The sequence below is a fragment of the Phaenicophaeus curvirostris genome, chromosome 29 (genome assembly GCF_032191515.1).
Source record: "Phaenicophaeus curvirostris isolate KB17595 chromosome 29, BPBGC_Pcur_1.0, whole genome shotgun sequence".
Lineage (NCBI taxonomy): Eukaryota > Metazoa > Chordata > Aves > Cuculiformes > Cuculidae > Phaenicophaeus > Phaenicophaeus curvirostris.
The window spans coordinates 1,823,217-1,956,281 of NC_091420.1; the positions used below are offsets into that span (position 1 = coordinate 1,823,217).

Below are 133,065 nucleotides of genomic sequence, written 5' to 3' on the forward strand. Positions count from 1 at the left end.
GAACTGGATGGGCTTTGAGGTCCTTTACAACCCAAACCAGCCCAGGATTCCATCAACGTTCATGGGAAGAGACAGGGCGAAGGCCCCTTCTTCCTGCACATGGAGGATGGGGCAGGCTTGGGGTGCACCTTCAAACCCCTCAGCCGGACACAGGAGAGGCAGAACGCAAAGTTGCAGCTTACAGAGAAAAATCTGTTCTTGCTCTGGGGGGAAAACAAGGAAGCATTTTCTTCTTCCAAAGCTCTTCCAGACCTTCCCCCACCCCGTGGCCTCTCTGCTCCATCCACTCACCCCAGCCCAGGAGCAGGGATGGAGGTGGATTGTGACACTTCTGCCACTGCTGTTTGATTTTTTTCTTGCCACCACACGCTCCCTCCCACCATCGTGAACCCTTTTCTTCCATCGCTGCAGCCCAGCACTTGCTCCCCACCCTGGGTTTGCTCTCTGCTGCTGAGCGCTGGCTCCCACGGCGCAGGGTGTGGATTCACTCAGCAGGAGCCTGGAAAAAACACTCCAAGTCAGACCGGCACCTTCAAATTAACCAACTGTACTTTTTCTCCAAAGATACATTTCCATACACATCCATCATACACTGTAACAAAAAAAGCAGTGTACATGAAATAAGAAAATAAATTAAATCCATAGCATAGGTAAGGAGGACGCTCTAGACTGGAGCAGAGTCGAAAGTTTCCAGCGATACAAGAGGCTCAAAAGTTTGTTTTAACAAGAACGCCTGCGAGGAAGGGTCCGGCGAGTGTTTTGGGTCAGTCCAACTGCTTAAAACAGTTTTATTTAGAGTTTTTAAACAGCCATTATTGTCCCGCAACAGGCAGAGCTATTTCTTCCTGGGTAAAGCCAAGAGGCATCGGTAAAATCCAAGGAGAGCATCCAGAAGAGAAGCAGGATGGCCCCGTGGCAGCCAGGCTAGCCGTCCTCCTTGGGCGGTGTGTACCAGCCTGGAAGGAGAAGAGAGCTGTGAGGGACAAAGCTGCATCAGGAACACAAACCTGCACCTGGAAAAGCTGCAGCACAAGCCCACCAAGGCCTGTGGCTCCCAAATTAGCGTAAGGCTCTCTCTGTGGGTTAACGATGCACGGTCCGTACAGCCCTGCTCGGCCCGGTGGGCAGGGGGAGGCTGCTGCCATGGCTGCCGGCTACAACCTCACCTCAGAGGCACAAAAACCTCAAGGCGATCAGCCTCAGGGAGCCAGGATTATCCTGGATTGCCGGGTGGAAAAGGCCTTGGGGGTGCTGGCCGACAGTGGCCAAACATGAGCCAGCAGTGGCCAAGGAGGCCACCAGCATCCCAGCTTGGATCAGCCACGGGGTGGCCAGCAGGAGCAGGGATGGGATTGTGTCGCTGCATCTCAATTTCTGGGTTCAGTTCTTGGCCTCTCGCTCCAAGAAGAGCCTTGAGGGGCTGGAGCGCGTCTGGAGAAGGAAACAGAGCTGGGGAAGGGGCTGGAGAACAGGGACTGGGGGAGCAGTGAGGGCCCTGGGGCTGTTTGGTCTGGAGAAGAGGAGGCTGAGAGGAGCCCTCATCGCTCTGTGCAGCTCCTGGAAGGGAGGTTGGAGCCTCAAGTTGTGCCAGGGGAGGTTTAGACTGGATATTGGGAACAACTCCTTTACTGAGAAGCGTGGTGAAGCCCTGGCAGAGGCTGCCCAGGGCAGCGGTGGAGTCCCCATCCCTGGAGGGGTTCAAAAGCTGGGTGGATGATGTTTCCAACCCAACAATTCCACAATTCTATGATTCTCTCCAGGGGAAAGGGCCCTCCCAACACCCTTACAGGCTGCCCAGGGAGGGGGTTGAGTCCCCTTCCCTGGAGGGGTTTAAGGGACCGGTGGACGAGGTGCTGAGGGACATGGGTTAGTGATTGATGGGAATGGTTGGACTCGATGATCCAGTGGGTCTCTTCCAACCTGGTGATTCTGATTCCATGATTCTTACCATTCTTCTCGTGGATCTGAACCAGGGAGCGGTAAGACTGCTGTGCTCTGGTCAGGCTGTACTGGTTCTGCAAGGGAAGCCAAGGTGACCGCCAGGCCCAGTGTGATCCATCCCACACCCATTCCCTGGGTGATCCGTGCTGCTGCAGAGCCGGTTGTTCACCCACCCGCCTCCATCCCGCTCCAACCACCTCTGCGAGCAGCCCAGGCCCTACCTTATTGGCTCCAAACTGCACTCGTGCTTTCCCTTTCACCAGCGTCGCGCTGATCTGCATGATCACCGACTCGATGGAGTAGGCGCTGCTCCAGCCCTAGGGACAGAAGGCAGCACGGTGAGACCACAAGATGCTCGTGCGCCTCCGCACAGCAACCAAAGGGCTTTTCCGAGTCCAGTAAGACCATCACGTTGGACTCGTTGATCCGGTTGGACTCGATGATCTGGTGGGTCTCTTCCAACCTGGTTATTCTATGATTCTATGATCACAATGTCCCACCAGGCTGCTGCCACCCAGGATTCTGGCCAGGAGCAGCAGGAACACAGCTCAGCGCGGCCGTGACTCGTGACTGGGGTCAAGCTGGGGAGTGGAGCGTAGGGCAGAGCTGCTCGGCATCGCAGCCCCTGCTCGTTCCGCGCAGAGAAGCCGTGGCTGCCCCATCCCCAGAGGGGACGCCCAGCAAGGCAGCGTCATCGGAGATAACCCCACTGCTCTGCATCCCGCTTTGCCAGGGACAAAGCCCACAGAATCCTTCCACCAGGGACAAGGAGCAGCTGTGCTGGGGACTCCCCTCTCGTTTCCAGCAGCAGAAACGCCGGCTTTGTGTGTGAGCACCGCAGGCCAAGCAGCCAGAGCTGCCTGAACAAATCTGCTGGCAACTTCTCCTTTGCTGTCGCATACGTTGTCCCCCCTTTGTGACCACGGCCCAGCCAGAAAGGGTCTACTCGTATGCAGCGGAACTAAAGCCCATGGGACCAGCTCCCCTCTCCCTCCCAAAGCTGCCTGCTTGGATTTAGGAAGAGCAGGAAGAAATTGTTTCCCGTGAGGGTGGGGAGGCCCTGGCCCAGGTTGCTCAGAGCAGTGGTGGCTGCCCCATCCCTGGAAGGGTTCAAGATCAGGTTGGATGAGGCTTGGAGCCCCCTGACCCAGTTGGAGGTGTCATTGCCCATGGCAGCAGGTGGAACCAGATGGGCTTTGAGGTCCCTTCCAACCCAAACCATTCCACGAGACTATCAAAAGCATTTAAAACCAGTTCAGAGCCTCTCCTGCAGCAAGGCCAGAGCAGCCACCTGTAATCCCTCTCCTACAGCTTCTTTTTATTCCAAGGCTCAGAGCAGGACAAGCTCACCTGTTTTGTAAGCAGCTCCATGCAGATGGCACCACCACCCAGAACGTACCTGAGGGGAGAAATTGAGAAAAGCCAGGTTAGAGATGCCCACAGCCTTCCTCTCCCCGCTGCTCCAGAGAGAAATTCTGCTTGGAGGATGGAAAAATGCACCAAACAAATCCACCCCCTGTGTCTGTGCTTCCCAGGACAGAAGCTGGGAACTCCTGTCAGGAAAGCTGGGGAAGGGTTCTTGATCAGGGAATGCAGGGAGAGGACGTGGGGAATGGTTTTGAGCTGAAAAAGGGAGATTGAGATGAGATTTTGGAGAGAAATGTTTTGCTGTGAGGGTAGGGAGGCCCTGGCCCAGGTTGCCCCATCCCTGGAGGGTTCAAGGCCAGGTTGGATGGGGCTTGGAGCCCCTGATGCAGTGGGAGGTGTCCCTGCCCATGGCAGGGGTGGGGCTGGATGGGCTTTGAGGTCCCTTTCAACTCAAACCATCCCATGAATATATGAAACTCATGGAAAATAGCTACAGGGAGCAGTGTTGAGCCCTTCACAAGCAGAGACAGGCAATTACTCACCCCCCTGACAGCACCGGGGACACGACCCTTACAAACGGTGGATCAAAAGGAAAGTTATCCTGGAACAAGAGAAGGGAAGCAAAGCTGTTGAGAAAGGTTTTCTCCAGCAACGGACTGAGGCAGGTGCATCCCGAGGACGGAAAGGCATGGGAAAGCCTTACTTTAAAGAAGAAGTTTAGGAGAATGAAATCTGTTCCTTCTTTCTCTTTGAGGATCTGGAGATCATTGTGCAAAGCGCTATCCTCGTCAACCCTGCCGAAGGAAGAGCCCAGAGGGTCAAAGCCAAGGTTGTGCACCTCGAGTCAACCGCGCTCGCTGCCACCGCACCCTGGGGCGCTCGACCCGTGGGCAGTGACAGCATTTTATAGGATCATAGAATCATCAGGTTGGAAAGGACCCACCAGATCATCAAGTCCAACCGTTCCCATCAATCACTAACCCATGTCCCTCAGCACCTCGTCCACCCGGCCCTTAAACCCCTCCAGGGAAGGGGACTCAACCCCCTCCCTGGGCAGCCTCGGACACTGCCCAATCACCCTTTCCATGAAATATTTTGTCCTGCTGTCCAGCCTGACCCTCCCCTGGTGGAGCTTGAGGCCATTCCCTCTCGTCCTGTCCCCTGGCCCTTGGGAGAAGAGCCCAGCTCCCTCCTCTCCACAACCTCCTTTCAGGGAGTTGCAGAGAGCAATGAGGTCTCCCCTCAGCCTCCTCTTCTCCAGGCTAAACCCCCCCAGCTCTCTCAGCCGCTCCTCTTCTTCTCCAGCCCCCTCCCCAGCTTCGTTGCTCTTCTCTGCACTCGCTCCAGAGCCTCAACATCCTTCTTGTGGGGAGGGGCCCACAACTGACCCCAGGATTCGAGGAGCGGTCTCCCCAGGGCCGAGGCCAGAGGGAGAAGAACCTCCCTGGCCCTGCTGGCCACGCCGGGTCTGATCCAAGCCAAGATGCCCTTGGCCTTCTTGGCCCCCTGGGCCCCTGCTGGCTCCTGTTCAACCAACCCCCCCAGGTCCTTCTCCTCCAGGCACTTTCCAGCCAGATTTCTCCTAGGCTGGAGCACTGCATTTGCTCCTGCTGTGCACAGAAGACCATCACACCCTGTTCGCCTGCTGCCAGCTTAAAAATAAAGCCTGCCTGGCCCAAGGAAAAGGCTACAGTGGTGTCTGGAGGGTGTGAAAGCTCATGGTTTTTGTCTGGTGCACCTCTTCCAGGACTCTAGGAACAGCAGAAACTTGCAGATTCCTCCGATTATCTCATCCTTCTCTGGAGATGTCATCTCCTTTGTGCCCAAGATAGGCTAACCCACTGCTCCTTTGCCCTGCTCCCCTCCCCTGTGCCTCACGGGGATGTTCAGGTCTCCCCAAGCGAGCTCCACAATCCCAAGCCATTCCACCTACTTCAGGAGTTTGACGTTCCAATCGTACAGGCTGTCATTCACCAGTTCGACTGCATAGTATCCTGCAAGTCAGAGGACAGGGGTGTCACCGCAGGGCAAGGCTGAACAGAGAGCCCCCAACATCCCAGATTCCAAATCCCCTCTGCCCTGTGGCACAACCTCAGACTGGAACAGACCCCCCCTGTGTCCACAAGGACCATCCCAGGGGTAGGAGTTGTCCTCTGACTGCTCTTTGCTGATTCCTTATGCTCAGGGAAGGGGCAGGAACACCATCATCACCCTCAAAGCCGGAGAACCCTTCCACCCACAACACATTCTGCACTTCCACCAGGCGCTGGCAGGGAGCAGGGGGTTAAGGCAGCTTTGCTCACTCTTGGCAGAGCCACAGCCACCACTAAAGGCCCGAGATCCTCTCCCAGCTGCGCAGAGCAGCTCTAAGGCCACTGGAATGCTGAGGAAAAGCCCAGAGCTCCCTGCAGTACTCACCGCCCTTGAAACTTGGTGATCGGTAAATATCCCTGAGCTCCTTCATTAGCCGGTCGGTGGCCTGCACAGACCCAGACACTGCACCCTGCGAGGCGTTGGGGAGAAGGGAAGTTGAATCGTTACACTACGCCCACCACAGCTCGACGAGGCCGATTTCTGAGCCAGAACTCCCACCCAGCCTCTAATCCAGACTTGACTGCATCCCTCACTGTCACTTTTCCCCGACGTGCCACCCCAGGCAGCAGAAACACCTCTGCACCCTCTCAGCTGGGTATGAATCTCAGCCCAGGAGCGTGAAGGCACAAATCCCAGCAGCTGGGACTGAGGGGAATCCCAGATTACGGAATGGTTTGGGTTGGAAGGGACCTCAAAGCCCATCCAGTCCCACCCCTGCCATGGGCAGGGACACCTCCCACTGCATCAGGGGCTCCAAGCCCCATCCAATCTGGCCTTGAACCCCTCCAGGGATGGGGCAGCCACGGCTTCTCTGGGCAACCTGGGCCAGGGCCTCCCCACCCTCACAGGAAAACATTTCTCCCTAAGATCTCATCTCAATCTCCCCTCTTGCAGCTCAAAACCATTCCCCCTCGTCCTCGCCCTGATCAAGAGCCCCTATCCAGCTTTGCTGGAGCCCCTTTTCCATACTGGAAGCTGCTCTAAGGTCTCTCTGGAGCCTTCTGTTCTCCAGGCTGGACAATCCCTAGTCTCTCAGCCTGGCCTCATAGCAGAGGTGCTCCAGCCCTTGGATCATCTCCGTGGCCTCCTCTGGACTCACTCCAACAGCTCCGTGTCCTTCCTGTGCTGAGGACTCCAGAGCTGGAGGCAGAGCTCCTGATGAGGTCTCCCCAGAGCGGAGCAGAGGGGCAGAATCCCCTCCCTGGCCCTGCTGCTCCCGCTGCTCTGGATGCAACTCAGGACATGGTTGGTTTCTGGGCTGCAAGCACACTTTGCTGACTTATGTGGAGCTTCTCATCTCGCTGCGGGACAGCTGCCCCATGCAGCCCTGAGGCCTTGGGTGCCCCGAGGCCCACACACCCTTCCCTGAGCTACAGAGGCTGCTCACAGAGTGCTCTGCATCAGCCCTTAGAGTACATTCCTTTGATTTGGGGCCAGCAGAGCCCCCACCACTCTCAGCTTGGGTCCCCTTGCTTCCCAGCCCGCCCACCCGCCGGGCGACACGTACATTTAAGTAATCTTGCCTCTGGTTCTTTTTTATTTTCTCTAAAATGGCCAGGTTTTCCTTCCCGATGCCTTCATCCTCTGCCTTCCTCCCGTCTGCTGGCTCTTCTTCTTTCATCTCATAGTGGTCCAAGTCCTCTGAGTCCTGGGAAGGGGAGAATCATAGAATAACCAGGTTGGATGAGACCCACTGGATCATCGAGTCCAACCATTCCTATCAGAGGAGAGAGTTAGGAGATGTAACTTCACTCCTCCCTGCTCCAGGCACTGCAGATGGAAGACACCCCGACCCGAGAAGGATTCCTGGTCCAACTCTCCCTCCCCAGGAAGCCCCGAGCCCTGATCCGAGGCAGAAGACACAACATCCACGCTTGGTGAAGCAGGTTCAGGGCACCCATTGCCCTCTGGTGCCAAAAGCAGCAGGCAGAGCGGCACAGTTCCCTTTCCAGAGTTAAACTGGGCTCATCCAAGCTCCCTGTGGGCCAGATTCTTCCCTACCTCTTTCTAATTAGTCATTAATCTCATGGATGCTCCCCAACAAGCCCCATGGAACCAGAGGTGCTCTTCATCGAGCCCTGTGGAACCAAACGATGTGACACACGGCACACGATGCCACCTTTCCAGCCAGCTGGAACGAAGCACGCAGACACAGAGCACTGCTGGGCCACGTCCCTCCTTCCTCACCAACACAAACCCACCACCAACACAGGTTGCCAGCAGCAGGAGACCCTCACGCACAAAAATTCAGTGGCAGGGGATGTTTTTCCCTCAAAAGGGGCAGTGCCTGAGGGTCTTTGTGCATCAGCTCAGCTCTCCAATGCTTTCCCTCACGCCAGCACAGGCTCTGCCCCTCATCCCTCCCCACAACACCACTCACCAGGCTGAGGCGTGCGAGCCCACGATGTTAATAACCAGTTAGAAAGCAAGGACAGCGACTGGGGGCCACCACAGGGCCCTGTCCCCACACACAGCGGCCACCACACAGGGATTGGCAACCTGGGACCTGCCTGCAATTGGTTGTGGGTCTGCTCAGCTTCAGCACTAGCATTAAATCCTCCAAACGAGTGCTCGCTTTGGCCTCTCCGGGCCGGCTGCTGCTATTCTGGATGAGCAGCATTTTTGGAAGGGCTTTGAGGGTTTTAGAGAGTCGCACAGGAAAATGGATCCTCCGAGAAAATCCCTCGAGTGGATTAACCTGCATAATGCATGGGGGCAGAGCTCTGCGGTCCCGCTCTTCTGGCACGGAAAGGAACCTTTGCTCTACGTGAGCAAAGATTTGTGTCCCTGCATGCTGACACGAAGAGGGGAAAAGCTCCTGAGGGGAAAAAAACGCTCCCCTCCCGATGGCAGGGGAATGAAATGCTCCCCTCCATCGCAAGGATTGCTTTTCCAGCCCATGGGAGCGGGAAGGACCATGAAGCAGCAGGTATGCATATCCCCAGGGTTAAGCTGGGACCAGTTTGAGCCTCTTCATTTTCCCTGGAGGCCCTGGAAAAGCCCAGTCTGGATTTAACTCCGCTGCTGTGCTGAGTGACCTGCCGGTGGGGTTTGTGGTGCTGCTGACTTGGCACCCGCGCCTCTCGAGCCCCGGGGAGAAGCAGGCGAGGCAGCGCTCAACATCACCATGGAGATTCAAGATTATTCCACCCACTTCTAGAGATCTCTAAACCACAAAAACCAAACAACCGAAGAAACCTGTGGGCTTTGCAGCGCGATAGCCTCAGCCCGCAGCGCAGAACGGCTGCCTCTGCTGATCCTGCCGATGCGCGAGCTCACACGTTCAGCCGTCCACCCTAATCCTCTCTGTGGGATCCTGTTTTCATGGTGTGATTTCCCTGTCACCACCAGCAACCCCGAAATCCCATCACTAGGGAGGAAATTTCAGGTTCCAGAGCACAGCGGCGCAAGCCGAGAGGGGAATTGCGTGAGGGCCTCCACTCCCAGCTTGAGCGGGTGCCTCTGGCAGCTGCGATGCCACGTGGTTCCCGAACACATTGCTCCCATCCACGGCTCCCGAATCTCCAGCAACAGAAAGCTGAGAATCATCGAGCTTCTGGGCCAAGCAGCTGGATTTTCCCTGCTCAGACTCCAAGAGCTACTCCTCAAGACCTGGCACCTTGCAGTGGGATCTCCCTGTGCTCAGCTCTCTGGTTACTTCCTCAGGTGGCAAAGTTGGCACTTACCTCTGGCATCTCTTCATCTTCCTCGTCAGAGGACACCTCTTCCTGCGTGCTCTGTGGGGAAAAATGGACAAAGATTAAACCTCAGCACCCCAGAGCGACACCCTCCTGCCTTCCCAGACACTTCTAAAGCAATCTTACGCAGGGATTGACAAGCAGAGCCAAGTTAAAAGCAGAGTGAAGGCAAGAACCTCTATAAGAAGCTAAATCAGAGTAGCTAAACAGCACTAAAGCGCAACAGAGCCAACTGGCATCGCCCAAGGATCCATCTCACAGCAAGATCAACGCCAAACCCATCACGTTCCTCCTTCAGGGATAAGGAATAACAGAATGGTTTGGGCTGGAAGGGACCTCAAAGCCTTGAACACCTCCAGGCACGGGGCAGCCACCACTTCCTTGGGCAACCTGAGCTCCCCACCCTCACAGAACATTTCTCCCTAAGATCTCATCTCAATCTCCCCTCTTTCAGCTGAAAACCATTCCCCACCCCCGTCCTCTCCCTGCACTCCCTGATCAAGAGCCTCCTGGAGACCCTTTCAGTCCTGGAAGGCTGTAAGCGAACTCCAGGGAATTCATTTTACAGACTTAAGAGTCTCCTCCCAATACACCCACCTGTTCTGCTGGCAGAGGCTGATCCAGCATTTCGACATCTGGGTGCTGCGGGAGGTTGTAGAGTTTGCACAGGTCAGAGATTATTCTCTTCAGGTGCTGCAGGAGCTGTTGGGAGAGCAGACAGGCATGAGAGAACATGGAGAGACAGACACCAAGTGCCGTCCCGTGCCTTCCCTCACGGATGAGGGAGCAAAGACCCAGCAGCCGTTCCTTCCCGCTCCGAGCAGGGGGGGAAATCACACCTCTAAAGATGTCAGAGCCGCTCATCCCAACTTTCTGCACCCTTCCAAGGGGAGAAACATCCCCGCCTCGGCAGCTGGAGATGGGCAGCAGGGATTTTAGCCTACTGGAGCCACCAGCCGCTCGCCATCCACCCCGCTCCACAGGCAAGCGCCCTCTCACCAGAGTGTTTCCCTTCCGGACTTCCACCAGCCTCTCCAGGATAGCTGCCAGGTTGGGATCATCCGACTCCACAGACCAAATTGGGGGAACAGCCGGATAAGACTCCTGCAGAGAAACAGAAGGTGGTGTCTGAGCTGCTACCTCCATCCCATGCAGGGGAAAGGAGCTGCAAACGGATCCCTCCAAGCTCCAGGGACTGGTGCGACGGCGCAGGAGCAGCTGCATCCCCGTCCTGGAGCTGAGGGCACCCCAAAATCCCGCTCCGATGTGCCGCTCGCCCCCAGGCCGGGGTGGGATCCAGGGGAAGAAGATGTTTGGCTATTCCTGCGGTATCTAGGTCTTCTGGGGTTGGAAGCCGAGGGCCTTCCACACCATCTCCCCAGCTCCAGACCTCGTGGAAGAACCCAACGCCCACGACTCAAGGATCCTCTTACGCAGGGGGAAGTCCCCGGAGTCAGAACGGTGGGAAATCCCACGCTGGGAAGCTCTGCGGCTCCTTGGCCACCATGGGATGGGAGCTGCAGCCCAGGCCAAACTGGGATCCCCCAAAACCGATGATCCCCCATCATCAGATGAGGATGAGCCATGGGGGTGAAGACCCCAGTGCCGTGGAGATCTCCCCCCACCTCCTCCACACACACCGCAACCTCCAGGACCCCCAACCCCCCCAGAACCTTGCGATGAGGCTGAGTCAGGACGGGAGGAGCTCCCGGTGCCCCCGAAACGGGACAGGAGGGTGGGGATCTCGGTCCCAACACCCCGAAACGGGCCGGGAGGGTGGGGATCTCGGTCCCAACACCCCAAAACGGGCCGGGAGGTAAGGGAGGTTTCAGCCCCTGCCCCAGACCGGTAGGTGCAGAGAGGGGTTTGTTCCCCCCGGCCCAGAGCCGGTGTCCCCGGGGATCCCGGTCCCTCCCTCCCCCTCTCCAGCCGGTATTCCCGATGGTCCCAGTCCCTCCTCCCAGCACTGGGGGGTCCGGTTTGCCCCGAAGGCCCGGGGGGTCCCCGGTTCTCACCCCCCCGCAAGGTCCCCAAGCCAGTACCCCGGAGGAAGTCGGTCCCTCACAGCAAAGCCCGGGATCCCGGGGATCCCGGTTCCCCGCGAGGCCCGGGTTCCCGGTGCCCCTCCCGGGTCTCACCGTGATGTTGCAGTGGATGCGGACGGGCCCCGGCGGCGGCCCCCGCGCCCCGGAGGCCCCGGCCCTCGCCCCGGGCCCCGGCACGAACTCGCAGGTGATCTCGTCGGGGCAGGCGCTGCCGATGCGGAACCGCTCGTGGCCCCGGTGGAAGATGGACTCGAGCAGCCGCAGCTCCCGCCTCAGCAGCCGCCCGGCGCCCCCGGGACCCCCGCCGCCCGCCGCCGCCTGCGCCCCCGCCGCCTCCTCCGGCCCCGCCCGCTGCATCTTCCCATGGAGGGACCCGCGCCGCCGCCGCCGCCGCCGCAGCCCCCGCCGCCCGCACAAGATGGCGGCGCGACGGCGCCGCTCGCCGGAAGTGACCCCTCCCGCCGGTAACAGAAGGGGCGGGGCCAACCGCCGGAAGGGATCGCGCGGCGGGGAGCGCGGACAGGGGGCGGGGCCAAAACCAACCGGATGGTTATAGCGCTGAGGAGAGGGGCGGGGCCCGAGAAAGGGGGCGGGGCCATAAGAAACGGGCGTGGCCACGTGTGGAGAGGGGCGTGGTCATCTGGAAAGGGGCGTGGCCAGAGAGAAGGGGCGGGGCCAGAAAAAGAGGGCGTGGTCATACCACCAGGTAAGGTCACGTGGTGGGGAGGGGAGGGCGGGGCTTGAGGGGAAGGGAGCAGGGATTGCAGGAAGGGGAGGGGCCTGAGAGAAGGGGCGGGGCTTGAGGAAATGGGCGGGGCTTGAGGAAATGGGCGTGGTTTGAGGGAAGGGGCGTGGCTTGAGGTAAGGGGCGGGGCTTGAGGGAAGGGGCGTGGCTTGAGGAAGGGGCGTGGCTTGAGGGAAGCGGCGGGGCTCGAGGCAATGGGCGTGGGTTGATTGAAGGGGCGTGGCTTGATGGGGAAGGGGCGTGGCTTGAGGGAAGGGGCGTGGCTTGAGGGAAGGGGCGTGGCTTGCCGCCCCCGGCAGGGAGGGGGACGTGACGGCCGGTGACCGGGGGGGGCGATCACGGGGCGGGGGGGGGGCACATAGGGGTGCGGAGTTTGGGTGGGGGGGGGGCTGTCCCGGTGCCATCGTCCCCGACTCCCCGTCGCCCCGGCGGGTTCGTGCAGGAGGGAACCGGGCGGGGGTGGGGGGGGCGGTGGTGAGGGCGGCGGAGCGGGGAGCGCCCGGTACCGCCCCCGCCCGGGGCCGCCCCGCCCGGGCCGCCGGTTCCAGCACCGCGGACAGCGCGGTCAGCACCGGGGACAGCGCCCGGCACCGGCTCCGGGGACAGCGCTCGGTACCGGCCCCGGCAGCGGCTCCGGCCCCGGGGAGAGCACCAGGCGCCGGTACCGGCATCAGCACCGGCCCCGGTACCGGCCCCATGGCGCTGCTCCGCGTCCTCTGCCTCCTCGCTGCTCTCCGACGTAAGTACCGGGGAGGGGGGCGGGGGGGGGGCACCGGCGGGGAGGATCGCTGGGTCAGCCCGATGCTCCCGGTGCTCCCCCAACCCCCCCTTCCCGGGGCTCTGCGGCACCAAAGGGCTCTGGCGGGGCAGCACCGGGGCTGCAGGGCCTGCCCGGTCCTACCGGGAGCTGCTTCTTACCGGGGACCGCAGCCCCCGGTGGCCCCTGCCCCGAGAGCAGCCTGGGCCCGGCTGTGGCACTGTCACCACGACACCATCACCCATCACCCCATCACATTGTCACCCTGTCACCCCACTGCCCCGTCCCCCCCCTCCCCCTGCCCCTCACCCCATCGCCCGTTCGACCCCTCACCCCCTTCATCCCCCCATCACCCCGTTGCCCCCCTCTCCCTGTCCCCCTCGCCATCCCCCTCCCACCCCCCCATCACCCCATCATCCACGTCAATCCCGTTGCAGCATCTTGATCAACACCATCATCCCACCACCCCATGCCCTTCACCCCTTCCATCACCCCTTCAACCCATCCATCACCCCCTCAACCCATCCATCACCCCCTCAACCCATCCATCACCCTCCGCCCTTGTCACCCCATCTCCCCTCTATCACCCATCACCTTCTCACCCCCCTATCACACCATCATCTCCATCACCCCGTCACCCTTGCCCCCCATCACCCCCTCCATCACCCCTTCCATCACCTCCTCAACCCATCAACCCACCCATCACCTCCCTTGACACCGTCACCTCATCACCTCCACCACCCCGTTACCTCCTCAACCCCCTCCATCACCCTGGCCCCCCCATCATCCCATCACCTCCCTCACTCCCTCCATCACGTCCTCAACCCATCAACCCACCCATCACTTCCATCAGCCTCGTCACCCCATCATCTCCATCATCACCTCCATCACCTCATACCTTTGGCCCCCCATTACCACCTCCAACACCCCTCTCACTCCCTCCTGAACCCATCACCCCACCCATCACCTCCAACACCCCGTTACCTCCTCCACCTCTCCATCACCCTGTCCCCCCATCATCCCATCACCCCCTTCACTCCCTCCATCCCCTCCTCAACCCATCAACCCACCCATCACCTCCCACACCCCATTTCCTCTCAACTCCTCTATCACCCTGTCCCCCCCATGATCCCATCATCCCCCTCACTCCCTCCATCACCTCCTCAACCCATCACCTCACCCATCGCCTCCAACACTCCGTTACCTCCTCAACCTCTCCATCACCTCCTCAACCCATCACCTCACCCATCGCCTCCAACACTCCGTTACCTCCTCAACCTCTCCATCACCCTGTTACCTCCTCAACCTCTCCATCACCCTGTTACCTCCTCAACCTCTCCATCACCCTGTCCCCGCATCATCCCATCACTTCCCTCACTCCTTCCATCACCTCCTCAACCCATCACCCCACCCATCACCTCCAACACCCCATTTCCTTCTCAACCCCCTCCATCACCCTGTCCCCCCATCATCCCATCACCCCCCTCACTCCCTCCATCACCTCCTCAACCCACCAACTGACCCATCACCTCCAACACCCCGTTACCTCCTCAACCCCCTCTATCACCCTGTCCCCCCATCATCCCATTCCCCCATCCAGCCATTCGGGGGGTCCCTCCCCTTCGCTGTGGGGCTCAGCGATTCCCCGGGTCCCCCAGGGATCGTGGCCACGGACACGGAGGAACGGCTCATCGAGTACCTCCTCGACCCCGCGCGCTATAACAAGCTCATCCGTCCGGCCACCAACGGCTCCCAGCGCGTCACCGTGCAGCTCATGGTGTCCCTGGCCCAGCTCATCAGCGTGGTGAGTTGGCTCGGGCTCTGCTGCCGCTGCCCTCCCCCCTTTTCTGGGGTGTGGAGGGGGGGGTCCTGGACTCCCCCCGGGGCACCCCGAGTCACCGGCCCCCTTCTCTCCACAGCACGAGAGGGAGCAGATCATGACCACCAACGTCTGGTTGACCCAGGTGGGACCCCCCGGCTACCGCCCCGGCCATGAGGCATCTCCCCTCACCCAGAAACCCCCTGCGCCCTGCGGGGGATCCCCTGCTCCATGTCCACCCTGCCCTGGGACCCCCCACTTGTGTCCACTCCGTCCTGGGACCCCCACCCATGTCCACTCCATCCTGGGACCCCCCATACCCCATGAACTGAGACCCCCACCCGTGTCCACTCCATCCTGGGACCCCCCATACCCCATGAACTGGGACCCCCACCTGTATCCACTCCATCCTGGGACCCCCCAGGCCCCCTGAACTGGGACCCCCACCTGTATCCACTCCATCCTGGGACCCCCCATGCCCCCTGGACTGGGATCTCCACCCGTGTCCACTCCATCCTGGGACCCCCCAGGCCCCCTGGACTGGGACTCCCACCCGTGTCCACTCCATCCTGGGACCCCCCATGCCCCCTCGACTGGGACCCCCACCCATGTCCACTCCATCCTGGGACCCCCCCATGCCCCCTGGACTGGGATCCCCACCCGTGTCCACTCCATCCTGGGACCCCCCATACCCCATGAACTGGGATCCCCACCCATGTCCACTCCATCCTGGGACCCTCCATGCCCCCTGAACTGGGACCCCCACCTGTGTCCACCCCATCCTGGGATCCCCACCAGTGTCCACTCCATCCTGGGACCCCTCATGACCCCTGAACTGGGACCCCCACCCATGTCCACTCCACCCTGGGACCCCTTTGCACCTTCTGTGGGACCCTCTTTGCCCCCCGAGGCTCCCACCCACATCCACCCTCGCGCAGGACACCCCATAGACCCTCCATGTGGGACCTCCACCCACCTCAGGACTCTCTCTGTGACCCTTTGGGATCCTCATCCATGCCCACCCTGCCCTGGGACCCCCTCTGCGTGCTCCCCCCCCGCACTGATCCTGCCCCCCCCCCAGGAGTGGGAGGATTACCGCCTCACCTGGCGGCCGGAGGACTTCGACAACATGAAGAAGGTCCGTCTGCCCTCCAAGCACATCTGGCTCCCCGATGTCGTGCTCTACAACAAGTAGGTGGTGGGTTTGGCATGGGGGGGACACACCACGTGTCCCCCCAACCCCACCCAGGGCTTGGGGTGGTGCCATCAGCTGGAGCTGACGGGACATCCCTCCATCCCAGTGCTGATGGGATGTACGAGGTCTCCTTCTACTCCAACGCGGTGATCTCCTACGACGGCAGCATCTTCTGGCTGCCGCCCGCCATCTACAAGAGCGCGTGCAAGATCGAGGTGAAGCATTTCCCCTTCGACCAGCAGAACTGCACCATGAAGTTCCGCTCCTGGACCTACGACCACACCGAGATCGACCTGGTGCTGAAGAGCGAGGTGGCCAGCCTGGACGACTTCACGCCCAGCGGCGAGTGGGACATCGTGGCGCTGCCGGGCCGGCGCAACGAGAACCCTCAAGATTCCACCTACGTGGACATCACCTACGACTTCATCATCCGACGCAAGCCGCTCTTCTACACCATCAACCTCATCATCCCTTGCATCCTCATCACCTCCTTGGCCATCCTCGTCTTCTACCTCCCGTCCGACTGCGGCGAGAAGATGACTCTCTGCATCTCCGTCCTGCTCGCCCTCACCGTCTTCCTCCTGCTCATCTCCAAGATCGTGCCGCCCACCTCGCTGGACGTCCCGCTGGTGGGCAAGTACCTCATGTTCACCATGGTGCTGGTGACCTTCTCCATCGTCACCAGCGTCTGCGTCCTCAACGTCCACCACCGCTCGCCCACCACGCACACCATGCCGCCCTGGGTCCGCTCGCTCTTCCTCCGCAAGCTCCCGGCGCTGCTCTTCATGAAGCAGCCGCAGCAGAACTGCGCCCGCCAGCGCCTACGCCAACGCCGGCACACGCAGGAGCGCGCCAACGCCGGGACCCTCTTCCTCGGGGCCGGCGCCCGCGCCTGCGCCTGCTACGCCAACCCCGGCGCCACCAAAGCCGAGGGGCTCAACGGGTACCGCGAGCGGCAGGCGCAGGGCCCCGCGGGAGCGGGCGCCTGCGGGCTGGACGAGGCCGTGGACGGCGTGCGCTTCATCGCCGACCACATGCGCAGCGAGGACGACGACCAGAGCGTGAGCCGGGGCGCCAGGCGGGCGGCACAAGGGGCCGCGGGGGGCGCGGAGGTGGTTTGGGGTGCACATGGAGCCGTGGGGTGTATGTAGGGGGTTTGGGGTGCACATGGAGCTGTGGGGTGCATATAGAGCTGTGGGGTGTATGTAGGGGGTTTGGGGTGCACATGGAGCCGTGGGGTGCATATAGAGCTGTGGGGTGTATGTAGGGGGTTTGGGGTGCACGTGGAGCTGTGGGGTGCATATAGAGCTGTGGGGTGTATGTAGGGGGTTTGGGGTGCACATGGAGCTGTGGGGTGCATATAGAGCTGTGGGGTGTATGTAGGGGGTTTGGGGTGCACATAGAGCTATGGGGTGCATATAGAGCTGTGGGGTGTATGTAGGGGGTTTGGGGTGCACATGGAGCTGTGGGGTGCATATAGAGCTGTGGGGTGCAGGGCTGTGGGGTGCATGGAGGGGATTTGGGGTGCACATAGAGCTGTGGGGTGCAGGGCTGTGGGGTGCATGGAGGGGATTTGGGGTGCAAATAGGTCTATGGGGTGCATATAGAGCTGTGGGGTGTATGTAGGGGGTGTGGGGTGCACATGGAGCTATGGGGTGCAGAGCTGCGGGATGCATGTAGGGGATTTGGGGTGCACATAGAGCTATGGAGTGTATGTAGGGGGTTTGGGGTGCATATAGAGCTATGGGGCGCAGAGCTATGGGGTGCATGGAGGGGATTTGGGGTGCACATAGAGCTATGGGGTGTATGTAGGGGGTTTGGGGTGCATATAGAGCTTTGGGGTGCATATAGAGCTGTGGAGTGCAGGGCTGCAGGGTGCACAGAGGGGATTTGGGGTGCACATAGAGCTATGGGGTGCATATAGAGCTGTTGGGTGCGTATAGAGCTGTGGGGTGCAGGGCTGCGGGGTGCATGGAGGGGATTTGGGGTGCACACAGAGCTACGGCGTGTAAGTAGGGGGTTTGGGGTGCACATAGAGCTATGGGGTACGGAGCTGTGGGGTGCATGTAGGGGGTTTGGGGTGCACATAGAACTGTGGGGTGCAGAGCTGCAGGGTGCATGGAGGGGATTTGGGGTGCACATAGAGCTATGGGGTGTATGTAGGGGGTTTGGGGTGCATATAGAGCTGTGGGGTGCAGGGCTGCGGGGTGCACAGAGGGGATTTGGGGTGCACATAGAGCTATGGGGTGCATATAGAGCTGTGGGGTGCAGGGCTGCGGGGTGCATGGAGGGGGTTTGGGGTTCATATAGAGCTATGGGGTGCATATAGAGCTGTGGGTGCAGGGCTGCGGGGTGCACGGAGGGGGTTTGGGGTGCACATAGAGCTATGGGGTGTATGTAGGGGGTGTGGGGTGCACATAGAGCTGTGGGGTGCATATAGAGCTGTGGGGTGCAGAGCTGCGGGGTGCGCAGAGGGGATTTGGGGTGCACATAGAGCTATGGGGTGCAGGCTGTGGGGTGCACCCAGGGTCCCCTCCTGGGTCCCCCTGCAGCCCCTGGCCCCCACCCCCCCTACCTGACGCAGCCACTCTGGATCCGGAGCCTCTGGGGACCCCGACCCCTGTCCGTGTGTCCCGCCGGGGCTACTCAGGGCTCACCAAGGTGATGAGTTTTTGGGGCTCAGCAGCGCGGGTGCCGCGAGCCCAGGGGATTCACACCCTGCTGCGGTGCTGAGAGAGAGGAATTGGGGTTCAGCGGAGCTGGGAGCGGCACAGGCAACGCCTGGGGCTCCATCCTGACCTTGCATCAAAGGGGAACGGCTTCAAATTGGAGAGGGGAAGATTTAGATTGGATATTAGGAAGAAATTCCTCACGATGAGGGTGGGGAGCCCAGGTTGCCCAGAGCAGGGGTGGCTGCCCCATCCCTGGAGGGGTTCAAGGCCAGGTTGGATGGGGCTTGGAGTTCCTGAATCAGTGGGAGGTGTCCCTGCCCATGGCAGGGGTGGGACTGGATGGGCTTTGAGGTCCCTTCCAACCCAACCCATTCCACGGTTCTCTGATCTGCTGGCTCTGCAGGTGAGCGAGGACTGGAAGTACGTAGCCATGGTCATCGACCGCCTCTTCTTGTGGATCTTCGTCTTCGTCTGCGTCTTCGGCACCGTTGGCATGTTCCTCCAGCCCCTCTTCCAGAACTACGCCACCAACTCCCTGCTCCAGCTCGGCCAGGGCACCCCCACCTCCAAATAGCGCCCGGACCCCCCTCTCCGCTGGCCCCAGGGACAGCGAGGGCTCCGCTCCCGACCCTCAGCACCCAGCCGGGGGTCGGAGAGCTGGGCGCTGGGCTCCAGGTGGAACCACAACCCAATAAACGCTCACACTGGACGGTGCTGGGTCAGTTTTACCATCGTTTCATCCCACGTGGGCAGGAGGGAGCAGGAGGCACTGGGGAATGGGGGGATTCTGGTTCCCCAGGAGCGAGTCCAGAGGGTGTGGAGATGATCCAAGGGCTGGAGCATCTCTGTTACAAGGATAGGTTAAAAGAGTTGGGGTTGTCCAGCCTGGAAAAAGGAAGAATCTGGAGAGACCTCAGAGCAGCTTCTAGTGCTGAAAGGGGCTCCAGGAAAGCTGGTGATGGGCTCTTGATCAGGGAGGGCAGGGATGGGACGAGGGGAACGGTTTTGAGCTGCAGGAGGGGAGATTGAGATGAGATCTTGGGGAGAAATGTTCTGCTGTGAGGTTTGGGAGGCCCTGGCCCAGGTTGCTCCATCCCTGGAGGTGTCCAAGGCCAGGTTGGATGGGGCTTGGAGCCCCTGATCCATCGGGAGGTGTCCCTGCCCATGGCAGGGGTGGGACTGGATGGGCTTTGAGGTCCCTTCCAACCCAAACCATCTCATAGTTCCATGATTCTCACTTGACATCAACCAGAACCCCCAGATCCCATCCCTGGAGGGGTTCAAGGCCAGGTTGGATGGGGCTTGGAGCCCCTGATGCAGCGGGAGCTGGATGGAACTGGGTGGGCTTTGAGGCCCCTTCCCACTCAAACTATTCCAGGAGTCCACAATCACCATCAGAGGCTGAGGCAGAAAGAGGCTTTGGGAGAGGAAAATCCCAGTCGCCGAGGGAGCGCGGTGGAGCTGCTCTGCTCCTGCTCCTCGAGGCGAGCACACGGACGAGGCAGAAGGACGCTATTTTTAGGTCCTACCTGGAGGCAGCGAGCACCAGGGCTGCTCCGTGCTTGCTCCAGCCACGTCCCCTGCTCAACTCCACGCTCCGTGCACCGAAGCTGAGAGCCAGGAGAAAGAAAATAGAAACCCAACCCAACTCCAAGCAGGAGCAGCCCAGCTCCTAGCGTGGCCGTGGCCAGTTCAGCAACGCTTCCCACGCTCCCTCGCTGGGAAAAAGCAGAATGGAGCGTTTGCTATAAATACCACTAATCTGCAGCGCTGGAGCGGCCGGTGGCACCCGGCGCCAGGGGAAGTCGCACGCTAGGAATGAATTTAAATCCCAGCCCTTCACCCAGCCAGAGAAACCCCGGGCTGCTCCGACTGCACCTCCTGGATCTCCTCCTCCCAAGGCTGAACCCCAAAACTTCAATGTTGAGAGCTTTGACCCTGCAGCCTCCACACATCAGGGGCTCATCCCAGCGTGTCCCACCTCGGAGCAGCTCTGGGGTGCAGGACAGGGGTTCCTGGAGAGCAGGAGGGTGCGGGGAACATCGAGAGAAGCCCAGTGCCAGCTCCCCAGTGATGTCCCAGGGCTGAAGAGGGGACACCACCCTACAGCCACAGCCCCACCAGCAGCACAGGGTGGGCTCCTGCCCTCCCAGGGCTCAGTTCTGCCCCCCGAGCACCTCCTGAGGGCATGAGATTCAACAAGGCCAAGTGCCGGGTCCTGCCTTTGGGCCACAACAACCCCATGAGCGCTCCAGGCTTGGGGAAAGAGCAGCTGGAAAGCTACCCACATCCAGAGAATGGAATGGAAGCGTCTCGAGCCAAGGGGTTGTAGGAGCTGCTGAGGTCTCTGGGGCTGCTTAGTCTGGAGAAGAGGAGGCTGAGGGGAGACCTCATCGCTCTCTGCAGCTCCTGGAAAGGAGGTTGGAGCCAGGTGGGCACTGGGCTCTGCTCCAAGGAACAAGGGATGGGATCAGAGCAAACAGCCTCAAGTTGTGCCAGGAGAGGCTGAGATAAGATATTGAGAACGATTACTGAGAGTGGTGAAGCCCCGGCAGAGGCTGCTCCGTTAGTGGAGTCCCCATCCCTGGAGGGGTTCAAAAAATGTGGAGATGTGGCACTTCAGGACATGGTTGAGTCGTCACAGTGTGGTTGGGCTGAGAGCTGAACGGGATGAGATTTCCAGGGCTTTTCCAACCTCAATCATTCTATGATTCTAGGAGGCTCAACTCACAACTGCTGGTTCCACACCACTCATCCATCACCCAGCAAGCAGGAGCCCGTCTATATCCCCTTCCAATCCACCCCAGGGCCCCTTTCCCCCCCCCAGCGTCACCAACCCAGCCAATAATACAGAAATCCATCTTTATTACGAACGCGGAATGTTTCGTTGGTCCTGCTGGCGTCCTGCAGGGATCAGTCCCATATTCCAGTCCCATGCAAGAGAGACACCACAAACCAGCCAGGCAGCTTTGATTTTCTTCCTCAAAAAGAGAAAATTTGCCTCAAAACCCCCCAGAGGGATCGGAATTGCAAAGTCCAAATGTTTGGAACTCGCAGTTTGAGAATCCCTCTGATTTCTTGTGCCTTCTTATAAAAAAAGAGGAGACAAAACCATAAAAGCAAATGCGGCTGAGCCTGCCCTAGCTTAAAAAAAGACAATTTCCATGCATGTTTTAAAAAGAGGAAGGGCTGGGTCTCTGAGGAACAAGAGCAGACAGAAGGCAGCCAGGCCTACAGGGAAAACTCCCGTACGCTCCTGATTCCAGGTCAAAAAGGTGACGGCGAGAGGAGGACGCTGGTGCCCACACACAGGCGCCTCTGCACTCACCCCACAGCCACCAGTCACCTCATTGTGCAAGAGGGAAGGAGAAATTCTCCTCCTCTTGGGGTTTGCGGATCCAGCTGCCGTAACCCAGTGCTTCCAGGGTGCCAAAGAAGCGCTGCTTGGCTTCTTGATACTCCGTGGCAGCCTCCTTCGCCTCCGAGTACACGGCGAGGTGCTGCAGGTCTTTGCGGTCGTTCTTGGCACGCAACTGCTGGAAGAGGGCGAACATGTTCCTCTTCGACACACGAGACACCTCCAGCTTTGGTCTGAGGAGGAAGACAAAGGCCGCAGTGAAGGACACAACGCTTGGAAGAGCAAAGAAAAGCAGGGGACACAGGGAAAACCCACTGTGGGAGGGCTGTGAGACCCCTCGGCTCAGCGGGGCTCTGATTTAGGGTCCAGGCTGGGCAATATTTGGTTTTACTTCATCAACACGCACTCGCATCAGTTGGAAACTCCTCTCTCCAGCCCTCCCCACACATAAGGTGCTGGAACAGCACGGTTAGAGTCACTTCAGAGCTGCCCCCCTCCTCTTTCCAACTGGAAAAGCAGCGTCAGGAAAGGCTCTTCTTACCCATCCACTTTCCCTTTTGTGCCATCCAAGACTTCCACTTCACTCTCGTCAGCAAGACACCAGTTAACCGAAGACTCCTTCGTCTTGCCCGTCTGCCTGGCAGAGTCGTACACGCTGACCCGTCCGACCTGCGCGAGAGGCGAGAGGGTTTAACGCGGGTCCTGCCACGCAAGCAGGAGCTTTGCGGCTCAACCACCCCCTGCGGGCTGGGGTCCGGCTCCCCCTGACACCCAAGGGCAGCAAAGACCAAGCTGAAGGCTACAGAGGTGACCTTGGCCTCCTTTTCCCATACTAAGTCACCTCCAGTAACCCCAGGTGACATGTTGGGGGAGGTTTCTGGTCATTAACCTCCCCATCCAGGGGATTATCCCCACGGAGCGAGGCCCGAACCCAAGGGCAGAGGTGGAAGGGGGCATGGGAAGATGAAGAGGCGCCAAGGCTGCAGTTACCTCGGGATGGTTGACGTGATATGGAGCCTGGAGCTTTCCCTGCAGCGCGTTCCCATCTCTCGCCACGCGGCAGCAGATCGCGCGTGTTAAATGACCCTGGCTGTACAAGTAACCTGCGAAGAGAGAGGTGAAGGCGTTGGGAAGGAGGAACGGCGCGGTGAAGGACAGGCCCAGCCTAGAGATCCACAGTGCTTCCCACAGCTCCAGGAAAGCTCGTGGCCCTGTGGATCAGCCACAGCGACTCCACTCTGGACCATGGAACCCTGGAACGGGTTGGGCTGGAAGGAAACTCAAAGCCCAGCCAGTTCCACCAGGGACACCTCCCACTGCATCAGGGGCTCCAAGCCCCATCCAACCTGGTCTTGAACCCCTCCAGGGATGGGGCAGCCACCCCTGCTCTGGGCAACCCAGGCCTCACCACCCTCACAAGAAAACATTTCTTCCCAAGATCTCACCTAAATCTAGATCAGCAATTCTCACCAGAGACATCAGGCCCTTTCTGTCTTATCCTCCAGAAAACCTTCCAAAAATCAAAATCGTGGGAGCAAACACCACTCCACCCCCAACATAAAAATCTCTCCCTTTCTGGTTCCAAACAGCACAGCTCTGCCAAGAATGAGGGCTCAGTCCGTTACTCCCGTAGCCTCCACAAGGAAGCATTTCATAGAATCATAGAATCACCAACTTGGAAAAGACCCATCAGTTCATCGAGTCCAACCATTCCCATCAATCACTAACCCATGTCCCTCAGCACCTCGTCCACCCGGCCCTTAAACCCCTCCAGGGAAGGGGACTCAACCCCCTCCCTGGGCAGCCTCGGACACTGCCCAATCACCCTTTCCAGGAAATATTTTTTCCTGATGTCCAGCCTGACCCTCCCCTGGTGGAGCTTGAGGCCATTCCTTCTCGTCCTGTCCCCCGTCCCTTGGGAGAAGAGCCCAGCTCCCTCCTCTCCACAACCTCCTCTCAGGGAGTTGCAGAGAGCAATGAGGTGTCCCCTCAGCCTCCTCTTCTCCAGGCTAAACCCCCCCAGCTCTCTCAGCCGCTCCTCTTCTTCTCCAGCCCCCTCCCCAGCTTCGTTGCTCTTCTCTGGACTCGCTCCAGAGCCTCAACATCCTTCTAGTGGGGAGGGGCCCACAACTGACCCCAGGATTCGAGGAGCGGTCTCCCCAGGGCCGAGGCCAGAGGGAGAAGAACCTCCCTGGCCCTGCTGGCCACGCCGGGTCTGATCCAAGCCAAGATGCCCTTGGCCTTCTTGGCCCCCTGGGCCCCTGCTGGCTCCTGTTCAACCAACCCCCCCAGGTCCTTCTCCTCCAGGCACTTTCCAGCCAGACTTCTCCTAGGCTGGAGCTGCTCAGGGTTGTTGTGCCCCACGTTCCATCCCTCAGTGAGGGCCGTTACTTGTCACTGGTCCCGGGTCCCCCCCAGCCCAGCCAGGACGTCGGCTCTCGTACCTAGTGTCACAGAGCTGAGATAAACCGGTTCCATGAAGTGTGACAACAATGCCCCCTGCAAGCCAAGCACATTCCAGCGTAGGATTTTGTCGCTGCAGGACATGGTTCGCAACCGCTCCCCATGCTGGATCCCATCCCACGTGGGCACAATGTCACTCGACTCCACAGGAATGGTGCCTTCTCCTGCACGAAAAGAGAGGAAAGCTTTTCTATCACAAGTCAGGTATTGAAGAAATCAAAACCTCATCAGCAACCATGCAAGAAACTGTCTTCTAAGCATCGTCTCCCCTGGAGTCAGCCTGGCACCAGGTTCTGGGAATATTTTGGTATCTCGGGATGAAGGGAACTCATTACAAGACATTTTTCATGTGGCTGAAGAACAACAAAATAGCACTGGAAAGGGAGGGCAGAGAGACGTGAGCTTTGAAGCCAACTTCAGCTGCGCTCTTGCTAGGGTGGCATCCAACAGAGAAGGGGGAAGGAGAAGGGCCTCTCCCGAACGCCCCCAGCCCTTCCACCCAACTCCTTGGGGTTCCCGAATGCTTCAAACAACACAACAGCACCACACAGGGTGAGGTATAGAAAGTCTGGAGCTTCAGAAAGGCTCAGAAGAGAGGACTGGAGCCACCTTTCCAAGCCAGGAGCGAGCGCACTCACCATTCTCCACCTTGGTGCGCAGTTTGCCTTGTTTGGGGTTCTCGAAGAGTGGCTGGTGCTGGGTCGGCCCCACCACGCTCGCCTGGTCGCTGCAGGACTTATCAAAGAGCGCCCCGTCTCCACACGGTGCTGTGCTAGAAAACAAACGCCCCCCAAGGTCAGTACGGCCCCGCAGGAAGCAGCCAGAGCTGCAACGGTGCCACCGCTCAGCCCCCACAAACCTGATGTAGAGGTGGAAGGTAACGTTGCTCTTTATTTTGAGCCTCCTCCCTCCCGCTGGCTCGAAAATGCTCTCTTCTGTGGAGGAAGGATTAGACGGGTCGTACTTCATCAGTTCACTGTAGAGAAACCTGAAAACATTGCGTCAAAAGGCTGCTTTGCTCCTCAGAATCAACCCAACCACTGCTTGGGGCAGGCAGGGCCTCACGCTTGGCCGCGCTGAGTCACCTGCTCCTGGTTCTTGGAGAGCCAAGACCGGGAGCCAAGGCTGAGAATACCAGGAAGGCAATGAATGGTGTTTAACGCTCAGAAAAGGCGCAGAATACAGCAGATTTCCTAGCACGCAACAGAAAATGAGGATTCTGCCAGGTGAGCAGAGGGAAGCAGTGGCGGCAGAGAGAAAGGAGCTTGGCTGGCTGCTGTTCACATGCCTCCGAGCCCAGGGTGAAGACGACTTCAAGGTTGTTCACCCAGCACCTTTAGTCAGCACCAAGTTTGCAGTAAGAGTAAGCAGCCCCTGGGGCAGCCAAACACAAATAGTATCGTCAGCACAACTCCACGATCTGTTTACAATGACTGCGTCTTTTAGCGCCGCTTCTGTCTAGGCACAAGTGAAAACCTTGAGGTCTCCAACACTGCAGGAAAAGTGCAGCTTCCCAGAACCTGTGCAGGGAATTATTCTGCAAGGAGAGACGATGCTCAGGGCTCTTGTATCTGACAGGCTCTAATCCAGCCTCAGTGCACTCGAGGTTAAAAAAAACCAAAGTGCCACACTGAAAGTTTATAAAGTGAACACGTTGAACACGAGCCAGCAGTGCATCCTGGTAGCCAAGGTGGCAACCAAATCCTGGGGCCATCCAGCATGGCATTGCCAGCCTGGTGAGGGAGGGGATTGTCTGGTGCAGCCCCACCTCGAGTGCTGGGAGCAGTTTTGGGTGTCACAGGATAAAAAGGATTTAAAGCTCCTGGAGAGCGTCCAGAGGAGGGCACAGAGTTGAAGGGTTTAGAGAAGAAGCTGTGTGAGGAGCGGCTGAAGTCCCTGGGTCTCTTCAGCCTGAAGGAGACCAAGGGGAGACCTCATCGTGGTCTGCAGCTTCCTCGCAAGGGGAGAAGGAGGAGCAGGTGCTGAGCTTTTCTCTCTGACTCGAGGGAATGGCAGAGGAGGGTTAGGAAAAGGTTCTTCCCCCAGAGCTTTTTCCTGAAGCCTTTTCCATCCAGGAAGGCCAGGAAGGGAACTGTGATTCCCCAGCACCTCCACTCAGAGCTGTGCTCAGCCAAAGCAGCGCGTTGCGTGCCAGCCGAGCAGCCTCTGCAGGGCGCTTTATTTTAAGGACATCAGATGTGGCCCTTGGGCTCTTGGCAAATTTCCAGACTGATACTAATTTGGGCACTATTCAGGCACGGCTCTTTCTTATCAGAAAGAAACTTCCCTCTATTTAACACCACAGGGGTAAACTGCAGCGTTAGAGGATCAGAGCCTCTCTCAGCACAGCAAGGAACTCTCACAGCCACATCCCTCCAAAACGGCTCAGTGCCTCTCCTTCTCCTTCATGTTTCCCCTTGCCTCACCTCACAAAGCCTCTCCGAGAAATGATTTCTGCGTGACAGTCATTCACCGTCTCCCCCTTCAAGCTCAACTCTTCTCCTTTCACGCAACGATTACCTGAAACAAATAAATAAAAAGGCAAGTGTCAAAGCCAACACACGGCTCCACAGAGAGAGAGAGAGAGGGTTTCATCTTAAAGGGGCTCCAGGAAAGCTGGGGAGGGGCTCTGGATCAGGGAGGGCAGGGAGAGGACAAGGGGGGGATGGTTTTCAGCTACAAGAGGGGAGATTGAGATGAGATCTTAGGGAGAAATGTTCTCCTGCAAGGGCAGGGAGGCCCTGGCCCAGGTTGCCCTGAGCAGGGGTGGCTGCTCCATCCCTGGAGGGGTTCAAGGCCAGGTTGGATGGAGCTTGGAGCCCCTGATCCAGTGGGAGGTGTCCCTGCCCATGGCAGAGGTGGGACTGGATGGGCTTTGAGGTCCCTTCCAACCCAAACCATCTCATAGTTCCATGATTCTTGCTTGACATCAATTAGATCCCCCAGATCCCATCCCTGGAGGGGTTCAAGGCCAGGTTGGATGGGGCTTGGAGCCCCTGATGCAGTGGGAGGTGTCCCTGCCCATGGGACTGGATGGGTTTTGAGGTCCTTTACAACCCAACCCGTTCCAGGATTCTATGATTGTTTCACTTCAAATTTTACTTCTTTGGGCTCGTGAGCAGCACAGCATCCCGACTATGAAATCATTATCCTGATCAAGCAGTTCAGGAAATAAAGGGACAAGGAGCACACGCTGCTTCAGGGACAGCAGAGGCTTCAGCTGCACAGGCCGAGGGGCAGGGACCCTTCCCAAGTGCTTCCCAGCCCGCTGCTCCGGGTGGGAACGTGGCAGCTCAGGCCCACACGGCTGAGAGAAGCTGAGGGATCTTGTGCTGGACGAGGTGAGGAATCCACGCTCCGATGCACAGACCAGCGCGGAGCAACGCAAGCAAAGATTAAGAGCAATACAGCTGCAGGCACATTTGCTTTGTTCTCTGTCTATAACCAGATCACTCATGACACCACATGAGCCTTGGGAACGTTTCTTGCCCTCTCCGAAGAAGCTTACGGCACAGCCATTCCCTAGTTGTCACTGACAGGGAATCCAGAGGCAAAAGAGAGCTCAGCTTATGCCGAAAGAAGCTGTCCATACCCGTTCCGATGCTGACCACCACTCCCAGGCCCTTGTTTCCTTTCCGCATGATGATGGCAGCCAGGATTTTCCTTCCAAGCAGGCTGTGCTGGATGCGAGCGGTGAGAGTGTTGAAGCGCTGGTGGCTCAGCATGGCCATCTGGTCGTGGAGCGTGCTGCCGCTGATGGGGAGCTGCAACCGGGACACAACGCCGGGATCACCAAGAGATCACGGAACAAAACGGAGCAAGGAGCAGCTGAGCCTAAGCACGGCAAGGGGGGCAGGAGGCAGGAGCAGAGAAAACACGAGCCACAAGCAATGCACCCTCAGCAAGTTTGTGGATAACACTAAGCTGGGTGGAAGCTGGATCTGCTGGAGGGTCGAGAGGCTCCAAAGGGATCTGAACAGGCTGGATCCATGGGCTGAGACCAACGGCAGGAGGGTTAACGAGGCCAAATGGCGGGTCCTGCCCTTGGGGCACAACAACCCTGAGCAGCTCCAGCCTAGGAGAAGGCTGGCTGGAAAGTGCCTGGAGGAGAAGGACCTGGGGGGGTTGGTTGAACAGGAGCCAGCAGGGGCCCAGGGGGCCAAGAAGGCCACCAGCACCCTTGTTTGTGTCAGCCATGGGGTGGCCAGCCAGGAGCAGGGAGAGGATTGTGCCCCTGGACTTGAATCCTCAAATCCTGGGTTCAGTTTAGGGCCTCCCACTCCAAGAAAGACCTTGAGGGGCTGGAGCGTGTCTGGAGAAGGGAACAGAGCTGGGAAGGGGCTGCAGCCCAGGGGTTGTGGGAGCGGCTGAGGGCCCTGTGGCTGCTTGGTCTGGAGGAGGCTGAGGGGAGACCTCATCGCTCTCTGCAGCTCCCAGAAAGGAGGTTGGAGGCAGGTGGGTGCTAGGCTCTGCTCCCAAGTGACAGGCAAGAGGATGAGAGGAACTGGCTTCAAGCTGTGCCAGGGCAGGTTTAGATTGAATATTGGGAACAATTTCATTACTGACAGAGCAGTGAAGCCCTGGCAGAGGCTGCCCAGGGCAGTGGTGGAGTCTCCATCTCTGGAGAGGTTCAAAAACCATACGGCCATGGTGCTGCAGGACATGGTCTGGTCAGCACGGTGGGGCTGATGGTTGGACTGCATGAGGTCTTTTCTAACCTTAATGATTCCGTGATTCTAAGTTTTTTGGTATTTCTGGGAAAACTCTGCCTGACGCTGTGAGTTCTGCTCCGAGCACGTCATCAGGAGCTGTCAGCAAGCTGTCCTCCTGGCAGCAAGGGCAGCATCTCTCAAGACTGCCAGGGAAAACCCCCACCACAAAGGAACAAACCCTATCCTGCCCATTCCCAGAGACTCAGCCAGGGAAATCTGTTAAGGGCTTCGGAAAAATTCCTCCTCTGGCTGCCTGTGAGGAAACTGCAGAGTCACTCCGGTCACAGCCGGGTCCTTGCCTCCTCCGGCACTGCTGACTGACAAATCCTCCCTGATGGCTTTGCTATTTTCGAGCCCCAGCTGCTGTGCTCATCTGCACAGCCTGGAACGCGGCTTTGAGGAGATCACAAAAACTCTGAGCGCGATTTAAAGCAGCGCAGGTTTGAGACAGCCAGCCTGACAGAGCCAGAGCTCCGCTCTGATCTGACACTGGGGTGTTTGAGCTGACACGCGGGTTTTAATGCAGCCTGAAGGAATCTGGAAGGAGGAAAAGAAAACGCTCAGAATTAAAACTGAGCGTGTTCCTGCCTCACCACAGGAGGAATTTGAGGAAATTTGATGATAATTTAGCCCTAAAGCAGAGGCCAGCAGGAGGGAAGAGCGTCTCTGTGCCCTGAGGAAACATTTAACCCACTTCAGGAGAACACCACCTTATCGACACCTTCAGAGAACAAAGACCTCGCAGTCGATTTTCATAGAATCATAGAATAACCAGGTTGGAAGAGACCCACCGGATCATCGAGTCCAACCATTCCATTTTGAAAGTATTTCTCTGCCAGACCTAAAGGCCCAGGACAGGCAGGGCTTCAAAACCCGCCCCAGTTTCAGAGGAAGAGGATTTACCTCGGTGATGTTTGTCCCTTCCATGCGCTCCATTTTCTCTGTTTCCCCGATGAGGACTCTGAGCGCTGCGTCGGCTGCCTCCTGCTTGCCCTGCTTTTTGCTGTGGGCAGTTACGGCCGGGAACCAGCGGCCTCCGACCTTCGCCTGGTAGACAAACCTGGAACGACAGCAGCGAACCTCGAGACACCAAGAAACCCACAGATTTCATTTGGGCTTTTAAAATCTCTCAGTGAACAGAGGAGCACAGGGAGTTTATCATCACTCAGAAATAAGGTTTGGCAGAGGCAGCAGCTCGGCCTGTTGTCATCTCCAGCTGCATCAGAACGGAGGCCAGGCTGAGAGAGTTGGGGTTGCTCAGCCTGGAGAAAGGAAGGCCGTGGGGAAACCTTAGAGCAGCTTCCAGGGCTGAAAGGGGCTCCAGGAAAGCTGGGGAGGGGCTCTGGATCAGGGAGTGCAGGGATAGGATGAGGGGGAGTGGTTTTGAGCTGCAGGAGGGGAGATTGAGATGAGATCTTAGGGAGAAATGTTCTGCTGAGGGTTTGGGAGGCCCTGGCCCTGGCTGCCCATCCCTGGAGGGGTTCCAGGCCAGGTTGGATGGGGCTTGGAGCCCCTGATGCAGCGGGAGGTGTCCCTGTCCATGGCAGAAGGTGAAACTGGATGGGTTTTGAGGTCCCTTCCAACCCGAACCATGATTCTATGATTCTAATTTTGTGTTCTCTGCCCTTTATCCAAAACAACAGAGCAAAATTCCCTCCAGGACGGACACAGCTCCTTACTTGGGGTCATGGGGAGGTCCTGACTGATCGATGAGTTTGAACTCCGCGGCAAACCCATTGGAGCGGGCGTATTCCAGCAGGCCGCTGACAGGGTTGACGTTAAGGTATTTGATGAGGTCCCCAACAGCTTTTCCTTTTGCTGCCTTGCATTCATCCGGAGCAGGGACCCACAGCGCAGAGCTCTGCGGGGACTGGTCACTGTGGGGCTTCGTGACAGGCTAGAGCGGAGTCAGACAGGAGAGAGCGGTTAAACACCACGCAGCTGACATTACCGCAGGCCAAGAGCGTTCAGCAAACCTCTGCTACTGCCAGGGTGTGACCTTGTGCAGTGAAATCCAGGGGGATACGAAATTCAAAACACTTGGGTCTTATAAAGCAGCTCCTTTTACCTGTTCAGGCAAGACGTGGGGCACAGACTCTCCAGAAAGAATCTTCACAGCAACTTCTGCTGCCATTTGCTTCGCTCCCTTCTTGCTGTTTCCTACCACAGCAGGGAAAATTTGGTCACCCATTTTCACACAGTAGCTGAACCTGACAGGACATTACAGCATACGAAAAGCGTTAAGCACAGGCGTCTCCATCTGTTTATTATCACCTTCTCCCCATTCAAGTTAAATCCCCGTGGGTGAGCAATTGAAATCTACCGCGATGGCCTCAAATGCTCCCCGGAGAGCACTGCCAGGTCGAGGACAGGACTGGGATCTGCTCCTGGACAAACAGCTCCTTTCACTGGGAAAGGGCATTGGGTTTGGTCTCCTCCTGGAGGCAGATGTCTCGGAGGAGCCATGCCCAGCCTCCTCAGATAAGAGGAGCACTCTACCAGGTCAGTGCTGAGTCCAGGAACGCGAGCAGCGTGCTGAGGAGGAAGGGTATGAAGGGAAGGGTTTCTATCCTTTGAAGCTGCCATACCTGGGATCGTGAGGTGGGCCTTCCTGAGAGAGCAGCTGGAATTCAATCGCATTCCCTGATTTCTGTCCGTATTCCATCAACACGCTGATAGGGTGCTTGCCGGGAAGCAGGCTGAGAGGAGCTGGCCCCGACGATGGCTCCGGTTCTGGAGGCAAAGGCTACAGCGAGAACGTAGAGGAAGCCAGTTTCAGACTCAACGCTGTCCAACCGACCTCTCAAGTAAAGGAGATGAGACTCACCAATTCCGCTTCGGAGTTGGCGGAGGGCAACGGCTCTTCACATTTAATTCCACCGTGTCTTCCATTCTCCACTTCGCTCATCAGGACCTTCATGGCATTCGCAGCTGCCTCCTGCTTAGCGAGTTTTTTGCTCCCCGCTTCCGCTGGTGGGAATCGGCGCCCATTAATCACTGCCTGGAACTTAAACCTTGGAAAGAGAAAAGTAAAGAGGTAAATCGAGAGGCAAAGGTGTTGTCTTCTTCAGAGCGAGCAGGTCTTGGAATTCAAGCGAGGAGGAGCAGCTCGCTCCTGGCTGGGAGAAGGAACCTGAGCAGCCCTGTGCAGAAGACAAAACCACCAAAAACTCTGCGTTTCAGCCTTGTTTCATGGCATTTTTAGAGCTGTCCAGGACAGGGGAGCAGCTCCAGGCTTTGTTCCAAAGGAACAGGATGAATTGCCGTGTTCCACAAGCATCAGAGATGCACCACGGCTGCACGCAAAGAGCACTTTGGTGATGTCTCCTGCGCAGCGATGAAGGAAGCTTAAAAGCAGCCTGCGCTGTTCCATCTGCACCTGGTCATGCGGGGTCACTCCTCCCTCCGGCACGTTCCCTGCCTATCCAGTGCTCCCACACCGTCTTGGTGAGGTGCTGCCTCACAGAAACCTCCTGCCTTTGCAGTTTCTGCCTCTCTCCTCCCTGTGAACTCGAAACGCGGATTCTTTCCTCATAGAGAAAACCTGCTTCCGACGAGAAGGGGTCAAACCAGATCCCGAGAGGGGTTACAGGGCTGGAAAACCAAAGCCTGCGACTCCTTCTTTAGAAATTAGGCCAATTTTCCTGTCTAGCGGCTCTATTGACATATTCCAGCGCGGCACATATGGTGCTTTTCACTGTCACACTGGTGCTCAGGAACAGCCACGGGAAAGCGGGGCTCCGCTCACCAACCCCACAGCTCCTGCTGTCACGCTACGGGCTCTGCGTACCCTGAAAACACCCGGAGCAGGGTCACCTTGTCTCATCCAGACCTGCACCCACAACCACCTTGGCTCTGGCCTCCCTTTATGCCACTTCCAGGGCGAGAGCATTTTGAGAGGTAGCTCAGAACCATATGTTTCCCCCTACACAATCAAAACAAAAGCCTAGTGATTAAATCGGATGGGATTGAGCTGAAGAGATGGATCCCATGAGGTGCAGGGTTGCTAGAACCAGGCTATGTAGGGTTAAGTTTCAGCCTTGTTTTTAATTTTAAGCTGCTGCAAGGAATTAACGAGGCTAATCCTTCTGAAATGAAGTAAATGTTAAAGAGCAGGCCCTTCAGGACAAAGCTGAGAGGGTGAAGTTTGTTGAGGGGGCCTACAGGGAAGCTGGAGAAGGGGATCTTGATCAGGGAGTTCAGGGACAGGATGAGGGGAACAGTTTTGAGCTGAAAGAGGGGAGATTGCGATGAGATATCGGGAAGAAATGTTTTGCCGTGAGGGTGGGGAGTGCCTGGTTGCCCAGAGCAGTGGTGGCTGCTCCATCCCTGGAGGGGTTCAAGGCCAGGTTGGATGGGGCTTGGAGCCCCTGAGGCAGTGGGAGGTGTCCCTGCCCATGACAGAGGCGGGACTGGATGGGCTTTGAGGTCCCTTCCAACCCAAACCACTCTGTGATGACTTTAAGTGGAAAGGCAGCTCAGGAAAGGCAGGCGATTCCCTTACCGTGGCTCGTGAGAGGGTCCGCTCATCTCCAGCATGGCAAACTCGCAGTGCTGGCACATGTACTGGGAATACTCAGTAAGGCCGCTCACGGGGTTCTTCTCCTGACAAGCCATCAGCTTCTCAACGGGCGTACAAGGGAAAGCAGGTTCAAACTGGGCAGCATAACTTGGGGAACACCGGGAGTTCATGATGGATTCCGACTCATGGGGCTGCTTGGTGATGGTGTTCAGGTTATCCGGGATGTCATCCGTGGCCCACTCGTTGTTTTCGGAGTTATCGTAATTACTCAAACTGGAGAATTCAGGCTTAACGTCCTCAGGTGGGGCTGCCTCTGCGTCACTACCATCACTCTGCTCTGTTTGCCCCAAAGGCCGCTGCCCGTTTTCCATGCTTTCTTCTTCTGACGTTGTCACCGCTGGAGAAGCTCCAGTCACCTCCTGGGGACATGGAGGAACGGTGGAAGGTGGAAAATCTGGTGCAGGTGTGGGATCTGCTTGTGGCGCCGCGCTGGCTCTCAGCCGCATCTGCATCCGCTCGCGTTTCCGGTCGGTCAGGGACCATCGCGGGGGGTTTGTGTTCTGCTTGTGGACATCTCCCAGCTTTTCTAGCGCGCTCAGGAAGGCGTTAACATCCTTGGCCCTCGAGAACCCAATGTTTTTGGCCAGGTTGAGCGCCGTCGTTTCATCCACGCTGAACAAGTAGTTGCAGATTTTGTCCTTGGTCTCGGCCATGATGGGATCGGCGTCTCCCGAGCCAAATGCGCTCCTCTCTCCTCCTCTGCTTTCGTCTCCTGGACCTCTGCGACCACCGCTGTGCTCAGCAGGGCTTCTTTCCCTCCCTGCGCTTGGGCCAGCAATGCTCCACAGTGGCGGCGTCTCCCCACCTTTGTGCAACTTGCCTTCTCGGAAGAGTTTATACAAAGCACGGTTGACCTCTTTCTTTTTAGTTTTAAGTTTACGTGCAAGATCATGAACTGTGCAAGCCTTCCCCTGCCCAAGCTGCTCAAAGATCCGCAGAATTTCTTGTTCACAGTCCTGTCCAGCAAGAGAAAGTCTCTGGAAATTTAGCCTGATGGTGTCGGAATCTCTCTCTGACTCCTCCTGATGACGGTGCTGAGGAGGACGATAACACAGAGAAGTTTCCACCCGCGGACGCTTGCCGGAGAACCTATGCCCTCCCGCCCAGCAGCTGGGCTGCCATCTCTGTGGTGCGGCCGGTTGTCCTCTGACACGCAATCTGTCGTGCGACCCCTGTCCCTGAAGCAAACACACTTCACGGTCCTGCTCTGTTAAGAACTGCTGGCGTAAAAAAGTTTCCGGATTAGTTTCTCGCTGGGTAGGAGGGCAGACATAAAAACCTCGGTTGGCGCTGGCGTAGTTACGTCTTGAGCGGGTAAGATACGAGCCTCGAGCGGTGCCTCTGTTCATAGCGCAGCGCTGGGACACGCCTGCGAGCCGGGCCACGTGCGCGCCAGCATCAGGGGAGCTGCTACTCGCTCTGCGCTCCACCGGCCTGCCGGGAGGGAAAAACCAGAATTCAGAACCTATCATAGAACCACCAGGTTGGAAGAGACCCATCGGATCACCGAGTCCAACCATTCCCATCAATCACTAACCCATGGCCCTCAGCACCTCGTCCACCCGGCCTTTAAACCCCTCCAGGGAAGGGGACTCAACCCCCTCCCTGGGCAGCCTCGGACACTGCCCAATCACCCTTTCCAGGAAATATTTTTTCCTAATGTCCAGCCCTGGTGGAGCTTGAGGCCATTCCCTCTCGTCCTGTCCCCTGGCCCTTGGGAGAAGAGCCCAGCTCCCTCCTCTCCACAACCTCCTCTCAGGGAGTTGCAGAGAGCAATGAGGTCTCCCCTCAGCCTCCTCTTCTCCAGGCTAAACCCCCCCAGCTCTCTCAGCCGCTCCTCTTCTTCTCCAGCCCCCTCCCCAGCTTCGTTGCTCTTCTCTGGACTCGCTCCAGAGCCTCAACATCCTTCTTGTGGGGAGGGGCCCACAACTGACCCCAGGAGTCGAGGAGCGGTCTCCCCAGGGCCGAGGCCAGAGGGAGAAGAACCTCCCTGGCCCTGCTGGCCACGCCGGGTCTGATCCAAGCCAAGATGCCCTTGGCCTTCTTGGCCCCCTGGGCCCCTGCTGGCTCCTGTTCAACCAACGCTCCCAGGTCCTTCTCCTCCAGGCAGTTTCCAGCCAGACTTCTCCTAGGCTGGAGCTGCTCAGGGTTGTTGTGCCCCAAGGGCAGGACCCGCCATTTGGCCTCGTTAACCCTCCTGCCGTTGGTCTCAGCCCATGGATCCAGCCTGTTCAGATCCCTTTGGAGACCCTCAAAACCCTCCAGCAGATCCAGCTTCCACCCAGCTCAGTGTCATCTGCAAACTTGCTCAGGGTGCACTCGATGCCTTCATCCAGGTCATCGATAAAGACACAAGGATGGGCAGGGGATGCAGTTTAAACAGCTTCTCTGTCACTGGGGCTCTTCAAGATTCATCACCTCCTGATGCTGCCTCTTTCTACTGAGGTTAAATTATTCATGGAAACACAAAGAGCAAACTCGGCACCTGCCCAGAAACTGCAGGGAAGTTCACCAGCTCCAGTAAGAGCAATGCTCCGTTCCCATGGGGTGGAATTTTAAGCTTGCTGTGTGGGGTGGTTTGTCTTCGTGATGCCTTCTGCCCAAGGCTCACCCCCATGCTTTTGAAACACTAGGGAGCTTCACTCTCCTGCCCCGAGGGAATCTCAGACCTCAGTAAAACAGGGGCAGAGGTAGGTAAAGCCACACGTGGAGAGGTGAATCCTCCCTTAAGTAGCAACTTTGCAGTTCTGAAAGGGGCTCCAGGAAAGCTGGGGAGGGGCTCTGGATCAGGGAGGGCAGGGAGAGGATGAGGGGAACAGTTTTCAGCTACAAGAGGGGAGATTGAGATGAGATCTTAGGAAGAAATGTTTTCCTGTGAGGGTGGGGAGATCCAGGTTGCCCAGAGCAGGGGTGGCTGCCCCATCCCTGGAGGGGTTCAAGGCCAGGTTGGATGGGGCTTGGAGCCCCTGATGCAGTGGGAGGTGTCCCTGCCCATGGCAGGGGTGGGACTGGATGGGCTTTGAGGTCCCTTCCAACCCAAACCATTTCATGATTTTGTGATTCTAAACCACACAGGGGGAGGTGAAGCTGCTCGCGTGGTCACACTGGACAAAGCTGTAGCCTTGCTACAGACTCAGGGCCATAAAAAACGTCTGAAGCCCCAAACGTCCTTTGCTTCCTGAGTGTTTCGTGACCCAGAGAGGTAAAACATCACGGCACTGATGGGGAAGGATGGTGATAACACGCAGAGAAATTGGATACGCGTGCAGCTCGTGTGAGGAGTGAGTTGGGACTGAAGCCCAAACTTCACTGCTGTCACAAACACACGTGATCCCCCTTGGGTACGGGAGCAAAATTTAAGCTTCTAACTTATGTTAGAACAATAAATAATGCAGCATAGGATGCATTCCAGTCCTCTGGCAACAGCTGGCAGTGACACCAAGTGGATAAAGCCATGCACCTTAAACCAGCTTCCCCTCGGTGACCTCTTTAAGGCACCAATCTCCATAATGATCGTTTTTCCGATGCACATCTTATCCTCACATGGCTCCGTATCGTCACCAAACACACCTTTACTCCAACTTCAATGACCCTTCTGTTAATCAAGTTCATCAACAGCCTCCAGATGCCTCTACCATGACTTATTTTATCAGCCTTAACAAACAGAGCACCCCATGCCCCAGCATCAACCTCACTCCAACCTCCTTTCTGGAGCTGCAGAGAGCAACGAGGTCTCCCCCCCAGCCTCCTCTTCTCCAGACCAAACAGCCTCAGGGCTCTGAGATGCTCCCACAACCCCTGTTCTCCAGCCCCTTCCCAGCTCTGTTCCCTTCTCCAGATGCGCTCCAGCCCCTCAAGGTCTTTCTTGGAGTGAGGGGCCCAGAACTGACCGCAGGATTTGAGGTGTGGCCTCACCAGCACCAAGTATAGAGAGATGATCCCTTCCCTGCTCCCAGTGGCCACCCCAGGGCTGCTCCAAACCAGGATGCTGGTGGCCTTCTTGGCCACCTGGGCCACTGCAGGCTCAAATCGTGCCAGGCAGGAGGAGTGATTTTTAACAAAAGCTCTTACCTCAGTCTCATCCATAGGCCCAAATCCCTTATTTTGTAAGAAAACAAATAGAACAAAGAATCCCCACCCTGCAGAGCAGCTCGGGGAGGGAAGGAGGTGGCTGAGGGCAACCGGTCACTCCAGTAAGATGGCTGCGAGCTCCCTTTCAGTTTCGGTTCCCTGGTTTCAGTTCTTGCTCCCGCCCCGGAGTGGGAAAGAACACGGGATTTTTGAGCTTCCTGAAGTGCTCTGCGAGCACTCAAAGCCTCACGCTTCCTTTCCAGCAGTGGCCACAGGCAGATTGGGAAAGCAAAGCAAGCGCGAAGCTCCTTCTCCCGGTACCTGTGGTGATTCCCAGCCCCGAACTGCCACCGGGACGGGATCCCGAGGCGCACGGGGCGGGCGGCAGCTCTCCCGGTTTGCACAGGGGCTGTCGGAACGGTTGTTGTGTTAAAATGTGCCTGAACGGAAAGCCCAGGAGGTATCCGGATGGCACCGAAGAGACCGAGGGGCTCGGGAACAGGGAGGGACGGTGGGAGGGGGTGCGGGAAGGGATGCGGGACAGCGGGTGGGAAGGCGAGAGGGGATGTTGAACAGTGGGAAGGGGCTATGGCAGAAAGGGGGGACGTGAGAAGGGATGCGGAATGGTGGGAAGGGGTACAAGAAGCAGCGATGCGGGAAAGCAGAGGGGGAAGGGGGCTGGGGGTGGGGGGGGGATGCAGACAGGGCTGCGGAGCACGGTATGGGACGTGCGATAGCGGGTGGGGGGTGCGGGACGGCGAGGCCGGGAGCGCCGAGCCCGCTCCCAGCCGCTCGGGCTCCGTGTGAGAGCAGCACCGAGACCAACCCGGGGCTGCAGCGCGGGGCAGGCCGCTCCCCGGCCCCGGTGGTGACCTCCCCCCCGGCCCCAGTGGAGGCCGAGGACCTGCGGCCCCATCCCACGCGGGCCACGAGGCCTCGGCGGGCACCCCCGAGGCCCTTAAGCCCTGCTGGAGGCCCAGTGGCCCCGGCTGGGCGGTGAGGCGAGGCCTGAGGCCGAACCGGGACTCCTCCCGCCCCGCCGCACCCCCGCAACCCCCCTTACCCCTCTGATGCCGCCGACGGGCAGCGGCCGGCGCGGCTTGATGACGTCAGCGCACGCCCCTCCCCCGCCCCCTCCGCGCAGCCGCAGAGCGCGGGGGTGGGCGCGGCGGCCATCTTGCTTGAGGGCAAAGCGGGGAGGCCTGCAGGGCAAGGCGCGGCTGCCATCTTTAGTCAGGGCAGCACGTGGCGTCTGCTGGCTGCTAGGCCCCCCTCACCCCGGCTGGGGCTCCCCCATTGCTCCAGGCCCTCCCCCTGCTCCCTCCTTCCCCCCTGAGGCTCTCCTGTCATCCAGGAGCCCCCCATGCCCTCCTCCACCATCTCCCTTGGCACCCCCATGCTCCCTACTCCCCTTCCTCCCTGAGCCTGACAAATGGAAAATTTTAAGTTAGTGTGTCTCATAGAATCAGAGAATCACCAGGTTGGAAAAGACCCCCAAGATCATCAAGTCCAACCATTCCCATCAATCACTAACCCATGTCCCTCAGCACCTCGGCCACCCGGCCCTTAAACCCCTCCAGGGAAGGGGACTCAACCCCCTCCCTGGGCAGCCTGTTCCCAATCACCCTTTCCGTGAAATATTTCTTCTAATGTCCATCCTGAGGCTCCCCTGGTGGAGCTTGAGGCCATTCCCTCTCATCCTGTCCCCTGTCCCTTGGGAGAAGAGCCCAGCTCCCTCCTCTCCACAACCTCCTTTCAGGGAGTTGCAGAGAGCAATGAGGTCTCCCCTCAGCCTCCTCTTCTCCAGGCTAAACCCCCCCAGCTCTCTCAGCCGCTCCTCTTCTTCTCCAGCCCCCTCCCCAGCTTCGTTGCTCTTCTCTGCACTCGCTCCAGATATGTGTCTGGAAGGATGTTTATCTAAAGGTGGGCCAGCTGTGAAAGGAACAGGCATCCCAGGCATCCTGCAAGATAAGATAAGGAAGCCTGAAATCCACGCCAGCGGAAAAAAGGCTGTTTTTCCCAAAATTTGGGCTGCACCCCCCCCTTACTTCTAGTCTTCATCTTTGGGCCTCAAGACGGGGTCCTCAGACCACCCAACGGATAGTCTGTGCCTATAAACAGGGTGTGGAGATATGTTAATGACTCTTCAGAAGACCTTTTTTGGAGGTGGGGTGATGAAAAATGCATAGAGCTGTACCATAAAAGATGCAGTTTCTTGCTTGTTTTTGGAGGATTGATTCCTTGGTTTGGGATGGGTGTTTTTGGAGGATTGATTCCCCCCACGCATCCAGCGCTGCTAATAAAGAATACCTGCTTAATAATGACTATCTAGTTGTTATTGAGTTATTATATCGGAATCCTTGCCCAGCCGCACCTAGTTTCCCACTCTGGTGAGGATTGCTAGAACGCAAATGGGTTTGGAAACTCTGTCCTTTGAATCAAGCCCCCCATGTTCCCTTCCTCCATCCCCCATGGCTCCCCCCTACTCCTCACTCCCCCCCCCCCGAGGCTCGTCTTACCCTCTCTGTTCACAGAATCACAGAATCACCAGGTTGGAAAAGACCCATCGGATCATTGAGTCCAACCGTTCCTCTCCCCTGCGTCCCCCCTTCCATCTCTGGTGGGGCTCTGCTATCTCCTTTATCCCTTGTGGCCACCCCCCATGCTCCCCTCTTCCCCAGTGGGGTTCCCCAGTTCCCATGGGACTCGATGAGCTGGTGGGTCTCTTCCAACCTGGTTATTCTATGATTCTATGGTTCTGTGATTTTAATCCATGTTTTTGAACGCCAGAGCTTGAGTCACGCGCCCCCCATAGAATCATAGAATAACCAGGTTGGAAGAGACCCACCGGATCATTGAGTCCAACCATTCCTATCAAATTCAAATTTTTATCAAATTGCTATTCAAAGTCCTTTCCAAGATCGACACGTTGCTCTCTTGGGTCCCAAACCAGGCACAGCCTCCGGTCCCAGCAGATCCTCGCTTTCCCATCCAACCCCTTCCTAATCGTGTGAGTTAGAAAACTACCGGCAGAGAGCAGATTGTTCCTGTCTGCTGCTTCACCGCGTGCGTGTAAATAGTTGTGTGTCATTTACCATCTGGCAGGGGAGCCCAGCACCGAGGCGGCAACGGTGCTGGATGCCAGGCGGGAGCTGCACTGGTACTGCCAGGGGCTCAATTTCACTCAGAAGGACTCTTGGAGCTCATCCATCCAACCCTCCTGCTCAAGGAGGTTCATCTCGAGCTGGTTGCACAGGGTCATGTCCAGGTGGGGTTGGATCCCTCCAGAGAAGGAGCCTCCACACCCTCCTGGGGCCATCTGGCCCAGAGCTCCATCACCGACACCACCTCATAGACTCATAGAATCACTAGGTTGGAAAGGACCCACTGGATCGTCGCGTCTGACGTGTTCAGGTACAACTTCCCAGGCTTCGGTTTGTGCCTGTTGCCCCTTGTCATAGAAACAGAATTGTTAAGGTTGGAAAAGCCCTCTAAACTCATCCAGTCCAACCCCATGGTGCCGACCAAACCAGGTCCCAAAGTACCATAGCCACACGGTTTTTTGAACCCCTCCAGGGATGGGGACTCTACCCCTGCCCTGGGCACCCTCTGCCGGGGTTTCACACCCTTTCAGTGCAGGAATCTTTCCCAATATCCAATCTAAACTTCCCTTGGCGCAACCTGAGGCCGTTTCCTCTCGTTCCATTGCTCGGTACTTCAGAGAAGGTTCCAACGCTGCTCTCTGCTGCATCGACGTGATATACCCTCCCCATCCAACGATCCAGAGCTGCTGTTACGGGGTCATGGATCCTCCTTGATTGCAACGCCCTAAATGCAACAAAGAACCTCTTAATCGATACGAGCTCATTCTCGGTTCTCCTTCTTTATGGAAAACTGGGCACGTTCCCAAGCTGTTTCCATAGGGAAGGGTTGGGAGACGGGGAGAACCCGCGAATGCCGACGACCCAGGGTTAATGCAGCCACGGCATCTGCTTTGCGCTGACAGAAGCTCTGGTGGCACCGCAGTCCCATAAAGCCGAGATGATTTGAGCTGGAGATGAGGAGCTGCCGGCTGATAACCGGCTCATGCATTGGTGCTTTCACTATCCCTGCAGAATTTCCTCAGCGTAGGAAGGACATGGAGCTGTTGCAGCGAGTCCAGAGGAGGCCACGGAGATGATACGAGGGCTGGAGAACCTCCTGTATGAGGCCAGGCTGGGAGAGCTGGGGTTGTTCAGCTTGGAGAAGAGAAGGCTCTGGGGAAACCTTAGAGCAGCTTCCAGTGCTGAAAGGGGCTCCAGGAAAGCTGGGGAGGGGCTTTGGATCAGGGAGGGCAGGGATAGGATGAGGAGGAATGGTTTTGAGTTGAACGAGGGGAGATTGAGATGAGATCTTGGGGAGAAATGTTTTGCTGGGAGGGTGGGGAGGTCCTGGCCCAGGTTGCTCACAGAAGTGGTGATTGCCCCATCCCTGGAGGGGTTCAAGGCCAGGTTGGATGGGGCTTGGAGCCCCTGATGCAGTGGGAGGTGTCCCTGCCCATGGCAGGGGTGGGACTGGATGGGCTTTGAGGTCCCTTCCAACCCAACCCAGTCCATGATTCTATGATTTGCCAGAGGATAGAGAGGGTTCCTTTGCTCACCCAGGATCCTGGGGTGCTGGGGCTCATCCTGCACCCCCAGGGCTCCCCTAAACCCTGGGCTGAGCCAAGGCTTCCCCGCGTGATGGCAGCATTTGCTCAATCTCCTGCGCCAGCTGGAGATGCTTCAGGTGTCTGCTTTGTTTTGCTTCCCTCTTATGAAATGAAATGAAATGAAACGAGAGGAAAAAAATTGTAGCACAGCTCCCCCGTCCGACTTTTCTCTTCCAACAGCAATTCCCAACCCTGGCTATTGTTCCGCCGAGTTTCATTTCACAGGGCTTTATTAGACGCTCTAAAATATCACCTCCTCGCTCCTGAAGGCAGCCTGTTCCTACAAGAGAGATAAAAGCCGATGCCTTGATTGCAAAGGGGATGTTTTGTTACTCTCCTCAATCAGCTGACTGTGTTTTTTAATTAAAGGCAGCCCAGGGAGCGGTGCTGTGTTATTATCCTTGCTGGTGCCTGCTCGCCTCCGCCCCAGGGACCAGCTTTGCTTTCACACTCCCGAGGCTTCAGTGAGGTGTTGGCCTCCTTGCAGGAGCGCCCGTCGAGTGCTCCAGGCTCCTCACATGTGGAGTGAGGAAACGGGCTGAGTCAGTGTGTGGAATCATAGGATCAGGGAATGGTTTGGAAGGGACCTTGAAGCCCATCCAGTTCCAGCAGTTCCATGGGTAGGGACACCTCCCACGGGATCACCTTCCAACCGAGCCTCGGGCACCTCCATGGAGAAGCTCAACGTGAGCTGGCAAAGTGCACTCGAAGCCCAGAAACCACCCGTGCCCTGGGCTGCATCCAGAGCCGTGGGGCCAGCAGTCGAGGGAGGGGATTCTGCCCCTCTGCTCCGCTCTGGGGAGACCTCTGAGAGCTTCTCATCCACCAAAAGCAACCCCAGCTACAGAATCATGGAATCTGGAATGGTTTGGGTTGGGATGGACCTTAAAGCCCACACTCTACCATGGGCAGGGACACCTCCCACTGCATCACGGGCTCCAAGCCCCATCCAACCTGGCTTTGAACCCCTCCAGGGATGGAGCAGCCACCAGTTCTCTGGGCAAGGCTAAGGCCTCACCGCGTTCTCACTCTTTCCTCTGTTTGGCTGCAAATGAATAGCTGGGAACGGGTGTGGAGAACCTGCGTAGCTCCACTAACTTCAGCTCCCCTTGGAAGTGAAAACGTTGTTTTCCAATCGATTTTTATTGGAGCTATAAACGCGGTGCGGGTCACAGAATCACCAGGTTGGAAAAGACCCACCGGATCACCGAGTCCAACCATTCCTATCAAGACACACCGGAGATGCTGCTTCCATCACAGAAAGTTGCTGGTTCTCACATAGTGATTTTTTTTTCCCTGTTTTCCTCCCTCCTGCTCTCCAGGGGCAGGATCCGGGCTGGGGAAGCAGCAGAGCTACCCAAGGCATTGCTCAAGGTTTATTTCTCAAGTCTCTTTGCTGCTCAGCAAAGAAGCGAACCTGAACTGTGATGCAGCTGCTGTGTCTGTGCCCCTGAGATGTCATCAGCTATTACTCATCTCCTGGTGCGGAGCAGAGAGGAAAAGGGGACTCGACCACCTCTCCCAGCACTTCAGACCCCATCTCGAGTGTCCGTGTGCTCCAGCGATGTGATGCTGCACTCTCCCAGCCTCCATCCTTGGCTCTGAGCCGCCACGGAGCAGGGCAGGGGAAGGCAGGTGGGGCTGACACAGCTGCAGCAGGCGAAGGAGCCGCTGCGGTGACTCCCACGGCAGCTGCAGCGGTGGGAAGCAAGATGCTTTTATTCCGCCTGTTACAAAAGGTACCCTTGAAAAAAATAGGCAGGAGAAGGCAGACTGCGGCGCAGCCACCCACGAGGCAGGGGCTGCCGTGTGAGCACAACCTTCACCTTCAGCTCTTGGATGCGCTGTGGCTCATCCCTCGTGGTTTAAGACCCGGCACAGCATCTGCCTGGCAAGAACTTCCCTGATGGGGTCTCCTCCAGCTTGTTGCTATGATGGGCAGGGTCTCCTCTGGCTCAGAGAGGGTCTGCAGGAAAAGCAGCTCGTTGCCACGATGGCCAAGGGCTCCTGTGGCTTGGAGAGGGGCTGTGACCCATTGCTACGATGGTCAAGGTGCTCCTCCAGCTTGGAGAGGGGCTGTGACCCATTGCCATGATGCCCAAGGTGCTCCTCCAGCTTGGAGAGGGGCTGTGACCCATTGCCATGATACCCAAGGTGCTCCTCCAGCTTGGAGAGGGGCTGTGACCCATTGCCATGATGCCCAAGGTGCTCCTCTGCCTCGGAGAGGGGCTGTGACCCATTGCCATGATGGTCAAGGTGCTCCTCCAGCTTGGAGAGGGGCTGTGGGAAGAGCAGCCTATTGCCACGATGGCCAAGGGCTCCTCTCTGCCTTGGAGAGAGGCTGTGGGAAGAGCTCCCACCACTTCAGACACTGGCATTTCTCCTTGGTTTGGCTCCAGCCTGGTTGGCTGCTCCCTGAGCCGGGTTGTCATCTCTTGGGCGATGGCCAAAGGGTCGCTGCAGGGTGTCAGACGGGGAACCCGCACAGACCTCGAGCCGCCCAGCAGTGCTCAGAGCTTGTTCTTGGAAGGGGACCAGCCAGGCGAGGGGCGTTCCTGTCCCTCCTCTGAATTAGTGCACCCAGAGTGAATCAGTTTAATTAATGAATCCTCCCTAATGCCAGAATTCAAGGATCTTCCTAGCACATGGCATTAATTCTCTCTCTGTGACCTTTACGTCGCCAAGTCCAGGTTCCCCTCTTTGCCCTTTGCTGTTCCCTTGCCGATTTAATAGTAAATCTGATTTATCTACGGGCTTTACTGGGTGCTCAGTAAACTCGAAAGGATTTCACAATCCCTCCCTGGGGCAGAGCCAGGGGTGGGAAATCATTGCCCCAGCGAAAAAGGCAGTTGATGCAGCCCCAGGCGGAGTCCTCATCACGGTGTCGGCACCTGATTTCCACCCACAGCTTTGGGCTGCTTGCTGACCCCACCGATGCCTTCAAGGCTGGTGCTCGGCAAAGCACTTCAGGCTCTGCACTTAAGGAAGAAGTGATGGGACGAGAGGAAATGGCCTCAAGTTGTGCCAGGGGAGGTTTAGATTGGATATTGGGAAAGATTCCTGCACCAAAAGGGTGTGCGGGGCAGTGATGGAATCCCCATCCCTGGAGATGTTCAAAAGCCGGGTGGACGAGGTGCTCAGGGATGGTTCATAGAATCATAGAATCACCAGGTTGGAAAAGACCCATCAGATCATCGAGTCCAACCATCCCCATCAATCACTAACCCATGTCCCTCAGCACCTCGTCCACCCGGCCCTTAAACCCCTCCAGGGAAGGGGACTCAACCCCCTCCCTGGGCAGCCTCGGACACTGCCCAATCACCCTTTCCATGAAATATTTTTACCTAATGTCCAGCCTGACCCTCCCCTGGTGGAGCTTGAGGCCATTCCCTCTCGTCCTGTCCCCTGTCCCTTGGGAGAAGAGCCCAGCTCCCTCCTCTCCACAACCTCCTCTCAGGGAGTTGCAGAGAGCAATGAGGTCTCCCCTCAGCCTCCTCTTCTCCAGGCTAAACCCCCCCAGCTCTCTCAGCCGTGGACAGGAACAGTTGGATTCAACAATCACAAAAGTCTTTCCCAACCAAGCAGTTCCATGATTCTAAAGCCTGGGGGCCACTCAGCTGGGTGTTGCTGCTCTCCACTCCCCTTGATTTATGTTGAGAGAATCTAATGGACCATCTGGCAGGGGAAAGCCTGGCCCAGCAGGGTCTCCAAAGGGCTTCCTCGTGTGAAGGACTCCTCTGCGCCTCCCATGGGATCCTATTATGCCTCCTGTGCTGCTTTTTGCTTTATTCACTGAGGATTAGGTCTTGCTCATAGCTCAGAGCCGGCGCCGCGCGCTGATGGAGAGGCAGGAGGGTGGCTGGAGGGAGTGATGGATGGTGCAGGAGGTGCCGGTTGCAGATCTCCAGGACATGGGCAGCACTTTAATTGGCTGGGCCGCGCACATCTCCTCCCGAAGAGCATTTTTTAATCTAAAAGAAAGCAAGAAGCTGGAACGTGTCTTGCTTCTTTTATGACTTCCCTGGAGGCAGCAGCAGCACATTAAGGAAAAAGAGAAGGAGGAGGAAAAAATAGTCAGAAGCACCAGGTGGCTGAAGAGCTCGCAGCCTAATTGATTCCTCTTTAATTAGTACAAAACCTGTTGCTCTCAACCAACGTTCAGTGCCAGCTTTGGAGCAAGTAGCATCCTCCCTGGTGCCGCGCCAGCACACTTGGCGTGGTGGATGGAGGAGAGGAGGCAGAGGGAAGGATGCAGGTTGACAGTCCCTCTTCCGTACCTGGGAACCAGGAGCACCTCCAGTTCCTTTGATGTTCCTCCAGGCAGCAGGAGCAGGAAGGAGGAGATCTGGTTGTGTTGGCACCCATTGAGTCATGGCGAGGGGCTTGGTTGAGATCATCTGGAATCACGGAGACTTCATGGAGGTTAGTCCTCAACACGGGAAGGACATGGAGCTGTTGGAGCGAGTCCAGAGGAGGCCACGGAGATGATCCAAAGGCTGGAGAACCTCCTGTATGAGGAGAAACTATGAGAGTTGGGGTTGTTCAACCTGGAGAAGAGAAGGGGAGACCTTAGAGCAGCTTCCAGCATGGAAAGGGGCTCCAGGAAAGCTGGGGAGGGGCTCCGGATCAGGGAGTTTAGAGATAGGATGGAGTTGGGGGGGGGAATGGTTTTCAGCTGGAAGAGGAGAGATTGAGATGAGATCTTAGGGGCTCAAGTTTTGCTGTGAGGTTGCCCAGAGAAGTGGTGGCTGCCCCATCCCTGGAGGGGTTCAAAAACCAGGTAGATGTGGCACTTGGGGACATGGCTGAGTGGGCATGGTGGGCTTGGGCTGGCAGTTGGACTGGATGAGCTTAGTGGTCTTCTCCAACCTTAACGATTCCATGATTCTATGGTTCTCCCCAGCCAACCAGGCACTCAGACCATGCTCGTGCGTCTCTGCTTGTGTCGGAACATCGTCACGGATGAGGTGACCGCTTCTCTGCAGGTTCTGCAGCAAAGCCTCCACCACCTGCAGGCTCACGACGGCTGCTGTTGCTCGAGCCGAGTGGCTGAAACCCAGAAACACCTATTTTTGGTAGAAAAACATCATTTATCTTCACATTCCACAGCCAGTTCCTGCTGAGAATCCTTGCTGTGCGAGCAGCGGGCTGGCAGGCTCCGGGAAACGGAGCTGCCTTCTTCCATCCTGATAACCACACAAAGGGACACCAAACGCCGGCACCTCGAGCCCGGCATCGTTTCGTGCAGCTGCATCCTCCGTGGGGGCTCGCGGGAATTGCAGGCGCCTCGGAGAGAGGAGAGGAAGCCCATGGGCAAAGGCAGGAAGCTCCCGAGCTAAAATTCGCTCTGCCAAGCCCTCGCACGCAGCCCCAACCCCGCTTGGCACCGCTGGGCACGGGCACCGGCTCCAGCCACAACAAATCCCAGCATTGATATCCCCAGAGCATCCCGCTCCAAGGCTTTTGAGGGCACAGGAGGAGTTTGTGTGGTGCTGAGCTCTTTGGATGATGTTGCACAGACCTCTCCGGAGGCGCGATCTGGCCTGCAGACCTCACACTGCCTGGTGGCTAATTAACGGTAACGAGCAGCTCCGTCCGTGCCTGGAATCCCAAGGCTGTGGTGATGAATTAACGGCTGAGCGGCCTCGATTTTTTTTCCCTTGGCAAAGGAGCCCATCTGAGATGGAAATCGCTGCGGGATGGGCCCCTGTCTCATTTTATTCCTGCAGTGAGTGAAGGAGGGTGCGTACAGGAGGATTTTTTTGCATGAACTTGGGAGCCACGGACCAGATCTGCTTTTCCCAGCTGGAAGCCGCTGCTCGCTACCCACCTCATCCCCCTGGGAGCAAAAGCTGCTCTGCAGGGAGAGAAGCTCCTGGCTCACACCCTGGGGAATCGCCAGCGTGCAGAAACCAGAGCTCAGCGCCGTTTTCCTGTGTGTGTGCAGAGACCGATCCAGAGATCGCGGTCCCCGCCTGCTCTCCATTGTCCCCACGAGCTGCTTCCCACGTCCCACTCGCTCCAAACCCATTCCATGCGGAGACGTTCGCTTGTGGTTTGCCTTTCCCTTGTGCAAGGGCAGCAGGTCCCCACTGTTTATAAAAAGCTCTGTCTGCAAGGAATTGTTGAGCAAAACAATAGCTATTTTTGGTTTCTTTTTCCCCTCTTTGCCTTCAAAAAGTGAATTTCTCCTCCTGTTCCCACACACTCCAATGCTGCTGTGGGCACTTCGCACTGGGATGGGTGACGATGGCCAGACCCTCACACCAACAGCAGCATCTTCCCTGGGAGAGCAAAGGGCAAATGGGAGCAGGGAGGCAAAGATCATGGAATCCTGGAAAGGTTTGGGTTGGAAGGGACCTCAAAGCCCAGCCAGTCCCACCCCTGCCATGGGCAGGGACACCTCCCACTGCATCAGGGGCTCCAAGCCCCATCCAACCTGGCCTTGAACCCCTCCAGGGATGGGGCAGCCACCACTGCTCTAGTCAACCTGGACCCTCACAGTAAAACATTTCTCCCTAAGATCTCATCTCAATCTCCCCTCTTGCACATCAAAACCATTCCCCTTGTCCTGTCTCTGCTCTCCCTGATCCAGAGCCCCTCCCCAGCTTTCCTGGAGCCCCTTTCCCTACTGGAAGCTGCTCTAAAGTCTCCCCAGAGCCTTCTCTCCTCCAGGCTGAACCCCAATGCTCCCAGCCTGGCCTCGAATGGGAGGTTCTCCAGCCCTCATATCATCTCCGTGGCCTCCTCTGGACTCGCTCCAACAGCTCCAGGTCCTTCCTGGGCTGAGAACTCCAGAGCTGGACCCAGGGCTCCAGGTGGGTCTCACCTGAGGGGCAGAATCCCCTCCCTCCCTGCTGGTTCCAGCGCTCTGGACGCAGCCCAGGTCATGGTTGGCTATCCCTGTTACGGACACGATTCTTTTTCTCCTTGGAGAACCCTTAATCCCAAGCCATTAATAAAACCAGATTTCATGAGGCACGCAGAGATTAAATGACTTTTGCCTTGTCTCTGTGGGCAGCTGCAGAAACGCAGCTGCCTTCGTACACCAGGGCTCTGCTCTGCTAAGCCATTAATACTGGAAACGAAGCTCAAGGGTTTTAATCACCTATCTGAGTCTCCCAAGCTGTATTTTTAGGATTTACAGATATTAACTAAAAAAAAAAAAAAAAAAAAAGAAAGAAAAAGCCCAAATTTATCCATTCATCATGATTCAACCACTACACATCATCCCCTCCTCCTCCTCCTCTGGCCCTGCAGCTCTCATAGCTGGGTTGGCAGGGGGGCTGTGCCTGTTGGCATCCTCCGTGCCCACATCTCCTGGTGGATTTGGGGGCAGTCGGTCCCTCATCTGCTCCCTCGGTATCTGCTCAGCGACATAACGAGCGTTGCCAGACTCTGAGCGAGGCTTGTCACTCGTCGCTGGGATTTAACGGCTTGGTGGGGAAGGCTCCAGCTTCCCCTTCTCCCCACCGAGGTGTTTCCTCTGTTTTCCTCGCAGAATCGTGGATTGGGTTGGGTTGGAAGGGGCCTCAAAGCCCAGCCAGTTCCACCCCCTTGCCACAGATCGGGGGCTCCAAGCTCCATCCAACCTGGCCTTGAACCCCTCCAGGGATGGAACAACCTGTTCCAGGATCTCCCCACCCTCCCAGCAAAACATTTCTCCCCAAGATCTCATCTCAATCTCCCCTCTTGCAGCTCAAAACCCTTCCCCTCATCCTCTCCCTGCCCTCCCTGATCCAGAGCCCCTCCCCAGCTTTCCTGGAGCCCCTTTCCCTACTGGAAGCTGCTCTAAGGTCTCCTTGGAGCCTTCTCTTCTCAGCCTGTCCTGGGGTGAGTGGGAGGGAAATCCTTGGGGAGCTCCTCCGCTCTCTCCTTGAGCCACAGCCTGAGCACACGGGGAACCCCGACTCCCTCCCAAAAAAGCCCTTTGGGGAACAGGAGGCTGGAAAACACCTCGCTGCTCCTGCAAAACGAGGAGCTGGGAACTCCTGGGAGCCAGCAACGAGGGCTCATGGTTTTACCAAGCACCCAGCAGGACCAGAGCTGCTCCCAGATGGACCCCGAGAAGCACAAAGCTGCTCAGCATCGCTGGGAGAGCCCCCAGCATCGCGCACGACCCTCACGGCATGAGATTTTTCCCTCTAGCCTGGCAGAAACACATCCAGCATCCCAGAGGCAAGAAGGCGAGAGCTCCCGAGCAGAACAGAGGGGTCTGAAGCGTTTATAGCTGTACGTATATATCATATATTTGTGTGTGTAACTATACATCCATAGCTGCATACTTACACACCCGCACAGGTAAATATTTATAGATACTGACCTCTTCGGATTAAAGTCCAAGGCACTTTTTACAGTGAACAGGTTAAAGCCATAGTTGAAAACATGCCTGTTTCTGGGTACAGCTCGGGTTTATGGCAATTCCTGGGGACAGCTCGGTCCCCACTCCCTTCCCCCCCGGCCGAGAGACCCAGCCACGATCGGCTCAGAAGGAGGGATACAAGGGTTGAAGCCTGGGGCCAGATCCTGACCCCAGAGACGTGCAAGCGGCTCCGGCTGGGAGGTGCATCGGCAAGTCGGGGCGTGCTGAGACCTCGGTGGAGGGAAGAACACTTTGGGTAGAAGAAGAAGAAGAAGAAGCAAAGCTGGGCGCACATCTCGCGGCGCCCGGAGCACCGGAGCCTCCCCGGCCACGAGCACCCGCTTGGCAGATGGTGCTGGAGCCCTGCCCGGTGCCCCACGGGGCTCTGAGGTGGCTCAGTCCACAGGGAAAGAATTAATTCCACGGAGCAGCTTTTCCTCTCCTCTGCAAAAGGCCCTTTGCCACCCCTAAGCCTTCGCGGAGGGAGCTCAGAGCAAGGAGAAGCTGGGACCAGTGCAGTAGCAGCAGCAGCAGCATCTTCCTCTTCTCAACCCAAGCTGATGGCCATCGCGTAAGAGCTCTGAGCCACCCGGGAGCTACCAGGCAGGAGGAATCCAAGGGAAGGTGGTGCAAAGGGCCAAGAAATCCCCAGGCACCCCCAAACCCAACCAGCAGCAGGGGAGGCTCAGCCCTGCCCTCCTGGGGGAACCAGCCCCTCTCCTCTGGCAGAGCTCTAAACCCCCCTGAGCTGGTCCCAGACACGTCCCAGCAAGGACCAGTTGCCTCCCAACAAGCATCCCATGAGTGGGGATGAATTTGTGGGGCAGGAACAGCGGCAGCTGGGCAATCCCAGCCTGCCAGCTGGTTTCTGCCGGGGGGATTTCAGGTCTAGGAGCCAGCAAGGAGCCCCTGGCAGCTCATTGCTGCTGGGACCTGGCCCTACTGGGTTTAACTGGGAGGCTCAGCCGTGACAGCAATAACAGTGGCAAGGATAGCAGCCCAGCAGCGACAGCAATTCTGAGGGGAAGAGCTGGTTTAGGGCTTTTTAGGCTTTCTCTGGCCAAAAGCAGCAGGATTTGGTCCCATAGGCACTGCTCGTTCCCAGACGCGGTCGCATTTGGTGCAAGCAGCCTGGCTGGGAAGGAGCAGAGGGGCTGGAAAAGAGCATTCGAAGACTCATTTGCCCACAAATCTTGATCCAATGGAGAGCAGGACCAGCAGCTCAGAGGCTGGAGGTAAGGAAGAGATGCTCTCGAAGGAGTAAATCGGCTGGAAGGCTGAGACGGAGCAGAACCCGCAACCTCATCGCGGTTCTCTTTCACGGTCAGGGCTTTTGTCATCCTACACCATTGCAGACTGAGGTTGAAGCGAGCAAAATCTGCAGCTTTCCAGGGCCGAAGCGGACACCTCCCAGGCACAATGGTTGGGTTCCCCTGGAGCAATTCCCTCTGGGAGAGCGAGACTGCTCCTGGGAATGCAATGCAGGTCACTGGGGCAGGGCTGCCCTCACCCCCATCCCAGAAACGAGGGGTTGACCTGAGAAGAAAAAGCGAGGGCACTATTTCTGCCTGCCTCCTTTGGAGCTAACCCTGCGCAGCTCCACTCCGCATCCAGGGAGCCAAAGCAGGATCATCCCTACCTGCCTCCTTCAGAGAAAATCCCAAACAGCCCAGCTCCACAGCCAGGAAGGCAAAGCTGGTAGGACCAATCCTGCCTGCCCGCAGGTTCCCCAGCCCCAACGGAGCCGCGTGTTTGGAAGAGGAGGTTTGCAGCCTCAACCCTTTCCCTAGGCACGTGTGATTCCTGCCTGTGCTGAGCCAAAATGTGCCGCAGATCCAGGTGGAGATAGGAAGGGAAGCAGCGTGCCCTGCACCGCTTCTTCCAGGAGAGCCTCTGTCCTGGGAGAAAGGGGGAATTGGGGCTCTCACACAGCTTGTGCCCAGCGAGCCGAGTCCCTGCTGCAGCTGGAGGAGATGTGGGAGGGAGGAAATGGCTTTCCAGAACCTGCTGAGCCCTCAGGAGGAAAGCAGGACAGACCTTTCCCTAAGGAGAAACAAAGCTCTGGTGTCGTCGGGCTACGCAGATCCAGAGCTGCTAAAAGCCAGCTTCCAGGTAACGGGAATTAATTACCTGGAGGGGTAAAGGATAAGGAGCACGGGGAGATTTTCGGGCTGTGCCCTCCTCCGCCAGCCCCGGCCTCAGCGGCAGCAGCGGCTGCACCCAGAAACAGGCAGTTGTGTCAGCAGCTGCTGCCAACCAGGTTGGGTACAAACCCATCATTGAGAGTTCCGATACCCTTTCCCATAGAGCAATAGATTCCATAGGTAAAATAAACTATTATGCTTTCCCCTAGTGTTAATAAAAAAAAAGAAGCGAGCGGTACAGACGCAAACCCAGAGCAAAGCTCCCTAAGTCCGGACAGAAACATCCGTGAGCTTGCGGAGAGGACGTGGGATTTCTCCAGCGTTTCCAGGACGTTTCCTCGCAGGCAGCAGGTTCGTGGAGCAAAAAAACCACCCCAGGCCTGGCCAAAAAATGAGACGGGGTGGGTCCTGGAGGGGCTCGGTGTGCGGGGTTGGATGCTTCCCCGTCGTGGGAGGTTAGCATCTCTTTGGGATGAGAACTCTGCATCGCGGTTTTGTTCTTGTGCTTTTCCTCCACCGTGGTTGCTGGGCCCAGCTCTTCTCTTCTCTCTGCTTGTCCTGATGCCCTTTGGAGCTGCAGGCTCCAAAATGATGTTCTCAGGCGTTGTAGGGAACATCTTGCCACGGGGAAGAGGGAGCTGGTTACCGGAGACCTGCTGGGAAGGGAAACTACAGCTCCGGAGCCGGGGGCTCCAACGCACACCGAGGCTGCTCAACCGCTGGTGTCCCAAAGCCACTGGTGGGGAGCAGGACAGCAGCTCCAGGAGGGCACCCCCAGGCTCAGGATCCACCACAGACTGGACCGTGCTGGGGTGCATGGGGGTCCCCCCAGTGCCTGCCCTCACCGTGGCCTCGGGGCAGCTCCCAGTAGCTTCTGTGGGGTCCAGAGGTGTTCAGGGCAAGGGGTCAGGGCTCCGAGCACCGGGGCAGGGGGTGCAAGGAGTGGCATGAGGGATGCAGGAGATGCAGTGCATGGGATGGAGATGCAGGATGAGGGTGCAGGGGTGCATAGGATGCAAGGTGTGGGATGGAGGATGCAGGGGTGCATGGGACACAAGGTATAGGATGGGGATGCAGGGATGCATGGGATACAGGGGTGCATGGGATGCACGGGATGCATGGGATGCAGGGTATAGGATGGGGATGCAGGGGTGCATGGGATGCAGGGTACAGGATGGGGATGCAGGGGTGCATGGGATGCAGGGTACAGGGTGGGGATGCAGGGGTGCATGGGATGCAGGGTACAGGATGGGGATGCAGGGGTGCATGGGATGCAGGGTATAGGATGGGGATGCAGGGGTGCATGGGATGCAGGGTATAGGATGGGGATGCAGGGGTGCATGGGACGCGGGGTACAGGATGGGGATGCAGGGGTGCATGGGATGCAGGGTATAGGATGGGGATGCAGGGGTGCATGGGATACAGGGTACAGGATGGGGATGCAGGGGTGCATGGGATGCAGGGCATAGGATGGGGATGCAGGGGGGCACAGAACACAAGGCGCAGAGCATCAGGTGCAAACCCAGGGCCACAAGCTCTCAGACAGAGGGGTTGTTTGGGGTGGAGGGGTGAGGGTGGGGGGACACAGGGCGTGGGGTGCAAGGTGCAGAACTCTCACTGGCTCAGCTCAATTCCTACCAGCCCTGCTGAAACCCCACTGAAGCAGCTAGACAAGGATCTCTTGCACCAGCTGCAATCCTGAAGCTTTCATCCATGTTCCTTCACTCCCCTTCAGCGCCTCAGGTCTCAGTGAGCTCACAGCACCTGCTCTTCTCTTACTCTGATTTCCCAGACTCAATCATTAGCCTGCAAGGAGGTTCCTGCTGGCGCTATCAATTCTTGAGCATCAATGCTTCCTCCAGCTCTCTGATGCATCCCTGCACCTCAAACCCTTGCACAGCCCTATCGCACGCGACAGTTTGTTCCTGCCCGAACCCCTAGAGAGACGTGGATGCTTTATTTCTCTGCTGGCTGCCTGCAGGCTAGTGGAAATGCTGCATTTCAGGCTCATTCTTAGGATTTGCATTGTTTTTGCCATCACCACGCTGGAAACCTCCTTCTAGAGACAAACAGAAGCTTCTCCTGACGGGGAGGTAGGGCTGGAGGTCCCTGGGAAGCACACAGAGGCTGCTCCCAGCCGCTCTTCCCACACCCTACAAGAACACCAATGCCAAGAGCTTGGAAGAGCAGCTCATTCCCAGAAGCCGAGTTCTCTCCTGGCAGCCAGAGAAATCTGGCAGCTATCGCCTCCTTTTCTCCCTGACCACAGTGGGAACAAGCACAGCTCGCTTCCCTGCTCCCAGGGAGCTCAATACAACCCATTCTTCAGCCCTGGGAGCTCATTTTTCAATGCTGTTGCCTTGCAGCCTTCCTCCTCCTCCTCCTCGAGGCACTGGAGAGGGGGGGAGCGCTTCTCGCTAACTCCTGCTTGTTTGCCAAGCAACTTTAATTGCAGGGCACAAGGACTAAACCACCTCCCACCAGCAGCAAGTGGGGTTGTGCACAGAAACCCCTCGGCTGAGAAGGTCCCTGCCTCCGTGCGCATGGAACGCAGCCTCATTGATGGAAGGGAAAGAGTTACAAAGGAGAAGATTACAGGCTTGAGTACACCTGGAGTAACACAGTGACTTTGATTACAATTACTGACACTGCTGGGTGAGCTGTAATTAATATCGCAGAGTAATTACACGGTTACTTCATCTGTTTAAAAAAAAAAAAAATATATAAATAGCTTCTGCTGGGTTTTACGCAGCAAACGCCAGCCCCAAAGCTGGAACCTGGGGGCTCCATGCAAGGACCTGGCAGAGCCCAAACGCAGCCCCGGGTGGAACTGAGGAGAAAGGTGATAGCAGAGCAGGGATGGTTGGACTCCATGACCTCAAAGGTCTTTTCCAACCAAGCAATTCTAGGATTCTGTGATGATTCTATGAGTGTTCCAGAAGTAGCCAGGTGATGGATCAAGTCATAGAATGGAATCATGGAACGGGTTGGGTCAGAAGGGACCTTAAAGTTCATCCCGTTCCAACCTCCCTGCCCTGGGGTTCAGGAAGGTGAACGTCAGCGAAAAGAAATAGAAGCAAGAGGGGCTGCACTTGGGCACGTACAGGTCATGCAATCATGGAATTGTTAGGGTTGGAAAAGACTTCCAAGATCATCAAGACCAACCACCGACACAACCTCACTGTGCCTACTCAACCACGTCCCACAGCACCACATCTACAAGGGGTTTTGAACCCCTCAAGGGATGGGGGCTCCCCCACTGCCCTGGGCAGCCTCTGCCAGGGCTTCAACCACTCTTTCCGTAAAGGAACTTCCCCAATATCCAATCTAAACCTCCCCTGGCGCAGCTCGAAGCCGTTCACTTGAGCCTTGGCTCCTAACACCAGCACTGGCTGGTGCTGCTGATCCCACCAAACCCAGCAGAAGCCGCACAAAGGCGATGGGCTTTGTTTTAACCAGATGAAGCACCTGCCCCCACCACTCCATCCATCCCTTGCCAGCGAGCCCCCCCCAGCTCGACCCCCAGCGCTTTGGCTCTGCTGGCTGGGCTCGAGCGCAAGACGTTCCTGCTGCGAGCAGGAGGCAGTTGGAGCTGACGGGGTTTGGAATCTGGCAGTTCCGAAGAAAGCCCGCTTGGCTTCCCAAAACGCTCGGAGGGCTCCCGGGCGGGCGGCGAGAGGAGCACCTGGAGAACAACCCCTGGCACCCAGGCTGGCCTGCCAGCCCTGTCCTCACCCGTTGCGGCGCGGGGGCACCACGTCCCTGCACGCTTTAGGCACTGCATTCCTGGCCCACCCCAAGCAGGATCCACCACCGAGGACCAGAAAGAAGAAGCATCTCTTGTTCTGCTCAAGTAGAAAACCCTCTCGGCTCCGGAGAGAGAAACCCCTGAGCAGAACGCGGCCAGACCCTGTCACCCGGGCTGGGGGTTCATGTGGGTCCTGGGGAGGAGAAGGGATGGAGCGTGGGCAACGTAGGTCAGAGCCTGAGCGAGAGACCACCCCGTTGGCACCTGGCTTGGCGAGGGGAGCGCCCCAAGCGGGGTCCACGCAGGGGAGGGACCCCCCCACCTCCCTCTGGCGTCTCGGTTGCTTCAGTGCTTCTGACTGGTTGCTTCGTTTTGTTTTCAAAACGTGAAGACCTGAGATTGAGCGTGGGTTTGGTTTGTTTGTTTGTTGGTTTGTTTGTTTTTTTTTTTTTTTCCGTTCGCCACCGGACGTCGCAGCGCGTCGCCTCCCGTCCCCCTTTTCCTTCACCACGTGTAGAGGCACCTGAACGGGGATGCAATTCCCGAGACCAAGGCGTTGGCAAGAAGCTCCGAGCGTCGCTCGGCACGGCTGGTCCCACCGGCTCCGGCCGAAGGGTCCTCGCGGTGCTTCGAAGACCAGAAGGAAATCCACGGAGACCTCGGGGACCCGCCTGGAGACGCTTCCCCTCTCCGGAGGGGCCGTGTTTTAGCAGCTGCTTGAGCTCGTGTAAGGGGTAGGGAAGGAGGTGGAGCTGACCCCGATGGGGCTCTCCGAGAGAGGAGTTTGGGGGGTGCCCATGGGCACGCCGACCCCCCGCGCCTCCAGGACGGCGGCGAGCAGGCGCTGCTGCTGCTGCCGCAGCATGTCGGCCATCAGCAGGGGCAGCGAGTTGAAGCTGGCGCTGAGCTGCTCCAGCTTGCTCTCCAAGCTGCCGATCTGCTTCTCCAGGTCCTCGCTGCGGTCGTTGAGCTCGGTGATGAGGTCGTACATCACGTTCTGCATCTACAAGGGAAAGGGACGGAGAGGGGACAGCGGTTGGGTTCTTGTGCCGAGGCTAGAGGGGGTCACACCAACACCACAACCCCTTTAACCCCAAGAACCTCCTCGTCTCAGCCCGGTCCAGGAGCTCACAGGGCACCGTGACCACAGCTTGGCTCACCCCAGGGTATTAAACTGAGGAAACTGTCTCCATACAGCCAAGCAGCGGAACCCCGAACTGGGGCTGCATAAGGGGGTGTGGGGAGCAAAGCCCTTTCCTGGATGCAGGGTCACCCCCCTCAACCCCTGGCTTGGGTCCGCGTTTCCCCTCTTGACTCGCAAGGCAGCGAATCCTAGCTGACATCGAACAGAATCATGGAATCATTGAAGCTGGAGAAGACCTTGAAGCTCATCCAAGTCCAGCCATCATCACAACCCCGCTGTGCCAAGCAAACCAAGTCCTGAAGCACCACATCTACGTGTTCTTTCAACCCCTCCAGGGATGGAGACTCCACCACCGCCCCGGGTAGCCTCTACCAGGGTTTCACCACTCTCTCAGTAAAGGAATCTTTCCCGATATCCAATCCAACCCTCCCCTGGAGCGACTTGAAGCCATTTCCTCTCATCCTCCATCTCCTGAGCCGGAGCACTTTGCGGTCAGCCAGGTCTTGCTGCTGCTTTTCCCAAGTGAAGAGAAACACTTGGGCAGCCTGGCTGAGCCGCGAGGTCACAGCGGGGACTTGCCTTTGAGAGGTCGACGAGGGTGTTGGCTTGGTCACTCAGCTTTCTCTGCTCCATCTTCACGCTCCTCAACCTGGGGAAAAAGGAAAAGAACAACGTGGCTGCATCTCCTTCCCAACTGCAAACCACAGCCGGACACCTGCGGCATCCCAGCTTTGGGAAATGAGAATCATAGAACGGTTCAGGTTGGAAGGGACCTCAAAGCCCATCCAGTCCCACCCTCTTGCCACGGAGCAGGGGCTCCAAGCTCCATCCAACCTGGCCTTGAACCCCTCCAGGGATGGGGCAGCCACCACTGCTCTGGACAACCAGCTCGAAACCATTCCCCTAGTCCTCTCCCTGCGCTCCCTGATCAAGAGCCCCCTCCCCAGCTTTCCTGGAGCCCCTTTAAGCTCTGGAAGGATCATCCCCACACGTCTGCCAGGAGCTGGACCCCTCAGAGCTCAGCATCCCCGCTCAGCCCCAGCCCGACGCGCAGCCCCTTACTGGTGAATGGCTTGTAGGAACTTCCTCTGGTGCTTCCTGACTTTCGCGTGGTCGATCTTCTTGAGCAGCTTGGTGTGCTTATAGATGAGCCACGTTTCCCGCAGGACGTTGGCCGCTGCGTTCTTGATCTGCAAGAGGAGAGTCAGCTGCAGGTCACCGGCCACAGGATTTCACGGAGACGCCGGGCTGGCCACGAGCCACTGGTTTATGAGCCACTGCAGCGAGAACACTCATCCCAGCTGGAGCCAGGCGCTCAGCGCTGCAGGAGCAGAGCCTCCTGCACCTTCACAAGGGATCATGGGCAGCTCGGAGAGGAGTAAGGGCAGGTAGAGCTGCACCAGATCTCAACACATGCATCCCCATCCTCTCCTGCACCAATGCTCCACCACCTTACCCCTAGCCCCTGTGAAAAAGGAAAGATCCCAACGCTCTGCTCCATTCCCACATCCATCTGCTGCTCCTGGCACGTCCCGGCGTGAGGACACAGCTCCCCCAGGCTCCCCGGCTAAACCTGCGCCCCCGCTGCTCACTCCAAGATGAATTGGCCGCCGCCTGCCTGGCACCAAGCCTGCAGATCCACATCCAGGGCTGGGGAATGGGGCTGAGCGGCTGTTTGCTTCCCTGACCCGGCCACGTTGAAGCCCTCAACTATTCCCGGAGTGTCAGGGCTCTTGCCAGCACACGGCTCCGCTCTCCAGCGCAAAGCTGTGTGTCCCAGGCACATCCCAGCACTGGGAGCCCATCCCAAGGGCTGCACCACTTTGCCACCATCCCCTGCATCAAAGAGCCCAATATATAGAATCACCACGTTGGAAAAGACCTCCGAGATCATAGAGTCCAACCATCCCTATCTGTCAGTAAACCAAGTAGAATCATTCGCTCCTTGAATCCTGGGGTCAGTTGTGGGCCCCTCCCCACAAGAAGGATGTTGAGGCTCTGGAGCGAGTGCAGAGAAGAGCAACGAAGCTGGGGAGGGGGCTGGAGAAGAAGAGGAGCGGCTGAGAGAGCTGGGGGGGTTTAGCCTGGAGAAGAGGAGGCTGAGGGGAGACATGAGGATTCGAGGAGCGGTCTCCCCAGGGCCGAGGCCAGAGGGAGAAGAACCTCCCTGGCCCTGCTGGCCACGCCGGGTCTGATCCAAGCCAAGATGCCCTTGGCCTTCTTGGCCCCCTGGGCCCCTGCTGGCTCCTGTTCAACCAACCCCCCCAGGTCCTTCTCCTCCAGGCACTTTCCAGCCAGACTTCTCCTAGGCTGGAGCTGCTCAGGGTTGTTGTGCCCCAAGTGCAGGACCCGCCATTTGGCCTCATTAACCCTCCTGCCGTTGGTCTCAGCCCATGGATCCAGCCTGTTCAGATCCCTTTGGAGCCTCCTGACCCTCCAGCAGATCCAGCTTCCACCCAGCTTAGTGTCATCTGCAAACTTGCTCAGGGTGCCCTCGATGCCTTCATCCAGGTCATTGATAAAGACATTGAACAGGGCTGGACCCAGCCCTGAGCCCTTGGACACCTTCTTCTGAGTGGCACCCGTGGGAGCCATCCCCAGGGCTGCCAACAGGTTCCTCACACCGTGGTCCTCCGCATCCCCAGCTCCCACCACAGCCCCTCGTGATGGCTCCTTACCCGCTTTGTCAGCTGCGTGTCCATCATGAAGTTGTGGACATGCTTCTCAGCTTTGGTGAGCTCCAGCTTCCTGGCCACCACGGCCACCACCAGCGCCGTGCAGCCAGCACCCTGCGTGGGGACATCAGTCAGCAAAATGGTTTGTCACCTTCCAGCAGCCTCGTGCAACAGCAGCGCTCCGACCCTCACCACCACAACCCCTTAATTAACTAAAGCCCTCCACCTACATCATCCTAATGAGGAGCTATCGCAGAACCTGGTGTCCTTGAGCAGCTGAGGATGTGCTGAGTAATTAACGGGAGGCTGGGGCTGATTTACGAGGTCAGCAGTGATGAGCAATAAGCCCTCAGTTGGTGCCTGTCTGCTTACTGGTACCAGCGGGGACCTGTCCTGTGCTGGGGACCTGCAGGATGGGGACCCCCATTCCCAAGAGATGCCCGGGGTGGGAGCACCCAGAAGATCTGGAGAAGCACCAAGAGATCTGAGGGAGTGAGGGGAAGGGGGACCCCAAATTGAGACCCCCTCGAATCGCCGCGTCTCCCAACAGTGCCAGCTGGGAGCTCACTTATCCTGGTGATTAGGGCCGGATCCATCGTCTCCGGCGCGTATTCGGCTTTGGAAAGCACGGGTGCCAAGCCTCCGCTCCCCGCGGAGCTCCTGCACTCTGCCTGCTGCTGCCCGTGCCAGATGAGCTGCTCCCCCCTCCCGGCACGCTGGCAGAGGGCCCCCATCCCAGCAAAAGCTCCTTAATTTATTAAAGAGTCATTAATTAACATTGTGCTCGGAGCTGAATCCTTTAGCATCCTCAAAGGTCCCACTGCGCGCTCTTGGCTCCCACTGCTTCTCTCTTCCTGGCAGAGGGACTGACCCAGGGCTTGCAGCCTGGGGAGCCTGGGGGAGCCCCTGGCAGGTTTGGGGGTCCCCATCCCCGCTGGTTTGGGGTGCTGAGCAGTCGGATGGGGAGAATGCTGTGCCAGATGGTGCCTCGGTTCAAAGCAACTCCTGGCTGGGGGATCCCCCAGCACCAGGACCCCACTTGGCCAAGCCGGAGGCTGCTCCCCTGCTCGGAAATGCTGCATCGCCCCCAAAAAGGGCTTTTCTGACAGCAGCAGCCTCAGGGGTGCCCGACCTCATCTGAGGCAGAGCAAAGATGTGCAGATAATATAAGATCAGTATCCTCGGCTGACAGTTCTCATGGGTTTTTACTCTCAGGGATGCGGCTGAGCATCCTGCATCTCTCAAATCTCTGATACAGAGCAGGTCCAAGGCACTTGGACACCTTCCTCTGCATGGCATCCAAGGGATCCGCACCCAGGGATGCCAACAGCTCCCTCCCCAAGTGGTACCCATGGGATCCATGTCCAGAAATGCCAACAGCTTCCTCCCGAAGTGGTACCTATGGGATCCAGGGATGCCAACAGCTCCCTCCCAAAGTGGAACCCGTAGGATCTACTCCCAGGGATGGCAACAGCTTCCTCCCAAAGTGGTACCCGTGGGATCCACCCCCAGGGATGCCAACAGCTCCCTCCCAAAGTGGTATCCATGGGATCCACCTCCAGGGATGCCAACAGCTTCCTCCTGAAGTGGTACCTATGGGATCCAGGGATGCCAACAGCTTCCTCCCAAAGTGGTATCCATGGGATCCACGCCCAGGGATGCCAACAGCTTCCTCACATCATGGTACCCGTAGGATCCACTCCCAGGGATGCCAACAGCTCCCTCCCAAAGTGGAACCCGTAGGATCTACTCCCAGGGATGCCAACAGCTTCCTCCCAAAGTGGTACCCGTGGGATCCACCTCCAGGGATGCCACATACACATGATGCAAAGAGGCAGAGCCAAGCCCAGCTGGTGCCGGGTGCCAGCTTGGGTTGCCCCCGGCTGGGAAATGAGGATGGGGATGGCTCCATCCATCCCGAGTCTGGCAGCTGTGAGGGGGAAAAGGTGGGGTGCTAGGATGGGTCCGCAAAGGAGCTGCGATCACAGAGTCCCTGGCTGCTCCTTTCGTCACCCCAGCTGGATCTCGCAAGCTGGGACGTCTCCTGGCGCCTGGAGCAGGTACGCCGGATGCCGCGGGGACAGTGACCTGGACACGAGGAAACCAAGCCACGGCAGAGCGGTGACGTCGGTGGGAGCACAGCGGGGGTGGAGGGCTCCCAGCTGGTCCCAGCAGCATTTGGGATCAGTCTGGGTGATGGAAGCCAGGCGGTGCGAGCACGGATGGCCAAGGGATGCTCGGGGGCCCCTCTGCTCCCTGGGGACACCCTGACCCCGCTGCGCTCCAGCTCTCTCTTCCCTTGTTGAAGACGGGTCCAAATCCACCCCAAACTCACCAGTGGGGACTACGGGGCAGGGGAGAGGCCGGTGTCCCACTGCAACAGCCAGCCTGCCCCGTCACCTCCTCAACCAACCTGCCACATTGTGCTAATTACCGTATTTATGCTAATTGCAATTACAGCTCTGTCAGCTTCCAGGTTGGGAGACCTTGGAGATGAAGCTGTTGTGGCATGGACAAGGCAGCTGAAGAAGCAGGGAAAAATCTGGTGGCCCTGCTGCCACAGGGACAGGCAGAGCCCGTGGGGCAACCGGCTCGGCACGGCGCTTACCATGATGCCGGTGAGCAGGCAGACCCCCTTCCCGCAGTAGGTGTGAGGGACCATGTCGCCGTAGCCGATGGAGAGGAAGGTGATGGAGATGAGCCACATGGCACCCAGGAAGCTGCTGGTGACATCCTGCTGGTCGTGGTACCTGCCAAGGAGATACGGGCAGCGGGGTCACAGCCGGGGCCGGGGATGCTGCGGGAGGAACGGTGACCCCTGGGCATGGCAGCATCCCTGGCACGAGGCTGCGCTGTGTAACAAGGAATTCAGAGAGCAGCAGGATGGCCATCCCGGAGGTGTTCAAAGCCAGCTTGGATGATGCTTGGAGCCCCCTGATCCAGCGGGAGGTGTCCCTGCCCATGGCAAGGGCTTTGGGCTTTGAGATCCCTCCCCACCCAACCCATTCCGTGATTTTATGCCCCATAGCGACACCGGTTGTACAATTTATGGCACAGGAAAACCCACATGGACAAAATCAAAGGAGAAACTCAATGCAAAGGGCTTCTGCCACCGCATCCCGGTCCCACCGCCTGCATCCCCACTACCACGTGGCACGGCGGTGAGAACCAACCGATGCGAGAAGCAGCTACACCTCAGCAACATCCCCAACTGCAGCAGCTCAGCACTGGTGTCCTCCTCCGCGTCCCCCCCGGGGACGGTGCTGTCAGCAGAAATGCCGCGAACGGATCCTGCCAAGCCTCCGGCACGCACTTGGCTCTGGGAGCGGCGTGTGGGAACGGCTCATGCGCTCGAGACAAAGCACACGTGGAGCGGCTGCAGCTTTGAGGATGCTGCAAACTTCCCGTGGCCGTCCCCTTGCCAAGCTGTGAGGTCAGCGACCACCCCGGCTGTGGCTCTTCCGAAAAACACGCAACACGGCTGCCTCTAGCTCCCCAGTGTGAGCCCAGCAAACCCATGTGGAGATGCTTCCCAAGGGATGCAGATCTGGCTCCCGGCAGTGGACGCTGCCCAGCACCTTCACCCCTCCATGGGCAGGGTGGGCACCCTCCTCCCTGCACGCATCCCTCGCGCCAGCAGGCTTCGCGCAGCCTCCTCGTAAAGTCATCCGAGGAAAACCAGATGGAGCTTTTGGCCCTCGGTTCACCCCGGCTCCTTGTTCCTAGAGCAGTTGGGTTTTCTCCTCTTCCAAAATGCTTTTCCCTCCAAGTGAGTGGAGACTGAGATGAGATCCTGGTGCAGGCAAAAGCACCCTCAGCCACGGCGAGAGCCGCTGCTGCGCCATGGCCAGGGGAGCCAGAGCCCATCACCGTGGGGTCTCCAAAATCATAGAATCATAGAATCATGGAATCATAGAATCACCAGGTTGGAAAAGACTCATCGGATCATCGAGTCCAACCGTTCCCATCAATCACTAACCCATGTCCCTCAGCGCCTCGTCCACCCGGCCCTTAAACCCCTCCAGGGAAGGGGACTCAACCCCCTCCCTGGGCAGCCTCGGACACTGCCCAATCACCCTTTCCGGGAAATATTTTTCCCTAATGTCCAGCCTGACCCTCCCCTGGTGGAGCTTGAGGCCATTCCCTCTCGGCCTCAAGTTGCACCAGGGGAGGTTTAGATTGGAAATTGGGAAAGATTCCTTCACTGAAAGGGTTCTCAGGCACTGGCAGAGGCTGCGCAGGACAGCGGTGAAGCCTCCATCTCTGGATGGGTTCAAAAGCCGGGTGGATGAGGTGCTCAGAGATGGTTCAGAAGAGGACAGGGTTGGTTGGACACAAAGGTCTTTTCCAACCAAATGATTCTATCATTCTAAATGAACTCTCAAGCCATGGAGGTGACCCCGGGAGCACCATGCTGAGCACGGGGGTTACGACACAGCCGGACAGGGAGGCATTTTCCTCTCCAAGAAGCACTTGGAGCAGAAGGAGCTAATAAAGAGGAGAGGCTGGCCTCCAGCTCCACCAGGGGAGGGTCAGGCTGGACATCAGGAAAAAATATTTCATGGAAAGGGTGATTGGGCAGTGTCCGAGGCTGCCCAGGGAGGGGGTTGAGTCCCCTTCCCTGGAGGGGTTTAAGGGCCGGGTGGACGAGGTGCTGAGGGACATGGGTTAGTGATTGATGGGAATGGTTGGACTCGATGATCCAGTGGGTCTTTTCCAACCTGGTGATTCCATGATTCTATGAAACAAGAAGATGCGATATCCATTGCCCTGACCGGTTAAGCCCCGTTGCTCGTTTCCGTCACCCCTCATCCACTTGCCCCCGCTAAGCCATGAGCATCGTCCCGTGCCACGCTGGAGCGTCGCTATGCTCGGATGCTGCGGCAGCACCGGCTCAAGCTTCACCAACCCCCTGGCTTTGGGCAGCGCCTTCGGGGAGCTCCAGGCTGGCTGCACCCTCGCCGCGGGGCGCGGGGCCGGTTCGCACGTGCCGGCCCATGTGCGAGCGCACGTGCGCACCGTCGGCGGGCAGGGCTGGCAGCGCTGCTGGCACCGCAGGCAGCTCTGCACGGCGAGCGGGCGAGCGGGCGAGGTTGCTAAGCGACTCGCTGCCTTCGGAAAGCTGTGTTCCCCCCTCCCCGGCACGCACCGGAGGATACCCAGCAGCGACACTGCTCCCGTGGGCATGGGAGCAGCCTACGATATACCCAGGGGATGCACCGCGGCACCGAGGGGATGCACCTCCGAGCTGCCACCTCAGCCCAGGGACCACATCACGGAGTGGCACAGCCACCTCTGAGCTGCCCAGCCCCTGCGGGTGCACGTTGGGGATCATAGAATCATAGAATCATAGAATCATAGAATCACCAGGTTGGAAAAGACCCACTGGATCATCAAGTCCAACCATGGTCCTGTAGGTCAGGGCAAACTGGTTTCCAGGGCTAGATCTGACATCCATGGGGACACGGGGACATACCCTGGGTCACCCTTGCAGGAGCTATGCAGCGTCCATGGCTGGTGCATGCCCTGGGGACGGGGCATCCTTTGGGGATGGAGCACGTTCCAGCAGTGCTGCACCTCCCTGGTCCTCTATACCGCCTGGTTCTGCATCCTCCCAGATCCAGCATCTCCCAGGTCCTGCATCCCCCAAGTCCTCTATCTCCCTGGGTCCTGCATTCCCCCAGGTCCTGCATCCCCCTAGGTTCTGCATCCTCGCAGTTTCTGCATTCAGCCAGGCGTCCTGCATCCTCCTTTGTCCTCAATCTCCCTGGGTCCTGCATCTTCCCGGGTCCTGCATCCCCCAGGTCCTCTATCTCCCCGGGTCCTGTATCCTCCCAGGTCCTGCATCCTCCCAGGTCCTGCATCCTCCCAGGTCCTGCATTCCCCCAGGTCCTGCATTCCCCCAGGTCCTGCATGCCCCTAGGTCCTGCATCCCCCAGGTCCTCTGTTTCCCTGGGTCCTGCATTCTCCTAGGTCTTGTATCCCCCTAGGTTCTGCATCCTCCCAGGTCCTGCATCCCCCTAGGTCCTGCATCCCCCAGGTCCTCTGTTTCCCTGGGTCCTGCATTCTCCTAGGTCCTGTATCCCCCTAGGTTCTGCATCCTCCCAGGTCCTGCATCCCCCTAGGTCCTGCATCCCCCAGGTCCTCTGTTTCCCTGGGTCCTGCATCCTCCCAGGTCCTGCATCCCCCTAGGTTCTGCATCCCCCCAGGTCCTCTATTTCCCTGGGTCCTACATCCTCCCGGGTCCAGCATCCTCCCAGCTCCTGCATCCCCCAGGTCCTGCATCCTCCCAGCTCCTGCATCCCCCAGGTCCTGCATCCTCCCAGCTCCTGCATCCCCCCGGGGTCCTGCATCCCCAGCCTGGCTGGGATCCTGCCTGGGTTCACATCTGCTGCTCTGTAGGCAGAGGGAGGTGGCAGCAGCTGCGGTGCCGGTGATCTGCAGCGCCTCGTCTGCGTCATTCCTCATTTTTGATGGTTGGGAGTGGTTCTTTCTTTACATCGCGTTTTTCCAGCCGAAGCTTCCCAGGTGCAGAATCAACCCCCCGGAGAGCCTGTCCGCCTGCTCCCCGTTTAGGAGACACAAATAACAATCTCCCAAACACAATTAAGGAGGGCACGACGATCCAGAACATCCTGAGAACATCATTAAGGGAGGCAGGAAGGCAAACACAGCCTGGAAAAGCTTGAGAACTCTCAGCGTGTTGCTTGACTGCCACGGTTCTTGCTGCCAAGGCAAGGGGTCATGGAATAATGGAATCATTTGGCTGTAAAAGACCTTTGAGACCATCAGGTCCAACCATTTCTGACCACCTCATCTGCGTGGCTTCTTCTTCTAGGGCTGGGGACTCCCCCACTGCCCTGTGCAGCCTCTGCCAGGGTTTCACCACTCTCTCTGTGCAGGAATCTTTCCCAACATCCAGTCTAAACCTCCCCTGGTACAACTTGAAGTCGTTTCCTCTCATCCCATCACTTGTTCCTTGGGAGCAGAGCCCAGCACCCACCTCAGCAGAGCGATGAGGTCTTCCCTCAGCCACCTCTTCTCGAGACTAAACAGCCTCAGTTCCCTCATCACTCCCCAAACCCCTGCGCTCCAGGCACCCTGCAGGGTCCCTGTCCTCCCTGCCCCTGGATGGATGGATGCTGCCACCACCTTATGGAATCCTGGAATGGGTTGGGCTGGAAGGGCCCTCAAAGCCCATCCAGTCCCACCCCTGCCATGGGCAGGGACACCTCCCACTGCATCAGGGGCTCCAAGCCCCATCCAGCCTGGCCTTGAACCCCTCCAGGGATGGAGCAACCTGGGCCAGGGCCTCCCCACCCTCACAGGAGAACATTTCTCCCTAAGATCTCATCTCAATCTCCCCTCTTGCAGCTCAAAAACATTCCCCTCTTCCTGCACTCCCTAACCAAAAGTCCCTCCCCAGCTTTCCTGGAGCCCTTTTCCATGCTGGAAGCTGCTCTAAGGTCTCCCCGCAGCCTTCTCTTCTCCAGGCTCAACAACCCCAACTTTCTCAGCTTGCCCTTGTATGGGAGGTTCTCCAGCCCTCGCATCATCTCCGTGGCCTCCTCTGGTCTCGCTCCAACAGCTCCAGGTCCTTCCTGTGCTGAGGACTCCACAACTGGCCACAGGACTCCAGGTGGGTCTCACAGAGTGGAGCAGAGGAGCAGAATCCCCTCCCTGCCTGCTGGTTCCACTGCTCTGGATGCAGCCCAGGACAAGGTTGTTTCCTGGGCTCAGAGCACACGTTGCCGGCTCATGTGGAGCTTCTCACCCCCCAGCGCTCCAAGCCCTTCTCCTCCTCAGGGCTGCTCCCAATCCACTCTCCCCCCACCCGCAGCCTGGATTTGTGCTTGGCATCACACCACAGGCAGGGAGAACCCCCTCTGGCACAGCACTGGGTGGGCGGGGGTGCTCCACCACAGCACCCACCCCCTCCCCAACCCCGATTCCTCAAGCGATGGAGGCGAGCGGTACCCACCGGAGTCGGTCGCCACAGCAACCCCCACACCGAGCACGCTGCTGCCGGCGTGATGCCATCCGGCAGTGGGTTTGTCACCGCGGGGTTGTCATGGCACTCGCTGGCAGCGATGCCAGAGCCCAAGCCAGGCGCCGCTGCTCCTCCGGCCTCTCCCCAGGCACGTTCCGCCAGCTCCCACTGCTCCCCACGTCCCCCACCCACCCTCCTGGGGCTGCGGCGCCGGCTGCACCGCGCGCAGGACACGCTGCCCGAGCCCAGGGACTGCGCTGCCAGGACAGGGACCAGGACAGGGGCTCCGTGGTGGGAATCCACATCGGCTGAGCCCCCGCATCTCCGCAGCTCCCTCACAGGCTGTTGGGACATCACAGCTCTGCTGCGCAGCCCAGTCTGCTGAGCATCCCTAGATGCTGCACATCCCAAACTGCTCAGCATCCTGAACCGCTGAGTAGCCCAAACCACTGCACATCCCAAACTGCTGAGCATCCTGAACTGCTGAGTAGCCCAAACCACTGCACATCCCAAACTGCTGAGCATCCTGAACTGCTGAGTAGCCCAAACCACTGCACATCCCAAACTGCTGAGCATCCTGAACTGCTGAGTAGCCCAAACCACTGCACATCCCAAACTGCTGAGCATCCTGAACCGCTGAGTAGCCCAAACCACTGCACATCTCAAGCTGCTGAGCATCCCGAATCACTGAGCACCCTGAACGACTGAGCATCCCAAACTGCTGAGTATCCTCAACTCTCAATATACTGAACCACTGCGCATCCTGAACTGCTGAGCATCTCGAACCGCCACGCATCCTAGACTGCTGAGTATCCTGAACTATCCTGCATCCCAAATTGCTGAGCATCCCAAACTGCTGAGCATCCTGAACTGCTGAGCATCCTGAACTGTTGAGTGTCCCAAATCACCGTGTATCCCAAACTTCTGAGCATCCAGAACCACGATGTATTCAGAACTGCTGAGTATCCCAAACCACTGCACATCCCAACCTGCTGAGCATCCCAAATCACTGAGCACCCTGAATTACTGAGCATCCCAAACTGCTGAGTATCCCCAACTCTCAATATACTGAACCACTGCGCATCCTGAACTGCTGAGCAGCTTGAACTGCTGAGTATCCTGAACTGCTGAGCATCCTGAACTGTTGAGTGTCCCAAAACACCGTGTATCCCAAACTTCTGAGCATCCAGAACCATGATGTATTCTAAACTGCTGAGTATCCCAAACCACTGCACATCCCAAACCACCACAAATCTCAAACTACTGAGCACCCTGAACCACTGAGCATCCTGAATTGTTGAGCATCCCTAACTGCCCTGCATCCCAAAGTATCCAAGCTGCCGTGCATCCCAAACCACCCCTGCAGCCCCAGCCCCTCTCACCTCTCACACACCCGGACTGTCCACGCTGCGATGATCCAGAGGGAAATGCTGAAGACCAGCAGCACTGTCCCAGGACAGATGGTCATGAGAGTCTTCATGACGAAGCGGGTGTTGAAGTTGATCTTGTTGAGCGCCCCGATGCTGCGCGAGGAGGCATCAGTGAAGAGCTTGCTGTGCAGCAGCATCACACGGGCGATCAGGTAGAGGCGCAGGAACATGGGGATGGACAGGATGATGTCCACGTCTGCCTCTGCCAGGGAAGGTGTGTAGGAGAAAGCCAGGCGGGCTGTCCAGAAAAATTTGTACTCCCCAGGGATGGGGTGTATGGCACAAACCAACATCTCCAGGCTGATGTAGAGGATGCGCTCATACGTCATCGCTATCCGCCAGTCGTCGGCTCCATTGTCGATCACAAAGAGCTACCGGGATGAAAAACACTCCGTTAGCAGTGGCTCCAGCCAACCCCGCCCCACCAGCATCCCACCTCGGGCCAGGGGGCAGCAACACCGGAGCCCCACGGAAGCCGGGATGGCTTCGGCTAGGAGGGCTGGAGATGGGTAGAGAAGGAAAAGGTGGGAATGAGCCTTCGCCATCCCCGCTGTTGCTTTGCCTGCGTGCTACGGGGACACCCCAGAAAGCTTTAGAGTGCCCAGCCTCAAGCACATGCCCAGGTGTGGCATGGGGACAGGTCACTCTGACCTGTATCAGACCCGGCGTGGCCAGCAGGGCCAGGGAGGTTCTTCTCCCTCTGGCCTCGGCCCTGGGGAGAGCGCTCCTCGAATCCTGGGGTCAGTTGTGGGCCCCTCCCCACAAGAAGGATGTTGAGGCTCTGGAGCGAGTGCAGAGAAGAGCAACGAAGCTGGGGAGGGGGCTGGAGAAGAAGAGGAGCGGCTGAGAGAGCTGGGGGGGTTTAGCCTGGAGAAGAGGAGGCTGAGGGGAGACCTCATTGCTCTCTGCAACTCCCTGAGAGGAGGTTGTGGAGAGGAGGGAGCTGGGCTCTTCTCCCAAGGGACAGGGGACAGGACGAGAGGGAATGGCCTCAAGCTCCACCAGAGGAGCCTCAGGCTGGACAGCAGGAAAAAATACTTCATGGAAAGGGTCACTGGGCAGTGTCCGAGGCTGCCCAGGGAGGGGGTTGAGTCCCCTTCCCTGGAGGGGTTTAAGGGCCGGGTGGACGAGGTGCTGAGGGACATGGGTTAGTGATTGATGGGAATGGTTGGACTCGATGATCTGGTGGGTCTTTTCCAACCTGGCGATTCTGTGATTCTAAGACCCACTCCTGCATACGGGCTGGGAGGAACCCAGCTCCCTGCACAGCCTCCTCGCCTGGGGCACAGAGCTGAAGTGCCACTGAGCATCAGCACAAGGTCTCTGGCCTTTTGCTCCTGCTAGTGCTGCACCCGTGTCACCGACACCTTGGGCTCTGGCATTCAGAGCAAGTTTTGGGGAGGGAACACGGCAGCCGGAGCACCCAGCTGCTGGCGGCGATGGGATTCTGTTGTCATAGCAACCACCAGTTCATCCTGGGTACCAGCTTTTCCCCCACCATCAGTGACAGAGTTGGGGTCTCCGATGGAGTCGGGGAAACAGCAGCTCAGGTGGCACTGCCAGACCACTGGGGGTCACCCAGATGGACCCCTAAGGCAGGGGAGGTTCAGGCTAAACATTAGGAAAAAATTTTTCATGGCAAGGGTGATTGGGCAGTGTCCGAGGCTGCCCAGGGAGGGGGTTGAGTCCCCTTCCCTGGAGGGGTTTAAGGGCCGGGTGGACAAGGTGCTGAGGGACATGGGTTAGTGGTCGATGGAATGGTTGGACTTGATGATCCGGTGGGTCTTCTTCAACCCGGTGATTCTCCGATTCTCTGATTCTACATTGCCTTGTCCCTGGTGTGACAGGGACCGCGGTGTCACCCACAGCATCGGGGACACACTCAGGGCCTCTCTGTGAGCAGCGCTTGGCAAAGACACCGCCGGGAAAGGCTCCAAGGGGGACGTGGCAGCCGGCGCTAACATCACCACCGTGTCCTCGACCCTGCAAAAGCACAGAGCGATCCTGGCTTATCCTGGGGGACCGGGAGCTCTGGCAGCTGCTCCAGCCCAAGTGATGGGTGGGAGCGTGGCCCCGGCTGGCATCGCGCCTGGGAACAAACCTCCTGTTCTACCAGAGGCACCGGAGCACCTGAGCCAGCACAGCGCGGCACGCAGGGCTCTCTCCAGGGACGTCGAGAGTCGCCGCCGGGACTGAGTCATGGAGCGGCTGTCCCTGGCCACCTCCCTGTCTGTTTGGAAAGCTCTGCTCCTTTTTAGCTGCTTTGTTTGAGAACTTGTTTATAAAAGCGCTCCAAGCTGTCAAGGGAGCTCCCAGGCAGTCAGGGAGCTGACAGCCCATTCCTTCCTGGAAAAGGGTGTTAAAAATAAACAAATTAGCAAGAGGAAAAAGGCAAGGAGCCTTCTGACTGCGTGTGGGGGGAGTTGCAGCGGGGCAGGTTGGAGAAAGGAAGGAGCAAGGGGAGATTGGGGCAGGTTTCCCTCTGTGCGAGCCCTTCTCAGCCCTGTACCTGTGGCGCATCGCTGCAGGTTTCCATGGAAACCTTGGCACAGTCCAGAGGTACCTGACGGGGACTCCCCAACAACCCCAGCATCTTCAGCATCCCCACCATCTCCAGCACCTTCAGCATCCCAAACATCTCCAGCATCTCCAGCATCCCCAGCATCCCCAGCATCTCCAGCATCCCCAACATCACCAGCATCCCCAACATCCTCAGCACCCCCAATTTCTCCAGCATCCCCAACTTCTCCAGCACCCCCAATTTCTCCAGCATCCCCAACTTCTCCAGCACCCTCAACTTCTCCAGCATCCCCAACTTCTCCAGCACCCCCAATTTCTCCAGCATCCCCAACTTCTCCAGCACCCTCAACTTCTCCAGCATCCCCAACTTCTCCAGCACCCCCAATTTCTCCAGCATCCCCAACTTCTCCAGCATCCTCCACATCCCCAGCAACCCCAGCATCTCCAGCATCCTCCACATCTCCAGCATCCTCCACATCTCCAGCATCCTCCACATCCCCAGCATCCCCAGCATCTCCAGCATCCTCCACATCTCCAGCATCCTCCACATCTCCAGCATCCCCAACTTCTCCAGCATCCTCCACATCTCCAGGACCCCCAGCATCTCCAGCATCCTCCACATCTCCAGCACCCCCAGCTTCTCCAGCATCCCCAACTTCTCCAGCACCCCCAATTTCTCCAGCCCCAGCTCCAGCTAGGCAAGGAGAACGTGTGTTGGCCACCACAGCTCCAGCCAAGCCACTCACAAGTTAAAAACCTTCAACTAACCGCATGCACAAAGAGCTCTGGGCCCCCCAAGAGCAGCGATGAGAGGGGCTGTGCCCCCTCCAACCCCACAGGTGGAACCCTTTCCACACCGCTGTGGCCACAGACCTCGTCTGGAGTATAGGGCAGAGCCATCTCCAGGGTGTCGATCCACTGGGAGCCCTGGCTCAGGGTGGGATGAGGTCCCAGCCACTCTCTGCACCCTGTCAGCCTACCGGAGAGCAAAGAGCAGCAGCCCACAACCTCGTCAGGGCAGGCGGGATGATCTTGCTCCCCTGCAGCCCTGGATGGAGGACGATGGGCTCAGGGACACCCTGGAGACCCGCTGCCATCCCAGCCCACTGTACCCAGGACCCCACGCACAACAATGCCCAGTCCTGGAGAAACGGAGGCACAGGGAGAGCTGGAAATATCCTGAAGGACTCAGCACAATTAATACAATTAAGAAGAGGTTGAAGATGCCGTTGAGCCATTCCTGGAGGCCCAGGAGGTCCAGCAGTGCTGTGGCAGGATGAGTGCAGCCCCTCTAGGGGCAAGAGAGACAAGAAGCTGTGGCTTTCCACCCCTGTCCAGATCAGCAGCGTTCCCTTAAAAAGCATCTAAGGGCTAACAGGGTGCTCAGCTGCCAGCACGGCTTTGTCCAGAGCAAATCAAGTCAAATTGATCTCATTCTCCTCCCTCCCAGCAGCATCATCCCAGCGGAGCAGCTGGAGCCACATGGCTGGAGCATGGAGAGGGTCAGAGCCTGCATCGGCACAGCACGCGCCCTCAGGACCCTGCAGAAGGATGGCAGCACGGATTTGGGCTCTGGGAAAATGAGATTTTGCAGTGGGAATCTGGGCTCTGAGAAATCGGGCTCTTGCAATGGGAATCTGGGCTCTGGCAGGGGGAATTTGGGCTCTGGCACCGAGGATTTGGGTACCAGCAACAGGGATTTGAGCTCTGGCAGCAGTGATTTAGGCTCTAGCAGTGGGATTTGGGCTCTGGGTAATGATCTTTTGCAGTGGGAATCTGGGATCTGGGAAACTGGGCTCTTGCAATGGGAATTTGGGCTCCAGCAGCAAGGATTTGGGTACCAACCACAGGGATTTGTGCTCCAGTAGCAGTGATTTAGGCTCTAGCAGTGGGGATTTGGGCTCTGGGTAATGAGCTTTTGCAGTGGGAATCTGGGATCTGGAAAACTGGGCTCTTGCAATGGGAATTTGGGCTCCAGCAGCGAGGATTTGGGCTCCAGCAGCGAGGATTTGGGCTCCAGCAGCGAGGATTTGGGTACCAACCACAGGGATTTGAGCTCTGGCAGCAGTGATTTAGGCTCTAGCAGTGGGATTTGGGCTCTAGGTAATTGAGCTCTTGCAGTGGGAATCTGGGCTCTGGGAAACTGGGCTCTTGCAATGGGAATCTGGGCTCTGGCAGTGGGAATTTGGGCTCCAGCAGCAAGGATTTGGGCTCCAGCAGAGAGGATTTGGCTACCAACCACAGGGATTTGAGGTCCAGTAGCAGTGATTTAGGCTCTAGCAGTGGGGATTTAGGCTCTGGGTAATGAGCTTTTGCAGTGGGAATCTGGGATCTGGAAAACTGGGCTCTTGCAATGGGAATTTAGGCTCTAGCAGTGGAGATTTGGGCTCTAGGTAATTGAGCTCTTGCAGTGGGAATCAGGGCTTTGGGAAATTGGGCTCTTGCAATGGGAATCTGGGCTCTGGCACCGAGGATTTGGGCTCTGGCACCGAGGACTTGGGTACCAACAGCAGGGATTTGAGCTCTGGCAGCAGTGATTTAGGCTCTAGCAGAGGGGATTCGGTCTCCAGCATCACAGGAGAGGTGGGAAGCCCACGCACGGCTCGAGTGGACGCTGTGTTTGCACAACCTGCTCCCAAGAACAACAACGGGGCGGAAGGCGGCGAGCGCGGGGGCACAGCCCGCCTGGCTGACCCCAACCACCACCACCCCAGAGTAAATATTTTCCTAGCAAATACCAAAGCTTTCAAATATTTGCTTTGAGCAACTGGTCAGCAGCTCGGGCTGAGCCAGAGCGGGAGCTCCTGGGAAGCAGGTAGGGAGAGGGGCTCCTGCTCCCAGCCTGGGGTGGGATGAGCTGGGATCCTTGGTGCATCAAAACACCGAGGACTTCGGCATCCCTGCCTGGGACTCTCCTTCTCCTTCATTCCTTCTTCCCAAACCACTTCCACAGCCCTGGAGGTGTTCCAGAGGTTGGATCATAGAATCCTAGGATGGTTTGGGTTGGAAGGGACCTTAAAGATCATCCAGTTCCACCCCCCTGCCATGGGCAGGGACACCTCCCACTGGATCAGGTTACCCAAAGACACATCCAACCTGGCCTTGAACCCCTCCAGGGATGGGGCAGCCACAACTTCCTTGGGCAACCTGTTCCAGTGTCTCACCACTCTCATGGTGAAGAAATTCTTCCTTATATCAAGCCTAAATCTGCCCCTCTCCAGTTTATACCCATTCTCCCTCATCCTATCACCAAAAGCCTTTATGAACAGTCCCTCTCCAGCTTTCTTGTAGCCCCTTCAGGTACTGGAAGGTCGCTATATGATCTCCTTGGATCTCCTGAAATCAGGGATTGCCCCAACCTAGGTGTAGGACCTTGCACTTGGCTTCATTGAACCTCACAGACCCTCTTCTCCAGCTGGGGAGAAGTGGGAGGTGTCCTTGTCCATGGCAGGAGTCGAACTGGATGGGCTTTGAGGTCCCTTCCAACCCAACCCATTCCCTGATTCTGTGATTTTTAAGGCTACGACTCAAGAATCAAGAGAATATTTGATATTACTTATTAATATAAATAAAAAGAGCCCAGCCCCGTGCCGAAGCCGGACACCGTGGGGAAGCGCAGCCTTCCTGGAGCAAACCGGGAGCCTTTTCCCAGCAAAGCCAGGGAGGAAGAGAGTGGGCAGCCCTGATTAGGAAAGGGTGTCACAGCTTTCCTTGGCACCTTGGCTGGTCCCAGCCCTTCCTGGCTGCAGCCTCCTCCAGCCGACAGTAGCTCCACCGAGCACCCCATGCAGACCCCTGGGTGCCTGGAGACCCCGGCACGGAGGGAGAAAGGTCCACGCAGACTGTAAGCTCAGGTCCTGCTGCCCCATAGCGTTTGGCAGGCAAACATAGAACCACAGAATCCTTAAGGTTGGAAAAGACCTTGAAGCTCATCTAGTCCAACCATCAGCCCAACCCCACCGCGCTGACCAAACCACGTCCTGAAGAGCCACGGCCACAGGGTTTTTGAACCCATCCAGGGATGGAGACCCCACCACTGCCCTGGGCAGCCTCTACCAGGCTTGAGAACCCTTTCAGTGAAGGAATCTTTCCCAATTTCCAAACCAAACCTCCCCTGAAGCAACTTGAGGCCATTTCCTCTCATTCCATCACTTGTTCTTTGGGAGAAGAGCCCAGTACCCACCTGGCTCCAACCTCCTTCCCAGGAGCTGCAGAGAGCGATGAGGTCTCCCCTCAGCCTCCTTTTCTCCAGACTAAGCAGCCCCAGGTCCCTCAGCTGCTCCCACAACCCCTGTTCTCCAGCCCCTTCCCAGCTCCGTTCCCTTCTCCAGACACGCTCCAGCGCCTCAAGGTCTTTTTGGAGCGAGGGGCCCAACACTGAACCCAGGATTTGAGGTGCAGCCTCACCAGCGCCGCATCCTTTCCCAGCCACCCACCCTGGCACCAGCGACACCGGGACCTACCTGCACCTCCCGCGTGTGGTAGGCGATGATGAGGCCCAGCAGGATGACGGTGGAGAGGCTGATAAGGCATTTCAGGGCCAGGGAGAACATGGAATCCTGCAAGGTGAGAGCAGGGCTGGAGTTAGAGGGGGACGTGGCTGTGGGATGCTGTCAGCACTGGCCGCAACGCCGGGCTCGGCAACCCCATGGAGATACACGCCCCATCCCAATACCTCCTTCTTCCCCCTACAGCCCTTCATAGAATCATAGAATCATAGAATCACCAGGTTGGAAGAGACCCATCGGATCATTGAGTCCAACCATTCCCATCAATCACTAACCCATGTCCCTCAGCACCTCGTCCACCCGGCCCTCAAACCCCTCCAGGGAAGGGGACTCAACCCCCTCCCTGGGCAGCCTCGGACACTGCCCAATCACCCTTTCTGTGAAATATTTTGTCCTGATGTCCATCCTGACCCTCCCCTGGTGGAGCTTGAGGCCATTCCCTCTCGTCCTGTCCCCTGGCCCTTGGGAGAAGAGCCCAGCTCCCTCCTCTCCACAACCTCCTCTCAGGGAGTTGCAGAGAGCAATGAGGTCTCCCCTCAGCCTCCTCTTCTCCAGGCTAAACCCCCCCAGCTCTCTCAGCCGCTCCTCTTCTTCTCCAGCCCCCTCCCCAGCTTCGTTGCTCTTCTCTGCACTCGCTCCATCACCAGCATCACCATAGCGAGGGCACCACCAGCACTACGAGCCCTTTCTCCAAACATTTCTTCAATCCCCTTCTGCCCAGCACGTTTCCCAGCCTCCCATCGCTGGGACTCCCAACACCAGCACCGTGGTCACATCCAGCACCCTAATGGATGCTCTAATTAGATCCTCCTGATAAATAGCTCTAGTTCAACTACAACAGCCCCCGATTCACCGGTGACACAAGCAGGTGGACCCTGCCATGAAAAGCAGGATTCCCTGTCCCATCTCTGTGGCCATCAAGCCCATGCTACTGCCAGCCACAGCCCGGACTCACCCATGCCGGGGCCCCTCACCAAGGTGTGGGCTCCAAACCAACCTGCCCTGCCGCTGCCCCCACCACATCCCTCACCCCCATCCCCAGGACGGTGAAACCGGCCACGCTAATGGCACGCTGAGACCTGGTGAGCTCGTGACACGCTGAGACCTCCCTGAGAGGAGGTTGTGGAGAGGAGGGAGCTGGGCTCTTCTGCCAAGGGCCAGGGGACAGGACGAGAGGGAATGGCCTCAAGCTCCACCAGGGGAGGGTCAGGCTGAATATTAGGAAAAGATTTTTCCCAGAAAGGGTGATTGGGCAGTGTCCGAGGCTGCCCAGGGAGGGGGTTGAGTCCCCTTCCCTGGAGGGGTTTAAGGGCCGGGTGGACGAGGTGCTGAGGGACATGGGTTAGTGATTGATGGGAATGGTTGGACTCGATGATCCGGTGGGTCTCTTCCAACCTGGTGATTCTATGATTCTATGATTCTATACCCACCACATTTCCCAACGTCTCAGCCCCCCCAGCAAGCTGGTTTCCCACTGATGGGGACTTTGAGAGGGTTGGCTGCTGCCGTGGCTCCAGCCAAGGGCTGCACCCTGCGGTCATCGGCACGAGCAGCAGCCGACCCCGCGGCCGTCGGCACAAGTTGGGGTTGCTGCACGGCAGCAGCGCTGAGTCACGGGGTCTTCTTGGGCTGACACAGCAGCTCGGGGATGCCGGGCGTGCGAGCGCTAGCGGCAGCGCGGAGAGAGCAGCCAGTGTCCCCCGGCCCCAGGCGCACGGGCCCAGGGAACCCAGTGTGGGCGGCGGCGGTGGCGCAACAGGTACCAGGACAGTAGTTTGGCCCCGTTCCTCTCAACGGGGAGCTGGAGCAACCAGGGAAGAGGATGCAGCAGCAAAGAGAGGTGAAGCATCCCCCTCCTCAGCAAGGGAACCAAGGATGCAGGCAAAGCATCCTCCTCCTCCTCAGAGAACCAGGGATGCGAGTGAAGCATCCTCCTCCTTGGAGAAGGAACCAGGGATGCAGGCAAAGCATCCTCCTCCTCCTCGGAGAACGAGGGATGCGGGTGAAGCATCCTCCTCCTCGGAGAGGGAAGCAGGGATGCGAGTGAAGCATCCTTCTCCTTGGAGAGGGAACCAGGGATGCGGGTGAAGCATCCTCCTCCTCGGAGAAGGAACCAGGGATGCGGGTGAAGCATCCTCCTCCTCAGAGAAGGTACCAGGGATGCGAGTGAAGCATCCTCCTCCTCGGAGAAGGAACCAGGGATGCGGGTGAAGCATCCTCCTCCTCCTCGGAGAACCAGGGATGCGGGTGAAGCATCCTCCTCCTCGGAGAGGGAACCGGGGATGCGGGTGAAGCATCCTCCTCCTCGGAGAAGGAACCAGGGATGCGAGTGAAGCATCCTCCTCCTCCTCAGAGAACCAGGGATGCGGGTGAAGCATCCTCCTCCTCGGAGAAGGAACCAGGGATGCAGGCAAAGCATCCTCCTCCTCGGAGAAGGAACCAGGGATGCGAGTGAAACATCCTCCTCCTCGGAGAAGGAACCAGGGATGCGGGTGAAGCATCCTCCTCCTCGGAGAGGGAACCAGGGATGCGGGTGAAGCATCCTCCTCCTCGGAGAAGGAACCAGGGATGCGAGTGAAGCATCCTCCTCCTCCTCAGAGAACCAGGGATGCGGGTGAAGCATCCTCCTCCTCGGAGAAGGTACCAGGGATGCGGGTGAAGCATCCTCCTCCTCCTCAGAGAGGGAACCAGCTCAGCACCGAGGCAGCAGAGAGAATCACTGCTGGTGGCCACTGGGCTCTTGCTGATGCTGGCTGGGGCTCAGGACCCTCCGGACCCTCCACTGCCCACCGAGTGCCTCGGTGGGGTCCCTCGCCCCCCCCAGGACCCCCATGGCATCCCTCCCTCCACCCGCTCCACCTCCGCTGGTGGCACCGCAGCACGGGGACCCCCGGCAGCCGCCCCCCAGCAGCGCCGCCCCGCTGACACCCATGGGTGCCCCACACGCCGTGCCGGCGCGGGTGCCGCTGCTCTCCCCTGGCTGGCTCGGTATAAATAACCTGACAGATGTCGGTACAAAGAGTTATTCACGTCGCTGCCAAGCAGTGAAGCCCGCGAGCAGAGCTGGAAGGGGAGGAGAGGGGGGAAGGGGAAGAATTACAAATAAAAGACACTATCCTGCCCTAAAAAAAAAGGGAAGAAAGAGGTGGGGAGGAGGAGGAGGAGGTGGGGGTTCCACCACATCCCCCAGGGCTCGGTGCCTCCAGGAGCGCTGGGAACTCCAGACCCTGGTGGGTTGGCCCACGGGGCAGCTCCACGGGTGGTCCAGCATGGGGTCCTGGTGGCCACCAGCACGAAGGTCGGGGTGTCTGACACCTGCGGCCGCAGCATCCTAGAGCGGGGCTGGGGCTCAGCCAGCCTGGACGGCCCTGACCCACAGCGGAAGGGCCAAAGGGCTCTGTGTTCATCCTACGGGCCAAAAGACGGGATGATCCATCCCGTACTCGCTGCGTGGACACCACATGGGCAACCAGCTCCATGGGCAATGGAGGAGGCAACCAGCTCCATGCTCACCTCTTGAACATCAGTTGGGGTAACCAGCTCCATGAGCACCAGAAGGGCCAAAGGGCTCTGTGTTCATCCTATGGGCCAAAAGATGGGATGATCCACCCCGGGCTTGCTGTGTGGACACCACCTGAGGCAACCAGCTCCATGCTCACCCCTTGAACACCAGATGGGGCAACCAGCTCCATGAGCACCAGAAGGGCCAAAGGGCTCTGTGTTCATCCTACGGGCCAAAAGATGGGATGATCCATCCCGGGCTCACTGTGTGGACACCACCTGAGGCAACCAGCTCTGTGGGCAATAGATGAGGCAACCAGCTCCATGAGCACCAGAAGGGCCAAAGGGCTCTGTGTTCATCCTACGGGCCAAAAGATGGGATGATCCATCCTGGGCTCACTGCATGGGCACCACATGGGCAACCAGCTCCATGGACAATGGAGGAGGCAACCAGCTCCGTGTTCACCCCTTGAAAACCAGATGGGGTAACCAGCTCCATGAGCACCAGAAGGGCCAAAGGGCTCTGTGTTCATCCTACAGGCCAAAAGATGGGATGATCCATCCCGTACTCGCTGCGTGGACACCACATGGGCAACCAGCTCCGTGGGCAATAGATGAGGCAACCAGCTCCATGAGCACCAGAAGGGCAAAGGGCTCTGTGTTCATCCTACGGGCCAAAAGGTGGGATGATCCACCCCAGGCTCGCTGTGTGGACACCACCTGAGGCAACCAGCTCTGTAGGTAATGGATGAGGCAACCAGCTCCATGAGCACCAGATGGGGCCACCAGCTCAACGGGCACCAGCTGGGGCAACCGGCTCTGTGCCCACCCCATGAGCACCAGACGGGGCAATCAGCTCCATGCTCATCCTACCAGGCACTGCACGGGGCAACCAGCTCTGTAGGCATCAGATGGGGCAACCAGCTCCACAGTCACCCCACCAGGCACCAGATGGGGCACATAGCTCCATGCTTGCCCCACGGACACCACATGGGGCAGCCAACTCCCATTCCAAATCCACGGGCACTGGATGAAGCAACCAGCTCTGTGCTCACCCTACGAGCATCCGATGGGGCAACCAGCTCCTCCTTGACCCCATGGGCACCAGAAGGGGCAACGAGTTCTGTGCTCACCGCATGGGCACCAAGATAGGGCAACCAGCTCTATTCCAAGCCCATGGGCACCAGATGAGGCAACCAGCTCCATCCCAAACCTATGGGCTCCAGATGGGGCAACCAGCTCCTTGTTGACCCCATGGGCATCAGATGGGGCAACCAGCTCTGTGCTCACCCTATGGGCACCAGATGGGGCAACCAGCTCCTCGTTGACCACATGGGCACCAGATGGGGCAACCAGCTCTGTGCTTGCCCCATGGGCACCAAGATAGGGCAACCAGCTCTATTCCAAGCCCGTGGGCACTAGATGAGGCAACCAGCTCCATCTCAAACCCATGGGCTCCAGATGGGGCAACCAGTTCCATCCCAAACCCATGGGCTCCAGATGGGGCAACCAGCTCCATCCCAAACCCATGGGCACCTGATTGGGCAACCAGCTCTGTTCTCACCCCACAGTCACCAGATGGGTCAACTGGGTCCATGCTCACCCCACCACCACCGACTGGGGCAACCAGCTCTATTCCAAGCCCATGGGCACCAGATGGGGCAACCAGCTCCTCGTTGACCCCATGGACACCACCCAACACCAAGAGCCCCATCCCCACCCCGTCGGCCGCCCCGGTACCTTGGAGTAGAGCCCCCAGGAGAGCTCGGTCTCGATGACCATAACGACGATGCCGAACATGCCGAAGATGAGCGCGTAGTCGCTGAGGCGCTTCCTCTTCTCGAAGAGCGCCCGTCGGTGTCCGAGCCGGTAACCGATGTTCTGCGCTTTGCGCTTGGGCCCTTTGGCGAAGGCGGCGGGCGCCGGGTGGCCGCTCGGCCGCTCGGGGCGTCGGGCGGCCGGCGCGTGGTTGTCTTCGCGCGAGACGACGATTTCGGGGGGTTCGCTGGGCCCGAAGAGCTGTAAGGGTTGCGCTTCGGGTTCGGCTTCGATGAGGTTCCTGCGGGACGCGCTGAGGCGACTGAGGGGCTTCATCACGCCGCCGCTGTACTTGCAGGAGCTCATGGCGATCTCGGTGAAGGGGTTGCTGTCGCGGCGATGAACCAAAGGGCTGGGTTGGCGATGTTTGCCGCCGCTCCCGGGGCCGGAACCCGTCGTTGGGTGGTCGCCCAGGTTGAGTTGGCTGCCGTGGCGAGAGGAAGGGTGGAGGGCGGCGGGGGCGGCGGGAGGAGGAGGAGGAGCGCGGAACGAACCGGGCGAAGAGTGCAACAGGCTGTGTTGGAGCGGAGGGAGAGCGGAGGGCGGCGGCGGTGGCGGCGGTGGAGGAGAGCGTTCATCTCCCGGTAACGGGCACGGGCACCGAGCGTCTTCGTCCAAATCGCCTACGCCGGAATCGTGAAGATGCCCCGATGTCTCCATGGCGAGCGTGGAGAGGCTCCTTCCCCCCAACCACGGAGGGGCCAGACCGCTCCACCGTGAGCTCCCCGGTACCCGTTAAAACGGATACCGGCCAACGGAGCATGAATGGGGCGCCGTGCGCGCTCCCCGACGCCGACGCCCCCAGTGCCGTCGCCGCCGTTGGCCCAGCCCCCGCTGCCACCATTGGCCACGGCGGGGACCCCGCAGGCTGACATCATCCCCGTAAGCATCACACACACACACACTCACACACCCCCCCTCCAGCTACCCCCCCCAACTCCGGCCTCCCAACCCAACCCAAGCCAAGCCAAGCCAAGCCAAGGGGGCAACGGGACTGGGAGAGCGACCCCCGTGCTGCCTCCAGCGCCTTTTGTCTGATGGGGCTTGCGGAGAATCGCAGAATCACCAGGTTGGAAAAGACTTTTCCAACCTGGTGATTCTATAATTTGGTGATGACTCCAACCGTTCCCATCAATCACTAACCCATGGCCCTTAAACCCCTCCAGGGAAGGGGACTCAACCCCTTCCCTGGGCAGCTTCTTCCACTGCCCAGTGACCCTTTCCATGAAAAATTTTTTCCTAACATCCAGCCTGATCCTCCCCCGAGTCCATTCCCTCTCGTCCTGTCCCCTGTCCCCTGGGAGAAGAGCCCAGCTCCCTCCTCTCCACAACCTCCTCTCAGGGAGTTGCAGAGAGCAATGAGGGGGGGATTGGGTCAGAAAGGATCTGAAAGATCGTGGAACCACAGAATGCTTTGGGTTGGAAGGGACCTCAAACCCATCCAGTCCCACCCCTGCCATGGGCAGGGACACCTCCCACTGATCAGGGGCTCCAAGCCCCATCCAACCTGGCCTTGAACCCCTCCAGGGATGGGGCAGCCACCACTGCTCTGGGCACCCTGAGCCAGGGCTTCCCCACAGCAAAACATTTCATCTTTCTCCCTAAGATCTCATCTTGCAGCTCAAAACCACTCCCCCTCAACCTCTCCCTGCCCTCCCTGATGCAGAGCCCCTCCCCAGCTTTCCTGGAGACCCTTTCAGCTCTGGAAGCTGCTCCAAGGTCTCCCCAGAGCCTTCTCTTCTCCAGGCTGAACAACCCCAACTCTCCCAGCTTGTTCTTCTACAGGAGGTTCTTCAGCCCTCACATCATCTCTGTGGTCTCCTCTCAATTCCCTCCAACAGCTCCATGTCTCTTCTGGGCTGAAGATTCCAGAGGTGGACCCAGGGCTCCAGGTGGGTCTCACAGAGCAGAGCAGGGGCCAGAATCCCCTCCCTCCCTGCTGCTCCCACCGCTCTGGATGCAACCCAGGACATGGTTGTTTTCTGGGCTGAGAGCGCACTTTGCTGGCTCACGTGGAGCTTTTCCTCGGAGACATCCCTGCCCATGACAGGGAGGTGGAACTGGAAAGGCTTCGAGGTCCCGGAGTTGCATTTGGGGTCTGGTGGATGAGAAGGTCTCCGAGATCTCCCCAGATTGGAGCAGAGGGGCAGAATCCACTCCCCCCTCCGCTGCCTCCACAGCTCTGGATGCAACCCAGGATACAAAACTAACCCCCCCACTAATCCCCTTACTGGAGATTATGGAGAGCAGCTGGAATCGGATGTCCCCAACACCCACCCAGATGTCCCCAAGGGGGGAGTGATGCTGCCACGGCCCCTCTGCCTTAAGCCCCCACCCCAAAATCACCCCTCCTGCTGTGGCAGAGAGGAGCAGGACCGAGGGCAGGAGGCGTTTGCTTGGGTTGTGGAAAATCCGTAGGGAATTGGGGCTGGATGTGATGGAAACACGATTGGAACCCGCCACAAGAGCCCAGCTGGTGCCCCCCCCACCCCCAACCCCAGGCAGCAGGGATTAACCTGCACCTCTGACCCCAGACCCCGAGCTGGGAGCACACGGAGGGGGGCAGCAAGCACAGCCCCATGGCCCCATAGCCCCCAGCCCCATATCATCTGGCCCCACAGCCTCGTCCTGTGTCCCCCAGCCCCACATCCCCCAGTCCTGTATCTCCCCCTGGCCCCACACCTCCAGCCCCACTTCCCCAGCTCCGTGCCTCCCAGCCCCACACCCCCAGCCCCACTTTCCCCAGCTCCGTAACCCCCAGCCCCACAGCGAGGTGTCTCCCCCCGGGGCAGTGACCCCCAGACCTGGGGCAGCCGCTGCTCTCCGTGCCGCAGCTTTATTTGCAGGGCAGGGAGAGCCGGCACAAGGCAGGTGGGGGGCAGCCGTGGGGCTTGGGGTGGGGGGGGACGCGCGGCCCCCACGCCCCAGCCGAGGGGTCACCAGGCTATAACCGGACCCGGAGCGCCTGCAGCAGCGTCTCCAGCTGCTCGTCCAGGGCCACCTCGTCGCCGTCGTTGGTGATGATCCAGTCAAAGGCCACTCCTTGGTCCAAGCCGCACTCGGACTCAGCATCGTCCACCCCTGGGGAGGAGCAGAGCCCGGGGTGAAGCCCCTGAGGTCCGAATCTGTCCATCTGGCCATCCCACCACAGCTGGAGGCTTCATCTCCCCTCGCAGGCAGAGCCCAGGGTGCAGCCCCGATGCCAACGCAGCCGCACGTTTGGCCCCGTGCGCTTGCTCGCTCACCGGGGACGAAGACCCAGTTCCTCCTCTTCCTCGTCTCCTCAGTGGCCACCACGCGCACCGTCTGCACCGCGGCCCCGTACACGGCCCGGAACCAGTCCACGTCCGAGAGGCGCCGCGCGTCGCTCACCACCTGCACGGGGGCTCCCTCAGCTCCTGCCGCCCCCTCCTCGTGCCCCACAGTCCCCGGACCCACAGCCCCCAGCCCCGCATCCCCCGGTCCCACCACATCCCCCAGCCCTGTGTCCCCTGGCCCCACGTCCCCTGGAACCACATCCCCAAGCCTCAAATCCTCCTGTCCCACCACATCCTCCAGCCCCACATTCTCTAGCTCTATGTCCCCTGGACCCACATCCCCCAGTCCCACATCCCCTGGTCCCACATTCTCTAGCCAAGTGTCCCCCAGCCCCATAACCCCCAGTCCCACATCCCCCAGCCCCATTTGTGCCCCCAAGCCCTGTGACCCCCAGTCCCACATCCCCCAGTCCCACATCCCCCAGCCCCATTTGTGTCCCCAAGCCCTGTGTCCCCAAACCCCTCATCCCCCAGTCGCACATCCCCCAGCCCTGTATCCCCCAGCCCCATTTGTGTCCCCAAGCCCTATGACCCCAAGCCTTGTGACCCCCAGTCCCACATCCCCCAGCCCCTCATCCCCCAGCCCTGTATCCCCCAGCCCCATTTGTGTCCCCAAGCCCTGTGACCCCAAGCCTTGTGACCCCAAGCCTTGTGACCCCAAGCCCCACATCCCCCAGCCCCTCATCCCCCAGTCCCACATCCCCCAGCCCTGTATCCTCCAGCCCCAATTGTGTCCCCAAGCCCTGTGACCCCAAGCCTTGTGACCCCAAGCCCCACATCCCCCAGCCCCTCATCCCCCAGTCCCACATCCCCCAGCCCCATTTGTGTCCCCAAGCCCTGTGACCCCAAGCCTTGTGACCCCCAGCCCCACATTCCCCAGCCCCTCATCGCCCAGCCCCTCATCGCCCAGCCCCTCATCCCCCAGCCCCATTTGTGTCCCCAAGCCCTGTGCCCCCCAGCCCCTCATCCCCAAGCCCTTCACCCCCAGCCCCACATCCCCCAGCCCCTCATCCCCCAGCCCCACATCCCCGAGCCTCTCACCCACACGGGCTGCGCTGCGCCCTGCACCGCTCGCCTGCAGAAGAAGCCGGGGTCAGCGCGGCGCTTCTCCTCGCCCCAGCGGATCATGTCCTGCCGGTACCGCTCCTTGTAGGCGCTGGCGTCCAGGAGCCGCTCGAAGTCCAGGCCGTGCTCCTGTGGGGACAGGGCTCAGCGGGCACAGCCCATGGCACCGTGCGGCACGACACAGGTTGGTGTGATGTGGCATAGCACAGCTTGGCACAGCATTGTATAGAATCATAGAACCATAGAATCACGAGGTTGGAAGAGACCCACCGGATCATCGAGTCCAACCATTCCCATCAATCACTAACCCATGTCCCTCAGCACCTCGTCCACCCGGCCCTTAAACCCCTCCAGGGAAGGGGACTCAACCCCCTCCCTGGGCAGCCTCGGACACTGCCCAATCACCCTTCCTGTGAAATTTTTTTTCCTAACGTCCAGGCTGACCCTCCCCTGGTGGAGCTTGAGGCCATTCCCTCTCGTCCTGTCCCCTGTCCCTTGGGAGAAGAGCCCAGCTCCCTCCTCTCCACAACCTCCTCTCAGGCAGTTGCAGAGAGCAATGAGGTCTCCCCTCAGCCTCCTCTTCTCCAGGCTAAACCCCCCCAGCTCTCTCAGCCGCTCCTCTTCTTCTCCAGCCCCCTCCCCAGCTTCGTTGCTCTTCTCTGGACTCGCTCCAGAGCCTCAACATCCTTCTTGTGGGGAGGGGCCCACAACTGACCCCAGGATTCGAGGAGCGGTCTCCCCAGGGCCGAGTCCCGAGGGAGAAGAACCTCCCTGGCCCTGCTGGCCACGCCGGGTCTGATCCAAGCCAAGATGCCCTTGGCCTTCTTGGCCCCCTGGGCCCCTGCTGGCTCATGTTCAACCAACCCCCCCAGGTCCTTCTCCTCCAGGCACTTTCCAGCCAGACTTCTCCTAGGCTGGAGCTGCTCAGGGTTGTTGTGCCCCAAGGGCAGGACCCGCCATTTGGCCTCGTTAACCCTCCTGCCGTTGGTCTCAGCCCATGGATCCAGCCTGTTCAGATCCCTTTGGAGCCTCCCGACCCTCCAGCAGATCCAGCTTCCACCCAGCTCAGTGTCACCCCCAAACTTGCTCAGGGTGCCCTCGATGCCTTCATCCAGGTCGTTGATGAAGACACCGAACGGGGCTGGCGCCAGCGCTGAGCCCTGGGCGCGCACACACACACACACACACACACACAGGGCACGGTGCAGGCGCGGTGCCGGTGCGGCAGAGCTTGGGTCAGCGCGATGGGGTTCGGTACCTTGGCGAACTGCTCCTTGAGGGGCCCCGAGAGGCGCAGGACGGTGCAGACGTCAGGGCCCAACCTGCAGGACAGCGAGCAGCGCGGTGAGCACCGGGAATCGCTGCCCCCCCGGTACCGACCCAGCCCCCTGGTACAGACCCCACCCCCCAGGTACCGACCCCACCTCCACCCCGGTACCGACCCCAGCCCCCGGTACTGACCCCATCCTCCCGGCACCGACCTCACCCCCCGGTACCGACCCCACCCCCCCGGTACCGAACCCCTACCCCCCCGGTACCGACCCCAACCCCCAGGTACCGACCCCATCCTCCGGTCCCGACCCCATTCCCCCGGCACCGACCCCATCCTCCGGTACCGACCCCAGTCCCCGGTACCGACCCCAGCCCCCCGGTACCGACCCCACCCCCCGGTACCGGTCATGCCCACCCGGTACCAACCCTACCCCCCGGTACCGACCCCAACCCCGGTACCGATCCCAGCCCCCGGTACCGATCCCAGCCCCCGGTACCGACCCCACCCCAGGGTACCGACCCCAGCCCCCGGTACCGGTCATGCACCCCCGGTACCGACCCCATCCCCAGGTACCGACCCCATATCCCGGTACCGACCCCATTCTCCGGTACCCACCCCATTCTCCGGTACCGACCCCACCCTCCGATACCGATCCCACCCTCCGGTACCGATCCCAGGCCCCGGTACCGACCCCAGGCCCCGGTACCGACCCCCCTCCACCCCGTTCCCGCCCCCAGCCCCGCCCCCGGTGCTCACCCCACTCCCGGCCCCGCCCCCGCCACCTCCCGGTGCCGCCTCTCCGCCCCCCCTCCTTCCTCCCCGGCTCCGGTACCGGCCCCGCAGCTCCTCGGCCACGAAATCCTTCCCCGATTTCCTTTTCCCGCTCAGCAGCACAACCGCGCGCGGCGCCGCCATCACCGCCGGGAGGCCACGCCCCTTCCGGAAGCCACGCCCCTCCCGGAGACCACGCCCCTTCCGGAGGCCACGCCCCCTTCCTCAGCGCACGGCGCCGGCCGCCCCGTCACGCCCCCTCTGGCCACGCCCCTTCTAGACCGCCCCTTTATAGCCACGCAAAGCCACGCCCACTTTACGTCACGCGCACCGCAGGCCACGCCCCCACAGAGTACGTCGTATAGGCCACGCCCCCGTCTCGGACACGCCCCCTCCACGTGACCGCGCCAGGCACCGCCCCCCGTAGGCCACGCCTCCCGCGCTCCTCCCCTCAGCAGCTCCCTCCCCCAGCACCCCCTTTCTCCTCTGACCCCCCCTGTCCCCCAGCACCCCCTGTCTCCTCTGAACCCCGTCCCCCATCACCCCCTCTCTCCTCTGAACCCCGCCCCCAGCACCCCCTTTCCCCCTCTGACCCCCCCGTCCCCCAGCACACCCTTTCTCCTCTGACCCCCCCTGTCCCCCAGCACCCCCCTTCCCCTCTGACCCCCCCTGTCCCCCAGCACCCCCTTTCCCCTCTGACCCCCCCTGTCCCCCAGCACCCCCTTTCCCCTCTGACCCCCCCGTCCCCCAGCACCCCCTTTCCCCTCTGACCCCCCCGTCCCCCAGCACCCCCTTTCTCCTCTGACCCCCCCTGTCCCCCAGCACCCCCCTTTCCCCTCTGACCCCCCCGTCCCCCAGCACCCCCTTTCTCCTCTGACCCCCCCTGTCCCCCAGCACCCCCTTTCCCCTCTGACCCCCCCGTCCCCCAGCACCCCCTTTCCCCTCTGACCCCCCCTGTCCCCCAGCACCCCCTTCCCCTCTGACCCCCCCTGTCCCCCAGCACCCCCTTTCCCCTCTGACCCCCCCTGTCCCCCAGCACCCCCTTTCTCCTCTGACCCCCCCTGTCCCCCAGCACCCCCTCTCTCCTCTGACCCCCCCGTCCCCCAGCACCCCCTTTCCCCTCTGACCCCCCCGTCCCCCAGCACCCCCTTTCCCCTCTGACACCCCCGTCCCCCAGCACTCCCTTTCTCCTCTGACCCCCCCTGTCCCCCAGCACCCCCTCTCTCCTCTGACCCCCCCGTCCCCCAGCACCCCCTTTCCCCTCTGACCCCCCCGTCCCCCAGCACTCCCTTTCCCCTCTGACACCCCCGTCCCCCAGCACCCCCTTTCTCCTCTGACCCCCCTCTGTCCCCCAGCACCCCCTCTCTCCTCTGACCTCCCCTGTCCCCCAGCACCCCCTTTCCCCCAGCACCCCATGTTCCCCCCATCACCCCCTTTCTCCTCTGAACCCCCTCTTTTCCCCAGCACCCCCTTTCTTCTCTGAACCCCCCTTTCTTCCAGCACTCCCTTTCTCCTCAGCACCCCATGTTCCCCTCCAGCACCCCCTTTTTCCTCTGAACCCCCTCTTTCCCCAGTACCCCCCTTTCCCCAGCACCCCATGTTCCCCGCTAGACCCCCCTTTCTCCTCTGACCCCCCCTTTCCCCTGCACCCCATGTTCCCCCATCACCCCCTTTCTCCTCTGAACCCCCTCTTTTCCCCAGCACCCCCTTTCTTCTCTGACCCCCCCTTTCTTCCAGCACCCCCTTTCTCCTCAGCACCCCATGTTCCCCCCATCACCCCCTTTCTCCTCTGAACCCCTCCTTTCCCCAGCACCCCTTTTCCCTCCAGCACCCCCTTTTTCTTCTCTGAACCCCCTTTTCCCTCTAGCACCCCCCTTTCATCCCAGCACTCTTTCTTTCCCTCCAGCACCCCATGTTCCCCTCCAGCACCCCCTTTCTCCTCTGAACCCCCCTTTCCCCCTGCACCCCATGTTCCCATCACCCCCTTTCTCCTCTGACCCCCCCGTCCCCCAGCACCCCCTTTCTCCTCAGCACCCCATGTTCCCCCCATCACCCCCCTTTCTCCCCTGAACCCCTCCTTTCCCCTAGCACCCCCTTTCTCCCCAGCACCCCATGTTCCCCCCCAGCACCCCCTCTTCCACCCCAGCACCCCCACTTCCCCCAGCTCAGCTCTGCCCCGCGGTGCCTTTATTGGGTTCTGGGGTGCAGCCTCACACAGTGTGTCTGCTCAGGGGGACCCGGGCCTACCGGGGGCCCCAAAAAATGGGGACCCCCCCCACTGCTCGGGGGGTGCCGGGGGAAGCCGTGGGTTGGGGTTCTACCCCCCAGTACCGGGGGGCCGCGCTCTCCGGCCTCGCTCCTTCCCAGCAGGGCTGCAAGAGAGGGGGGGGGCTGGGTTTGGGGGGCAGAGTTGGCCCCCCAGGACCCCCCCAAAACCCTCTTGGAAAAGGGGGGCAGCGATGGGATGTGGGGATTTGCCCCCCTGGGACCCCCCCAAAACCATTCAGAAAAGTGGGGCTCTGATGGGATGTGGGGGTTTGTCTCCCCAGGATCCCCTAGAACCCTCTGGAAAAGGGGGGCAGTGATGGGATGTGGGGGTTTGGCCCCCTGGGACCCCCCCAGAACCCTCTGGAAAAGGGGGGAAGGATGGAATGTGGGGATTTGGCCCCCCAGGACCCCCCAAAACCCTTTAGAAAAGGAGGCCTGTGATGGGATGTGGGGGTTTGTCTCCCCAGGACCCCACAGAACCCTCTGGAAAAGGGGGGCCGCGATGGGATGTGGGGGTTTGGCCCCCTGGGACCCCTCCAGAACCCTCTGGAAAAGGGGGACAGCGATGGGATGTGGGGATTTGCCCCCCTGGGACCCCCCCAAAACCATTTAGAAAAATGGGGCTGTGATGGGATGTGGGGGTTTGTCTCCCCAGGACCCCCCAGAACCCTCTGGAAAAGGGGGGCAGTGATGGGATGTGGGGGTTTGGCCCCCTGGGACCCCTCCAGAACCCTCTGGAAAAGGGGGGCCAGTGATGGGATGTGGGGGTTTGCTCCCCAGGACCCCCCAGAAGTCAGGCTCACCCCCTGTAATGCTGCAGCACGAACTCCTCGAAGCCATCGGCCGCCTCCTCGTCGCCGCGTTCCCGCTTGGCCACCTCCTCCAGCAGCTCCTCCACGTCCTCCACGAAGTCCACGAAGCGCAGGCGGTCGTGGGCGAAGGCTCCGTCGGACCCGAAAGCTCCGGCCAACCTTGCCGCCAGCCCCCCAAAATGCTGCCCCCAACCCAAGCGCCCCAAAAACTCCTCCAAGAGCTTCAGGAACTGCGTCTTCTGCACCGGCTCCAGCGCAACCCCCAGCACCTCCCGACCCTCCTTACGGGCGCAATCGGCTACTCCGGAGCAGCCCTGGGGTGCCCGGTACCGGCTGAAGGGGGGTCCGTGAGGTGCCTTTTTGCTCGCTTTGTGCTCCCGGGATCCCTTCCCGTGGGATTTGGGGTGCTCCTTCCTCTCCCACTCGCGGTGGGAGGCGCCGTCGTGGTGGGACGCGCCGTCGCCGTGCCGCTCGTGCCGCTCGTGCCGCTTCTTTTCCACCTGGAACGGCTTTTTCCAAGCCTTAGGGAAAGATCCAGCCCCCTCGGCTTCCAGCTCACGGCTCAGGCGCTGCGCCAGGGCGCTCAGCTCCTCCGCGAGCCCCTCGAGCCCCCCAGCTCCCCGCGATCGCTCCAGGGCCCCCGCCAGCTCTTGCTGCACCCAAGCCAAGCGGCCGCGCTCCCGCTGCGCCGCGGCGTCATCGCGACGACCTGGGGTGCCGCTGCTGGGGGGCTCCTTTGGAGCCGAACCCCCAAATCCGGAGCTTCCCGGCGCCCCCGATTCCCGCAGGCGCTGCAGCTCGGCTCGGGCGTTGCGGAGCGCGGCCTCTTCCCACTCCAGGGCCGCTCGCAGCCGCGCGTTCTCGGCCGCCAGGCTCTGCCGCTGCGCCCCGGCGGCCGCCGCTTCATCCTCGCTGCGACGCAGCAGCTCCTGCAGCTCTGCCTTGTGAGCCTGAGGGGAGAAACGGGGTTTGGAGAGGGGCTGGGGGGCAGCCGGCATCGCCCTCGGGCACAGAGATGATGCGAGGGCTGGAGAACCTCCTGTACTGGGACAGGCTGGGAGAGTTGGGGTTCTTCAGCTTGGAGATGAGAAGGCTGGAGGAGACCTTAAAGCAGCTTCCAGAGCTGAAAGGGGCTCCAGGAAAGCTGGGGAGGGGTTATTTCCAAGGGCCTGGAGTGATAGGATGATGGGGGGTGGCTTTAAATTGGAAGGGGAAAGAATTAGAGTAGACATTAGCAAGAAATTCTTCAGGATGAGGGTGGGGAGGCCTTGGCCCAGGTTGCTCCATCCCTGGAGGGTTCAAGGCCAGGTTGGATGGGGCTTGGAGCCCCTGATGCTGTGGGAGGTGTCCCTGCCCATGGGATGAGCTTTGAGGTCCCTTCCAACCCAACGGATGAGTTTGAGATCACTTCCAACCCAACCCATTCCACGATTCCATGATTTTGAGGTCCCTTCCAACCCAACGGATGAGTTTGAGATCACTTCCAACCCAACCCATTCCACGATTCCATGATTTTTGAGGTCCCTTCCAACAGGGCACGGGCCGCACTCGCTCACCTGCAGCTCCGCCTGCATCAGCCGGATCTCCTGGCTCCCCTGGGCCAGCCTGTCCAGGAGGATGCTCACCGAGTTCACGCTCTGGGCATCCCCAGCGTCCGGCGAGGGGGGCTTCTGCCACGAATCCTGTGGGAGAGGACGGATGGATGGGACCCCTTGGAGGTGCTGGGGATGCTGAGTCCCACTCGGCCGCCCCTTACGTTGCCCTCGGTGGGCAGCGGCGGCTCCTGCTCCACGTCCCGGGTCACCACGCTCTCCACGGGACCTGGGGAGGAACCAGACAGGGATGTCCGACGGGGGACGTGGGCTGAGCGCCGCGGGGACGCATCCCGCCCGGGGGTCCCCGCACTTACCGTCCACCAGGTCGTAGAGGCCACCTAGAGAGGGGAAGGGACCATGAGGGGGACGTGGGGACGCTCATCGTGCCCCCAGGACCCTCACCCTGCACCCAGGACCCCCACCCTGCTCCCAGGACCCTCTCGCCCTGGCCCTGGGACCCCATCCTACTTTGGGACCCCCATCCATCTGTGGGACCCCCACCCTGCCTGTGGGACCCCTGAGGCATCTCTGGGACCCCCACGCTACTTTGTGGAACACCCACCCTGCCTCTAGGACCCCAACCCTGTCCCCGAGACCTCCATCCAAATGTGGGACCCCCACCCAGTCCCTGGGACCCCCACCCTGCCTGTGGGACCCCCACTCTAACCTTGGGACCCCTGCCTTGCTGTGGGACCCTCCCCCTGCCCCTGGGAACCGCATCCAAATGTGGGAACCCCCCACCTTGTCCCCGGGACCCCCATCCTACTATGGGACCCCCACCCTGCCCCTGGGACCTCCATCCAAATGTGGGACCCCAACTCTACCCTTGGGACCTCCACCCTACTGTGAGACCCCCACCTTGTCCCCGGGCCCCCCATCCTCTTCTGGGACCCCCATCCTCTTGTGGGACCCCCACTTTAACCTTGGGACCCCCACTCTAACCTTGGGACCCCTGTCCTACTGCGGGACCCTCCCCCTGCCCTTGGGAACCCCATCCAGATGTGGGACCCCCATCCTACTGTGGGATCCCCACTGTGCCCATGGGACCCCCACCTTGCCGTGGGACCCCCACCCTGCCTGTAGGACCCCCACCCTGCCGTGGGACCCCTCACCAGTGACGAGCAGCAGCCCCACAGCCGCCAGCGCCAGGGCTCCCAGCAGGAATTTGCTGACGCTGAGCCCGTCCTCGGTGCCGGGGTTCGGGGTCCCCCGCGGTGGGGCAGGCACGGAACTGGGGGGTCCAGGCTGGGGCTCCTGGCCCAGCCCCGCGGTGTCCTCATCGCTGCTGCTGCCGCTTTCACCCTCCACGTGGGACCCTGCGGAGGGACGAGGGGGGCTCCGGCGGGGGGCTGCACCCCAGGACCCCCCAGCGCTCCCTGCGAGGGCCTCACCTGCTTTTGGGGTGTCAGGGCAGGGTCCCAGCGCGCTGTCGGGCTCCTCGGGCTCCCTGGTATCCGGCACATCGGGCTCCGCGGTGTCCGGCACTGCGCCCGTGTCCCGGGGCTCCTCGGCGTGCTGCAGGCACTGGGTGACCCCCTCCCCAGGTCACCTCTGTTTCCAAGCTCACCCAAGGATCCCAAGCTCATTCCACTTCCCAAACTCACTTCTGCTCCTGGACTCGTCCCAGTTCCCAATCTCACCCCAATTCCTGAGCTCATCCCAGTTCCTGGACCACCGGCTCCTGGGCTCAACCCGGTTCCTGAGCTCACCACGGATCTCGAGCTCACCCCAGTTCCCAGGCTCACCCCAATTCCTGAGCTCACCCCAATTCCCAATCTCACCCCAGTTCCTATCCCTCCAGTTCCCAATCTCACCTCAATTCCCAGCCCTCCAGTTCCCAGTCTCACCCCAATTCCCAATCTCAGCCCAATTCCCAGCCCTCCAGTTCCCAGTCTCACCCCAGTTCCCAGTCTCACCCCAACTTCCAGCTCTCCAGTTCCCAGTCTCACCCCAATCCCCAACCTCACCCCAATTCCTAACCCTCCAGCTCCCGATCTCACCCCAGTTCCCAATCTCACCTCAATTCCCAACCCTCCAGTTCCCAGTCTCCCCCCAATTCCCAGTCTCCCCCCAGTTCCCAGTCTCACCCCAATCCCCAACCTCACCCCAGTTCCCAGTCTCACCCCAATTCCCAATCTCACCTCAATTCCCAGCTCTCCAGCTCCCAATCTCACCCCAATTCCCAATCTCAGCCCAATTCCCAGCCCTCCAGTTCCCAGTCTCACCCCAATCCCCAACCTCACCCCAGTTCCCAGTCTCACCCCAATTCCCAGCTCTCCAGCTCCTGATCTCACCCCAATTCCCAATCTCAGCCCTCCAGTTCCCAGTCTCACCCCAATTCCCAATCTCACCTCAATTCCCAGCTCTCCAGTTCCCAATCTCACCCCAATTCCCAGCCTTCCAGTTCCCAGTCTCACCCCAGTTCCCAGTCTCACCCCAATCCCCAACCTCACCCCAGTTCCCAATCTCACCCCAATTCCCAATCCGCCAGTTCCCAATCTCACCCCAATTCCCAGTCCCACCCCAGTTCCCAGTCTCCCCCCAGTTCGCAGTCCCCCAGTTCCAAGTCTCACCCCAATTCCCAGCTCTCCAGTTCCCAATCTCACCCCAATTCCCAGTCTCACCCCAATTCCCAATCCCCCAGTTCCAAGTCTCACCCCAATTCCCAACCTCACCCCAATTCCCAGTCTCCCCCCAGTTCCCAGTCTCCCCCCAGTTCCCGGTCTCACCCCCGTTCCCGGTTTCACCCCGGGGAAGGCAGCTGAACCATTGTCGGTGGCAGCTGAGGAGAAGCAGAGGGCACGGTGAGGGGTGACACCGGGGGACACGGAGCCTTCCCGGTCCCCGTGGCCACCGCCTGCCTGTGCTGGTGCTCCGGGTGCCTTCCTCCTCCTCCTCCTCCTCCTCCTCAGCGGTGCAGGAGGCCAATTCCAGCTCCGCACCCCCCAGATCCAGCTCTGCACCCACCGTCTCGATGGGGAGACCCTGGAGGCAGGGGAGGGGGTGGCACCTTTGTGTCCCCGGCTCCACGGGGGCTCCCCACCCCGAGTCCCCCCCTCACCTCGCTGCCTGCCAGCACCCAGCCGCTCGCCGGGTCCCGCGATGACGGCTGCTCCGCCATGGGGAAGGTCCAGAGATACCTGCAAGGGGACAGAGGGAGGGATGGATGGATGGATGGATGGATGGATGGATGGATGGATGGATGGATGGATGGATGGAAGGATGGATGAAGGAATGGATAGATGGATGGATGGATGGATGGATGGATGGAGAGATGGATGGATGGATGGATGGATGGATGGATGGATGGATGGATGGATGGAGGAATGGATGGAGAGATGGATGGATGGAGAGATGGATGGATGGAGAGATGGAGGGACGGATGGAGGGATGGAGGGATGGATGGATGGATGGATGGAAGGATGGATTGAGGAATGAACAGATAGAGGGATGGATGGATGATCAGACAGATGGATGGACACAAGAATGGACAGGCAGAGGGAGAGACAGATGGATGGATGGATGGATGGATGGATGGATGGATGGATGGATGGAGGAATGGATGGAGGAATGGATGGAGGAATAGACAGATAGAGGGATTGATGGATGGACAGATGGATGGATGGATGACCAGATAGTTGGATGGACACAAGAATGGACAGGCAGAGGGAGAGACAGATGGAGGGATGGATGGATGGATGGATGGATGGATGGATGGATGGATGGAGAGACAGAGGGAGGGATGGATGAGGGATGGACAGAGGGACAGATAGATGGATGGATGGATGGATGGAGGAATGGATGGAAGGATGGATAGATGGTGTGATGGATGGAGGAATGGACAGACAGAGGGAGGGATGGATGACGGATGGACGGAGGGATGGATGGATGACCACACCAATAGGTGGATGGAGGAACAGACAGTCAGAAGGAGGGATGGATCAGGGATGGACAGAGGGACCAATGGAGGGATGGACAGATGGATGACCAGATAGATGGATGGATGGAAGAACAGACAGACAGAGGGAGAGATGGATGAGTGATGGATGGAGGGACAGATGGATGGATGGAGGGATGGTTGGATGGATGGAGGAATGGACAGAGAGAGGGATAGACAGATGGATGGAGGAACAGATGGATGGATGGATAGATGGAAAAACAGATGGATGGAGGGAGGGAGGGAGGGAGGGATGGATGACCAGATAGACAAATGGATGGAGGAATGGACAGACAGAGGGAGGGATGGATGAGGGATGGACGGGGGGACAGGTGGAAGGATGGATAGATGGAAAACACATGGATGGATGGATGGATGGATGGATGGATGGATGGATGGACGGACAAACAGATGGATGTGACCAGCAGAAGTCGTGGTCCCCACAGTGCCGCTGCCCAGCCCCCCAGCTGCAGCAGGAGCCCCCCCAGCAGCTGCCTCCCTCGGTATTTTCACTCGGTATTTTTAGCCGGTGACGCTGCCGGCAGCCGCGCGGGACACAGGGCCCGGCTCGGGGGCACCAGGACAGCAGCGGGAAAGGGGGCGAGGGGCGTCTCGGGCACCCCCGCTCCCCCCCAGGGACCCGGTACCGGCCCCGTGACCCCCCCTCCCTCCCCACCCCCACAGTTCCCAGTATCCCCAGTGCTCCCGGTATCCCTAGTGCTTCCGCTACCCCCAGTGCTCCCAGTATCCCCAGTGCTCCCAGAATCCCCACTGGTCCCGGTATCCCTAGCGCTCCCGGTACCCCCAGTGGTCCCAGTACCCCCAGTGCTCCCAGTATCCCCAGTGCTCCCAGAATCCCCACTGGTCCCGGTATCCCTAGTGCTCCCGGTACCCCCAGTGCCCCAAGAATCCCTAGTGCTCCTGCTACCCCCAGTGCTCCCAGTATCCCCAGTGCTCCCAGAATCCCCAGTACTCCCAGCGTCCCCAATGCTCCCGGTACCCCCAATGCTCCCAGTCCCCCCAGTGCTCCCGGTATCCCCAGTACTCCCAGCGTCCCCAATGCTCCCGGTACCCCCAATGCTCCCAGTCCCCCCAGTGCTCCCGGTACCCCCAATGCTCCCAGTATCCCCAGTGCTCCCAGTCCCCCCAGTGCTCCCGGTACCCCCAGTGCTCCCGGTACCCCCAATGCTCCCAGTATCCCCAGTGCTCCCGGTACCCCCAGTGCTCCCGGTATCCCCAGTGCTCCCAGTCCCCCCAGTGCTCCCGGTACCCCCAATGCTCCCAGTCTCCCCAGTGCTCCTAGTATCCCCGGTACCATCAATGATCCCGTTACCAGCTCTGCCCCCACCAAGGAACCTCCGGTACCTCCTCCCGGTGCCCCCCCCCCACCCCAGCAGCTCCTCCTTCGGTAACTTTCCCCGCTCCCCCGTTAACTCCCCCTCCCGTAACCTTCCCGGAACCCCGGTAACACCCCCTCCCTCCACCCCCCAGCAACTTTTCCCGGTCCCCCCCGTTAACCTCCCGGCCCCCCGCTAACTCCCACACGGTCCCCCCGGTAGTTTTACCCCTCCCCGGTCCTCCCGGGAAGTCTCGCTCCACCCCCGGGCCCCGTACCCGGTTCCCCACGGTGCCTCCTCCTCCTCCCCGGTACCGGTCGCCGCCCCCCCACGTGACGGCGGCAGCCAATGGGGGTCCCGGTACCGGACACCCTCCCCCGGCGGCGGCAGCGGAGCCGGACGGGGCTTTACACGAGGGATTTTATAGCGGCCGTACAAAAGTTTCCGTGAACGAGGGGCTACAACGGGGGGGAGGGGGGGGTTGGAGCATCCCGAGCACCGGGAGAGTCTGAAAAAAACGGGGAAGGGGGGCACCGAGTGTCCCGAGCACCGGGGGGAGTGAACCGGGGGCGTTCAGAGCACCGGGGAGGCACCGGGCGCATCCCGAGCACCGGGGATGGGGGAACAGGGGGTACCGGGAGCATCCCGAGCACCGGGGATGGGGAAACAGGGGGCACCGGGAGCATCCCGAGCACCGGGGATGGGGAAACAGGGGGCACCGGGAGCATCCCGAGCACCGGGGATGGGGGAACAGGGGGCACCGGGAGCATCCCGAGCACCGGGGATGGGGGCAACAGGACCATCCTGAGCACCGGGGATGGGGGAACAGGGGGCACTGGGAGCATCCCGAGCACCAGGAGCATCCCGAGCACCGGGTATGGGGGAAGAGGGGGTACCGGGAGCATCCCGAGCACCGGGGATGGGGAAACAGGGGGTACCGGGAGCATCCCGAGCACCGGGGACTGGGGCACAGGGGGCACCAGGACCATCCTGAGCACCGGGGGGTGGAAGTAGGGAGGCACCGGGACCTTCCCGAGCACCGGGGATGGGAAACAGGGGTTACTGGGACCATCCCGAGCACCGGGGAGGCACCGGGACCATCCCGAGCACCAGGGATTGGGGCACAGGGGGCACCGGGACCATCCCGAGCACCAGGGATGGGGAAACAGGGGTTACTGGGACCATCCTGAGCACCGGGGAGGCACCGGGACCATCCCGAGCACCGAGGGGGTCACCGGGAGCAGCGTGGGGAACAGGGCAGGGCACCGGGACAGTCCTAGATGGTGCTGGACACCAGCTCACCGCCCCGGTGAGGCTCTGGACCCGCTCTCAGCAGGGCCGGGGGCACCGGGAGCCTCAGCTCCCCAATACCGGAGCACCGGGACCACGGCCTGGCCTGCAGCAACCGAGCCAGTAACGGGGCTGAGCCACAGCTAGTGCCCAGTGCTGCAACCGGTGCCGAGTTGCAGCCAATGCCGAGCCGCAGCCGGGCCCCGGTGCTGCAGCCAGAGTCCGGTGCCGCAGCTGGGCCCCGGTGCCACAGCCAGAGTCCGGTGCCGCAGCCAGAGTCCCGTTCTGAACCGTGTGCCGTGCCGAGCTGCACGTGGTGTCTCATTCTGAGCCGCAGCCGGTGCCGAGCCGCAGCTGGAGTCCGGTGCCAGAGCCGGTGCTGAGCCACAACCACAGCCCGGTGCCGTCTCTCCAGCTCGCACCGGGGACAACGGCTACAAAAGGAAAGGATTTGGTCCTAAACCAGCCCGAGAAGCTGGAGGCGGCGGCGGGCGGGCGGCTCAGCCGTCGTTGGCGGCCACGAGCTGTCCCAGGCCCTCGCGGACGTAGACGGATTGGATCTCCTTGGTCTTGAGGCAGAAGTCGCAGGCCCAGACGGCGGAGGCCTCGGTGGTGAGCAGCCCGTAGGCGTTCTCCGTCATGCCGGTGCACTCGCGGTGGAACCATTTCTGGCAGGAGGCCTCGCACAGGATGGCATCCTGGTCGTCGTTGACCTCGTTGCGGCACGCGCCGCACGGATACACCAGCCCCGGCGGCGGTTGGTGCCCGGAGCCGCCGGCCGCTTTGCCGGGAGGCGCGGCGGGGAGGCTGTTGCTTTCCGGGGTGCCGGCACCGCGGCCGGCGCTGTTGCTGAACGCCGGTTGCGCCCCGTTGACGGCGGCGGGGGAGCCCGAATGCGGCTCCGGAGCGAAGGTGCTGGGCGGGGGGTTGAGGTTTTTGCCCCCTTCCTCGCCGCCGCCGGCGAAACCGGGATCGGCGCCGGGAAAGGGGCTGGCGGTGGGCGGCAAGGGTGGCATGTTCTGCCCAGGGCGCCCCAGCGGCGACTGTCCAAAGAGGTTGCCGGGCTGGCCGAAGCGCTGAGCCACCGGCGGCCCCGCCGGGGGCGCGTTGAGAGCCGGCGGGGGCCCCACGTCACCCCTGGGGGGCTGCCCCATGGTGGGCGAGATCATGGGCCCGAAGGTACCGACGGGGCCCGGCAGGAGCTGCGCGGCCGGGGGGCTGAAGCTCTGTCCCAGGGGTTGCCCGAACGGCTGCGCCGGGAAGGCCAAGCCCCCCGCTTGCCCGTAGCCGGGGGTCTGGGGGGGCATGGCGAAGGCCGGGCCCATCTGCCCCGGCGCGAAGGGCGGCGGCTGCCTCCGCAGCGGCTGGGGGCCGTAACCGGGGGGCACCTGCGGCGCCAGCCCCCCGGGGCCGCGGAAAGCGCCGAAGGGACCGGGGCCACCGAGGAAAGGGGTAGGGGCCGCGCCGGCTTTGGGGGTGGCGAAGTCATCCTCGAAGGGGTTGGAGGCCACCAGGTGATCCACCATGGGCGTGGGCGGCGGCGCGAACTCCGAGAGATGCGAATAGGCCGGGCCCTGCAGAAAGAGGGCAGCGGTTACGGCTCTGGTTACCGTTACCAGACCCGGCGGCACCCGCAGAGCTCGGGCCTACCTGCGTGTTCGACTTGCGGCGCTTCTTCTCGGGGCTCTTCATCTGCAGCCCTGCAGGGAAAACGGGGGGCGTCACCTGGGGCAGCAGCGGAGCCAACCGGGGCGGCATTAACCGGGGCTACTACACCAGTGTGAACCGGGGTGGCAGCAACGCCAAAAGAGATGAATAAAACCATGTTAAGTGGCACCAGGGCCACACCAATCGGGCCCAGGGCTGCAGCAGCAGCTCCAAACGGCTGCCCCAACCGGGACGGGTGGGGTGGCAGCACCAACCGGTATCGGGGCCACACCAATGCCAACCAGAGCGGCACCGACTGAGGCCTCGGCAGCGCTAACCAATGCATCTTGGCTTGGATCAGACCCGGCGTGGCCAGCAGGGCCAGGGAGGTTCTTCTCCCTCTGGACTCGGCCCTGGGGAGACCGCTCCTCGAATCCTGGGGTCAGTTGTGGGCCCCTCCCCACAAGAAGGATGTTGAGGCTCTGGAGCGAGTGCAGAGAAGAGCAAGGAAACTGGGGAGGGGGCTGGAGAAGAAGAGGAGCGTCTGAGAGAGCTGGGGGGGTTTAGCCTGGAGAAGAGGAGGCTGAGGGGAGACCTCATTGCTCTCTGCAACTCCCTGAGAGGAGGTTGTGGAGAGGAGGGAGCTGGGCTCTTCTCCCAAGGGCCAGGGGACAGGACGAGAGGGAATGGCCTCAAGCTCCACCAGGGGAGCCTCAGGCTGGACAGCAGGAAACAAAAAATCACAGAAAGGGTCACTGGGCAGTGTCCGAGGCTGCCCAGGGAGGGGGTTGAGTCCCCTTCCCTGGAGGGGTTTAAGGGCCGGGTGGACGAGGTGCTGAGGGACATGGGTTAGTGACTGATGGGAATGGTTGGACTCGATGATCCGGTGGGTCTCTTCCAACCTGGTGATTCTGTGATTCTATGAAAACCAACCAGGGCAGCACGAAGCGTGGTGGCAGCAGAGACAGCCGGGGCAGGGCCCGGGGTAACGGGGACCGCAGCGGCGACAAACGGGTCCTCGGCAGCGCCAGCCGGGGACACCAGGGCCGGGGCGGCGGCGGCAGCCGGGGCAGCGTCAACTGCGTCCTCAGCAGCACCAACCGGAGCCAGGGCCGCGGTGGCTCCCAGCCGGCCAGCGGCGGTCCCGGTGGGGGCAGCACCGACAGGGACCGCGGTAACCGGGGCCGGGAACGCGGTAACCGGGGTCGGTGCTCCCCTTCCCACCCCTGCGCTCACCTGCCTTCCCCTGCTTGCGGCCGGGCCCGGCGGCGGCGCCTCCCGCGGGGTGCGGGGGCCCCGGAGGGGGCGGAGGGGCCGGGACGCCGCCCTCCAGCTTCTCGGCGTGCGGGGCCGCCATGGCCCGGCCTCTCCGCGACCGGAACCGGAAGCGGAAGTGGAGCGCGAGGCGCGCGCGGCCAATCAGAGCGGGGAGGGGAGGGCGGGCGGGGCGGACCAAGTGGTGCACGTAGGAGGGGGGGGAGCGGGATAAACCATGTGCGGGGCGTGCGGGGGGGATGGGCCAATCAAAGCGCGCTGGAGGGAGCAAAGCAGAGCGGGGTGAAGGCATCGAGGGCACCCTGAGCGAGTTTGGGGGTGACACTGAGCTGGGTGGAAGCTGGATCTGCTGGAGGGTCGGGAGGCTCCAAAGGGATCTGAACAGGCTGGATCCACGGGCTGAGACCAACGGCAGGAGGGTTAACGAGGCCAAATGGCGGGTCCTGCCCTTGGGGCACAACAACCCTGAGCAGCTCCAGCCTAGGAGAAGTCTGGCTGGAAAGTGCCTGGAGGAGAAGGACTTGGGGGTGTTGGTGGAACAGGAGCCAGCAGGGGCCCAGGGGGCCAAGAAGGCCAAGGGCATCTTGGCTTGGATCAGACCCGGCGTGGCCAGCAGGGCCAGGGAGGTTCTTCTCCCTCTGGCCTCGGCCCTGGGGAGAGCGCTCCTCGAATCCTGGGGTCAGTTGTGGGCCCCTCCCCACAAGAAGGATGTTGAGGCTCTGGAGCAAGTGCAGAGAAGAGCAACGAAGCTGGGGAGGGGGCTGGAGAAGAAGAGGAGCGGCTGAGAGAGCTGGGGGGCTTTAGCCTGGAGAAGAGGAGGCTGAGGGGAGACCTCATTGCTCTCTGCAACTCCCTGAGAGGAGGTTGTGGAGAGGAGGGAGCTGGGCTCTTCTCCCAAGGGCCAGGGGACAGGACGAGAGGGAATGGCCTCAAGCTCCACCAGGGGAGGGTCAGGCTGGACCGTAGGAAAAAATATTTCATGGAAAGGGTGATTGGGCAGTGTCCGAGGCTGCCCAGGGAGGGGGTTGAGTCCCCTTCCCTGGAGGGGTTTAAGGGCCAGGTGGACGAGGTGCTGAGGGACATGGGTTAGTGATTGATGGGAACGGTTGGACTCGATGATCCAGTGGGTCTTTTCCAACTTGGTGATTCTGTGATACTATGAACCCAGTGGCCCTGCAGGGGGTCAGGAACCACATGTAGGGATGGGGGGGTGACCTGGAGGGAGCATTTTGGGGGGAAGAGGGAACCATGTGCCCCTCAAAGAGGTGATGAGGATGCTGGGGAGGGAGGGGGGATGCGCCCTGTGTCCCCCCTTCACACCATGCAACCCAAGAGAAGGGAGGAGCGTGGTCCCTCAGAGCTCCTCATCAATAATCCATAAGATGGAGGGCAGGTTCGAAGGTGTCACCAAGCTGGGTGATGAGGTTCACACCCCTGCCTGGCCTCCAGCAGGAGCGGGGCAGGCTGAAGGAGGGGGGCTGTGCAAACCTCAGCAGGTTCAACCAGATCAAGGTCCCACACCTGGGTCGAGGCAATGTGTAGTTTCAGTGAAGGACGGAGGATGAGAGGATTGAGAGCAGCCTCGAGGAGAAGACATGGAGAGCTGGGGGACGGAGCTGGCAAAGTGCTCTTGCAGCCCAGAAACCAACCGTGTCCTGAGCTGCATCCAGAGGAGGCCATGGAGACGATCCGAGTGCTGGAGCAGGGGTGGCTGCTCCATCCCTGGAGGGGTTCAAGGCCAGGTTGGATGGGGCTTGGAGCCCCTGATCCAGTGGGAGGTGTCCCTGCCCATGGCAGGGGTGGGACTGGATGGGTTTGAGGTCCCTTCCCACCTAAACCACACAGTGATTCTATGAAATACCAACTTTAATACCAACCGCCGGTTCCTTTGGTTTTAGCAGGGCCCGGGCGGGGCCCAGGGCTGCAGGGGCAGGGGCTGCGCTTTGGCTTGGGGGGAGTAAGGGGGTCACACTGTGCATGCGAGGTGGGGGCTGTCCCCCCACCCCCATGGGGCTGCCGGCACCCCCGAGCCCAGACAGGAGCCTGGGGGTGCAGGGTGGGGCCCAGCCAGGGCTGGGAGCAGGATTGGGGGGGCTCTGCCCCCAGCCCCCCTGGCTTTGCATAAAAGAGAGTGGGACCTGCGGGGTCAAGGCACAGAGTTAACACGTCAAGTGATCGGGTACAGTCAGAGCGGGGCCGGCCGGGCCTTGTGCTTGGGGGAGCAGGGTCCCCCCAATTCCCCTGCGTGGCCCAAGGGGCTAGAGGGATGAGGCCAGCTCCCAGCTCGGGGGGGTTCGGCTCTGCCAGCCCCCAGCGCCGGCGAGCGCAGCAGCGGGGCCGGGATTTGGTGGGAGCGGAGCTGCTGTGCGAAGGCTGGAGCTGGGAAAGAGGCAGCGGCTTTGGCAACACCAGCCCCGTGCGCCCCACAGGCAGCTCGCCCCACGCTGCCCGGGCCCCCACGGCTGCCAGCGCCTCGCGGCAGAGGGGAACAGGCCCCGGCTACGGCAAAGTCCACGCTCGGAAGCGGGGAGAGCACCCCAAGGCAAGGCCAGGGCCGCTCAGAGTCTCCTCTCCACCGGCTGCTGCAGGCACATCTCGCTGCCGGCTGAGATGATGGGCAGGTGATTGTCCATGTGGTAGCTGATGAGGTGGCTGACGCTCTCGAAGCGATGGTCTTTCGTTCGCACCTAGCGGGGCCGAGGAATCCGAAAATCACACAATTGTTTGATTGAAAGAGACCTTTGAGACCATCAAGCCCAACCCTCCCTGTCCACTACTGACTTATATCCTTGAGCACTTCATCCCCATGGCTTTTAAACAGCTGAGAGAGCTGGGGGGGTTTAGCCTGGAGAAGAGGAGGCTGAAGGGAGACCTCCTTGCTCTCTGCAACTCCCTGAGAGGAGGTTGTGGAGAGGAGGGAGCTGGGCTCTTCTCCCAAGGGACAGGACGAGAGGGAATGGCCTCAAGCTCCACCAGGGGAGGGTCAGGCTGGACATCAGGAAAAAATATTTCATGGAAAGGGTGATTGGGCAGTGTCAGAGGCTGCCCAGGGAGGGGGTTGAGTCCCCTTCCCTGGAGGGATTTAAGGGCCGGGTGGACAAGGTGCTGAGGGACATGGGTTAGTGATTGATGGGAATGGTTGGACTCGATGATCCAGTGGGTCTTTTCCAACCTGGTGGTTCTATGATTCCCGGAATGCTCTGTGGACTCACCACTCCCTCGGGATCGACGAGCAGGAGATGCTTGGGTTGCCCGCCCTGCAAGCCGGTCAGAACGTACTGGCCCGGGGTAGTTGTGCTCTCCCGCACGAGGAAGTCTCCATTCACCTTCAGGAGCTTCTCAGCCTCCTTGCGGTTCATCTTCCCGTGGTACCAGGGCTCCCGTCGCAGCTGCTCCTCCATGGAAGCCACCACCTGGGCCGGGGGCAGCCCCACGGGCACGGCTGGGGGCACACGCAGGGCATCCTCAAAGGGCTCTGCAGGGACAGAGGAGGAGGAGAGTCCCACGAGCAACCTTGCAGCCGCACACCCCAAGCCCAGGCTGGGTTCTGTCCCACTCACTCATATCGAAGAGATCTCTCTGGGCGCTGCCGTTGGCCGTCGCGGGGGTTCCAGCAACCGGCGCTTGGCGTGTCTTGTCCATGTTCTGCACGTTGACGTAAGATGGATCATCAAACAGGTCCGTGCGGCCGGAGGCACCTGGCGGAGCTGGGTATTTCTCTCGCCCTGCAGCCAAAAGCATCGCAGTCAGCAGGGCCTCAGCGCCTACCCTGGTGCTGTAGGAGCGCGTGGGGTCCAGGAAAAGAGGCAGGGAGTGGTGACATCCATCTCATTACCTTGGGCAGGAGGAAGCTGCTTCCGAGGGTCGTACTCCCCACCAGACGTCTGGCCGACAGGCTGCAGGGAAAGGAGGGTGATGAGCCCTGCTGAGCCACCCCATCCCATTTCAAACTGCTCCCCGTCCCACCCCACTCCCCAATCCCATTCTGCTGTGCTTTCCATCCACCCTGTTCCACCATCCCACTCCCCATCCCATCCCACTTGGCTCCCTCATCTCACCACGCTCCCCCTACCCATCCTGCTGTGCTTCCCATCCCATCCTGCTACACCTCTCGCCCCCTCCAGCTTCCTCACCCCATCCCACTGCACTTCCCATCCCGCCTGGCTTCCCCATCCTGTCCTGTTTCCCCTCCCATTCCGCTCCCCTCATCCTGCGCTGCTACCCTTCCCGTCCCGCTCCCCTCCTCCTGTCCTGCTTCACTTCCCATCCCACTCTGCTCTCACCATCCTGTCCTGCTTCCCTTCCCATCCTGCTCCCCCTCCTATCCCATCCTGTTTCCCTTCCCATCCTGCTCTCCTTTCCATCCTGTCCCACTCCCCTTCCCATCCCGCTCCCCCATCCTGTCCTGCTCCCCTTCCCATCCTGCTCCCCTCATCCTGCCCTGCTTCCCATCCCACTCTGTTCCCCCCATCCTGCTTACCCCCTCCTATTCCATCCTGCTCCCCCTCCTGTTCCCCATCCCATCCTGCTCCCCGTCCTGTTCCCCATCCCATCCTGTCCCGCTCCCCACCCTCTGGGCTGCTGGAGGGGCCAAGGACACCCAACCCCATGGATCTCGTAGTGGAACAACCCTGAGCCAAGAGCCTGCAGCCCCGTCAGGGCCCCTACATCTCCCTAACCTGAACCCCTACATCTCCCTTGCGGCCCAGAGCCTCACCAGCGTGGCCCCCAGGTGATTGGGGGTCTGAGCAGCCCCGTCCCGCAGCCGCATGTCCACGACCCCTCCGATGGGAGGCTCCTTGCCAGGGAAGTCGTTGTAGTACTGGTGATCAGGAGCCGGTTCCTCCTCTTCCTCATCCCAGGCAGAGCCATCAAACCCCGCCATCCTGGGAGGAGAGGGCACAGATGAGCCACTGACAGCAGCCAGGGCTGCATCCCCTCGCCAAAAGCCGCTCCAGACATCATCCCAGCTCCCTCTTTCCCTGCCCTGACCTGTCGTGGGGTGTCACCAGCTTCGGGGGGTTCTTCAGGTACTGCTTGAAGCGCAGCTCGAAGGCCTGGCCGATGGTGCTGATCACGTCCTGCGCCAAACCCTCGGGGCACTCCAGGATATGGCAGGCTGGGAAGGGAACACGGAACCCAAAAATGAAGCTTGTCACATGAGCCAGCAGGGGCCCAGGTGGCCAAGAAGGCCAAGGGCATCTTGGCTTGGATCAGACCCGGCGTGGCCAGCAGGGCCAGGGAGGTTCTTCTCCCTCTGGCCTCGGCCCTGGGGAGACCGCTCCTCGAATCCTGGGGTCAGTTGTGGGCCCCTCCCCACAAGAAGGATGTTGAGGCTCTGGAGCGAGTCCAGAGAAGAGCAACGAAGCTGGGGAGGGGGCTGGAGAAGAAGAGGAGCAGCTGAGAGAGCTGGGGGGGTTTAGCCTGGAGAAGAGGAGGCTGAGGGGAGACCTCATTGCTCTCTGCAACTCCCTGAGAGGAGGTTGTGGAGAGGAGGGAGCTGGGCTCTTCTCCCAGGGGACAGGGGACAGGCCGAGAGGGAATGGCCTCAAGCTCCACCAGGGGAGGGTCAGGCTGGACATTAGGAAAAAATATTTTATGGAAAGGGTGATTGGGCAGTGTCCGAGGCTGCCCAGGGAGGGGGTTGAGTCCCCTTCCCTGGAGGGGTTTAAGGGCCGGGTGGACAAGGTGCTGAGGGACATGGGTTAGTGATTGATGGGAATGGTTGGACTCGATGATCCAGTGGGTCTTTTCCAACCTGGTGATTCTACAATTCAGCCTTGTCCTGTGCCCCACAGAGCTTCCTTACGGGGCACCCGCTCCCTCCCCACCACACTGAGCCGCGCCTGACCACGCAAGGCGCGAGGCTCTGGCACAGAGGACCCTCGCAGCAGCCTCACCTCGCTGGTTGACTGGGTCTTTGGCAACGTAGGCGACATACTCAGCCGTGTCCTGCGGGCGAGACAGCGCTGCTGGTGAGATGGCGCTGCCCGAGACTGCGGGGGGAGGCACCGATCCCCAGCACAGAGCAGGGCACGTGGGGACAGCGACACTGTACTCACCGGGTCTCCCCCCGAGGCGAAGGAGATGGACTGCATGTGGTGGTTGGCAATGATCTGCAAGGCAGAGAGCTTGTTGGGCACAGCCAGGAGCTTCTCAGCACTCAGCTAGAGGCAGCACCCCCTGCTTGCCGCACTCTCTCTGGTGCTGGCCCATTACAGTGGGGCCAGCAGGGCAAGGGAGGGGATTCTGCTCCTCCGCTCCGCTCTGGGGAGACCTCTGAGAGCTTCTCATCCACCAAATCCCAAATGCAACCCCCAGTATGGAATCATGGAATGGTTTGGGTTGGAAGGGACCTCGAAGCCCATCCAATCCCACCCCTGCCAGGGGCAGAGACACCTCCCACTGCCTCAGGGGCTCCAAGCCCCATCCAACCTGGCCTTGAACCCCTCCAGGGATGGGGCAGCCACCATTTCCCTGGGAAACCTGGGCCAGGGCCTCCCCACCCTCACAGGAAAACATTTCTCCCTAAGATCTCATCTCAATCTCCCCTTTTTCAGCTCAAAACTGTTCCTCCTCCTCCTCTCCCTGCCCTCCCTGATCCCGAGCCCCTCCCAAGCTTTCCTGGAGCCCTTTTCTGTATTGGAAGCTGCTCTAAGGTCTCCATGGAGCCTTCTCTTCCCCAGGCTGAACAACCCCAGCTCTCTCAGCCTCTCCTCGTACAGGAGATGCTCAAGCCCTTGGCTCATCCTCATTGCTTCCTCTGGAGGAGGAACCCGCAAAGCATGTGAGACACGTCTTCCCTGCCAGGAACGAGGGGGTAAAGCTGGGCCCAGGGTCTGAGGGATGAAAATTCCTGCTCGTCCGATACCAGCCCTGCCCCCTTCGGCTCTCACCTGCTTGCAGTCGGAAGCCATGAGGTTGAGGCTGCTGGTGGAGATGGTCAGGGTGATGGGCATCCCAGCGAACTTGAGGTTGCTCTTACCCAGGATGGAGTTCAGGGAGCGGCCGCAGGGCTGGGAGCAAACGGTATCATGGGGAAAGGGTTCCCCAGGCTGGACACAGCCTGGCTTGGGGGGACGGGGCACGTCCTGCACCTCGTCCTCACCACCGCTCCTGCCAAGCTGCGCTGGCCTGAGCTTTGGGGGGAGATGGGATCCAGCCCTCAGTCCCACGTGTGCTCCCCTCCGGCCTCACCTTCCTCCTCCGCACGGCTCCCTTGGCACCGGGCACGGCTTCACACACCAGCCCAATGGCCTCCCTGCGGGGAGCACAGCGGGATTCAATCCCCACATGCCCCTGCGATCCCCAAACCACAGGATGGAGGACGCGGGGACCAACGTGGAAGGGATAGAGGGACAAGGAGAAGCCCTCGGCAAGCACCAGCTGGGGCTCTCCAAGTGGGAGAAGCCCCCGATGCCACCAAGGGCTTGGATGGGGCTCGGACCTGGTGAGCTCACCTGGTAACCTGTGTCCTGGTGTTGAAATCCAAAGCCCTCATGGACTGGAGGACTTCCACGCAGCCCATGTACTGTTGGAGAGAGCACGATCAGTCAAACCCCTCAGCTCTGGACGAGGCGCTGAGGGACGTGGGTTAGTGATTGATAGGAATGGTTGGACTCGATGATCCAGTGGGTCTTTTCCAACCTGGCGATTCTATGATTTGCTCCCCACACAGCTGGGAAGATGATCAGCACCTCAACCCCCCCCAGTTCTGCACAAGTAACCTCCTTGGGAGCCCACCCACCACAGCAAGGAGGACGCCAGGAGGTCCCCAAAGCCCCATCACAACCCTTCCCACACCTCCCGAGACCCCAGGACTCACCCGGACGTGGTAGGAGACCCCGGGGCCCATGACCTTCTCATCGGGGTGCAGCCAGCCGCGGGTGGGCTTATTAACGAAGCTGCCGTGCCGGGTCCATTCGTCCCCTCCGAGCTGGCCGCCTTCCACCCGCGTCTTCTTCCCACAGCTCAGCTTGTTCATATCCTGGGAAGAGACAGCAACAGGTCCCGCTGAGTCGGAGCCGGCGGTTGGTGCCGGCGTTCCAGCAGGGCCAGGCTCTCCCGGAGCGCTGCCGGCCGAGGAACCGCGCAGGCTGAGCAGGTTGGCAGGATTGGAGAGCTTCAGGTTAGCCATTTTAGGGAAGAAGGAGCAGAGGGTGGTAGGACTGTCCTCCGACTCTGGCGAGAGCTCCGCGAGCGAGGAGGAGGAGGACAAGGATCCCGGCAGAGACCGCGCGCCTGTGAGGGTCTCCAACGGGGAGGCCAGATGCCCCTCCATGGCCTCCTCCAAGGAGGAGACGGACTCATTCCGCAGGTGGCTGTATTTGCTTTTCTGCAGGAGATCCATGCTGGAGAGAGGTGAGAAGGACTAGGATTGAGCTGGCAGCGTCTCACGGGGGCCCCATGGAGAGTCCGAGCGCCCGCAGCCACCAAGAAGCCGCCTCCAAGCGCAAGCCGAGCTCCGTGCCAGGTCCGTGCCAGCCCATCACGGCTGGTGGGATGAGCCGAGCCCGGAACAGCCGGCAGCGGGGCTGGGGGCTGCCTGGCTCTGCGCCGTCGCAGTCGATCGATCACAATCAGCGTCAGCAAGGATGTGAGGATCTGGGCAAGACGGAGAGCAGCGGGGAGGAAACGGAGCTACGGCTACGCCCCGGGGAAGGGGGCTCAGCACCCTCAGGTGCTCAAATCCCACCGCTCCACGCTCCTCCTGCACCGGGCTGGTAAGAAAATTGCATTGTCTTCAGCCAGGGCTGGATTTGGACCCCTGTGTGCGCCGCTGCTGGGTCCGGCACGACTGCCCTCGGCCCCAGCGGCTAAGAGGAAATCAAAAGCATGAATATTTAAAGCCCTGAGACAAGGCAGCCACAGAGCGCAGGATCCAAGCCCAACCCAGCCCCGCTCCCAGCACCGTCCAGGAGCCAACAAGGTCCTTCTGTGGCAGCTGGCGCTACGCAAGCCACGTGCCGGCGGCGAGCGGCCGCCGTTGGCTCCCCGGGCTCTGCCGGGAGAGGCCGCGATGCTGAGACGCTGGCGGTGCTCGCGGCTGCCTGGGATGCAGAGACATCCAGTCCTTCAGCAGCGCTGGCAGGAGGAAAAGGAGGATGCTCGGGAACGGGATACAGGTGGGGTGTCCGGCAGGCGACGGCGCTGGCTCGGGATCGCGGTGGGTAGTCGGCACGAGAAGCTGCTGCTGCTAAATTGCTGCTGCTGCTAAATTGCTGCTGCTGCTTCCCACATCCTGGCTATCCTGGAAGGCGCTGAGCGGTGGCTCCTCCCGGGAGAGGAGACGAAGGGGCTGCTGCTCATCGGAAGGGCTGTGCTGACTCACGGGCGGCGGGGGCTGCGTGGGGCTGGGGCGCAGCGCAGGAGGGGCTCCCTGCGAGGGGTGGGGACCCAGCACCAAGCAAGAGCAGAAGAATCAAGGTCACAGGCGGAGCTAAGGGGTGAGAGCGAGCCGGAGGGGCCCCTTCTCTCACGCTCCCCATCCTCAACACACCAGGACCTCATCCCTACCCAGGGGGATGAGGGGCTCTCCCGGCTCCCACCTCCCGCGGGCTGGGATTTCAAGCAGCCCCGCGGTCCCCAACCCCTCTGGACCCACCATGGGCTTCACCAAAAGGAAAAACTTGGCAAAACCAGCCACCGAGCCAAAACCCAGTGAATCAGTGAATCACCAGGTTGGAAAAGACCCATCGGATCATCGAGTCCAACCATAAGTGAGTCCAAGCCAAGGGAAGGGCTCCCCCTGCTCGGAGCCTGCCCTGCTTCTCAAATACCACCACGCCACCGCAGGGAAATGGAAGCCAGGACGGGACGGAGCTGGAAATAGCCTCATGCACAGCCCAAGGGGCAATGGCTCAGGATGGCGGGTCCGTCTCCCACCTTTTCCGAGCGCCGAAGCCCGGGCTCGACCCACCACCGCGAGTGCAGCCCCCACCTCAGCCGCCGCTGCCGGTGGTCCCCGAGGGTCCCGCGACGCGCTTGTCCCTGCCTGGGCCCCCCCGGCCACTCCGCACGGTGACCTTCCCGTGGCCGGCAGCGTGGCTGCTCCGAAGAAAGGCAGGAAACCCGGGACCAGGCAGCCAGGAAGCCGGCAGCCCCCGCGAGGGGCCAGCACAGACCCCAGCGCCGGGGCGGCGTCCGAGGGGCGCAGGGCAGGGGGGGGCAAATATGGAGCTGGGGTCCTGCCAAGGGATGTAACGGGTCCCCCAGCACGGCAGCGCAGACTCCATGAGCTTCCTCAGATAAAAGCAGGGATAAAAGCAGGAGGGAATTGTGTATGGGGGCTCCTCAGCCCCTTCCCAGCATCCCAGGATGGCCCAGCCGGGCGACGGGGCTGGGAGAGAGGCTGTTGCCTCAGGAGCCGCAGCCCCGTGCTCAGACAGGCCTTTGCTTCTGTGAGATGAAATAATTCTTGATTTTATCAGCTCCTTGTGAGGCCAGCTGGCCCGTGTCACCGCGACAGCATCGCCGCTCCCAACCCTCAGAGACCAGAGCAGCCACCAGATCTCACTCCAGGGCATCCGAGACCCCTTCCAGGTGGGCTCAGAGAGCGAACAGAGGCGGGTGCAGAGCCACGGAACAACAGCCCTGCCTGAACAGGCAGCCCTCGAGCCCCATCCAGAAGGCATTTGAGCCCCATCGCATTTGGCAAGGCCCTTCCCTCACCAAACAGGCTGGAAGCGAGCTCCTGCCGTGGCAGCGGACGAGCAGAGCAGCCAGAACAATCCAGACCAGAACAACCACCCAAGACGTGCCCTGGCAGTGCAGAGAGGTGCCAGCTCCTCCCTGCGCACAGGAGAGGCAGAAGGACCTTCGCCACCTTCCTTAGCCTGGGGCTGGAACTTCTCACACAGCCTGGGGCGAGGAAGAGGAGCAGCGAGGGGCCGCTCGAGGTGCTGCTACGGGGCCAGCACCCAACATCCTCCTCCCAGGAAACACAAACTGGGAGCTGAGTCAGAGACCTGGAACACGCCAGCGGCTTGGTAAGAAAAGGCAGCAAGGAGCCAGCGGCTGCCACCGCACGTACACACCTTGTGCAGAGCACGAAACCCCTCGCTCTGACAGCGGCCTCAAAGCCTCCAGGGCAGGGGGGAAGCAAGGAAAAACACTGAAGTCCATCTAACCATAGAATCACCGGGTTGGAAAAGACTCACTGGATCATCGAGTCCAACCATTCCCATCAATCACTAACCCATGACCCTCAGCACCTCGTCCACCCGGCCCTTAAACCCCTCCAGGGAAGGGGACTCAACCCCCTCCCTGGGCAGCCTCTACCACTGCCCAATGACCTTTTCCATGACATGTTTTTTCCTCATGTTCAGCCCTGGTGGAGCTTGAGGCCATTCCCTCTCGTCCTGTCCCCTGGCCCTTGGGAGAAGAGCCCAGCTCCCTCCTCTCCACAACCTCCTCTCAGGGAGTTGCAGAGAGCAATGAGGTCTCCCCTCAGCCTCCTCTTCTCCAGGCTAAACCCCCCCAGCTCTCTCAGCCGCTCCTCTTCTTCTCCAGCCCCCTCCCCAGCTTCGTTGCTCTTCTCTGCACTCGCTCCAGAGCCTCAACATCCTTCTTGTGGGGAGGGGCCCACAACTGACCCCAGGACTCGAGGAGCTGGGAGGCAGCGGTGGAGACCTGGAGAGGAGGCTGGGGCCCTGCCAGCAGGGAGAGCAGGGAGGCAGGATCCGCCACCGAAGCCGGGTAGCCCTCCACCGAAGTCCTTACCACATACTCCATCGCCGGTGGAGGGCAGGGCAGGCCCCGGGCAGGGAATGGAAACGCACAGCCCCTCTTGTCCGGCACTCTGACCTGCGGTTCGGGGACAAACAGGGAATTAGCCAGCCCTGTCCCAGGCCGCTGAGGCAGTGGCCTTGGCACCAAGAGGCAGACCCTGCTCCTCCTCGCTGACCGCAGGCGGATGGGGCTGGAGTGGCAAGACGCTGCTCACACCCCGGGGAGAGAGCGCCAGGGAAGCCTCCTGCTTCCCATCCAGGGGAGGACGGAGCTGGGATGAAACGAAGTAGGAGTGCGAGGCCAAGCCTGGCTCTGCTGAGCCCTTGCCCACAGAGTCACTCGCTGACCTGAGATGTTTTCGGAGCTGGTCCCTATCTGGCTCCAAAACCAGCACCAAGAGGCCACAGGTGAGTGAGGAGAGTGAAGACAACTAGGGGGGCAACGCTGCCCCCCTCTCAGCTGGCACCTCAGCACGAAAGGACACTCAGAACCAGGGGGCTGCAGCCCTTTCCTTCCCCAGGGCAGCAGTGAAAGAAGGTGCCATGGAAAAAGGCTCCGAGAAAGGAGCCAGGAGGGGCAGGAAACGCTGCAAGGAGGGGAAAAGGCAAGCAAAGCAGAAGCAGCTCCGGAGCCGCTGCCCTTCCCACCCCCACTGCCCAGGCGATGCAGCAAACATGATTTATTTTCTTGCAGGAATCGTGCTCTTATCTGGGGCCGGTGAAGGCAGCGCCAGAGCCCAGGCAGGCGCTAACCCGATTAGGGAGGCAGCGAGATAAGGAGGACAAACGCGGTGGCACAGAACGGCCCTGGCAGCACCGCACCAGGTCACTCGCTGCCGAGAAAAGGCGGCAGCAAAGCCCTCTGGACACCGAGGGCTGAGGTTGGCAGCAGGGAAGGAGGATTAGGATTGGAATGGCCTCACTGAAACATCCTCAGGGTCGGGATATGGCCCCACGCAGAGGGGATGTCACCATGCGTGGCTCCTGGTGGCACAGGCGGCACAGCCACGGGGCTCCCGCACCGAAGGGCTGTGGGAGGATGGAGCTGGGATGCCCTGAAAGAGGAGGATGGAGTTGGGAGGCACTGGAGGAGGAGGAGGATGAGGCTGGGATGCACTAGAGGAGGAGGATGGAGCTGGGAGGCACTGGAGGAGGATGGAGCTGGGAGGCACTGGAGGAGGATGGAGCTGGGATGCACTGGAGGAGAATGGAGCTGGGATGCACTGGAGGAGAATGGAGCTGGGATGCACTGGAGGAGGAGGAGGATGAGGCTGGGATGCACTGGAGGAGGAGGAGGATGAGGCTGGGATGCACTGGAGGAGGAGGAGGATGAGGCTGGGATGCACTGGAGGAGGAGGAGGATGAGGCTGGGATGCACTGGAGGAGGAGGAGGATGAGGCTGGGATGCACTGGAGGAGGAGGAGGAGGAGGCTGGGAGGCACTGGAGGAGGAGGAGGATGAGGCTGGGAGGCACTGGAGGAGGAGGAGGATGAGGCTGGGAGGCACTGGAGGAGGAGGAGGATGAGGCTGGGAGGCACTGGAGGAGGAGGAGGATGAGGCTGGGAGGCACTGGAGGAGGAGGATGGAGCCGGGACGCACTGGAGGAGGAGGATGGAGCCGGGACGCACTGGAGGAGGAGGATGGAGCCGGGACGCACTGGAGGAGGAGGATGGAGCCGGGACGCACTGGAGGAGGAGGATGGAGCCGGGACGCACTGGAGGAGGAGGATGGAGCCGGGACGCACTGGAGGAGGAGGATGGAGCCGGGACGCACTGGAGGAGGAGGAGGATGGAGCCGGGACGCACTGGAGGAGGAGGAGGATGGAGCCGGGACGCACTGGAGGAGGAGGAGGATGGAGCCGGGACGCACTGGAGGAGGAGGAGGATGAAGCCGGGACGCACTGGAGGAGGAGGAGGATGGAGCCGGGACGCACTGGAGGAGGAGGATGGAGCCAAACCTGGCTCTGCTCAGCCTTGCCTACACCCACAAGTGGTGTCAGAGTTCAAGAGTCACTCCCTGACCAGACACAAGTTGAGAGCTGGGCCCTGCCTGGCCCTAAAATCAGCACCCAGAGGTGACGAGCGAGCGGGGAAAGCTGCTGGGCAGGGAAAAGTCAGTTGATCACCTTGGAGGAGGCCAAGGCCCATCCCCAGAGAGCGATACCAAGAGTTGCCCTTTGCCCCTGCTTCCACAGCCCCAACCCTGAATTACATTATTCCCTGCAAACCGTATCCGGGTTCTCTCCAGGCCAGCGCAACCTTACCCAAGGGGATTCAAGCGCAGAAGTACGGACAGCCTGCAAGGGACGGACACACGGACGAGGCAGAGGACCCCCCCCTGCCCTCAGCAGCCGGGGCTGCTCCGCTTCCTCACTCCGAGGGGCTGAAGCAGGACCTGTCCTTGCAGGGATCGTGTCAGACCAGGCTCTGGGAGCTCCCCCAGCCCCTCACCGGCACAGAGCCCTGAGGAAGGAACGGGACAAGGCCAGGGCCCAGCGAATAGCCCCGGGGAACACACAGCACGGAGGGGTCCGGGGCACCGGAGTCACCCCGAGCTGGACGCAACCGAGCGGCGGGTGCAGCACCACGAAGGCTTCCCGAGGCACGGGCCGGTACCGTTGGGGCTCCCAGGGAACGCGGCTTGTCACCGACGGGCCTCACTGAGACACAGCCCGGCCCCGAGACCGTGGGGCTTCCCCCAGCACCGTAAGACTTCACTCAAGAGCACAGCTCCTCCCCAGAACGCGAGCCGTTACCACGGAGGCCCGTCCGGTACCAATGCGGCTCCCCGAGGCCCAGGCCAGCACCACAGGGGCTGGGCCAGGACCTTAAGGCCTCGCCCGGCACCGGGAGCCCGAGGCCTGAGCGGCCCCCGGAGGCCCCGCCCGGTCTGGCCGCTGCCTCCACCGCCGCCACGGCCCCCCCTCCAGCCCCAGGCTGGCCCCTACGCTTACCGGGACACCATGAGTCCTCGCACCGGTCTCCTCCGGTCCCGGCTGCCGCTCCGCCCCCGCCTCCCCCACCCCCAACCCAGCAGCCGCCGCGCCGCCACTCACTTCCGGCCCCCGCCCTGCAGCGAGGCCTCAACGCGCCCGCGTCACGTGACGGGGAGCGCGGCGCGCTATTGGCTCGCTCTCCGTCACGTGACAAGAGCGAGCCAATAGCGCGCTGCAAGGGAGTGGCACAGAGACCCTCCCCCCCACGCGCTGACCAATGGGATCCCGCTCTCGGCCCTCCAACAGCCCTCCACTCACTTCCGGCCCCCGCCCACCAGCATCATCACGTGACGAGGGCGAACCAATAGCTCGCCGCGCTCTCTATCACGTGACGCGGGGCCGACCAATCGCGACCCGCGCGGGCCCCGCGCCTAGGCCCCGCCCCCCAGCGCTGGCACCGACCAATGGGATCCCGTCCCTCCCCTCTGTGGGCGGGGCTTGTCGCGGCCGGAGCCAATGGGAGCGCGGGGCGGCGGCGTTTGAAAGCGCGGCGGGGGGCGGGGGGGGGGCGGTAACGGCGCTGGGGGGCGCGGGGGCCCGGGGCGGGGCGGCATGGCGCACAAGCAGATCTACTACTCGGACAAGTACGACGATGAGGAGTTCGAGTACCGGTGAGGCGGGGCGGGGGGAGACCCGGGAGAGGCTCTGGGAGGAGGGAGTAAGGGGGGAAGTCCCGGTAACGGGGCCCCGAGGAGCGAGGGAGGGGGGGATGTCCCGGTAACAGGGCCCTGAGCAGCGAGGGAGGGGGGGATGTCCCGGTAACGGGGCCCCGAGGAGCGAGGGAGGGGGGGATGCCCCGATAACGGGGCCCTCAGGAGTGAGGGAGGGGGGGATGCCCCGGTAACGGGGCCCTGAGGAGCGAGGGAGGGGGGGGATGCCCCGGTAACGGGGCCCTGAGGAGCGAGGGAGGGGGGGAATGCCCCGGTAACGGGGCCCTCAGGAGCGAGGGAGGGGGAATGCCCCGGTAACGGGGCCCTCAGGAGCGAGGGAGGGGGGGATGTCCCGGTAACGGGGCCCCGAGGGGGTGGTGTCCCGTTAACGGGTTCATACCGGGGCAGGGGGGAGGAGGGATGCTCGGGGGTGGCAGGTCCCAGTGCTTCACCCGGGGTGGGGGTCCTGGGTCCCCCCAGGCTGAGATTCCCAGGGTGGTGGGTCCCTCCAGGGTGGGATTCCCAGGGTGATGGGTCCTGGTGCTTCCCCTAGTGCTTTTCTTGGGGTACAAGACACCCCTGGGTAGTGTATCCTGGTGCTGCTCCCCATGGGGTGGGATTCCCAGGGTGATGGGTCCCCCCAGGTTGAGATTCCCAGGGTCATGGGGCCCCCAGGGTGGGATTCCCAGGGTGGTGGGTCCTGGTGCTTCATCTAATGCTTTTCTTGGGGTACAAGACACCCCTGGGTAGCGTATCCTGGTGCTGCTCCCCATGGGGTGGGATTCCCAGGGTAGTGGATCCCCCCAGGTTGAGATTCCCAGCGTGATGGGTCCCCATGGGGTGGGATTCCCAAGGTGATGGGTCCTGGTGCTTCTCCTAATGCTTTTCTTGGGGTACGAGACACCCCTAGGTAGCGTATCCTGGTGCTGCTCCCCATGGGGTGGGATTCCCAGGCTGGTGGATGGGTGGGATACCCTGGAGGTGGCTGCTCCCTGTAGGGTGGGGGGATGTCTGGGGGTGGTGGGTCCCCAAAGGGTGGGATTCCCAGCGTTGCGGCTCCCCGGGAGCTGACGCCGCGGGGCCGCAGGCACGTGGTGTTGCCGAAGGAGCTTGCGCGGCTGGTGCCCAGGACTCACCTGCTGTCGGAGTCGGAGTGGAGGAACCTGGGGGTGCAGCAGAGCCAGGGCTGGGTCCACTACATGGTCCACGAGCCAGGTGAGCCCGGAGTAGGGGAGAAGGGGAGGACGGCACCTGCGAGGAGCCACCACTAACACCTCTTGTTTCTCCTCCAGAGCCCCACATCCTGCTTTTCCGCCGCCCGCTGCCTAAGAAGCCGGAGAAGTGAGCCGCCCCCGGCACAGCGGAGCCCCCGGGCCAGCACCTTCCTCCGTCTCATCCTGCCTGGTGTTCCTGGGGGGTTCCCCGGTGCCGGGGGGCTCTTCCCGAATGCCGAAGGTTCAATAAAAGGATGTTTGTGAGCTCCTGGAGTGGGGAAGAGGGGGGATGTCCTGGTATCTCAGAGCATCCTACCTGGGGGGGGGGGCACAGGCTGCTGGTGGTGACCGGAGGAGGCACGGGAGAGCTTCCCGGGGCAATCCTACCCCCTCCCGGTGGATTGAGGGGGTCCTGGTGCTGAAATGGGGTATGGGAGATCTTCCCAGGGCACCCCCACGCCCTCCTGGTGGATTGAGGGGGCTCCCAGTGCTGGAATGGGATATGGGAGGGCTTCCCGGGGCGTCCACACCTCCTCCCAGTGGAGTTGGTGGGCTCCCAGTGGTTGGAGGAGGGTAGAGAAGGGCTTCCCGGAGCACCTGCATCTCCTGGAGGACTGGGGGGGTTCCAGTACTGGAATGGAATGCGGTATGGAACACCTCCTGCATGAGGAGAGGTGGAAAGAGTTGGGATTGTCCAGTCTGGGCATTGCAAGGCCAACGCATAGTTTCAGGAAAGGATGGGAGATGACAGGATTGGGAGAAGGAAAGCACTTGTGTCCTGAGCTGCATCCAGAGCCGTGGGGCCAGCAGGGAGGGAAGGGATTTTGCCCCTCTGGTGAGACCCACCTGGAGCCCTGAGTCCAGTTCTGGAGTCCTCAGCACAGGGAGGACACGGAGCTGTTGGAGCGACTCCAGAGGAGGCCACGGAGATGATCCATGAACTGTAGCACCTCCCATACAAGGTCAGGTTGGGAGTGTTTGGGTTGTTAAGGCTGGAGGAGACAGCTCCATGGAGACCTTTGAACAGCTTCCAGCATGGAAAGAGGCTCCAGGAAAGCTGGGGAGGGGATCAGGGACGACAGGGACAGGATGAGAGAAACAGTTCGGAGCTGCAACAGGGGAGATTGAGATGAGATCTTTGGGGAGAAATGTTCTGTGAGGCTGGGGAGGCCCTGGCCCAGGTTGCTCCATCCCTGGAGGGGTTCAAGGCCAGGTTGGATGGGGCTTGGAGCTCCTGATCCAGTGGGAGGTGTCCCTGCCCAGGGCAGGGGTGGGTCTGGATGGGCTTTGGGGTCCCTTCCAACCCACCCCATGATCCTTGAGATCCCTTCACCCCCAAACCGCTCTGAGATTCCATACAGGGGGTCCTGAGGCTGGAGGACCACCCCTCCATCGTCGGGATGGGGTGGGATGTGTGTCTCCTGGAGCTCTCGGTACAGCCCCCATGCCGGGCGAGCCCACGGCCTTAGCGAGGGGGGGGAGCAGGCAACCCCCCCCCGCAGCGATGGTTTCGTCCGCGCGAGTCCCGCCTCCCTCCTATCCTCGTGACAGGCGCGCCCTTCGGCTACTGGGCGGGGCCGTGTGTGCCTGAACCAATGGGAGCGGGGGGTGGTGTTGGGGGCGTGGCCTTATTTGTTTCTAAGCCAATGGGAGCGCGGCGCTGGCTGGGGGGGCGGAACAAGCTCGCGGCCGCAGCCAATGGGAGCGCGTCGTAGGGCGGAGGCCGCGGCCAATGGGCGCGCGGGGCGGTGTGGGGGGGGGCGCGCATGGCGGGGCCGCTGCGGGCGGTGCTGCGGGCGGGCCGGGCTCTGCGCGCCGCCGCCTCGCGCTCCATGGCGGCTCCCGGGCCCGCGGCCGCGCCCGGCTCCCCCCCCGCCACCGCCGGTATCGTCGTCATCGGCGACGAAATCCTGCGGGTGAGGCGGGGAGGGGGGCGGGCGGGGGGAGGGGCTATGGCGGAGGGGGGCGTGGCCGTGGCTGAGGGGGGTTGTGTGGCGGAGGGGGCGTGGCCTTGCTCAGAAGGGGCGTGGCCATGGCTGAGGGGAGTTTCTATGGTCGAGGGGCGTGGCCATGGCTAAGGGGGCGTGGCCACCACCGTATTTATATTGCTAAGGGGCGTGGTCACGCCTGGGGGCGTGGCAATGGCTAAGGGGCGTGGCCTGTGCCATAGTCTTATGGCTCGGAGGGGGCGTGGTCACTGCTTAGAGGGGGCGTGGCCATCGATGTGGTTATATGGCTAAGAGGGGGCATGGCCATTGTGGCATCTCTGTTACTGGGGGTGTGGCCATGGGTAATGGGGTCTCCATCCCCCCCCAGGGCACCAGCTGTCATGGTGTCTCTGTCTCGGGTGTCACCGTCACAAATGGCTCCATCCAAGGTGCCTTCGTCCCCCCCCTCACTGCCACCTGAAGGCTCCGCCATCGCGGTTGGCTCCAGCTCGGGTGGCTCTGTCCCCCCAGGCCCACCTGAGGACGCCACCATCATGGGTGGCACCGTCCCCAGTGTCTGTCCTGGGTGTCTCCATCCCCCCAGGGCCACCCAAGGCACCCACGATCCTGAGTGCTCCGTCCCAGGTGTCCCCATCCCAGGTGGCTCCATCCCAGGTGGCTATAACCCAGGTGGCTCCATCCCCCCAGGGCCACCCAAGGCACCCCACCATCCCAGATGTCTCCATCACAAGTGTCTCCATCCCCCCCATAGCATCACAGGTGTCTGCCACAGGTGGCTCAGTCTCAGGTGTCTCTGTCACCAGTGGCTCCATCCCAGGTGGCTCCATCCCCCCAGGACCACCCAAGACACCCCACCATCCAGGTGTCTCTGTCCCCTGAGGTGCCCACCATCCCAGGTGTCTCCATCCCAAGCATCCCCAGGGCCATACCATCACAGGTATCTCTGTCCCAGGTGGCTCAGCCTCAGGTGTCCCTGTCACCAGTGGCTCCATCCAGGTGTCTCTGTTCCCCCAGGGCCACACGCAGGACACCAACTCCTTCTTCATGTGCCGGCGGCTGCACGCCCTGGGTGTGAAGGTGGCCCGCATCTCCGTGGTCCCCGATGAGGTGGAGGCCATCGCCGACGAGGTGGCCGCCTTCTCCTCCCGCTTCACCTACGTCCTGACCTCGGGGGGCATCGGCCCGACGCACGACGACGTCACCTTTGAGGCCGTGGCCAAGGCCTTCGGGGAGAAGGTCACTCCCCACCCTGACCTGGTGGCCCTGGTGCACAAGTTCTTCGGCAAGACGGACATGGAGTGCCCCGAGATGAAGTTGGCTCGTGTCCCCGAGTCCTCCCGCCTCAACTACGGCACCGACGGGCACACAGGCAACGCCTTCAAGTACCCTTTGGTCAGCGTCCGCAACGTCTACATCTTCCCCGGCATCCCGGCGCTGATGGAACGCGCCCTGGATGGCCTCGCTCACCTCTTCCACAGTCCCGGCACCCGTTTCCACTCCCGGGACATCTACGTGGCGGCTGACGAGGTCCTCATCGCCCCTGTGCTCTACGAAGCCAACGCCGCCTTCCAGGGCCGCGTGGCTTTGGGTTCGTACCCGGACTGGGTGAGCAACTACTACCGCGTGAAGCTGACGTTGGAATCGGAGTCGGAGCAGGACCTGGAGGAAGTTCATGGGTTCTTGAGGGAGAAGCTGCCGCCGGGCGTTGTCGTGCCGGCGGTGACCGACTGCGTCGCGCTGGCGGCCGCGCAGGTTTATGGCCTGGCTGAGGCAGGTACGGGGACGATTCGTGCCTCTGCGTGGCTCCAGCTGTGGGAAGAGTGATTTGGGAGCAGGGTTGGTGTGGGGTGGGGATTGGAGAGCGTTGAAGCTTTGCTGGTGACGCAGCTTGGTCCTGCGCAGGTTGGAGCAGGACCAGTAATCCCAGTTAGCCACTGGTCTCCAGGATGGAAGGGGAGTGGCACCGTGTTCCTTCATAGAATCGTAGAATCATAGAGTCACCAGGTTGGAAGAGACCCACCGGATCATCGAGTCCAACCGTTCCCATCAATCACTAACCCATGTCCCTCAGCACCTCGTCCACCCATCCCTTAAACCCCTCCAGGGAAGGGGACTCAACCCCCTCCCTGGGCAGCCTCGGACACTGCCCAATCACCCTTCCCATGAAACATTTTTTCGTGATGTCCAGCCTGACCCTCCCCTGGTGGAGCTTGAGGCCATTCCCTCTCGTCCTGTCCCCTGGCCCTTGGGAGAAGAGCCCAGCTCCCTCCTCTCCACAACCTCCTCTCAGGGAGTTGCAGAGAGCAATGAGGTCTCCTCTCAGCCTGGCTCCATCCCAGGTGTTTCTGTTCCTCCCCAGGGCCACCCAAGGGGATCATCCTGGGCTGGCACCGATTGTCCCCTCCTGGCAGGCACGGCCCTGGGGCACAAAGTGGCGGCTGCGCTGCACATCATCGAGGAGGCTTTGGCCCAGTACAGCCTGACCCAGCTCTGTGTGGGCTTCAACGGCGGCAAGGACTGCACAGCACTGCTGCACCTCGTCCACGCTGCCCTGGAGAGGTACTCGGCGTGGGGCAGGGGGCTCCATGGGGGCTGTCTGGGGCTCAACAGGGGGAGGGGGGACTAAGCTGGGTGGAAGCTGGATCTGCTGGAGGTTGGGAGGCTCCAAAGGGATCTAAACAGGCTGGATCCGTGGGCTGAGACCAACGGCAGGAGGGTTAACAAGGCCACATGCCGGGTCCTGCACTTGGGGCACAACAACCCTGAGCAGCTCCAGCCTAGGAGAAGTCTGGCTGGAAAGTGCCTGGAGGAGAAGGACCTGGGGGGGTTGGTTGAACAGGAGCCAGCAGGGGCCCAGGGGGCCAAGAAGGCCAAGGGCATCTTGGCTTGGATCAGACCCGGCGTGGCCAGCAGGGCCAGGGAGGTTCTTCTCCCTCTGGCCTCGGTCCTGGGGAGACCGCTCCTCGAATCCTGGGGTCAGTTGTGGGCCCCTCCCCACAAGAAGGATGTTGAGGCTCTGGAGCGAGTGCAGAGAAGAGCAACGAAGCTGGGGAGGGGGCTGGAGAAGAAGAGGAGCGGCTGAGAGAGCTGGGGGGGTTTATCCTGGAGAAGAGGAGGCTGAGGGGAGACCTCATTGCTCTCTGCAACTCCCTGAGAGGAGGTTGTGGAGAGGAGGGAGCTGGGCTCTTCTCCCAAGGGCCAGGGGACAGGACGAGAGGGAATGGCCTCAAGCTCCACCAGGGGAGGGTCAGGATGGACAGTAGGAAAAAATATTTCATGGAAAGGGTGATTGGGCAGTGTCCGAGGCTGCCCAGGGAGGGGGTTGAGTCCCCTTCCCTGGAGGGGTTTAAGGGCCGGGTGGACGAGGTGCTGAGGGACATGGGTTAGTGACTGATGGGAATGGTTGGACTCGATGATCCGGTGGGCCTTTCCAACCTGGTGATTCTGTGATTCCTGGGGTGCGATCCTAGAATCGCTTGGTTGGACAAGACCTTTGAGATCATCAAGACACAGACCTGTGCCGCACGGCTGTGGTTCTGGTCAGGGCCCACCGCGATGGTCTCTCCGCAGGCGGCACCCGGTGGGGCAGGAGAAGCTGCAGGTGCTCTACATCCGCACTGGGTCCCCCTTTCCTGAGCTGGAGCAGTTCATCCAGGCGACCATCCAAAGGTGTGGGGCAGAGGAGGGGGCTTTGGGGCAGAGATGGGGTCTGTGGGGTAGAGAGAGGAGGGTGCTGTGGGGCAGGAGGGGGGTATGGGGCAGGGCTATGGGGCAGAACGGGTGCTGTGGGACAGAGGGGGTGGCTGTGGTGTGTGTGTGGGGGGCTGTGGGGCAGGGCTGTGGGGCAGAGGGGTAGCTGTGGGGCAGGGCTGTGGGGCAGCCTGTCTCCCTGCCCCACACAGGTACCAGATCCAGCTGGTGACGGTGTCGGGCTCCATCCGCGAGGCCCTGGGGCGCCTGAAGGAGGAGCGGCCGCAGCTGGAGGCCGTGCTGATGGGAACACGCCGCACCGACCCCTACTCGCGCACCCTGACCCCCCTGTGCCCCACAGACCCCGGCTGGCCCCCCTACACCCGCGTGAACCCCCTGCTGGTGAGTGGGACCTCAAAGGTCATGGAATTGGGGAATGGTTTGGGTTAGAAGGGACCTCAAAGATCAAGGAGTTATGGAATGCTTTGGGTTGGAAGGGACCTCAAACCCATCTAGTCCCACCCCTGCCATGGGCAGGGACACCTCCCACTGCATCAGGGGCTCCAAGATCCATCCAGCCTGGCCTTGAACCCCTCCAGGGATGGGGCAGCCACCCCTGCTCTGGACAACCTGGGCCAGGGCCTCCCCACTCTCATTGTGAAGAATTTCTTCCTAAAGTCCAGTCTAAGTCTTCTGCCTTCCCACCACCTCTACAACTCCTGTCCCATTCTCCCTGCAGGACTGGACCTACCGGGACATTTGGGAGTTCCTCCGCAAGCTCTTTGTTCCGTACTGTGTCCTCTATGACAAGGGGTGAGTGTCTGATCATAGAATCACCAGGTTGGAAGAGACCCATCGGGTCATTGAGTCCAACCATTCCCATCAATCACTAACCCATGTCCCTCAGCACCTCGTCCACCCGGCCATTAAACCCCTCCAGGGAAGGGGACTCAACCCCCTCCCTGGGCAGCCTCTGCCAGGGACCAATCACCCTTTCCATGAAATATTTCATCCTGATGTCCAGCCTGACCCTCCCCTGGTGGAGCTTGAGGCCATTCCCTCTCGTCCTGTCCCCTGGCCCTTGGGAGAAGAGCCCAGCTCCCTCCTCTCCACAACCTCCTCTCAGGGAGTTGCAGAGAGCAATGAGGTCTCCCCTCAGCCTCCTCTTCTCCAGGCTAACCCCCCCCAGCTCTCTCAGCCGCTCCTCTTCTTCTCCAGCCCCCTCCCCAGCTTCGTTGCTCTTCTCTGCACTCGCTCCAGAGCCTCAACATCCTTCTTGTGGGGAGGGGCCCACAACTGACCCCAGGACTCAGTGCTGCTGTCTCTGCTGCCGATGGCCGCAGCCCTGATGCCACCTTCTCCCTCGGCAGCTACACCTCGCTGGGCAGCATGGCCAACACGCTCAAGAACCCGGCGCTGCGCTACACGGACGCTCACGGCCGGGAGAGCTACCGACCTGCGTACGAGCTGGAAAACGAGGAAGAGGAGCGCACATCCCGCCGGTGAAGGCTCTGCCGCGATGCTGAGGGTGACCTGCTCTGTCACCGACGTCCCTGGTGCTGCTGGGGTTGGCAGTGAATAAACCTGGTGCTGGATGGTGCCGGGGGAGGGAGAGAGTGGATATTGGGGAATATTTCTTCATGGAAAGGATTCTCAGGCACTGGAAATGATGGTGCAAAGAGACGTGATGGAGTCTCCGTCCCTGGAGAGGATCAAAACCATGTGGCTGCGGTAGTTGGGGACGTGGTTGAGTTGGCACGGTGGGGTTGGACTGGATGACCTGAGAGAGCTTTTCCATCTTGATGATTTCATAGAAATATAGAATCTTGGAATGGTTTGTATTCCACCCCCTGCCATGGAACGGGGCTCCAAGCCCCATCCAACCTGACCTTGAACACCTCCAGCCACCGCTGCTCTGGGCAACCTGGGTCAGGGTCTCCCCACCCTCATCGTGAAGAATTTCTCCCTTAATGTTCCATCTAAACTTCCCCTTTCCAATTTCAAACTGTTCCCCCTCATCGTCTCCCTGCAATCCTTCATCAAGAGCCTCCTGGAGACCCTTTCAGTGCTGGAAGCTGCTCTAAGGTCTCCCCGGAGTCTTCTCCAGGCTGAACAACCCCAGGTGCTCCAGCCCTCAGATCATCTCCGTGGTCTCCTCTGGACTCGCTACAACACATCCATGTCCTTCTTATGTTGGAGACTCCACAACTGGACACAGGACTCCAAGTAGGGTGTCACCAGAGGGGCAGAATCCCCTCCCTCTCTGCTGGCCCCACGGCTCTGGATGCAGCCCAGCACACGGGTGGTTTCTGGGCTCCAAGCACACGTTGCCGGCTCCTGTGGAACATCTCCTCCCCCAGCACCCCAAGTCCTTCCCAGGGCTGCTCCCAATCCTCTCAGCCCATATTGAAACTGCCCAAGATTCTATAAATCTGTGACTTTTTCTTCACTGCAAGGGTTCTCGGGCACTGGCAGAGGCTGCTTGGGGCAGTGGTGGAGTCCCCATCCCTGGAGGGGTTTAGAAGATGTGTTTAAGGGGTTTAAGGGCCGGGTGGCCGAGGTGCTGAGGGACATGGGTTAGTGATTGATGGGAATGGTTGGACTCGATGATCCGATAGGTCTCTTCCAACCTGATGTTTCTATGATTCTATGATCCTTGGTGGGGTTCAAAACCCAGGAGGACAGGGTTCTGAAAGGTGATTCAGTGATGGACGGGGCCGGTTGGCCTCGATCTCAAAGGTCTTTTGCAACCAAACGATTCGATGAATAAACCTGCTGCGCTGTGCATCGCGCTCCGGGCTCTGGCAGGCGCCGCGCGGTGGGGGTTGAGGCCACCTCTGCGTGAACAAAAGAGTCCGCGGGCTTTGGAAGCGCCGAGAACGCAGCAGGTTCCAGCGCTCGCCGGGTCCTGCGCATCGCGTGGTTGCCTTCTCGCCTTGCATCCCGCTGCCCCCCTCGCCAGCCATGCAGCCGCGGCTCACCGCGAGCGCGCCGAGGCGAGCGGCGAGGGCTGTGGCGCTGCCAGCCGCGGCGCCGGCCTCGCTGGGGCTGCGTCTAGGCACGTGGCTGTTGCGCCTGCTGCGCCGCTGCGTCTACCTGCTCCTCTGCAGCTGGTGCATCCATGAGCTGCTTGACTAGAGGGTGGCTCCTCCGGGCGTGGGTGAGTGGCCTGTGCTTGATATGGGGGCTCCTGGGGGGGGATGGGGTCCAACTGGTGGGTGGTGGGACCCAACTGGGGGGCTCCTGAGGGCGATGGGGGCAACCGTGGTGGTTGGGAGGTGATGGGAGGGCAACCTTGGGGTGATGGGTGCAACCATGGTGCCTGAAGGGTGATGGGGGCCAAACCTTGGGGTGATGAGGGCCAACTGGGGGCTCCTGGGGGTGATGGGGGCAGCCGTGGCGGTTGGGAGGTGATGGGAATCCAACCTTGGGGTGATGGGTGCCCAACCTTAGGATGATGAGGGCCAGCTGGGGGCTCCTGGGGGTGATGGGGGCAGCCATGGTGCCTGGAGGGTGATGGGGGCCCAGCCTCGGGATGATGGGGTGATAGATGCAGCCATGGTGCTTGGGGATGATGGGGACCCAGCTAGGGGTGAGGAGGTGATGGGGTTCAGCCATGGTGCTTGGGGATGATGGGAGACCCAACTAGGGGATCAGGAGGTGATGGGAACCCAGCTGGGGGTGAGGAGGTGATGGGATGTAGCCATGGTGCTTGGAGATGATGGAGACCCAGTTAGGGGTGAGAAGGTGATGGGGTGAGGAGGTGATGGGGTTCAGCCGTGGTGCTTGGGGATGATGGAGACCCAACTGGGGGGTCAGGAGGTGATGGGAACGCAGCTGGGGGTGAGGAGGTGATGGGGTGAGGAGGTGATGGGGTGCAGCCATGGTGCTTGAGGGGTGATGGAGACCCAGTTAGGGGTGAGGAGGTGATGGGGTGAGGAGGTGATGGGGTTCAGCCGTGGTGCTTGGGGATGATGGAGACCCAACTGGGGGGTCAGGAGGTGATGGAGACCCAGTTAGGGGTGAGGAGGTGATGGGGTGAGGAGGTGATGGGGTTCAGCTGTGGTGCCTGGGGATGATGGAGACCCAGTTAGGGGTGAGGAGGTGATGGGGTGAGGAGGTGATGGGGTTCAGCCGTGGTGCTTGGAGATGATGGAGACCCAGTTAGGGGTGAGGAGGTGATGGGGTGAGGAGGTGACGGGGTTCAGCCATGGTGCTTGGAGATGATGGAGACCCAACTGGGGGGTCAGGAGGTGATGGGAACCCAGCTGGGGGTGAGGAGATGATGGGGTGAGGAGGTGATGGGGTTCAGCCACGGTGCTTGGAGATGATGGAGACCCAGTTAGGGGTGAGGAGGTGATGGGGTGAGGAGGTGACGGGGTTCAGCTGTGGTGCTTGGAGATGATGGAGACCCAACTGGGGGGTCAGGAGGTGATGGGAACCCAGCTGGGGGTGAGGAGATGATGGGGTGAGGAGGTGATGGGGTTCAGCCACGGTGCTTGGAGATGATGGAGACCCAGTTAGGGGTGAGGAGGTGATGGGGTGAGGAGGTGACGGGGTTCAGCCGTGGTGCTTGGAGATGATGGAGACCCAGTTAGGGGTGAGGAGGTGATGGGGTGAGGAGGTGATGGGGTGCAGCCATGGTGCTTGGGGATGATGGAGACCCACCTGGGGGGTCAGGAGGTGATGGGAACCCAGCTGGGGGTGAGGAGGTGATGGGGTGAGGAGGTGATGGGGTACAGCCGTGGTGCTTGGGGATGATGGAGACCCAGTTGGGGTGAGGAGGTGATGGGGTGAGGAGGTGATGGGGTTCAGCCGTGGTGCTTGGGGATGATGGAGACCCACCTGGGGGGTCAGGACGTTATGGGAACCCAGCTGGGGGTGAGGAGGTGATGGGGTGAGGAGGTGATGGGGTTCAGCCACGGTGCTTGGGGATGATGGAGACCCAGTTAGGGGTGAGGAGGTGATGGGGTGAGGAGGTGATGGGGTTCAGCCGTGGTGCTTGGGGATGATGGAGACCCAACTGGGGGGTCAGGAGGTGATGGGAACCCAGCTGGGGGTGAGGAGGTGATGGGGTGAGGAGGTGATGGGGTTCAGCCACGGTGCTTGGGGATGATGGAGACCCAGTTAGGGGTGAGGAGGTGATGGGGTGAGGAGGTGATGGGGTTCAGCCGTGGTGCTTGGGGATGATGGAGACCCAACTGGGGGGTCAGGAGGTGATGGGAACCCAGCTGGGGGTGAGGAGGTGATGGGGTGAGGAGGTGATGGGGTACAGCCGTGGTGCTTGGGGATGATGGAGACCCAGTTAGGGGTGAGGAGGTGATGGGGTGAGGAGGTGATGGGGTTCAGCCGTGGTGCTTGGGGATGATGGAGACCCAACTGGGGGGTCAGGAGGTGATGGGAACCCAGCTGGGGGTGAGGAGGTGATGGGGTGAGGAGGTGATGGGGTACAGCCGTGGTGCTTGGGGATGATGGAGACCCAACTGGGGGGTCAGGAGGTGATGGGAACCCAGCTGGGGGTGAGGAGGTGATGGGGTGAGGAGGTGATGGGGTGCAGCCATGGTTCTTGGAGGATGCCGGGGTGCGTCCGTGGTGCCTCTGGCTTCCTCACCCCGTGTCTCCCCCCTCCAGGCTTGCGTGCCGCCCCACGCCGACGGAGCCGATGGCCCCCAACCCCTCCAACCCCTCACCCTGTGGCGCGCGGGCGCCGTGGGTCCCGTCCTGCCTGTCCCTGCCCGTGACTCAACCCCGTGTGTCCCCGCTTTGTCCCCGTTCCAGCCTGTTTCCTGCTCCGTGGCCTTGGCCGGGACGCGACCGGAGCCGAACGGCGCCGAAGGGCCCCTCATGGCGGCGGCTGCGGCCGCGGGACGGACGGCGCCCGAACCGTAGAAATTAGGCTGATGATTTGTATTTAAATCCAATTAAACCAATTTTTATATCACGCTTGCATTGTGAATAAATGGATTATCCAGAGTACGGAGCCTCAGAATATAGGTGATCCACAGAATATAGGTGACCCGTGGATTATTCGTAATTAATAAATAGCTGATTTTTATATCGCACGCGGGTCGTGAATAAATGGATTATTCAGGATAATTAATTATTCAGATTATTCAGAAAGCCTCTGTGGGTCGGGGGAGTGGATGAGGTGATCGTAGGTGGGTTATTTGTGTTTAAAACCAATTAGATGGGTTTTATATCACACGTAGATTGTGATAGAAACGATCTGCGGATCTGGGGGATGATGATGGGAAAGAAACAATTGCTGATGTCTCGTTCTTAATCGCTTTACTCATTCTCTCGTGGCAAAGATCAAACCCGGTGCCTTTAAAGCTCTTGTTGGTCGCTGCTCATTGTTTGTTTTCTTTCTTGATGGAATAACTTGAGTAAAACTTGATTTTATGGAGTATTTGGGAGTTTGGGCTTTTATGCTCGTTGCGTTTGATGCTAGAAGTCCTCGAGTAAACCTGGATTTTGCAGAGTATTCAAGAATTTGGGCTTTTATGATGATTTTGGCTAAAAGTCCTTGAGTAAAACTTGATTTCATGGAGTATTTGGGAGTTTGGGTTTTTATGCTCATTGCGTTTGATGCTAAAAGTCCTCGAGCGAACCTGAATTTCACAAAGTACCCAAGAATTTGGGGTTTTATGGTGATTTTGGCTACAAGTCCTTGAGTAAAACTTGATTTCATGGAGTATTTGAGATTTTGGGCTTTTATGCTTGGTGCTGACGCCAAGGTGGTGGCTGCGGGGGTCTCTGGCTCTGGTTGCGGGGGTCCCATCCTGCTCAGCCTGCCGGGTGCCGGCGGTGCCGGCGGTGCCGGTGCTGGCACCGTGTGCCCCAGCCTTGGCGCCAGCGCGGCCACGCTTATCGCGGCGGGAAGTCAGGAGCAGGAAACGCGGCCCCGAGCGGGATAAGGGGCCCGTTGACATCAACTTCTTTGTTCTGGAGTGGCTCCCAGCCTCACCCAACACCCAGGGAGGGGGCTCGGTGGCCACAGGGACCCTGGTCTGGGTGCTTGGTGGGGACAGGGTCCCCATCTTGGGATGCTGGGGAGCAACAGGGACCCCCACCTGTGGTGTTGGGGGACTTGTTGGTGCCAGGGACCCCTGACTTGGGGTGCTGGGGAGCAACAGCGCCCCCCACCTGCGGTGCTGGGGGGCTCGGTGGTGCCAGGGACCCCTGACTTGGGGTGCTGGGGAGCAACAGGCACCCCCACCTGTGGTGTTGGGGGGCTCGGTGGTGCCAGGGATCACTGACTTGGGGTGCTGGGGAAAAACAAGGACCCCCACCTGTGGTGTTGGGGGACTTGTTGGTGGCAGAGACCCCACCTTGGGGTGCTGGGGAGCAACAGGCACCCCCACCTGTGGTGTTTGGGGGCTCGGTGGTGACAGGGACCCCACCTTGGGGTGCTGGAGAGCAACAGGCACCCCCACCTGTGGTGCTGGGGGGCTCAGTGGTGCCAGGGACCCCTGACTTGGGGTGCTGGGGAGCAACAGGGCCCCCCACCTGTGGTGTTGGGGGACTTGGTGGTGGCAGGGACCCCACCTTGGGGTGCTGGGGAGCAACAGGGACCCCCACCTGTGGTGCTGGGGTGCTCAGTGGTGACAGGGATCACTGGTGACAGGACCTTGGGGTGCTGGGGAGCAACAGGGACCCCCACCTGTGGTGCTGGAGGGCTCGGTGGTGCCAGGGACCCCACCTTGGGGTGCTGGGGAGCAACAGGGACCCCCACCTGTGGTGTTGAGGGACTTGGTGGTGGCAGGGACCCCACCTTGGGGTGCTGGGGAGCAACAGGGACCCCCACCTGTGGTGCTGGGGTGCTCAGTGGTGACAGGGATCACTGGTGACAGGACCTTGGGGTGCTGGGGAGCAACAGGGACCCCCACCTGTGGTGCTGGAGGGCTCGGTGGTGCCAGGGACCCCACCTTGGGGTGCTGGGGAGCAACAGGGACCCCCACCTGTGGTGTTGAGGGACTTGGTGGTGGCAGGGACCCCACCTTGGGGTGCTGGGGAGCAACAGGGACCCCCACCTGTGGTGCTGGGGTGCTCAGTGGTGACAGGGATCACTGGTGACAGGACCTTGGGGTGCTGGGGAGCAACAGGGACCCCCACCTGTGGTGCTGGAGGGCTCGGTGGTGCCAGGGACCCCACCTTGGGGTGCTGGGGAGCAACAGGGCCCCCCACCTGTGGTGTTGGGG

General features: G+C 60.4%; 10 protein-coding genes across 14 annotated transcripts; 3 read left to right on the forward strand and 7 right to left on the reverse strand.

Annotated features, from left to right (window-relative positions):
• Positions 1-531: 531 nt before the first annotated feature.
• UBE2Q1 (ubiquitin conjugating enzyme E2 Q1) lies at positions 532-11,582 on the reverse strand. Its single transcript, XM_069878809.1, has 13 exons — positions 11,240-11,582; positions 10,101-10,205; positions 9,699-9,803; positions 9,090-9,140; positions 6,911-7,051; positions 5,728-5,812; positions 5,243-5,303; positions 4,013-4,103; positions 3,852-3,910; positions 3,292-3,340; positions 2,163-2,258; positions 1,949-2,015; positions 532-956 (listed from the first exon to the last, which is right to left on the reverse strand). Exons 1-13 carry the CDS (start codon positions 11,501-11,503, stop codon positions 925-927), a joined length of 1,206 nt encoding a protein of 401 aa, XP_069734910.1. The 5' UTR covers positions 11,504-11,582; the 3' UTR covers positions 532-924.
• A 973-nt stretch (positions 11,583-12,555) lies between these two features.
• Positions 12,556-19,004, forward strand: CHRNB2 (cholinergic receptor nicotinic beta 2 subunit). The gene is made up of 6 exons (XM_069878787.1): positions 12,556-12,630; positions 14,307-14,452; positions 14,568-14,612; positions 15,549-15,658; positions 15,769-16,723; positions 18,738-19,004. Exons 1-6 carry the CDS (start codon positions 12,588-12,590, stop codon positions 18,906-18,908), a joined length of 1,470 nt encoding a protein of 489 aa, XP_069734888.1. The 5' UTR covers positions 12,556-12,587; the 3' UTR covers positions 18,909-19,004.
• Positions 19,005-21,182: 2,178 nt separating this feature from the next.
• Positions 21,183-34,914, reverse strand: ADAR (adenosine deaminase RNA specific). The gene is made up of 14 exons (XM_069878708.1): positions 33,372-34,914; positions 31,695-31,881; positions 31,456-31,613; positions 30,936-31,077; positions 30,547-30,764; positions 29,771-29,927; positions 27,748-27,919; positions 26,582-26,675; positions 25,015-25,143; positions 24,794-24,927; positions 24,137-24,319; positions 22,683-22,795; positions 22,234-22,361; positions 21,183-21,925 (listed from the first exon to the last, which is right to left on the reverse strand). The coding sequence occupies exons 1-14, from the start codon at positions 34,796-34,798 to the stop codon at positions 21,682-21,684; spliced, it is 3,486 nt and encodes a 1,161-aa protein (XP_069734809.1). The 5' UTR covers positions 34,799-34,914; the 3' UTR covers positions 21,183-21,681.
• Positions 34,915-57,120: 22,206 nt separating this feature from the next.
• On the reverse strand, positions 57,121-82,725 carry KCNN3 (potassium calcium-activated channel subfamily N member 3). The gene is made up of 8 exons (XM_069878736.1): positions 81,973-82,725; positions 76,687-76,782; positions 69,656-70,074; positions 62,892-63,033; positions 60,287-60,397; positions 58,671-58,798; positions 58,188-58,257; positions 57,121-57,467 (listed from the first exon to the last, which is right to left on the reverse strand). Exons 1-8 carry the CDS (start codon positions 82,708-82,710, stop codon positions 57,171-57,173), a joined length of 2,001 nt encoding a protein of 666 aa, XP_069734837.1. The 5' UTR covers positions 82,711-82,725; the 3' UTR covers positions 57,121-57,170.
• Positions 82,726-84,872: 2,147 nt separating this feature from the next.
• On the reverse strand, positions 84,873-88,663 carry PMVK (phosphomevalonate kinase). The gene is made up of 5 exons (XM_069878883.1): positions 88,538-88,663; positions 87,691-87,754; positions 86,409-86,561; positions 85,296-85,425; positions 84,873-85,131 (listed from the first exon to the last, which is right to left on the reverse strand). Exons 1-5 carry the CDS (start codon positions 88,618-88,620, stop codon positions 84,995-84,997), a joined length of 567 nt encoding a protein of 188 aa, XP_069734984.1. The 5' UTR covers positions 88,621-88,663; the 3' UTR covers positions 84,873-84,994.
• Positions 88,664-90,646: 1,983 nt separating this feature from the next.
• On the reverse strand, positions 90,647-98,754 carry PBXIP1 (PBX homeobox interacting protein 1). Of its 2 annotated transcripts, none has more exons than XM_069878744.1 (11): positions 98,703-98,754; positions 96,213-96,291; positions 96,013-96,136; positions 95,881-95,933; positions 94,543-94,675; positions 94,264-94,467; positions 93,466-93,489; positions 93,313-93,377; positions 93,113-93,238; positions 91,548-92,506; positions 90,647-90,848 (listed from the first exon to the last, which is right to left on the reverse strand). In XM_069878744.1, the coding sequence occupies exons 2-11, from the start codon at positions 96,270-96,272 to the stop codon at positions 90,794-90,796; spliced, it is 1,803 nt and encodes a 600-aa protein (XP_069734845.1). In that variant the 5' UTR covers positions 96,273-96,291; positions 98,703-98,754; the 3' UTR covers positions 90,647-90,793. The 2 variants fall into 2 exon arrangements, with proteins under 2 accessions (XP_069734845.1, XP_069734846.1); XM_069878745.1 differs by having other exon boundaries at positions 98,654-98,709.
• Positions 98,755-98,833: 79 nt separating this feature from the next.
• On the reverse strand, positions 98,834-102,733 carry PYGO2 (pygopus family PHD finger 2). Its single transcript, XM_069878808.1, has 3 exons — positions 102,599-102,733; positions 101,366-101,415; positions 98,834-101,289 (listed from the first exon to the last, which is right to left on the reverse strand). Exons 1-3 carry the CDS (start codon positions 102,717-102,719, stop codon positions 100,216-100,218), a joined length of 1,245 nt encoding a protein of 414 aa, XP_069734909.1. The 5' UTR covers positions 102,720-102,733; the 3' UTR covers positions 98,834-100,215.
• A 1,752-nt stretch (positions 102,734-104,485) lies between these two features.
• On the reverse strand, positions 104,486-117,437 carry SHC1 (SHC adaptor protein 1). 4 transcript variants are annotated; one of them, XM_069878750.1, is made up of 13 exons: positions 117,320-117,437; positions 110,463-110,624; positions 110,098-110,168; positions 109,835-109,898; positions 109,534-109,653; positions 108,700-108,753; positions 108,538-108,589; positions 107,630-107,756; positions 107,355-107,523; positions 106,473-106,533; positions 106,198-106,362; positions 105,850-106,112; positions 104,486-105,324 (listed from the first exon to the last, which is right to left on the reverse strand). In XM_069878750.1, exons 2-13 carry the CDS (start codon positions 110,619-110,621, stop codon positions 105,196-105,198), a joined length of 1,434 nt encoding a protein of 477 aa, XP_069734851.1. In that variant the 5' UTR covers positions 110,622-110,624; positions 117,320-117,437; the 3' UTR covers positions 104,486-105,195. The 4 variants fall into 4 exon arrangements, with proteins under 4 accessions (XP_069734851.1, XP_069734850.1, XP_069734848.1 ...); XM_069878749.1 differs by lacking the exon at positions 117,320-117,437 and adding an exon at positions 114,359-114,435; XM_069878747.1 differs by lacking the exon at positions 117,320-117,437 and having other exon boundaries at positions 110,463-111,307.
• Positions 117,438-117,883: 446 nt separating this feature from the next.
• Positions 117,884-119,489, forward strand: CKS1B (CDC28 protein kinase regulatory subunit 1B). Its single transcript, XM_069878921.1, has 3 exons — positions 117,884-117,972; positions 119,099-119,226; positions 119,304-119,489. The coding sequence occupies exons 1-3, from the start codon at positions 117,914-117,916 to the stop codon at positions 119,354-119,356; spliced, it is 240 nt and encodes a 79-aa protein (XP_069735022.1). The 5' UTR covers positions 117,884-117,913; the 3' UTR covers positions 119,357-119,489.
• A 1,496-nt stretch (positions 119,490-120,985) lies between these two features.
• FLAD1 (flavin adenine dinucleotide synthetase 1) lies at positions 120,986-126,485 on the forward strand. Its single transcript, XM_069878780.1, has 7 exons — positions 120,986-121,141; positions 122,189-122,948; positions 123,586-123,733; positions 124,745-124,843; positions 125,077-125,266; positions 125,604-125,677; positions 126,235-126,485. Exons 1-7 carry the CDS (start codon positions 120,992-120,994, stop codon positions 126,368-126,370), a joined length of 1,557 nt encoding a protein of 518 aa, XP_069734881.1. The 5' UTR covers positions 120,986-120,991; the 3' UTR covers positions 126,371-126,485.
• The last annotated feature ends 6,580 nt before the right edge of the window (positions 126,486-133,065 follow it).

Excerpts from the sequence above, each read along its gene's own strand:
- UBE2Q1 (XM_069878809.1), bottom strand. The coding sequence starts at position 11,503 with ATGCAGCGGGCGGGGCCGGAGGAGGCGGCGGGGGCGCAGGCGGCGGCG. Across the intron at positions 9,141-9,698 it reads AGCCTCTGCCAGCAGAACAG|AGCACGCAGGAAGAGGTGTC; the intron begins GTGGGTGTATTG and ends TTTTCCCCACAG. Across the intron at positions 3,911-4,012 it reads TCCTAAACTTCTTCTTTAAA|GATAACTTTCCTTTTGATCC; the intron begins GTAAGGCTTTCC and ends CTCTTGTTCCAG.
- CHRNB2 (XM_069878787.1), top strand. The coding sequence starts at position 12,588 with ATGGCGCTGCTCCGCGTCCTCTGCCTCCTCGCTGCTCTCCGAC. Across the intron at positions 14,453-14,567 it reads TGGCCCAGCTCATCAGCGTG|CACGAGAGGGAGCAGATCAT; the intron begins GTGAGTTGGCTC and ends TTCTCTCCACAG. Across the intron at positions 14,613-15,548 it reads CCAACGTCTGGTTGACCCAG|GAGTGGGAGGATTACCGCCT; the intron begins GTGGGACCCCCC and ends CCCCCCCCCCAG.
- ADAR (XM_069878708.1), bottom strand. The coding sequence starts at position 34,798 with ATGAACAGAGGCACCGCTCGAGGCTCGTATCTTACCCGCTCAAGACGT. Across the intron at positions 31,614-31,694 it reads CCAACTCCGAAGCGGAATTG|CCTTTGCCTCCAGAACCGGA; the intron begins GTGAGTCTCATC and ends TTCTCGCTGTAG. Across the intron at positions 21,926-22,233 it reads ACAAAAGGGAAAGTGGATGG|ACCAAAGCTGGAGGTGTCTC; the intron begins GTAAGAAGAGCC and ends CTTCCTCCTCAG.
- KCNN3 (XM_069878736.1), bottom strand. The coding sequence starts at position 82,710 with ATGGAGACATCGGGGCATCTTCACGATTCCGGCGTAGGCGATTTGGAC. Across the intron at positions 60,398-62,891 it reads GCCTGCTCACCGGCATCATG|GGTGCTGGCTGCACGGCGCT; the intron begins GTAAGCGCCGTG and ends GTCCCCACGCAG. Across the intron at positions 57,468-58,187 it reads CCCTCGTCGACCTCTCAAAG|ATGCAGAACGTGATGTACGA; the intron begins GCAAGTCCCCGC and ends TTTCCCTTGTAG.
- PMVK (XM_069878883.1), bottom strand. The coding sequence starts at position 88,620 with ATGGCGGCGCCGCGCGCGGTTGTGCTGCTGAGCGGGAAAAGGAAATCG. Across the intron at positions 86,562-87,690 it reads TCAAGGAGCAGTTCGCCAAG|GAGCACGGCCTGGACTTCGA; the intron begins GTACCGAACCCC and ends CTGTCCCCACAG. Across the intron at positions 85,426-86,408 it reads GCGCAGCGCAGCCCGTGTGG|GTGGTGAGCGACGCGCGGCG; the intron begins GTGAGAGGCTCG and ends GCCCCCGTGCAG.
- PBXIP1 (XM_069878744.1), bottom strand. The coding sequence starts at position 96,272 with ATGGCGGAGCAGCCGTCATCGCGGGACCCGGCGAGCGGCTGGGTGCTG. Across the intron at positions 94,468-94,542 it reads CCCTGACACCCCAAAAGCAG|GGTCCCACGTGGAGGGTGAA; the intron begins GTGAGGCCCTCG and ends GTCCCTCCGCAG. Across the intron at positions 93,378-93,465 it reads CCTCTACGACCTGGTGGACG|GTCCCGTGGAGAGCGTGGTG; the intron begins GTAAGTGCGGGG and ends GTTCCTCCCCAG.
- PYGO2 (XM_069878808.1), bottom strand. The coding sequence starts at position 102,719 with ATGGCGGCCCCGCACGCCGAGAAGCTGGAGGGCGGCGTCCCGGCCCCT. Across the intron at positions 101,416-102,598 it reads CCGCAAGCAGGGGAAGGCAG|GGCTGCAGATGAAGAGCCCC; the intron begins GTGAGCGCAGGG and ends TTTTCCCTGCAG. Across the intron at positions 101,290-101,365 it reads GCCGCAAGTCGAACACGCAG|GGCCCGGCCTATTCGCATCT; the intron begins GTAGGCCCGAGC and ends CTCTTTCTGCAG.
- SHC1 (XM_069878747.1), bottom strand. The coding sequence starts at position 110,987 with ATGGATCTCCTGCAGAAAAGCAAATACAGCCACCTGCGGAATGAGTCC. Across the intron at positions 108,590-108,699 it reads TCGCCTCGGGGGGAGACCCG|GACACGGCTGAGTATGTCGC; the intron begins GTGAGTACAGTG and ends TCTCGCCCGCAG. Across the intron at positions 107,524-107,629 it reads CTGGTGACACCCCACGACAG|GATGGCGGGGTTTGATGGCT; the intron begins GTCAGGGCAGGG and ends CTCTCCTCCCAG.
- CKS1B (XM_069878921.1), top strand. The coding sequence starts at position 117,914 with ATGGCGCACAAGCAGATCTACTACTCGGACAAGTACGACGATGAGGAG. Across the intron at positions 117,973-119,098 it reads GATGAGGAGTTCGAGTACCG|GCACGTGGTGTTGCCGAAGG; the intron begins GTGAGGCGGGGC and ends GCGGGGCCGCAG. Across the intron at positions 119,227-119,303 it reads CTACATGGTCCACGAGCCAG|AGCCCCACATCCTGCTTTTC; the intron begins GTGAGCCCGGAG and ends TTTCTCCTCCAG.
- FLAD1 (XM_069878780.1), top strand. The coding sequence starts at position 120,992 with ATGGCGGGGCCGCTGCGGGCGGTGCTGCGGGCGGGCCGGGCTCTGCGC. Across the intron at positions 123,734-124,744 it reads GTCCACGCTGCCCTGGAGAG|GCGGCACCCGGTGGGGCAGG; the intron begins GTACTCGGCGTG and ends GTCTCTCCGCAG. Across the intron at positions 125,267-125,603 it reads CCCGCGTGAACCCCCTGCTG|GACTGGACCTACCGGGACAT; the intron begins GTGAGTGGGACC and ends TTCTCCCTGCAG.